We start from the raw sequence: 144,179 nt of genomic DNA on the forward strand, positions 1-144,179 counted from the left end.
GACAAACTACTCCAGTATCTTTGCCAAGAAATCTCCAAATGGGGTCATGAAGAGATATACTTGACTGAAAAATGAAGTATTATCAAAATATCATATAAATGGTAATGTGGCCTAGTATGGGGATCTGGATCTGAAGGTCAAAGCCCTGGGTTCAAATTCCTCCTCTGCTACTCAGAACTTATGTGATCTTGTTCAAGTAACTTTATCTTTCTAGAACTCAGTTTCCTTATCTATAAAATGATGATGTTGAACTACATGACCTTTAAGATCCTTACTGCTCATAAATATGGGTAATTTCCCCACTTTTCTCTGAGATTCTTCCCATTCTCAGAGTCTACAACCTTTTTATCAGTGGGATTTGGATCCTAGCAGCATAAAACAAATCTGAAAACACCAGCAGTGGGGAATGGGTGAGGGAGTAAGGTCTGTCTGTATGGGTAAGTCCAGGACCAGTAGGAATGTTTATCTTCATTGATCTGTACTCTCCTTATTGCCTCATCTCAGGATCTAGCTTTGGGTACTCAGCTAGTATGCATTCATACTGCCATTCAGGGATACTGATCCTGGAGGCCTTCACATTAAAGAGAAGGAAGGGGCTTCAGAACACAGTATATAATTTCAAAACTAGAAGGGACCTAAAGAACACAAAATGTCAGAACATAATACATAGAATACTAAAACTAGAAGAGATCTTTGAACATAGAATATAAATAAAATGCAGAACAGAGGGTGTCAGATATATAAAGGGACCTTAGAATACAGAATGCAAGAACACAGAAAAGCATGTTCAAGCTATAAGGGAACTCAGAACATGGAATGTGAGAACATAGGACATATGATGTCAGGTGTATGAGGAACACTAGAAAATATGGAATGTAAGAACTTAGAACAGAGGATGACCAAATTATAAAGGACCTTAAAACTTGGAGTATGAGGGGGCAGCTAGGTGGCATAGTGGATAAAGCACTGGCCCTGGAGTCAGGAGTACCTGGGTTCAAATCCAGTCTCAGACACTTAATAATTACCTAGCTGTGTGGCCTTGGGCAAGCCACTTAACCCCATTTGCCTTGTAAAAAAAAACCTTGGAATATGAGAGTTTAGAACAGAGGATGTCAGATATCTGAGGACTTAGAGAATATGTAATGTGAGAACACAGAACAGAGGATGACCAAACTAGAAAGGACCTTAAAACTTGTAATGTTAGGTCATAGAACATAGGGATGTCAGGTGAATGAGGAATCTTAGAGAATATAAAATGTGAGAACATAGAATAGAGCATGTTAGGACCAGAAGGAACCTTAGAACATAGAATATGAGAACCTAGAGCACAGGATAGATGTCGGACATAGAAAGATGTCAGACCATGGAATATAAAAACAAATCATACAGAGTTGAAATATTCCTTGGAAACCTTTTATTTCAAGCCCCTCATATTACAGGATGAAGAAACTGGAATCCAGAAAGGGGGATATGATTTGTCAAAAAACATACAACCAATCATTCCATCTCAAACCAGGTTTTCCTAACTCTCAGGCTCTTTCCACTACACTGCAGGAGTCAGAAAAGAGTAATAATGTCTTAGCCTCCAAAGAATGAATTTCTAATCATGGTTCTTCAGGCAAGTGGAAGAAATGTGTTGGGGAAGGGGTATCTTTCCAGCTTTGGAGTATTCATTTGTCCCTAGTCTGTCTTTGAATATGAAAATGGAAGAGCAGGGGCATGGAGAAGTGAAGGCAGAATTCTGATGCCGCAGGGACTCACTAAGATGGTTGGGGACAGTACCTTGTCCTTCCTAAAGCTGTCAGTTCTCCTTGCTGCCCCCAACCTTTTTCCATTTGTTCCCCTCCCTATCTTCTTCCCCTCCTTTCCCTAAAGCCAGTAGCTCTAACTCCCTCAGCTCCTGCAAAGGAGGAGCCTGGGCCGGGGGGGGGGGGGGGGGGGGGAGCAGGTTGAAAAGAATGAAAAGGGCCCTATTCTGTCCCCGGCTTGGTGTCAGACTGGCTCCCGGGCGCCGGCTCCCCCTGGCCTCTCAGAAGACAGATCGCTCCCTTAATCACTCTGGAAAAGAACCCCAAGCCGATATAATATTATAATTAATTAATTCACTAAAAAGGTATTAAATTTCTCTCCCCCCTGTGGATATTATCTGAATTCATTGACCTTTAGAAAAATCACCCTCTAATTGTAACCAGGTTCAAGTGCATTTTCAGCCCGTCCCTTTTACATTAATAATATCTTCCCGGACTCAGCTTTGGCTGCTTAAATATTGTATAAATTCCACTGCCCCCTTGGAAAAGAGAGAGCAAAGAAAAAAAGAGAGGCATAGGGAGTCAAAGTCTGTAGGGGGGGTGGGGAAGCACAGGACTAGCTTGGGTCCAGATCTGGTCTGTGCTTTAGGATGAAGGACCAGACATATAGGGGTGCAGGTTGAAGGGGATTCTCTCCCTGCCAAAGATTCATGATCCCTGAAGACTGATCTGCAAAGATAAGGCTGAGAGGTTCCAGGGTTGCAATGTCTGTGGAGAATTCAGAGAGAAGGTGCAAAGAAAAAAGGGGTTGAGTAGGGAGGTTTGGAGAGTTCTGACTGGGGAGAAGGGCTCAGGCAGGCAACATTATAATGGATAGAGCTCTGATTTCAGGTTTTGATTGAGGCACATTGACTTTGTGTATGACCACAAGCAAGTCCTTTGACCAATTGGTACTCCAGGCAATGCCTTAAAACTGTAAAGGGCTACATTACTAGTCCAATCTCTATCCTTTCTTTAGATGACCCTGAGAAAGACTCTTTAATTATCTGGGCTTTGAGTTCCTCATCTGTAAGTGGAAGGGGTCGAGCTAGATGATCACTGGAGTCTCTTCTAGCTCTGAATCTCTAAATCTACAACCCAACTAACTGGAGAGGCTGCAGATGGGATTTGTGCTTTGAATTGGGGGTTCTGTTATTTGGCTTCCAAACTCCTCCCAACTCTTGAGTTCTGTTAATAAAGTGGAGTTGAAAGAATGGATGACAGGAAAAAAAAACCCCACAGAATCTGAATAGAGACTATGTTCACTTTTTTAATACTGCTCTTATGCCTTTCCTTCTTATTCCCTGGTTTTCTTTCTTTTCCCTTAGTCCTAATTCTTCATACACAAAATAACTAATATGTAAACATGTTAAACACAAATGTACATGTACAACTTTTGCCAGACTATTCAGAGGCATTAGCCTCTGAGGAGAGGGAGATGGGAAAATGTGTAACTTATAAATATGCAAGTGGATGAATGTTAAAAAAATTTCATGATATATAATAGGAAAAATAAAATAATTTACAATCTTTGTTATAAAAAAAAAGAATGGATGAGGGAGACGGGGTTGAGAGAATGGACCTGATCCACATGAAGACTACAGCAGTGTCTATTCCAGAATCAGAGACATTATAAGGATAAGCTTTTGCTCCCCTTCTGTCCTTGAAGGGCACCTTGAAGACAACTCAACTGGAATAGCTGATTGTTATATTTTCAGGGTGAACACTTACACCTCAGTTCTACAAATTAGTGTTTGATTTATTTTGTTGATTGTCTAGACCAAGAAAGCGATAGAGAAAATGTTAATAATGCAGATTAAACTTAAATGTGTCACATGTGATAGGCTGTATAATAAATAAGGTACATTATATAGTATATGTTTATTATATATATGTTTATGGAGAGCTGATTGTTAAACATTTATCAGTACACTTCTTTTGGCGTGTCTCCTAGTCTGACTGAGGCAACCCCAACAGGAAGAGTTCAGTTTAACCACCAGTAGTTCTTACATAAAGGGGTCTCAGAAAATTTGAAAACTTCAGTATTTGAAAGTCTGACGTTTAATTTCAATTCCATTCTATTTTTATTCGAGCTGGGATGACCAATGGCCAATAAGCTATTTTTAGGCCAATAACACACTACTGGCTCTCATCTTTGACAACACCTTATGAGATGATGGTCTGGGGGAAACATGAGGAGTCTGGTGTGCGTGTATGTGATAAAGGGGTTACCTCACTTCCTAGGGTTAGAGCTTAGAATGTTAGAGCTGAGAGGGACCTTAGAAAACTGACGGCCCATTTTTACTAAATAAAATGAAATGGGGGAGGGGTGTTGATTTGTAGTAGAATTGGACCCAGACTCTTGTAGTCCAGGGCAGCTCGGATAAGACCCTAGTTCCCTTGGAGTACACAGAGGTCAGGGGCATATCCATGGGTGGAAAAGCGGCCTGGAGGGATGGAGAAAAGATGATAGGACAATGGGAAGGCAGTGATAATGCTAAATTGAAGACCAGGACTCAAAAGTCCCCCTACAAACACCTGGTCCCATTGCCTTGGTTTCTTTGGATTGCGCTGCACCCTAGTGGAGCCAGAAGGAACTGCGGCTCATCCTCCCTAGTTTTGCCAAGGCTTCCCGCTGATTACTGCTAGCCTCATCAGGAAAAGGATTGGGAGACAGCAGCACCCTCCTGTGGGAAGCATCTAACACTACACACTGGGTCCCTCCTCCCTAGCATTCAGACTTTGCCGGAGCCTCACACTCTTGCCCAGTGTCCCTCGCCCAGAATTGAACACACCGGTAGACCCGCCATGGAGTCAGATCACACTACTAAGACCTCTCAGGGAGGATTCCTCCCCAGCCCCATGGCCCAGAGGCTAAAGGGAAAGGAAAGAGGGATGAGGAATGGGGAACCAGGGGTGAGAGGGGAGCTACAGAATCCTAGACTAGAAGAGCTTGGGAGGAGGGGGTCTCTAATCAGGAGACATTTTATCAAACTCCACTGGTACCCCGAGCAAGTGCAGAAAGAACAAGAGAGAATCAGAGGCAGAAACTGGGGCAGAGACCCAGAAAGCAGTGGAGAGAGAACAGCTTTGGATTCTTAAAGCAGGCTCCAGACAGTCTTAGGGCTCCCCCAAACCCCACCACCTTCAGTCCTAACATAAATGTATCTGTCTTCACTTATCTGCTCAGCCTCCAGTCTGAGCCTGAACTGGAGCCCTCCACCCTCAGCAAGGCCTGGTTCCAAGGGACTGGACCCTGGCAGCAGGTGTTGGTGGGGCCTCTGCCAGGCCCACTAATTGGGAGGCTTCAGCTCCCTCACTCTGGTTCCACAAGGTCATCCTCATCTCCATCTGACCTTCAGACTAATCCTCGGAGCCTCCACCCGAGCTGAGCCATCATTAGCACAGGCTCCTCCGCAGGCTCACCCCCTCCTCACTCGACTCCTCCACCCCCTCCTCGCGCCCCCTTTTCTTCTCTCCCAGTGCACATTAATTGCTCAACGTTGATTTGATCTCCCTATTCCACACAGAGGAAATTGTCATCTTATTGCTCCATTTTCCTCCTGTTTTTTTTTTTTAATTAGGCCCCTCAGCCTCTCAGGGCCCAGATTGGGGAGGGATGGGGGTAAGGGACATGGAGAGGGAGGGGCTGTGCAATTTTTAGGAAAGAAGTCATTTTTGATCTTTTCATGGATAAAGTATATAACTGGGAGTGAGGGGACCACAAGCAAAAGCTTCTTGTCCCATCCCACCCCGTCCCCAAATATGCCCCCTAGAGGTTCCCCATCACAACCAGGACCAGGTCATTTCTCCAGGTCCCATTTTCTTCCTCTCAGTTCCCTCAGACAAACCTAAATTATTTCCCACCCAAATAATAGTTTCCCCAATTCCTAGGGGGAATCAAGGCAGCTCTGTTGTTTCTGACATAATGGAGGAAGCTAATTTAGGACAAGTCTTCTTTAGGAAAGAGTGAAGTGGGGAGTGAAAGTGATTACAATATCTCCTCCAGAAGGTTTATGTCAAGCATTGGTGGTCCTTTTGATGGGGGGGGGGGCAGGGGAGAAAATCAAGAATGGTCTCACACTGAAAGATAGGACTTGAATTTCCAGTGAGGAATAGGGTAACCCTATCTGTTCCCTTCCCTTTGTGGGAAGGGGGTCCCCCCCTTACTCCTCCAAACAGCCCCATTAGATAAAGTGAATTAAGGATTTCCCAGTAAAGGAGCATTAGAGGATAGAATTAGCTTAGTATCCCAAGCTGCATCCTTTGAGCCCCCCTCCCCTTTTTCTTTTTATCCCCTCCAACATCTGGAATTGCAAGACTAACATAGGAGCAGTGCCATCTTGCGGCTACTTTGGGGAAAAGCATCTACTATTCTCAAATGTCTCTGCTAGAGAAGTGGAGAGTGGGGACAGGAAAGAATTGGACATGGGACAGAAGAAAGGTGATAGGACCAGGAGTGGGTCACGGGTTCCTGATCCTGCCCTTCCCTGTCCTAGGAGGGCTTCCTTCCTCACACCCATTTTCATAAATTGGAGTTTTGAATACCAGGAGCTGTAAGAGGGAATTCCAGAGGTGTCCACCACCCTCCTCTCTAGGCATCTTCTCCCTCCAGGACCAGTTCCAGAAGGATGGGGAGCAGATATTGCCCTGTCAAGCCCCCCCCCCCAGAGACACAGCACACAGGGGATATACAAAGCAAAGTGTTTACTAAGGCACAAGGTGGAGGAGGCCAGAGCCTGGCTGCCCCTGACAGCGTACCCTCACCCCACCCTCACCCCCTGCCCTGGCACCAGCCCCCATTAAGGAGCTGTGCCTTCAAGGTACAGCCCCTGTGGCCCCACCCTCACAAGGTCCTGGGAAAGGAGGCAGTTAGCACCAAAGTGGGGGGCCACTTCAGGTCTGTGGCAAGAGGAGAGAGGGGCACTAGGCTCCAGTCCCTCTCTATAAGGGGGTCCATGGGACCAGGGCATTGCTGAACCATTGGTAGGGACTAAGGGTGGGGAACAGGGAGACCCTCCCAGGAGATGCACACTCCCCTTGTAGCCTGGTTGTGGGAAGGGGTTAGGATAGGAGCTGTAAGCGCCTTCAGAACTCCAAGAAGGCCTGGCACGTTGGGTCTCTTCTCCCATATCAGATACCCCACCCCATCCAAGCTGATTTCAGCCTACAGGGTCTAGCCCTATCTGTGCAAGGGCAGACAGCCTCCTGTCTACTCCTGCATACTTCATCCCCAGAGAGGGGTAATGGGAGGGGAAGAGTGCTATTGGGAACTATAGGGTCTTGGGGGCCAGGGTGGCACCCCATGAGACTCGGGCACCCTGGGGAGAGCTCCAGCTCCCAGTCCCTTGAAGCACGTCCTGCATGTCAGGGGCCTGGCTGGGTTGGGAGGCCTAGAGTTGGGAACACAGAGTTAGGAAGAGTGGGGAGAGGAAGGAGTTGGGGAGCCAGTGTCCACACAGGTCGCTAATCACACATGAGTGCAGATTGGAGGGAGGTGGGAGAAAGGGAGGACTCCCCATCATACATCCCAAACTCCCAACCCTCCCAGGGCTTGTCCCTCCTCCCCAGCTCTTGGGGGGGGTGGGAGGGGGGTGGCTGGGGTCACAGCATGTCCCCTTCCTCCATGCTGAAGCTGCTACGCCGGCTGCTGGCCTTGGAGGCCTCAGGTGACATGGTGGAGAAGAGGGGGTCAGAGGTCAAGGGCAACATGGAGTCGTCCAGAAGCATGAGATGGTCCAGCTCCTTCTTGGACAGGGAGGGGAAGAGGGAGCCATGCTCGGGCCCCAGAGGGTCAGGGAAACCCTGGGGCCCCTCACTCCCACTGAAACTCAAGTTTTGGCTGAAGTCCAGTTGGTATGGAGACTGTGGGGGCAATGGTGGGGGTGGTGGGGGTGGCTGAGGAGGCAGGGTTAGAGAAGGCTCTTGGTCAGGGAGCTCAGCAGTGGGGAGCAAGGACTCCCCCAGGCCCTCCTCACTGGGAATCTCTTGTTTCACCACCTGCTGGGCCAATTCTGCCATGTTAACACCAGATGGGGAAGCTGTGGGTAAGCCATGGACTCGGGCCTGCATCTCCAGCTCCTGCAAGAAAAGAGCAGTGGGGTTGGGGCAGCACACCCAAGACACCAGTCCTTCTTCTACAGAATGGTAGAGATGGGGGAGGTAGGATGAATACAATGGAAAGAGCCACAGGACACAGGTTCAAATCCCATCTCTGACATAAACAGTGTGACCCTGAACAAGTCATCAGTCATCTAGGCCTCTCTTGGTTTCCTCATCTGTAAAATGACAGGGTTGGACTAGAGGATTTGTGACATCCCCTCCAATCTCTACAGGTGTGATCCTGGTCCATGTGATTCTGATGATGATGATGATCTTTGTCTTTTGTTCTAGAGGAGGATTGTGACATCAGAGAGGTGATGCCATGACAAATACATGAACTGGATTTGAGTGAGGGGGGGGTACTGTGAGAGGTCATCAGTCTCACTTTCTCCTCCAGAGCTATCTGGGTCCAGTGGTCAGATATGAATCAGGATGACTGGAGATGATGACCCTGGATGCAGGGCAATCAGGGTTAAATGACTTGCCCAAGGTCACACAGCTAGTTAGTGTCAAGTGTCTGAGGCAGGATTTGAACTCAGATCCTCCTGCCTCTAGGGCTGGTGCTCAATCCATTGCATCACCTAGCTGCCCATGTGATTCTAGTTTAAGTAAGAGAGGAGAAACCAGAGTCCCAGAGAAGGAAAGTGATTTGGCCAAGGTCACACAGCCACCAAGTGTCAGAGCCAGTAGACTAGAATCCATATCTCCAAATTCTAGGCCTGGCACCTGCTTGCCCTATACCCCAAAAGTCACAGGCCCACATTTTGAAGATTATGAGATTTTCCACCCCAGTGTTAAAGATCAGGAGGTCAGACCTGAATGCGAAGCCACAACTGTTTGTTTGTCATTTCAAGACGTCGAGAATGGTTCTCCAGGTCCCTGGATTTCTGTAGATCCTTCTGCATCCGACGAATATAATCCACTGAGGCCTTCAGGATAGTCCCCTTGTTCCAGCGTACATCCCTGAAACAAGAGAGGGTCACAAATCACTTTTGTCCTCCATGATCCTGAGAGCAGGCCTCCTCTTATAAGAAACTTCTAATCCCTGTTTCCAGTTCCCATCTCTTGGGAGGGGTAGAGAAGCAGAATCTTGTCCCTGCTCCATAGAATATTCTAATAAGCTTCTATCTGGTCTCCTTGCCTCTAATCTCTTCCTTCTCAAAACAATTCTTCATATAGTAACCATTTTAGTCTTCCTAAAGTAGATCTAGATCTCTGAACTTATCAGTCTCTTGCTCAAAATCCTAATATCTCTAGGATCAAGGCCAAATTCATCAATTGGGCATTCAAGGCCTTGGAGAGCCTGGTTCAAAACTACCTCTCCAATCTGTCCTACCTTATTTACCCAAGGCTTGGGCAATCCAGGCCCTGCATGTTTGCTCAGAATGCTACCTCCCAACCCCTTTTGTCATTTCCCCCCAAGTCCCATGCTCTTCATGAAACCTTCTCTGACTACTTCCTGTGATCATAATTGATAATCACTAATATTTACATAGGGTTCACTGTGTGACAAACATGTGCTAAATGCTTTAGCAAGTATTATCTCACTTGATTGTTGTAAGCAACAAATCAGGTTTCCTTTTACAGATAAGGAAACTGAGGCAAAAATGGTCAATCAGCCAGTAAGTGTCTGAGGTCAGATTTTAACTCATAAATGGAGTCTTCCTGACTCCAGGCCTGGCACTTTATTCACTGTGCCACCAAAAATTTACTTGGGTGCCATACTCTAGACAATGAGCTTCCAGTACTTGGTTTGGATGGATGGATGGATGGATGGATGGATGGATGGATGGATGGTTGGCTCTTCCACCTAAACTATAATCTCTGTGTGGGTAAAGACAATGATTCATTCTTTTTTGTCTTCCCCACAATCAGGGGTCTTGTCCTCCAAAGTTCTGGCTTCATCAACGTTAATCATTGATCCCCTGTACCACCTAATTTTAATCTTGTTGGTATGATAATACTAAACTTATACTTAATCAACACACACTGTAGATAGTCATCATTTTTAAAAAATCTACCCAGGACTTTGCCTGGCCTACTCAGATCTAGGTTGATCCCTGGTCATTTAGGGTTTGTTTTTTTTACAAAATTCTTGAGAAGTCTTTATTTTTTGTGAATTTTCCTAGTTAAGAAGTTCTTTGCCTTTAGCAACCCTATGAGCATGCAGTCTTCATCTGACAAAAAAGGAAACTGAGGCTAAGAAAGATAAAATAATTTAGCTAACTAATAAATTTAGCAAAACTAAGATCAGAAATCAGACCCTAGGACTCCTGATGCTCAGTCTTCTGTCTCTCACAGTAGGTTCACAAGACATACAACTTCCTAAGTAGCTGATGCTCTCCTAACTTCTAACTCCTCTAATTTCACCACTTTCCCATTCCATTCCCACTTCCCAAAGTCTGAACTTACAGATCATTGGCCTTGGGAATCAGCATGCCCAGCTCTTTGATTCGATCGTTGATGTTGAATCTTCGCCTTCTTTCAACTAAGAATGAAAGACCGATGAGAGGGGGTGAGGGAGACACAAATAGTTAGGAAGAATCAGGGTATCTTTTACCTTGGAGCCCCAGGGTCTGACTGTGGGAATCCCTGAAACTAAAGGGAAGCATAGCCTTAAGGTCCAGATGAGACACAACCAATCTCCATGTCTCAGATAAAAGTATCATAGTTGTAGAGCTGCTCATTGAGTCCAATACTTTTTATTTTATGGATGAGGAAATAGGGTCTAAGTCTAGGAAGGGTAGAAGTAAGGAAGAGGCCACATCCAAAGTGGGAGTCATATTCTGTGACCTTGCTTCAATCCCAAAGCAAATACGTCCACAAAGGGAGGAGAAAGGGGACAAGAGAGTAAGATGGTAAGGGGTTTCAATACAAAGCTGACTGATTCTCTATGATTCCATTTGAGGTTCTCTTTGAGGATACTGAAAGATACTTTCCTTCCCTAGCTCATTTTACAAATAAGGAAACTGAGGCAAATAGGGTTAAATAACTTGCCCAGGGTCACATAGCTAACATGTATCTGAGGCCAGATTTGAACTCAGGAAAGTGAGTCTTCCTGACTTCAAGACCAGTATTTTATTCACTGTAACCCCCCCCCCCATCTTTTCAGAGACAAAGATGGCCCTATACAAAGCTGTTTAGTACTTGGAGTATCTTCAACTACTCCCCTTTGCCTCTACCCTTCACTTCAATGTACTCTCTTTCCCTTTCAGCATAGAATTATAGAATGAAAACTAGAGTTAGAAAATAATTTGAAAATCATTTGGTCTAATTCCTTCATTCTATAAGTGAAGTCTATAAGGGGGCAGTGACTTTCCCAAGGTAATACAGGTAATTAAGTGCAAAGATGGAATTAGAAACCAGCCCTTCTAACTTTCAGCCTAGTGTTTTTCACCCCACAGCAGGATCCCTTCCCTCATGAAGCCCAGGTTGCTCATTTTACTGCCTTTTTTCTATACTCCAAGATAGGAAGAAGTCATCTGACACTCTAATTTGAACTAAAGTATAAAGATCTTAAGTTAATATACCTCAAAGGGACATCAATCTTAAAGGGGAGGGAGGGGAGGGAATAGATAGAGAAGATAATGGTTAACCCTAAAGCTGTAGTGAAGATTCAGATTTCAACCCTCAATGGGAGGTTTGGGAAGGGAAGGGGGGAAGGGAAGGGATCTTTCTCTCATTGTTTTTTTGTTTGGTTTTTTTTTAAATAAAAATCAAACCATGGAGCAAAGCAGAGAATAATAGAAAGGAACTCTGGAGTTAGAGGATTCAGCTTCAAATTCTGACTCTGGTACTTCCAGTTATGTGACCTTGGGCACTCCCTGGACCTCAAGTTTCATCAGCAAAATGAGGGGGTTAGACTAGTAGATGCCTCTGAGGTCCCTTTCAGCCCTAGACCTATGAATGATCTTGTGATCTTATAAACCTATTTTGAACAACAGATCACTTGAAGTAGCTCATCCAGAAGTAACATCAGGAAATAGGAGTATATACTTTTTTTTTTTAGGTTTTTGCAAGGCAAACGGGGTTAAGTGGCTTGCCCAAGGCCACACAGCTAGGTGTCTGAGACGGGATTTGAACCCAGGTACTGCTGACTCCAGGGCCGGTGCTTTTATCCACTACGCCACCTAGCCACCCCAAGTATATACTTTTGGATGGATTGAATGGGAAAGGAAATGGGATGAAGGAAATCGAAGAAGGGGTCAGTTGGACTTACTGAGGTTGTGATTGTCTTTCTTCTGCCGTTCCTTGGCTAAGGCTCGGCTCTCAGCATCTATAACCAGATGGGAGAGAAGAGAGTCAAGAGTAATCAGCAGCAAAATGGGTGCAGGAAGGAGGAGTGGAAAAACAAGGTAGGAAAGGGATTTAGGAGGCAGAGTGGGTCTTCAACCTGTGAGCTCTCTCTTCTGGGCCAAGTCAGCAGGGCAGGAGCTGCTGGTAACACCTACGAGGGAGGCTGTGACCTGAGGGTCTCCACTGTATACTGTGAGGTGGCTGCTAGACAGAGGCAGCTGTGGGATAAAGGAAAGAAAGATGGGTGAGAATCTCACTTGTCAGAAATTAAGGAAGGGTCAGCTTTCAAAGGAGATTTTTACCCTAAGGAGGCCATCTGGGGTTGGGGGGGTGGGCAAGGGGCAAGAAGTAAGCTGGAAGTGACCACAATGGTAACAATCACAAATCGAAAATGACACTAAAAGGCAGCAGAACTCAAATGCAATGACCAATGTGGTCCTAAAAGATAAAAAAAAGGAAACATACTTCCCTGCTGACTGAGAGGTAGGGGCCTACAGGCACATATGTTCTAAACTCCCTGCTGTGTCAGTAGATTTGGTCTAATTATTTTTCATTTTTCACAAGGTAGAATTTGTGGGCACCTTTATTTCTGTTTTTGACCTCCTTGCCATTTTTGCCCAATAAAGGAAGCACTGTATCTAAGGGTATGAACTAAGTCACATTTCAGGCACTAAATTCTAAACTCATCAGGTTGGCTGTGATGCAATGCCTGTATGTGCATGTGTAGGTGGATGGGGAAGAGGGCAGAGGAGGAAGTAACTGATGTAAAAAACAAGAAAGAACTGGTCAAACAAACAAATAACAAGAAAGAATTCAGGATCCGAGTTATCCTTTTAAAGGATTTCTGGGCTTTACTTTAAATTCCAAGGGTTAAGGACTTTCTGATTACACTGACAAGCTCACACAGTTCACAGACAGGCACACACACACACACACACACACACACACACACACACACACACAAAACACACACAAAACACACACACACACACACACACACACACACACACAAAAATCTCTCTCTCCCTCTCTCTCTCTCTCTCTCTCTCTCTCTCAAACTCTCCTAGTTTTCAGCTCAGGCCCAAACCAGCCCAAGCCAGCTCTGAGTTGTTAACCTACTAAGCCTGACTACTTCTAACAGCAATCAAATTTTTTCCTTCACTGGCAAGGGCAGGGGCCAGGAAGCATGGGGACAACCAGTTCATCTACGTTTCTAAAGTTTAGGCAGCTGGAATGAGATGGGGAGACCTGTGAGGAAGGGGCTGGGATGGTTTTTGAGGAAGGGGAGAATTCCAAAACCTCACCTTCCTAGAGAGGTTGCTGTCTTATCAAACCCTTTCAAATCCTGTCATTTTTGAGCCTCACAAACTCCCTCTGGGGCAGGCTAGATATGTTGATGTGATTTATTGCCATTTTACAGATAAGAAATTAAGTTACAAAGAGTCACTTGCCCAGGGTCACAGAGGGAATTAGTGTTAAAGTGGGGGCTAGAACTCAAGTCTCCTAAATCCTAAACCAGGATTTAACCTAGTACAGACTTAACCTAGTACACAGCCTCTCTTGAGGATCCAGGTCTCCCAGGATGTCCGAAGGAATGTTCATCAGCTTAGCTGCCCGAGGGTCTGTTCCCATGAGACTGACTGGACTCATGTCCCATTCCTCCCACAAAGAGAACACTTGCACCCATTTATCCACCAGGCCAAGAAGAGATAATGAAGGCTTCAACTGCGATTTCCTAGTCAAAAACACAGGTAGGCCAGTCCTGTCTGAACCAAGGAAACTCAGTACTTAATGCTGCTTCCTTGTCTTTGTTCATACTGTCCCCTTCTTTGTCCAATTCTCTCTCTCCCATACCTCACCCTCACTCCCTCTCCTTCAGGACTGGGTTTCAATCCTACCTCCTCTGGGAAGGCCTCCTCCTGGTCTCCTCCAGTGTTCATTGAATTACTTCTTCTCATAATTCTAATAGTATTTATAGGCTGTGCCATATAATCAGCCACTTAATTATATTTTGTATCTTTCTCTGTTTGTCTTATGTGTGTGTAGTAAATAGAGAGGTAGGAAGCACACTGATCACTTATTATCTATGTGACCTTAGGCAAGTCACATCCCTCACTAGACATTAGTTCCTCCTCTATAAAATGACAAGGTTGAACTAGTTAGGAAATTCTGTGACTGTCTATCTCATCTATGTCTCATCTTGCTCCTGTATCCCCCAAGATATGAAGACCCTACTGCTTGTCCCTCCCACCCTGGTGGTCAGTACCGTGTTGGGCATCTGAATCTCTGGATTGATGTACCCCAAGACGTCATCCAAGCGCATAATATTGTCAATAACATCATCGAGCTGGAAGAAAAATGGTGCATGTAAGTCATCTGTCCTTGGCATTTTCTACTTGAGGAAAGGGTGGATAAGGTATGGAGTTGGGAGGAAGAGAGGCCAGAGATCTACTTCTAAAGCAGAAATTAAGTGGACAGAAAATGACCAGAAACCTCAGTCAGTGATCTGTTGCTCTTCCACCCAACCTGACTTCTTTCTCCTTAAGGCTAAGAAACTCCAGGGGGAGAGACAAGCACAGACTTGGGGAATCTGGGGGTATGGCAAGCAATTTCCAACCCCTAGGTGCCCTGATTAACAGCTCCTAGAAGACTCAACTCCATGAGTGCAAAGTCTCTGTCTTCTCCTAACACTATCTCTTTCTGTGGTAGAGTATTCCAAGCTTGTATTGGCTGATCAGCCACTGCTGGTCACACTGTAATTTGTCACAAACATAATGTCATTTTGGTCCTCTTTGATAATGGAAGGATAAGAATCAATCTCCCCCAGGGGAGCTTTGCTCAGAGGCAAAACTAGGTGATGCAGTGGCTACAGAGATAGGCTTGCAGTCAGGAAGACCCATCTTCAAATCTAGCCAGAGACACTAACTAGTTGCATGACACCGGGCCAGTCAGTTAAATTCAGTCTGCCTCATTTTCGTTATCTGTAAAGTGGGATCTTGTCAGGACTGTTGTGAAGATCAAGTAAGAGAATGTTTGTTGGGTTTTTACAACAGTGACTGGTATATATAGGTGATTAATACAAGTTTGTTTTCTATTTACCTTTCTTTTACAGTAAGTGATCATAACTGTTTGCTAAATTGAGGCGGGGAGGTTCTCAGTCCTAGTTCAACAGTGTGACTCAGTAGTTCCATAAGCTGATGGGAACCAAAGCTCAGTGGAAACACAACACCCAGAGAATAGGATCTTCTTCCCAAGCCAGGTCCCAGTTGTAGTCTTGTTTGGAGCACCACATTTTAAGCCAGAGATTAAAGTTGAAATTCATTCAGACAATAAGGGAACTTAAAACCAGGCCAGAGTGAGATCAGTTGAAGAAACTTGGGATATTTATCATGAAAACAAAGAGGGGTCTGAGATAGAGGTGAAACATGACTGCATTTCTCAAGTACCTCAGGAGCTGATGGAGGAACAGAGACTAGAGATATGTTTTATTTAGCATGGAAAGGAAGAAGTAGGAGAGCTGGGTATATGGAGACATATTTTTGCTTAATGGGAATTGAACCTATGATATCACTTTTACAGGGAATTTCAAGGCCAGGAGATGTTGTCTACCAATTTCAGGAAAAATTTCCTAAAATTTTTGTTGTTTATCCTTTGTTTGAAAGAGGACTAATGACAACATCATGGGGTAATATCTTGACTTGTGCATTAATTGGACATAAAGAAGGCAGAGCTGCACAAAGTCATTAGCCTCACTCTCTCTTCCAGAGTCATCGAAGTTCAATGGCAGGACAAAAATCAGGGTGACAGGCAATGACCTGGGATGCAGTGGATGTTTTGGCACCTTTGATGTCTGACCAAGTTCTGAGGTGCTTGCTTTATCCTTCTTCATGACTCTTGGAACAAATGGTTCTCATTCACCCATTCTCCTGGGAGAGGTCAAACAGTCCAGAAGTGGAATGAGCTTCCTCAATAGCTATGAGTGCTCCATCACTGGAGGCCACTTCTCAGGGATGCTACAGAGGGAGTTTCTGTTGAAGCCCAGGTTGGACTAGATGACAACTCTGAGGTCCCTTCCAATGCTGCCATCTTCATGTTCCTGTCACAGCAGTGACATTATAACACAGCTGGGAAAACCAGGTGAATTTACTGTCATCACTCTGACAGTCATATAAGGTCTTGAAGGGACCCCATTCCCATTCTTTCCTCAGTGATCCTCAACAACTTATTTAACCTAGGAACCCATCAAAATAGGGGCTATTCAAGGACAGGGGCCAAGTCTTCCCCTTTCAGATTGTAGATGCCCGAAGACAGATACTACTCTCCCAGTGGACTGGAAGCTCCCTGAGGGTCCATATCAAACTGACTGTTCCTTGAAGGCTTCCCATGTTCCCAGGGAGCCCAATACTGGCTCTTGAACCCAACCAGTCCATGGAAGTAGACCCTTGGTCCAACTCACCTCCCTCTCTGGATTGGAGCCAATATTGAGCATGGCCATGGGGCTGTTGGGGGCACTATTGCCCGCAGAGGAAGGGAGCACATGGCTGGGCCGGACCCCAGGGGAAGCAGCTGGAGGCGGCTTTGGGGAGCTCTGGGCAGGGCTGATGTGAGCAGCAAACTTGTTCCCATAAGTCTCAGATAAGTACTCCCGAACCTTCTGGTCTCGTGACTGTTGTAGATGGTAAGAGGTGGGGTTTTCCAGGTAGGACTGTACCTACAGCCCCAAAGAGAAAGGAAAAGATAGTGTCAAGAGAGTCATGAGCCCCAGGAGGGACAGCAGTATTAGCAGGGTAGAAGGAATTAATCCAAAGTGGGTAGTACCTTCAGGACCTCTCCTGGCACAGGAGGTGGAGACTGGAAGTGCACTGGCGTGTTGATGGCTGGGGTGGGAGGCCCTGGCAGCTGCTGCTGCTGCTGCTGTTGCTGCTGCTGCATGTAGTGCATCACAGCCTGTTGCTGCATCCGCTCCCGCTGCTCCTCCTGTTGAGCCTGCTCCCTCATGAGCTGCATTCGAAGGCCAATGCGGGACGCCATGGCAGCTGGCTGCAGGTGCCCAAAGGCTAGTAGGATCCCTGTGGGAGAAGCAAAGGACCCATGGAACTCATGCTCACCCTAAAGAGCAGCACCATGATTATGAACATTTAAGTAGTGCTTTGCAAAGCACCAGACAGACACTGCCTCCTTTGGGCCCCATGAAGTGATGCTGCAATTACAAATGAAGAAACAGATCCACTTAACTTAGGCTAAGTGACTGTTCCAGGGTCACATAGCTAGTAAATGTCTAAGGTTAGATTTGAACTCATTGGACAGAATTCTGGGCCTGGAATCAGGAAAATTCATCAAGTTCAAGTCTGACTTTAGACACATACTGACTGTGAACTTGGACAAGTCATTTCACCCTGTTTGCTTCAGATTCCTCATCTATAAAATGAGCTGAAGAAGGAAAACACAAATCACTCCAATATCTTCACCAAAAAAAACCTCAAATGGACTTACAAAGAATAGGATATGACTGAAAAACAATCAAATAACTGCTTCCTGAATCCAAGTCCAACACTATCGGTTGCAACATCAAGCTTCCTCAGAGCCCAGGTCTCTCTGAGACTAAGATCAGTAGTCTATGGGAGGCAGGATGGTATAGTGGGAGGAGTGGTTGTAGGTTCAAGCCCCCACTCTGCTACTTCTCCCCTAACCCTGGTCACTACCTCTGGACTTCAGTTTCCTCCTCTCTAAAATAAGGGTTTGGTGATGACCTCTGAGGTTCCTTCCAGTTCATTTCTCATCCTCCTACCATGATGAACAATAAACTTACCCACACCACACATTAGTGCTTAACAAGGGGTTAATGTTTAACAGTGGCCTAAGGGGTTATGTGCTATTCAATTATTTGTGTAAGTCTAGCTACAGGAGAATTCCCTCTTTAAGAGGCAGAAAGTTTCATTGAAATCAATAAGGACATACATAAGCAATTTGGTTTAATTGTATAAACATTTACAGAGTTCTTAAAGTGTGCTGAACACCAAACCAGGCTAGAAATAACAATAATAGTTTTTTATATAATCCTTTGAAATTTGTGAAGTGCTTTATAAGAATTATTTGATCCTCACAATTGTCCTAGGAAGTACTTGCTGTAATTGTCCCCACTTTACAGATAAGGAAACTAAGGCAGAGAGGGATTAAGTGATTCAGCCAAGGTCACATGGCTAATAAGTGTCTGAGGTTAGTTACTTGAGTCATCTAGCTGCTTCAGGAGGCCTGAAGAATACTTTTCCATCAGACTGAATGCTCCTTTTAGGCAGGGCCTGTGTTTCCACTACCAAAGGAAGCAAAGGGAGGTAGAGACCTGAGTTCAAATCTAGATTGGGTCACTTAATTAGTTATGTGATATTGGGTGAATCCCTTCATTGATCCTCAATTTCCTTATCTATAAAAATGAGCTCAACCATCCTTTTCAGATCTGACTTTCTATGACTAGTGAGAAGGATCTCATACATCTATATGCTGATGTTTTGGTTTAATCTAAACATAAACCATCCCCTCAGGTTAATACTGTGGGTCATCAGTTGACCATTAACCATAACTACCTGTTGCTGGCAAAAAAAAAAAATCACATTAGTTTGTATAACACATATTTAAAAAAAAAACCACTTCATATTCCTTATCCTGTTTGACCCTCATCAACTATGTTTCCACCTGCAACACCTGTATAAACCTACAAACTGCTAAAAAAAAATAAATTCTACTTGTAAACTCAAGGGAACAATTTGGCCATGAAAGCAGTGTTACCATATTCAAAAGGTTTTCCTAGGATAAAATATCAAAATACACATGTGTACAATGCTTTACTAAGCATAGTTAGGACTCAATTAGTATGAATAATTAAGGTGGTTATTTATAATCTATTCACATTTGCAGAAAATACAATGCCTAGCATTCCAACATTACCACAGAGAGTGCAACTATGATGGACTGGACATGTTAGAATGAAAGACATGCGCTTGCCAAAAAAACTATTTTATGGAGAACTCACACAGGGCAAGCACTCACAAGGGGGTCAGAAAAAGCAATACTGAGACACCCTAAAGGTCTCATTGAAGAACTTTAGAATTGATTGTACAGCATGGGAGACATGGGAGCACAGAATGACCCAGTATGGCATTCCCTCATCAATAAGCGTGCTGCACTGTATGAGGAAGACAGAATTGAAGCAAAGGAAATGTGACATATGTAAGTTTAGAGTACTCACCCCAGGTGTTCACATGGACTATTTGTGCCCAACCTGTGGTAGAGCATCCCAAGCTCATACCAATATGAGGTATTGGTCTGATCAGCCACAGTAGGACACATTGCAATTTGTCTCAAACATAGTGATGTCATTTTGGTTTTCAATAATGAAGGACAAGAAACCAACCTACCAGCCAACATTTGCACTATTCAGTGCTATAATTGTATGGTCACTGGTTCCAGGCCAATGGAAAAATGCAATGCAAATTTGAACACTGCCACTATACCAAGGGGATTCCTTATTCTTACTAGTCTTTGGGACATAAGGCACAGAAATTCACATTTCTCATTGTATCTTCCCCAAACTCCTCCAATGAGGCAGCTGACAACCTAGCAGTGAATCCCAAGATGTAGAATAAAGGGCCCTCAAAGGTTAACTGATTAAATTGTCTTCATTTTAACAACCTCTCAAACTTTGATTATCTCTTACCTGGACCATTGCAGAGTACTCCAAATTGGTCTCCCTGCCTCAAGTCCCCAGGAAGCCTTTCCTAAATCCCCTCCACAGTTGTTTGGGTTTTCTCCTCTGTAATTAACTTCCATCTACTCTGCTTGTATCTCATATGCATCTGTTTATTTACATGTTATGTCATTCATTCATTAGAATACATACTCTATGAAGGCAGGGATTGTTTTACGTTTCTTTGTATTCCAGAGAGTGCTTTGAACACTGTAAACAATCAGTAGAAGCTTATGGTTTGATTTCTAAGGAGCTAAGAACATTTTCTAAGAAAGGTTAAAAGTTATCCAGTCCTAGGGGTGGCTAGGTGGCACAGTAGATAGAGCACTGGCCCTGGAATCAGGAGTCCCTGAGTTCAAATCCGGATTCAGACACTTAATAATTATCTAGTTGTGTGGCCTTGGACAAGCCAATTAACCCCATTGCCTTGCAAAAGCTTAAAAAAAAAGTTATCCAGTCCAACCCTCTGATTTTACAAATGGGGAAACAGAGACTCAGACAGATTAAAAGGTTTACTCAAGGTCATACTCATAGTGTAAACCAAAAGGTTAAATTTGAACTGGATCCCATTATTTGAGACTGTGCACACCAACATGCAAGCAACAAAGCCAGTATTGAAACCCAGATCCTGAGACCCAACTCATTGTATCTCAGTTTTGCCAAGGAGTAAAAATAATGGAGGGAGCTAGGTGGCTTAATGGATAGAGTACTAGATATGGAACTCAGGAAAATCTGAGTTCAAATCCCAATTCAGACAACTTATTAGTTGTGTGACCCTGGGCAAGTCACTTAACCTGTTTGACTTAATTCCTGGAGAAGGAAATGGCGAACCCATTAAGTATTTTTGTCATAAAAACCTCTCTGAACAGTATTGGTATGATATTGTCCACAGGATCAGAAAAAGTCAGACACCACTAAACAACAACAAAAATAATATCCATTTCAAAAAAACAAAATGAAATTTCATTTTTTAAAAATCTAAGTAAAATTCTATAATAAAAATTCATTTCAGTTTAATAACTATGCCATAGTTACCAAAACAAAAATGTAGAGATGAAAGAAACCTCAGGAACTATGAGGAACTAAAGTCTAGCATTGTTAATTTGACTATCACAGAGTGTCTGAGGCAGTATTTGAATTCGGGTCTCTCTCCCAAAGTCTACCTCTCATCCAGACTACCAGATCCAGATCCCCACAGACTGTGTTCATTATTTTTTCAAGGGCTCACGTAATCTTTTTTTGATGAGTAGAATAGCAGCTCTCATTTAAAGAGCTCTTTAAGGTGAGGAGTTGCTATAGACCTTTTACAAGTGAGGAAATAATTTAGAGAGTAAGTGACTTGTTCAGGGTCATCAAGCTGAGTATGAAATCCAGGAATTGCAAGTCCAGCCTTCAAACTACTACTACCACCACTACCACCACTTGGCCACACACCAGCTCCTTCACACTGTCCCACCTCCTGAGTGCTCACCTCTGGCTGGGAAAATGTAGTCAATAGGAGACATGGAAAGAAGGGGAAAGGGGCCTACACAGAAGCTCTTCACAGAAGTGTTTTTCCCAGGAATAGGGAAGTGGAATGGAAAGGAGAGGGAGTAGAAGAAGGAGCCGACTGGGTGGAGGAGGACAAAAGGGTGGGGGAGGGAGAGGATGAAGGGCAGACACAAGTCTTCCCCCACCCACCCTCCATGCTAGGGAACTAGATGAGCTGTTTTTCAGACTGAATTTACTGGGGAGAGGGAGGAATTTTTGTGCCTTTTGAATCATATACAAGGTATATGCCAGATCACTTGCAAAATATTTTTGAGACAAGAGCTCTGGCAGTTTATCAGGATACTGGCTGGAGCCTGAGGAGAATAATCTACCCACGTGTCTGGGGCAGGGGGGATGGGGATAGGGAGGAGCCATGGGATCGAGCCCTCCCTCAAAGCCCTTCCCTGGCTGAGTGGAATCCGGAAAGGCTTCTCCAACCTCAGCCCCTGGAAGACTGGACCCTGGGGAGAGGCGAAGTAGAGGGAAACCTGGGGCAGGCAGCTAATCTTATTAGCAGCTTTCTTTAAATCCTGGCCCCTCTGGTTCAGCTGGAGCTAGAAGACAATTCCAACCCCACCAACCCTCAGCCACACTTACTCTTTTACAGCTCCAAGGAGCTGTGGTGAGTTAGGGGATATCTCTTGCTAGGCCACTCATCAAACCCACCTTCCCCTCACCCCCGCCCAATATTCCAGACCCAGGCTTATAGCCTAGACTCAAGCCTCATTTGGCCCATGCTTTCCCCCTCTTTCAACCCCCTCCACCAGTGCAGACAGACGAAGTCTGATTACAGTAAGAGAAGACTGGTGAGGGGGCTAGTCCAAGGGGCCTGGCAGCACCAGTCGGCGTTGGGGGTGGGAGAGGTGGAGAATAGGGGGAGTGATGGCAGCTCACTGACAGGGCTCTTGTTCTTCTCCACAAAGGGACCAGGCGCCAATTAGAAGGCAAGAATGCAAAGCTGGCACAGTTGGAATGGGATGCTCTGCAAAGAGCCTTACCTAAAACCTACATGTAGGTCAGTCACATCTGCAGAGAACCCAATCACATCTGGAGTGGGAAGAGTTCATGAAGACAGGCATAAAATTGTAGGGTGAGAGATTTAGAGGTAGATGGGACTTCTGAGGCCATCCAGTCTGATACCATTTTATAAAGGAGAAAACTGAGGTGAGAGGCTAAGGGAGTTGACTTTCACCCTGCCAATATATTTGATTCAATGAACTCAATCAATATTTATTAAACACCTTCTATGTGCCTGTAGCTATATATGGCTGTGAGAGCTGAACTCTAAGGAAAGCTGAGTGTTACAGAATGGAAGCTTACAAATTGTAGTGCTAGAGAAGATTTGTGAGAGTCCTTTGGAATGCATGGAGATCAGATCGTCAATACTTAAAATTAACTGAGATTATTCACTGAAGCCGAGAAGATGGAACTTCTTGGAAAAGACTCTGATGTTGGGAAAGATTGAAGGCAAAACAAAAAGGGTCAGAAGAGAATGGGATGGATATATAAAGTCACAGAGATGATTAACATGAACTTGAACAGGCTTTGGAAGATAAGCACCTGATGTATCCTGAAGAGTCAATGATGATAGAGCAACAATATATGCCAATCATTTAAGCACTGGGGATATAAAAAGAGGCAAAAGACAGTCCCAACCCTCAAGGAGTTTACAATCTAATGGGGGAAACAACATGTAAACAAATTTATATAAAGCAAACTGTATACAGGATAAATAGGAGATTATTAACAAAAGGAAGGCCCTAAAATTAAGAGGGGTTGATAAAGTCTTGCTGTAGGAGGTGGGATTTTAGTTGGGACTTAAAGGAAGCCAGGGAGGTCAATAGTCAGAGTGGAGGAAGGAGAACATTTCAGACAAGTGGGCAGCCAGATAGTATTGCCTGGAACCTAGAGATGGAGAGTCTTGTTGGTGGAACAACCAGGAAGTCAGTGTCACTGAATCAAAGAGTTTGAGTTGAGGAGTAAGGTGTAAAAAGGTTGGAAAGGGGGGCGGCTAGGTGGCGTAGTGGATAAAGCACCGGCCCTGGATTCAGGATCACCTGGGGTTCAAATCCGTTCTCAGACACTTTAATAATTACCTAGCTGTGTGGCCTTGGGCAAGCCACTTAACCCCGTTTGCCTTGCAAAAACCTAAAAAAAAAAAAAAAAAAAAAGGTTGGAAAGGGAGACAAGGGTTTGAATAGCTAAGAGATCACTTTGTATCTGCTCCTGGAGGCAATAGGGAGCCACCAAGCAGGTGGCCTAGTCCAACCCTCTCATTTTTTCAGATCCCCCAGTATTTGACACCTAGTTTGTGGCAGAAGCCAGGTTCCTGTATTTCTCAGTTCTTCCCACTTAAACAAGTAATTCTGCCTCAGGACAGCAATCAGAGATCAGGGCCCTGAGGGAATTCAACTAACAAGTTTTTGCCAGCTACTGGGCAAGGCTGAACAGAACCAATATAATCTGTGCATTCTAGGAGTTCAGGTTTTACTGGGGAAACCAGTACAAACAATGAAAAGTAACATGTGAGACACCTAGGTGGCCCTGGTGGATAGAGTACCAGGAGTTGAGAAGATCTGAGTTCAAATCCAGCCTCAGATCTCTACTAGCTGTGTGACCCTGGACAAATCATTTAGCCCTTGTTTGCTTCAGTTTCCTCATCTGAAAATGGAAACTATTCCAGTATCTTTGCAAGAAAACCCCCAAATGGAGTCATAAAGAATTGTCATGACTGAATAACAATATGTAAATATAGAAAGTTTATTTTGAACATAGGAGTTGCAGAAAGAAGAGTAACTACTTGGAGATAGACTGTAGGAAGTAGCACATGAAGAAGATCCCAAGAAGCTGAAGTGAAAAGGAAAGATTAAGCATAGGTGTCAGCCTATAGAAAGGCAGGAGATGGACACGTTTTTGTTGCTGTTCAAGCCTATTCAACTCTTTTTGACTTCCAGGACCATTGCATACCAAAGCTGTCCATGGAGTTTTCTTAGCAAAGATACTGTAGTGGTTTGCCATTTTCTTCTGCAGCAAATTTTATCGATTCAAGAGACAAGTAGGGTAAAGTGACTTGCCCAGAGTCACAGTAAATGTCTGAGGCTAGATTTGAACTCAGGAAGTTGGGTCTTTCTGACTCCAGACTTGATGTTTTATCCACTGTGCCACCTAGCTGCCCCTGTTTCCTCAAAGTCACCTGATACTAAATCAGCTCCATTTTTCTTAGACTCCTTACACACTCTTTCCTCCCATTTCATTGTGCCCCTGGAATCTTGTTGGCAAACTTCCCTTTGTATTAGATAGACAGATAGACAGATAGACAGATAGACAGATAGATAGATAGATAGATAGATAGATAGATGAGAGTAGGTATAGCCTCCTTCTAGAAATTATTTTGTATATATTTTCAAGTTATAAATTGTTCCCCCAGTAGAAAGTAAGCTACTTGAGGACAGGAACTCTTGATTTTTGTCTTTGTTTCTCCAGAATCCAATACAAGGCCTGGCACATAGAGGGTGTTGGAGAAATGCTTATTGAATTAGATTGAGTCCAACAAGGAGATGGCCATTTAAAGAAAAAGTCAAAGGGCACCTTCTATACAACTTCATAATTTTACTGAGGAAATGCTGAGCCAGGGAGTGTCCTTCAAAGGTGACCGCTCTCACTGATCCTTCACTGGGCCAGGCTCCCCAGGGGCTAGCTGACTCTGGCTGAGGGATCACAGGACCATAAATTTAGCCTGGAAAGGCCCTCATAGGCCATTTCTTCCAAACCCTTCATTTTACGGATGAGGGAGAGAACCTGACAAGCAGGAAAGTTAAATGGCTTCAACATTAGACTTGGGAGACACATTTGAAGCCAGGTTTACTGTGTCTAGAGGCTGTGCCCTCTTTTTTTTTTTTTAAAGGTTTTTGCAAGGCAAATGGGGTTAAGTGGCTTGCCCAAGGCCACACAGCTAGGTAATTATTAAGTGTCTGAGGCCAAATTTGAACTCAGGTACTCCTGACTCCAGCCTGGTGCTCTATCTACCGGACCACCTAGCCACCCCAGCTGATCCCTCTTTACTATGCACCGCTGCCTGTGAGGAAGGGAGACCCTCCTGAGTACCCTAGCAATCCTAGAGGATTCACTCCATCCTCCACAAAATTCCCCTGCTTTTAGAGAGCATGTGGCATACTTTTTCCTAATCCCTTTCAAATTGTCACCTTATCAGCACCTTGTACCTGAATAAGTAAGAGTATGAAGATAAATGACTTATACAGCTTCACACAGTAAGTTGATGAAGAGAGTCAAAACTAGAGAACCCCAAGTATTCTAGATCTCCAGATTCCTATTCCAAAATTCAGAGCTCTCACAGAGATGAAGACTGGAACTGGACCTGCGATTTAATTAACTGGGGAACTGCATGCAGTTAGATGATAGACTAAATAGAGTGCTAGGCCTGGAGTCAGGAAGATGCCTCTTTTTGAGTTCAAATATGGCTCTGGGCAAGTCATTTCACCCTGGTTGCCTCAATTTCCTCATCTGTAAAATAATCTGGAGAAGGAAATGGCAAACTAATACAGGATCTTTTCCAAGAGACAAACAGAATTAAGAGACTTGCACAGCTGGAAAGTGTTTAAGGCTCAATTTGAATTCAGGAAGATGGAACTTCCTGACCACAGTTCTGATACTCTATCTGCTGTATCACCTAGCTGACCCTGAATAGATGCTTATTGATTGACTGCCACTGAAAGAAAATCCAGGAGCCTGAAAAACAGTGACACAGAAAGATGGCCAAAATGACCAGCTGGTCTGATCTAGGAGAAATAGAAGAGATTCACTGAGGAGTCAGGGCCTGAAATAAATTAACTTGAACTCTCTTATTTTGTTTCCCTTGCTCCTTCCAATGGAAGAGCAGTAGAGTCAAAGCTTGAAAACTGGAAGGATCCTCAGGGATCCTTTAATCCAATCTCCCTTTATGAATGATCCATAAACCTAAACTAAGAGTAACTTGTTCAAGATCACATGTAAATGGCTGAGTCAGGACCTGAACAAATTCTTTGTGTACTTTTGACTACACCATGATATCATAATAATAAATAGGGAAGATTTCTGTGCTATAAGAAATGATGACCATGACTACAGAGAAGCATAGAAGGACTTACATAAAATGATGCAAAGTGAAGTTAAGTGGAGTCAAGAAAACAATAGATAAAATGACTTTCAACAAAGTAAATGGAAAGAACAGCTACCACAAAAGAATGACATTAATAATATCTAATATTTATATAGCATCCACTAAGACTTGGGACAAGTAACTTCACCTGGTTTGCCTCAGTTTCCTCATTTGTAAAATGAGCTGGAGAAGGAAATGGCAAACTGCTTCAGTATCTTTGCCAAGAAAACCCCAGTGGGATCAAGAGAAGTTAGATGGAACAGAACTGTCCTGTGTGTATGCGGCAGTGTGTAATGCACTGTGCCGAGGGCTTTGCAATTATTATCTCATTTGATCCTCCCAACCACCTGGGAAGTTAGTGCTATAATTATCACCCTCATTTTACAAATAAGGAAACTGAGGCAAACAGAGGTTAAATGACTTACCCAGGATTACACAGCTAATAGATGTCTGAGACTGGATTTGAACTCAGTCTTCCTGACTCCAGGTCTGGCACCACTAGCCACTGTGCCATCCATTGGCCTTGGAGTGGCAAGGACTCAGTATTCATAATCAGGTAACCCCAGTACAGATTTTGCCTTTGTCACTGATTTTATTCATGACCTGGGATAAATCAACCACTCTTTTTGGGGGGGGAAATGACTCAACCAAGATCATACAACTATTTAGTGAAACTTAGCTCAGGACTTCATCACCTTTCTCATCTGGACTCTTGCAATAGCCTCCTAATTAGGCTTCCCCTCTCCCCATCACAAGTTGCTCTCCTCTCCAATCCATCTTCAGACACATGCCAAAAGAGATATTCTTAAATATTTCTTTGGTTCAGGTTTGACTATGTCACTCCCTTGAAAGAAACTTTTGTGACTTCCTCCTCTCTTTGGAAAGTAAAGTAGTCCTTCATAATCTGGCTCCAGCCATCCTTTTCCAGGTGGATTACACCTGACTAGCCCTGTACTCCAGTCAAATTGGCTGTTTAGTTTTTCCTCACAAAGGACCCTCCATCCCCTCCCTATATGACTTTTCACAGGTTGTTCCCCAGAATAGCCTTCCTCCTAACCTCTACTTCTTAGATTCAGTCCCAATCCTAGCTTTTCCATGAGGTCACCTTCCCTGATCCTTCCAGCATCCCCCATTAACTTAACATTTATTTTGTGTTTATTTTCAGTCAGCCTCAGGTACAAGTTGCTTTTCCTAATAGAATCGAAGTTTCTCAAGGATAGTAATAACTTCATTTCCATCTTGATAACATGCCCATTGATTAGCCTGGTAAGTAAATAAATGCTTATTGATGGATTGATGATAATAGCACAATCTAGACTATTACTGTTATAACCTGAATCCAAGCCAGAAAATAGAATGACAGAGTTGGAAGAGATCAAGCACATAGAATGTTAAGTCCAGAAGGAGTCTTGGAACATAGAATGTAAAGACTGGACAGGCCTTTAGGACAGAGATTATTAGGACATAGAACACAGAATGTCAAGGCTAGAGAGAGAGTATTAGAACATAAAACATTAGATCCAGAAGGAGTCTTAGAACATAGGATATCAGGGATGAAAGGGGCCTAAGAGACCATCTATCTAGTCCAAGTTGATCCTTTCACTGAAGACAAGATTCTATACAAGTTCTATCATAAAAAGCATATGACTGCCACTTGGGTACATGCTCGTGGGTAGAATTGCTTCTTTTTTCTATGTCAAGGAGAATGATTTTGGGACTGGAAAGGACAGAACAAAAATGTCTATTAGGCATCTGAAACCCAGGATAATTTAGGAGATAAAAAGAGAGCACTTAGCTACCCTGAAAAGTCCAAGTCATGAGGCTCATATGAACCACCTCCTAAAAATGAATGTTGAAAAGAAAAAAGTGACCTTAACTTTGGTTCCAAATAAAATTCTAGAATATATTAATAAAGAGATGGTGAATATCTAGAAAAGTGTCAATCCCCAAGAACCAGCAAGATTTCATCAATAAGGCAAGCTAGGTGGCACAATGGACAGAGTGCTAGGTGTGGAATCAGGAAGACCTGAGTTCAAATCCAGCTGCAGACATTTACTAATTGTGTATGATCCTGGGAGAGTCACCTAACCTTTATATGCCTTGGTTTCCTCAACTGTAAAATGGGGATAATAATAGCTCACACCTCCCAGTATTATTGTGAGGATTAAATGAGATGATATTTGTAAATCACTTAGCACATTTTTTGGTTACATAGGAAGCATTTTTTTAAATGCTTATCTCTTCCCCCATCAATAAGGGAGGTAATGTAAGATTACATTTATTTCCTTTTTTGGCAGTATTATTACACGGGTTAATCTGGAAATGCTGTCTGCATTGTTTGCTTAGATTTCAGCAAAGCACTTGACAAAATCTCTCATACTATTCTTGCAGAAAAGATAGAGAGATAATGTGCTGATTAGGAGGATTCAGAGCTGGCTGTCCCTGGAGTTGCCATTAATAGTTTGGTATCAATTTGAAAGGAAGCATCCAGTGGATTCCCTCTGCCTCTGGGACTTGATTGTAGCTGACATTGTTGGTGACAACTTAGATAAAGGCATCGTGGGCATAACTATAACAATGGTGTAAAATACCAAATCAGGAAGGATAACATCCCCCCTTTTTATTTTGGCAAGGCAAAGGGGGTTCAGTAATTTGCCCAACATTACATAGCTAGGCAATTATTAAGTGTCTGAGGTCAAATTTGAACTCAGGTCCTCCTGACTCTAGGGCTGGTGCTCTATCCACTGTACCACCTAGTTGCCCCTAACTCATCCCTTTGATGACATTCAAGATCCAAAAAGATCTTGAGCTCTAGGTTAAATCTAAAAAGGACAAGACTGAATTACACATAAGCTGGAAGAATCATTTCACAAATGCAATATGGGGAAAACATGACTAAATACCAACTTGTCTGAAAAAGATCAGCAGGCAAGAGTAGGGGTGGGGTGAAGGAGGACACCTAGGGGACTGTAATTTTTTTTTATTCTTGTTTGCTTGTTTTTTGGTCTTTTTGAGATGAATCTTCCTATTACTTTCAGGCCAGAAGTGTAGTAGCTACTCATGGTCCTAATCCCACTACTGATCAGCAAGGGAATTTTGAACTGCTCCATTGCCAACCTGATCCAGTTTGCTTCTCCTGAGTCAGGGGATTATGCTAAATCAGCTCCAAAAAATAATAATAATAATATTAGCTCCTTCAATTCTCACAACAGCCCTGCAAAGTGGGAGGTGTTATTATTTCTATTTTACAGTTGAAGAAACTGAAGACAGAGAAAAGTTAAGTGACTTGCCCAAGGTCACACAGCCATAAGTGTCTGAGGCTGGATTTGAACTCATCTTCCTGATTCCAGGCCCAGCACTCTATGTACTGTCAAGACAGCCAGGTGATCTCCTGCTCCCACAGGCTCCCCATACTAGTGCCAGATTTCATGCAGACACCTAATCATCCTGGTCCACTATAGCATGGAACTTCAGAGCTCAAATGATCCACCAGCCTCAGCCTCCTCAGTAGCAGGGGATTGTGCCTGACAGATTGAAAATTTAATATTAGTCAACTAGGCTATACGGTGGCCAATAAAGCCAATTTACTGAAGGCTGGGCTAAAATAAGAGGTGAGAGTTTAACTTTAGTTTGCTCAAGTCAGACTCTGGGCACAATTTAAGAAGGAAACTGGCAAGATGGAAAGCATTGAGAGGATGGGAAAGGTTCTTAAAGATTATATCAGATGAAGAAGATTGTAAGAATGGAAGATGTTTAGCCTAGAAAAAAGAAATCTTATGGGGACATTATAGCCATCTTCAAATAGATGAAAGGCTGGAAGTAAGAAGAGTGATCAGATAGGTTCTATTTAGCCCTAGAAGAATGAGCAGGAAATGAGTAGAAACAGTAGGAATGAGTAGAAGATGCAAAGACACAACCTGAAGTTTGATGACAGGAAAGTGTCCCTATGAATAAGAGGTGTTTAAAAGAAAAGGGAGCATTTTCTAGGAATTATGGACTCTCCCTCACGGGATCCTTAACTTTTCAGGGATATAGTAGAAAGGGAGTCTACTTTATGTATGGGTTGAACTAGATTGGTCTCTGAGGGCCCTACCAACTTTTGTTTTGTTTTGTTTTGTTTTTTAGTTGTTGTTGTTGCTGTTGTTTTTGGCAAGGCAATGGGGTTAAGTGGCTTGCCCAAGGCCACACAGCTAGGTAATTGTTAAATGTCTGAGGTCGGATTTGAACTCAGGTACTCCTGACTCCAGGGCCAGTGCTCTATCCACTGTGACACCTAGATGCCCCAGCCCTACTTTTGAGATTCTGTAAGATGAACAGAGAGGAAGTTACACTTCATGAATTCCCATGGGCACATCAGAGAGAAGGCACTTCCTGTTGAGTACTTATCTGTGGGAGGCCCCAAGGAAAAACAAAATAGAGCAAGCTGGTAGTTAGAGAACTGGACCCTGAAGACTTAGCTCTTGAACATCTTCTTCCCATCCTTCTGTATGGAGATGATGACCGGCTAATTGGGGTTTTGTGATCTGAGTAGAGAGCTAAGTGATGTCAGGCAGAGGGAGAGGAGGAAGAGGAACAAGTGTCTGTTGCTCTCAGGGTTTGGTTTCCACTCTGCCTGAAATTCCCAGAGGCTGGACACACCAGCCCCATGCCCTGGCATGTTTACTCCCCACAAGCCACATCCCAAGGAAAGAGCTGGTGCCTGGTAGGACTGGGATTTCTAGCCCTGAGCAAGTTAAGGCAGTCCTGTGGCTAGGGTTGGGAAGGCTTCAAAAGGCTTTGGAAGACATGGAGATCAGTCAGATGCTGACCCAGAAAGCAGACATCCTATGGGACCTGAAGATTGGAATGGGGGGGGGGGGTTGGAGGTTGGTAATGAGAGGAAAGAAAAGCATCTAAGCCCAGGGAGCAGAAAGCAATTTGGAAACTATAAAGAGAAAGGTGTAACATGGGGCTTCCCCCATCCAAGAGGTATCAAGGAGTTGGATGATACTAGGGCTAAAAGGGTCCTGGGAAAACCAAGAAACTGATCAAATAAAACGTATTGTTTCACCAAGCTAACATCCACCTAATACTTTTTCACTTTTCCTGTCATCTATAGTACCACACGCAGCAATTTCCCTTGATATCCAGTGTTATACCCATCAGTCACAAAACCAAATACTCCCTTTTCCTGAAACACACACAACAGATAAATCATTCTCTCTCTCTCTCTCTCTCTCTCTCTCTCTCTCTCTCTCTCTCTCTCTCTCTCTCTTTCACACACACTCTCTCTCTCTCTCTCTCTCTCACACACACACACACACACACACACACACACACACACACACAATCCTTTAAACACTTAACAGTGTTCCTTTTCTTGATACAGTCTTTCAAACACATTCCCTCTATCTCAAGTATATAGTCCTTAAGATCTACAAATATTTATTACTATTTTTTTGCTGTTGTTCAGTTGTTTCAGTCATGTCAGACTCCTCGTGACCCCATTTGGGGTTTTCTTGGCAAAGATACTGGGAGTGATTTGCCATTTCCTTCTCTAGCTTATTTTACACATGAGGAAAATAAGGCAAACAGGATTAAGTGATTTGCCCAGCAAATAAGTGTCTGAAGTCAGATTTGAACTTAGGTCTTCTTGACTCCAGGCCTGGCTCTATCTACTCTATCCTGACTCTATCACCACCTAGTCATCTTTATCATTTTTATCATTATTATTATTATTATTATTATTATTATTTATAGATGAGGCTTATAGAGTTTGTTAAAAAGATTTGTCCAAGGTCATACAAATAATAAATGTCTGAGGCCCATCTTCTTGACTTCACATCCAATGTTTTATCCACAATGCTTAACTGCCTTTTCCTATAGATATTCATAAGTCCAATACACATAACATACAGACAAGTCCCTCTGTCTCACATGTAGACACAAAGTTCATTCATACATGCATTCATAAGTCCACACACACACAGAGCTACACATAAACTATCATACACAGAGATACACAGAAGTTCCATTGCACACAAAGTGACAAACACAAGAGCCTTAAAACACAGAGATAACCCAAGTCTCTCCATTTAACACAGATTCCCCCGCATCCCTCACATCACACAGATGCCTCATTCAGACATAGATAGAAGTCAATGCAATACTCACAAGCATGCACACATACACAGCATATGCAGCAAGATACACACAAGTCCCTCTATCTCTCACACAGATGCCCTTTGAAAAGCATTTCAAAATTCCAAACTCTTACAATCACATTCTGATGTTCAGGAATTCCTTCCCTAAGGATCCTTGCCATGCCCTTCTGGCTCCCACAGCTGGCTGTCCTTGGGCTCCCTTGGATGCTTTCTACCTCCAGCATACACTCATCTGGATGACCTTTCCAGCAGGTCTACTGGCACACATCCACACCCATATCTAATAGCTTTCTTCTTGGGTCTGAGGTATACTTGGTCTTCCCAGCTAAACAGGAAAATCATTCCCTCCTACTCCATAGCCCTTTAAGGACTACAAAATAACTGTGTGGTTAAAAATACAAACAACTTTGAAACACTTATGAACTCTGTTCAATAAAATGACCAACCACACTCCAAAGGACCAGTGATGAAAAAGAAGTAGTGATGGAGTCAGGGTGCAGAATGAGACAAACATTTGTAACTGACCTCTGTGGAAATTTGTTTTCCTTGATTATATATATTTGTTACAATGGGAGGTAAGGGATGGGAAAGAGAGAAAATAAAAGTTTGTCAATTGACAAACAGTTTAATTTATTTTGGGGGGAAAATCAACTCTATGAGGTGGGCCCTGTAAGTATTGTGAGCCTTGTCTAAGGTTCACAGAGGTTTCAGTGACTTTTCTGTGATCAAACAAGAAGTTAAGTGTGTTATGGCAGGATGTGAACCCAGTCTGAATGATTCTAGTTTATTATTCTAGAATCATCCCTCCAGCAATATCAGGTCACCAGCACACATAGAAATTTTTTTAGATTTTTATTTATTTAAGACAATGGGATTTAAATGACTTGCCCAATGACCCACAGCTAAGCAATTATTAAGTGTCTGAGGTCACATTAGAACTCAGGTCCTCCTGACTCCAGGGCCGGCGCTCTATCCACTGTGCCACCTAGGTTCCCCAGCAATTTTTTTTTTTAATGAAAAAATAAATGTTGGGCCAGTTATCCAGCCTTAGCTCCTTTTCATAGTCAATCTCACATAGAGATGGTTTCTCCAAGTAATAGAGACAGGAGGAATGGGTGATTATCCCACAATCAGGCCCAGACACCCAAGACCCAGGGAAAAGAGATGCCATCTTCTTGATGCTTTCTTTAATATAACTGATGAATTTTCCTTTCATTGCTCCCCTTTAAAGATACCCCTGACCAGTCAAGTCCTAACAATCTTCATTCCCAACAAGTCATCCACTGGGAAACCAAAGTTTGCCACTAAAGGCATCTTGCTATCTGCCCTGCCCACAGGTATCTCATGCCCCATTTCCCACACCCATGTCCTTCCATCACTTGCTCTGATTCTGGGATTAGTAATAAATTAATGGAAAGGCTGATACCATCCACTATCCTATTGCTTCTCAGCCAAAACCCACTTTCCTGGCCCTAATCCCAACGTTAGAATATAAAATCCCTAAAGGCACAGACTGTCAATTGCTGTTTTTGTATCTGTGGTGCCTGACACAGTGCCTGGTGGGTAGTATTAGCTTAATCAAAGTTTATGCATTCGTTCATCCATTTCCTGTCCAGGCAGAGGACCCTGAACCCACAGTCAGGAGGTGGAGAAGCACTTCCTCCTACCCCAATTTTCCAAGAAGGATTAGCAGCCCAGGCCCAACCTAATCCTGTATTCTCATTCTTCCACCTTAATGATAAAAAAAGGGGGGGGCCTCAGTAGAGTCCAGCCAAGGGGAAGGATGAGGGAAACAGAAAGCTGCCTCAAAGACAATATATATGGCTCTCACTATGCCATGAGAGGGCCTCAGGGGAGAATTAAATCAAGTTGGTCAGACAGCGGTACAATTACATGGATCAAAGATTGAGCCCTGGACTGCAGAGGTGGTGCCTGTGGTTGGGGTGGGGGTGGGCAGAGAGAGAGAGAGAGAGAGAGAGAGAGAGAGAGAGAGAGAATGTGAGGACATGTGGGGGTCTGACCTATAGCCAAATCAACTGTGTATGATAGATGTGAAGGTGACTGGAGGTAGGAGGAAGGGGACATGCTGAACCTGATGGACTCCAAATTTATTGTTCTCTGGTTTGTTTAACTCCCTTCCCTGATGTAGGTTCTGTGTGAACCTCTTTACAAACACAAAACCCCCATTCCATCAGGGACTGTCCTTGGGAAAAGGACAGGACCTCACATCCTGGATCTGACCCTTACTATCTGTGAGACCTTGACCAACCATTTAATCTACCAGGGCTTTGTCCCTCATTTGGAGAATGAGGATTCTGGACTAGATTCTTCTTAGTCCCTTTCAGATCCAAATGTATGATCATTGTAATCCTAAATATATAAGAGAGACCATAAGGACAACAGGGCAAGGATCATCCCTCTAGAGCTGGAAGGGACCTTATAAGTTATCTTGTCCACTTCCTTCATTTTCCAGATAAGGAACCCAAGGCCCAGAGGGTTTGTGACTTGCACAAGGTCACACAGGTGACCAATTATAGAGGTGAACCCAGGAACCCCCACTACCAAATCAGTATGCAAAGTGGGCTCCTTGGGCAGGTTTGAATCCTGCTGAGAGAACATATTTCTGAGTGTATTATGGTATAGTAGGTAAATTACTCATTTATCCATTCATTTCCCATGCACTGGCTAGAAAGAAGGAACTTAGTGAAGGAGCGACTGTTATTCTTGTTGTCTGACTCTTCATCACCCTGTGGACTGTACTGTCCATGGGACTTTCTGGGCAAAGATTGGATTAAGGACTTGCCCAGGAACACACAGCTAGAACTCATGTCTTCCTAATGCTAGGCTTAGAACTCTATCTAGTCAGCTTCTAGCTGCCTCCAGGAAGAAAAATAATCTTCCACCTTAATTCTCCAAGGAGGGTCTTAGAGTCCTAAAGACTCCAAGAAGCCAGACTGGGAATCAAGAAACCCTTGGTTCAAATCCCCTCTTCAGACACATCCCAGCAAGAGAATTAACATCCCCCTATCTGTAAAACGAGAGTGTTAGACTCCACAGCCTAGTCTAAGGTCTCTTTCAGCACTAAATCTAACATCCTAGGGTTATTTTCTCCTCCCCCAACTCCCCTGGAAAAGGGCCCAAGGAGAGCCACCAGGAAAAGTTTGAATGTGGTGGACTTAGAGTGGTTTTTGATTGTGTTTGTGTTTGCTTGGGGATCAGTTCTGAGAATGAGTCATGGATTTATTTTGAGGACAAACCCCACCTCTGCTCCCATCTTCCTTCCACATTCCCTCCATTGATACTTTGAGCCTTGGCACCACTGCTCAAATCAACTCCAAGGCCAGGACCTGCACCTTAGATCATAACTGTTCCACCCCCAATTTGCCCCCTATCATCACCAATTAAAATCCTAGCCATCCTTCAAAGCCCAGGTAGTTGTCTGGGTTCCTCCATAGTTCTCTGCCTTTGTTCTCAGCTCTCCTAAAATCACATATAGCTGACTTTTAACAATTCAATCCTGGTCTTCCTTTGCCCCCTCCTGGCCCAGCTCCTACCTTCAAGTTCTTATTATAGTAAGTGCTAAAGAATACTTTAATAGGCCCTAAGGGCCATTTTAAAAAAAAAAGGAACTCAGTCCCTGATGTTAAAGTGTTTCCAATCTGATAGGATGACAAATCATAAGCAGAAAGAGATACAAATAAAGTAGAGTTCAGAGTAGAGAGGAATCACATTTGATGAGTTAAGAGACCTGGGTTCAAATCCTACCTCAGATACTTATTAGCACTGTTACTCCAGGCAAATCACCTGACCTCTCTGTACTTTGGTTTCTTCATCTGTAAAATAGGGGTGTTGTCCTCAATAATGTCTAAATTCATGTTTCTGCAATCTTTACAACTAATGATTCTGACAAAGGACTCATTTCTAAAATATACAGAGAACTGAGTCATATTTTTAAAACAAAAAGCCATTCCCAATTGACAAATGGTCAAAGGATATGCAAAGGCAATTTACAGATGAGGAGATCAAAGTAATCCACAGCCATATGAAAAAATGCTCTAAATCATTAATTATTAGAGAAATGCAAATTAAAGCTTCTCTGAGGTACCACCTCACACCTCTCAGATTGGCCAGCATGACCACGAAGGATAATGATCATTGTTGGAAGGGATGTGGGAAATCTGGGACACTATTACACTGTTGGTGGAGCTGTGAACTCATCCAACCCTTCTGGAGAGCTATTTGGAACTATGCCCAAAGGACAACAAAAATGTGCATACCCTTTGACCCAGCAATACCACTACTGGGTCTATACCCTGAAGAGATGAGGAAAAAGGGTAAAAACATTACTTGTACAAAAATATTTATAGCAGTCCTGTTTGTGGTGGCAAAGAATTGGAAATCCAGTAAATGTCCTTCACTTGGGGAATGGCTTAGCAAACTGTGGTATATGTATGTCATGGAACGCTATTGATCTATTGGAAACCGGGAGGGACGGGATTTCAGGGAAACCTGGAGGGATTTGCATGAACTGATGCTGAGTGAGATGAGCAGAACCAGGAAAACACTGTATACCCTAACAGCAACATGGGAGTGATGTTCAACCTTGAAGGACTTGCTCATTCCATCAGTGCAACAATCAGGAACAATTTTGGGCTGTCTGCAAAGGAGAGTACCATCTGTATCCAGATAAGGAGCTGTGGAGTTCGAACAAAGTGCAAGGACTATTCCCCTTAATTTAGGAAAAAAACAGATATATTATTGTCTGATCTTGTTACCTCTGAGAATTCTCTTCTCTTTAAGTATATGATTTCTCTCTCATCACACCCAATTTGGATCAAGGTATAACATGGAAACAAAGTAAAGACTGACAGAGTGCTTTCTGGGGGGGGGGGGAAGCAAGATTGGGGGGAAATTGTAAAACTCAAATAATATCTTTAATAAAAATAAATTAAAAAAAATAAATTCATATTTCTGCAGGCTTCCTGAAGGAGATATGTAAGCTTGCTCTTAAAGGGCAAGCTATGGTATAGTTCTGGGCAGCTAAATGGCACAATAGAGTGCCAAGCTGGACCCAAGGCAACCTGAGTTCAAATCCATTCTCAGATGCTTACTAGCAGTATGATCCTGGGAAATTCTCTTATCCTTTTTTTTTAGGTTTTTTGGCAAGGCAAATGGTGTTAAGTGGCTTGCCCAAGGCCACACAGCTAGGTAATTATTAAGTGTCTGAGACCGGATTTGAACCCAGGTACTCCTGACTTCAGGGCCGGTGCTTTATCCACTGCGCCACCTAGCCGCCCTATCCTTTCTTCTTTTTTAAGATTTAATTTAATTTCTTAAAAATAATATTTTGTTTATTTATTTTTCCAACTATATGCAAGTTGTATATTGTGTACCACAAAGTACAGGGTCAATAATCATTTTTTTTTGCAAGGTTTTGAGTTTCACATTTTTCTCCTTCCCTTCCCTATCCTTCTCACAGAAAGCAATCTAATACAGGCTACACATGCTAAATATTGATTCATATTAATCATGTTTTAACTTTTTCTTCTTAATTCTGTTTCTTAATCTGTAAACTGAACTAGAGAAAGGGCAACCCAATCCAGTATCTTTGCCAAGAAAAATCCCAAATGAGGTCACAAAGAGTCAGACAGGACTGAACAACTACAACTAAATGATATATCTTCAGGATGTGTCTTTTTTTTAACCACCATATATAACATTTATTTCTGAAAATGCTTCATAATTGGATTTAATAATCTTTACAATGGAATGGGTCTATATTTCTAGTCTTTCTTCAGGTTGAATATTGCCAACCAGTTTCTTCAATCCATTACTCTTTCTGCTATGGTTTCTGATTTCTCTATCTTTTGATTGTCCTCCTCTGCATACGTTCTAGATTTTCAATGTTGCTTCTAAAAATCATCTAGAAATGTTCACAGTACTCCAGATGTGGTCAGACAATGGTGGAGTGCAATGGAATGATGGCTTCCCATTGCTGGAATGTTATACATCTACAATATAGCCTGTGTTAACTTTTTTTGTTTTCTACTCAGCCACATGATTTTAAGATTATGTTTGATGATGATGATGGTGAAAATAATGATGAGGTTAGCAAACATTTATATAGAACTCATGTACTGGGCACTTTACAAATATTTTTTGATCTAATCCTCACAGCTACCCTGGGGAGGCAGGTGCTGCATTATTCTCATGTTATAGTTGAGAAAACTGAAGTAAACAAAGGTCAAAGAATTTGCCCTGGTTCATCCAGCTATGTAGTATCCAAGGCTGGATTTAAATTCAGATCTTCCAGACTTCAAGCCCAGCACTCTGAGCACTATGACAATCCCTAGCTACCTTGAAGCTAAACTTTTAGGTTGTTCTTTCACCAGAACTCTTCCCACCAAGAGGACTTTCTCCTGTCCTACAACTGTTTAATTGACTGAAGATGAATGCACGCCTCCTACATTTGTCCCTGTATCTTTCTGATTTTAGCCCAGAATTTGAAACTGTTGAAATCTGTCCTACTATTAGTTATTCTTCCTGGCTTTATGTCATTGGTTAAAAACATTATTTTCTTTGACTTTTAAAAAATTCAGGTCAGTGAAAGAGATCTTTAAACTGGCCAGAGTCAAAGCCCTGTGGCACTACATTAGACCCACTGTGTTGACAAAGAGAGCCACTAAACACTGTGCAAGGGGGTAGGGGAGGGTAATCCAAATTTGATTCCAGAAAAATGTATTTTCATCTAAACCACATGTATTTCTTCCCCATTTCCTCAGATATCATTAAGGAAACTGCTTCAAACCCCAATTCTCTCCCTTCCTGGTACCTTTATTTCTCTGACTATAGCTGTGCTAGACCAGCACCACCTTTCTGTGGAATACTGGTCTGAGATTTCGCAGGAAAGAACATGTCTTTCTGGCATTTATCTGGCATATATCATATTTCTACTGGTCTAGCTAGGTGGTACAGTGAATAGAGCACTGGTTTGGAATCAAAAAGACTAGTTCAAAGCCAGCTTTAGTCCTTACTAGTTGTTTGACCCTCAGCAAGTTACTTAAACTGTTCACCTCAGTTTCCTTATCTGAAAATGGCCATAATAAAAGCAAGGTTTGTTGTGTAAATAAAATGAGCTAATATTTATCAAGCACTACTTATAATAAACTGACTAATAATAAACTGACATTTAAATAGTACTTTGCAAACCTTAAAGCACTATTTAAATGTCAGTTTATTATTATTATTGCCAATTAGCTGTACAAACATATACAGATATTTACTGGGGGAACATCTGGTCTGTGGGACATATTGGTTTGACATTGCCAAGGTAACTACAGATGGAACTCAAAATTCAATAAACCTAGGTGCTTTTGGGGGTGAAATTAATTAAATGTTTGCACTAATAGAGCTGAAAATGATGTTAAAACTATCCAAATGGCCACTGGCTGCAAAAAGGTTCCCCACTCCTGACATAGATGGTGAATATATTCATGTCCCATCACTAAAATGTGCAGGGTTATGTGCATGGAAACATAGTTTCCACTGTGGAAACAAGCTGGCATTTACTTGAATCCTATCATTTTATGATGATGGGAATCCTATCATCTAGTCCAGGCCCCTCAACTTTGAAAAGGAGAAGGAAACTGAAGTTCAGGAAAAAAAAAAAAGATTCAAGGTCCCTCTGGGAGTTAGTGTCAGGGCTGGGACTAGAACCCCAATCTCCCACTTCACAGTCTACTGTTCATTCCAGGACACAATAAGGCTTTCTCTAAGACATGCAATCATTCAAGAGCCGAGCCTTTCAAGAGTGACTTAGGTGATGTGAAGGTGCCTAGAGCTAAGCTAGTGAGGCTAAAGAAAAGGCAAAGGGCCTCAGCTTCCTCTTCTGTAAAATGAAGGATATGAAGGGCTCAAACCCCCTTTCTGATCTTAATCTAACTCATTTTAGCTTTCTCTCTCTCTCTAGACCGCCCCATCCAATGCCCTCTTTGCCATGCCAGAGACTTGCCCAGTCGTGTATTCTCTCTTCTACAATGTTACACTCACCCCACCCCTCACAACACAAATATAACAACCCCTCTATACCATTATAAAAACATATACCCCCACACAACCCACATATAGACACAATCTACATACACAGCACCTAAGACATATACACATACAACCACCCCCTAAAATGTTACAAATGCAAACACAATCCCAGGCCTTATAAAATAATCACCATACCCTGCCCTCCTAGGCAACACAAATACCATGCCCTCCAGAATACATACTGCTCCCCCATCACCTCACCCCTTACCTCCTATTCCTATCAAATCCACAATCCAATAGGCACACCCTATGATCACACCTACCTTCAACCATGCACTGATCATCCTTTGCAACAGAAATAGACACACACACACACACACACACACACACACACACACACACACACACACAAGCTTAATCAATAGGAAAAGCTGAGCAGGGTACAGGGTGAAAGCCAAATTGTCCAATATAGCCAGTATTTGCCACAGATGAGATATCAGGAGTGTCAATGTCATCACAAGGCCATGTCAGTCTGCCCTACTGAAGGAACACTAGACAGGGATGGGGAGGGGAGGGGAGGGGAGTGAGAACTTTCCTTTTCATACACCTCAGTGCTGGCCAGCACCACAATGGGTTTGTGGAGGAATGAGAACCTTGAGAGTCAGAACACCTCGGTTGTTCTGCTATTTACTACCACTGGGACCTTGGGGAAATTACTTCCCTTTTTGGGTTTCATTTTTCTCCTCTAAAACTTGAGAGGGTTAGATTAGATGACCTTTTAGGTCCTCTCTAGCAATCTACAAATCCTTGATTTGCAGCCTGCTGGGAAGACTTCCTCTTGCTTGGATGGCCATAGAGAGCAACCCATAAGAGCTCCATTCTGATGTCTGCTGAGGGCCCTCTGTGTTCCAGAGATCAAAGGGGCAGGGAGGGGACAGTGATTAAGCCCTTGTCACTTAACACTTTTGAGGGGATTAGTTGACAACTTGGCTGACAGTAAGACAGATTGTGGGGAGGGGGAAGTTGTTGCTGAGAAGGGAGGGAGGTAGACAGCAACCAAAGATAAACTCTCTCAGGCCTGGAAGGCCTGCCCTGTGCCCAGGCCAGAGGAGGGGACAGCTCCCCATCAAAAGTCCCAAGAACTTTGGCACTCCTCCAGCCTCTCTCCTTGGGCCCACAGAGAGATGCCCCAGCATGATGGGGCCATTTTACTTTAAGGAGAACCAAGTGTCCCATCCCACCCATCCACTTAGTGTAGAGAAGGGGAAAGGAAGACTGGCTAAAGTTAATTTGCACCAGTCCCTGTAAGAGGGGAAAGGAAAGGGGGTGGGGAGTGGGGAGGAGAGGGGGAATTAACCAAGTTCCAAAATAGCTCACATGGTTCTGCTTGGTTTCACCCTGTGTAATGTTTGGCAGCTTCTGCTTTCAGTCTGACTCACGCCCCCACTTACGGCAGACAGCCCCAAGGAGGTGGCTGTGGGGTCTGCAGACAAGCAGGGTCCCCAGATTCCAAGACAGAAGATACCCTCAAATCCATTCCCATAGTTAGACCAGCTTGGCCCCTGACATCCTCAACTCTCCCCCCCCCCCCCCCATCAAGCCTGTCATACTTCCCTCTCTGATTTTCCCTCAAATCCAAATTTCTTAGGGTGATACATAATTTACCTCCACAATCAGCCCAGGCCCAATTCTTCCCTGGGATCAGGGTTAATCACAGGCTAAAGTCTGGGACCAAGGTAACCACTTAGGGTCTAAATGCCACATGGTTTCTGTGTCTTTTCTCTTTCAGCAATATTAGACTGACCAACAAAACAAGAATTAGGCTGAGTAGTGATGAGAGGGAAACAGGACATAACTTAGTGTCTTGTCTCACTCAGGATAAGCAGTTCTCCTCCTCCAAAGGTACCCAAGTTGACTCATCATCGATATTCCCCACCACCACCACCACCCACACATAGTGACAGGAGAATCAGAGGGATGACACTGAAAAAACAGTCTTCCCAAATTGGAATTTTCTAGAGAATTAAATGCTAGCCTACAATCCCCTAGAACCATAAGGACTCATTTCAAGCCCCATTTCACTCCCCCCCACAAGCATTTACTAGCTATATGAGCTATGATAAGTCACATGTAGCCTTGATTGTTTTATCTGTACCATGGGAATGGAGGGGAGAGGTTTTAGAGCTTTAATTTCATTGGTGTAGAGAACACCGTTTGTGTAAACTGTCTCTAGCAATATAGATTGATAACTGTTAGGCAATTTTAAGTATTAGAAAGGTTGTAGTCATGCAGACACAAGATGTCAAAGACAGAATTCGACCCTAGACTTTTCTGTTTCCAAAGCTAGATAAATTTCAATATTTCACAGGAGAGTTATTAAAAAAATAATCCTTTGTAAACTTTAAAGTACTATATGCATTTGCTGAGAATTTACCACCCTCACTCTCCCACCCACACATGACTTTCATATGAAAATAAAAGAGACTTTTCCCACACAAGTCTAACTCAATCCTACTCTTTCCTCTGCAAACAGTGATGTTAGTACTGCCCAAGATTTTCTAGATTTAAAATGCTCTATTTTTGTCAAGGCAAATAGAATTAAATTAAAAGACTATTTGGCAAAATATCACCGAATTGGATAAGAAGGAAGGTACAAGAAGTTAGAATTCACCTCTCTACCCCAGACCAACTATCTCTCACCCCTCTCTTTTCTTATATTTTTTCCCCTTCCCCTGGGCTAGAGGTTTAAGGTTCTTGGTCTCCAAATGCACTTTCAATCTTGTGGGAAAACTTGGAAGAACACAGGAACTACAGCAGCTGCCTGGGCCTTCTCTTGGAAACAAAGAGGCAGCAAGGGAGGCACAGTGAAGAGAGCACTGGACTTGGAATCAGAAAGATCCTGGTTCAAATTTAACCTCAGACACTTGTTGGGTGACCTTGGGCAAGCCACTTTACATATTTTTAACTGGGATTTCTTAAGTACAAAATGGTACAAAATGAATGTTTGTTTCCTTCCTTACCTCCTACCTTTCTTCCTTCCTAAGGCATTGAAATGCCCAGCATTTCCTTAAAAGGAAAAGAAATCCTCCATAGAAACACCACTTTTTATTCATTTATCAATTTTCTTCTTCCTTCTGTCTTATACAAACCAATGCCAATTTGTCTCTGACCTCCCATTGTAGCCTTATCTCACATTTCTCCTTTATCCATGCTCCTTAAATTCAATTCAACAAACACTGATTAAGCCCATGCTACTTCAAGGCCCTGTTGCTAGGTTGGAGATACAAAGGCAAAAAAGGGATGCAATCCAATCCCCATTTCAGGAATACTTTTTTAATCTTTCAGTTCAAGAAAAATGTATTTAATACATTCTATGAGTAATGCACAACACTAATTGCTAATTGCTGAAGACATTTTGGGGGGCAGAGGTAGAACAGAACATACACTTAGATATGTGTATACAAAATAATTCCGGGGGGGGGGAGAAAAATACAAAAAAACACAGGCAAAATGTAAAGCTTTTCAACCTCAATGTCACAGTTCATATCTCTCCCTAAGCACTCTAGAATGCCTGCCTACCTTCCCTAACTAAAATATTATTCATACTTAAATATCCAACTCAAATGTCACCTCCTCCAAGATGCTTTCCCAGATTCACCAATCAAAAATGGTCTTTTTTCTCCACCAAACTCTCAAAGCATTTAAAAACATAGTGGGCATTTAATTAATATTCTTTGGATGAGTGAATGAATAAATCTCATGTTGCTGTTTTGTACTGCACATAGCATGCTTGATAAATGTTGAATGTATTCATTGAAGTAATGTTTCATTCTACGTGGGAGGGAATTATTTAAAGAATGGAGAAATGTTAGGAGATGGGAATTCCAATTCACGTTGCCACTAATTGCCATGTTAATCTGGGTGAGTCATAGTTCTTCAGTCAATGAAGGTAGGAATCTCAACAATTAATGAAGGTTGCTAAAGGTGACAAGAGACCCTGACTCAGATGCTGGAATAATTCATTGCTTCTCATCCTGTGCCAACCCTAGTTTTGGAATGCAGAGATCAGGAGAAAAACTGAACAAAAAAAAATACTCCCTAAATGCCCACTTTGGAGTTTTTCTGAGTAACTCTGAGAGCAGGGCTTGGACCCTCCCCATTTTTTGCCTCTCTCTAATCTCCCACCAATCCCAAACTCCTGATGGATACTTCCATAACTGCTTCATCTAACTAGGAATGGAGAGTACAGACAAGGGGGAAAGGGAACGGAAGGGAAGAGAGATAAAGCCCATTAAAGCGCTGATAAATTTAATCAAGATAGCCATAATAATAGCTAGCATTATATAGTACAGGTTCAGGATCTCCTGCTACTACTGGTCCCATTGTTTAGGGAGACTCATTATTTCTGGAAAATATAGCAACTCAAGAAGACAAATAAAGTTGGTTTCAGGGCAACATCCTTTAAGTTTTACAAAGAATTCTACATATATTTATCTCATTTAGTTTTACCCATAGACTGTGAGGTAAGGTCAACAAACATTCATTAAACAACAAATATTAATTAAATGCCTACTGAATGCAAAGAATTGTATGATGGTTCAGTACCCAAATGCTTTAAGAGTTTGGAAGAGGTAAGATCATTTTTGGTGGAGGATCTGGGAGGGCATCTTGGAGGAGGTGATATTTGACATATTTAAGAATAAAGAACATCAATGGAGAATACCATCGTATCCAGAGAAAGAATTGTGGAGTTTGAACAAAGACCAAAGACTGTTACCTTCAATTTAGGGAAAAAAAACCTGTTATCTTATTATGCAATTTTGCTATCTCTTATACTTTATTTTTCTTCCTTAAGGATATGATTTCTCTCTCATCACATTCAACTGAGATCTATGTATACATGGAAATAATGTAAAGACTAAGAATGCCTTCTGGGGGGGGGGGGGGGGGGGGTTGGGGAGGGAAGCAAGATTAGGGGGGAAATTGTAAAACTCAAAATAAATAAAATATTTCTTTTATTTAAAAAAAGAGAATGAGATGTCAGAATGGAAACCTTGTATTTCATCTAAGTTAAGAATTTAATGTTAATTTTTTTTTTAGTTTTTTTGCAAAGTAATGGGGTTAAGTGGCTTGCCTAAGGCCACACAGCTAAGTAATTATTAAGTGTCTGAGGCTGGATTTGAACTCAGGTACTCCTGACTCCAGGGCTGGTGCTCTATCCACTGTACCATCCAGCTGCCCCCTTAATGTTTAAATTTTAAAGAAGTAAAATTGTAGATTTCTTCTCCCATTTTAAATGCAAATTCAGAAGGATAGTGTATAAGAGATCGGGAAGTATATCTTAACTCCAATAATGTTGAATATATGTGAGGGGCTTTGGAAAATGATTAGGAAATTAAAAATTACATAACCCTAATTAGGTGACTTATCAATTAGTAAAATGTTGAAGAGTGTTATCAGTTATATTATCTGCTTTTGAAAATATAAACTATTTTACTATAATGATGTCAAAGCCTGGTATTAATCATTGATTGCTTAGAAGGGGTAATGAGGGAAAATATCAGAAGTTATGACCCTCTGGGTTCACTGAAATTTTTAAATAATGTGTTGGACCTTGCTAATGGAAAGATTATTTTGTGAAATCTAGTAATTAATGAGTCACTCTTATTACTGTTTTATTACATTTGTAACTAATAACACATATTGGAAAATATAGGGTACTTTAAGATGTTCTAATGGATTGAAAGAATTCTGTTCCATATATACATGTTTTCTCTAAATATAAATGCAATGTGTTCTATTCCCCCAATCTATTTTACAGATGAGGAGGCTGAGACTGAAGAGATTAAGTGACTTGCTCTGGGTTCCACATTTAGGTAGCACCTAAGGCAGAATTTGAATTCTAAGTCCACTGCGCTGACAAGAAACTCCTGCGGATGGAAAGAAGCTGCCTATCAAGACTTCCCCAAGTTATAAGCAAATATCTAGTCTTCAAAGGGAATACAAGAAAGTGTCCATTTGATACACTGAAAAGAACAGTGATTCAAAATCCAAGGACCTGAGAAGTACTATTATTTTTTTCCCATTTATGTGAGGAGACTGAGACAAATAGAAGTTTTATGACTTGTCCAGGGTCACATAGCTTGGGAATATCTGAAGCTAGATTTAAACTCATATCTTCCAGACTTCAAGCTCCTCATTTTATATAGTGGGATACCTAGCTGTCTCTAACAAACAGAAAACTAAATGTGAGTACCTTACTTGAAGATCTAGAGGGGAGAAATCAACAAGAATGATAAGAATGAAAAAGGGAATCATAAAGCACTAGGAAATCACAGAGACAGTGTATCTGTTGTTCTTCCTTTGTTCTCAAAAAGGACCAATGACATCAGGAGAAGGATGTTTTGATTTACAAGTGAATTGGATCTAAGTGAGGCAGGGCTGCGCAGAATCACCAGCCTCACTCTCCCTTCAAGGCCATCAGAGGCCGGTGGTAAGATAAGCGTCCAGAAGACTAATGATGGTCCAGGGTGAACAGTGGATGAGATTGGTTTTAGAATTGTAAGGGACATTCAGGTTGTAGGGAATGTAAAGAACAACTACAAAAAGGATTTGGGGTGGGGAGTGGAGAAGGGGCAAGGGGAAAATTTCTCCAAATAGAAAGGAAGAAACTAGTATCGTTGAGCAGGTTCAACCTTAAGGTAAGAAGATATCACCTTTAAGAAAGGGAAAAACATGGGGCAGCTAGGTGGAACAGTGAATGGAAAACCAGTCCTGGAATCTAGAGTATCTGGGTTCAAATCTGGCCTCAGACACTATCTGTGTGACTCTAGGCAAGTCACTTGATTTCAATTGATTCCAAGAAAGAAAGAAAGGAAAGAAGGAAAAATATTCCTTAAGACCAGAATGAAGCTAGCACTAGGAAGCAAGCATCAAGCAAATGTTTTGAAACTAAAGGCCTTAATAAATGGAGTTTTTTGTTGTTTGTTTTTGATAGACTGAGACAAGCTGAAATCAATGACTAAGTATGTACCTGTAAATTACAGATCTCTTTTTAGTTTGTTACTGAAAAACATCAGGGTATGATGGATTGAGAGCTGGCCTCAGGGTCAGGAAGGCCTGTATTCAAGATTCCTGATGCATGATATCTGTGTGAAGCAAGTCATTTAATCTCTCTGTTCTCCTAAGCCACTCTAAGATAAAGTTTAGAAAAAGTTCAGATCTACATTGTAGAAGTCCCAACATCCCTCCCATCCAACTCCCTATATCTCTGGAATCACAGAAGCAGTAAAAATACAAAACCAAACCAAATCAGAGAGACAGATAAAGAGACAAAAAAGAGAAAATATGCTGAGATTTCTTCCAATTACAGCTTTGTACTCAGATTACTGATAGTGATCTGTGGTGGATGGCTACTGAAGAGAAGTAATAGGAAGGAAAGAAAAGGAATATATGCTTATATAAAGTACCTCCTATGTGCTAAGGTCTTTATAAATATTACCTCATTTATTCCTCATAACAACACTTCAAAGTAGGTGCTATTATTATCTCCATTATACAGTTGAGGAAATGGAGGCAGAGGTTAAGTGACTGGTACAGGGTCACACAGTTATAAAGGGTCTGAGGGCAATTTTGAACTCGAGTCTTCCTGACTCCAGGCCCAGCTTTCAAACCACTGAGACAACCAGCTGCCTAATATAAGTCTTACTCAGAATATGAATTCATGTCTTTCTCTGTGTTATCTGTTTTGACTTTCACAACAACTTTGGGAAATAGAATCTATTATTATCCTTATTTTACAGTTGGGGAAATAGACTGGGAGAGCTTAAGTCACTTTCCAGGGTCACACAGCTAATAAGTACTTGATGCAGGTTTTGAACTCAGATCCTCCTAACTCCAAAACCTTATTCCCTGTCAGGGAGAAATTGTTTGCTTCCTGTGTTGGCATCCTGGGACAAAGTTCTGTTTGCCTGTACCAGTTATGACTCTGCTATAATAATAGTTCACATTCATGGTTACAAAATACTTCTCAGTTGCATCCCTCTTACAACAACATTATGAAGAAAGCAATAAAATTATAATGATATTGGAGGTTTTTTAGGGGTTTTTTTTTTTTGCAAGGCAAATGGGATTAAGTGGCTTGCCCAAGGCCACACTGCTAGGTAATTAAGTGTCTGAGACCAGATTTGAACCCAGGTACTCCTGACTCCAGGGCTAGTGCTTTATCCACTGCGCCACCTAGCCACCCCGATGATATTGTTTTTAGTAACCTCTGGACATGTAACCTCCAGGTAGAATGTAAGTTATTTGAGGGCAGGGACCATCCCCCTTTTGTATCTATATTCCCAGCAACTACCTAGGCATCTGGCACATAACAAAATGTTTGTTGATTGAAAAGAAGATATAGGGTTTATAGTTTACAAAGCACTATAAAAGTGCTTCATCTTATTGGACCCTCAGAACAATTATTTCCTTTTTACTGGAAACTGAGATTCATTTAAGTGACTGGCCCAGGGTCACCCAGCAATATTTTATTTTATTATTTTCTTTTTAGGTTTTTTTGCAAGGCAAATAGGGTTAAGTGGCTTGTCCAAGGCCACACAGCTAGGCAATTATTAAGTGTCTGAGACTGGATTTGAACCCAGGTACTCCTGACTCCAGGGACGGTGCTTTATCCACTACACCACCTAGCCACCCCAACCCAGCAGTATTTTAACCCTTGTCCTCCTCCTGTAAGATCAGGGCTCTTCACACCATTCCTCTCAGAATGAATTGGAACAGGTGAAAGTTCCCAGGTGGGTCATTTCTTAGAGCTGCTCACCATAGCCTGGCACCTAGAACTGAAGACAATCCACTCGACAGTGGTGGCAATGCCCTGGAGGCTCCAACCTCAGCAGCCAAGTTCTCTTGGGAGCTGCAGGTGGGGCCCTATCCTCAGATGCCCCAGGTCTTGCCTGGAAGACACATCGAGAGATTCAGAATTCCTCCAGAGGGAGAGGCAGCTTGGGGTAGCTTACCAGGTCCAGGCTAAGCTTGGTCACTCAGGCACTGGGTGACCGTGGACAAGTTGCTTCTCCTCTATTGGGCCTCGGTTTCTTCATGAGAATGAGGCAAACTTATTGCCATGGTGAGCTCTACCTCTGACATTCCTATAACATGGTACATTAACTCTCCAGGTTGTTGTTTTTTTAAAGCCTGTTTCCTCCTGAAGAGAGTAGAAAGCAGGGTAGTAGAAATACTGTGCATCAAGAGAAACTGAGGCCCAGCAGATTCATAAGAGCTCAGGACCCACACACTACCCTGCCTGGAGATATCCTTACCCACGTTCTCCCAGAATTCCTATAACCTCATTGGTTCTGGTTATCTTTTGACAATGTCCCTAGGTTATAGCATCTTTAGTCTGCATGACCCACCTGGCCTTTTTGGTCATCTCATTCCCCCCCCCCCCCCTCCAGCTCCCTTCATTGTGGTGGGCCAGAGGGTTCTGCCTCTCTGTGGGGTGGGAGGAGAGGGGGTAGGGAAGTGCCCAAATGACTGCTGCTGCTGATGTGACTGAGTGCCAGCCCCGGCAGCGGGCAGAGGGCCCAGGCACACAATGGGGCTGTGTGTGTAGCCTAGAGAAACCAAGGAGAGGAACTAGGCAGCTCAGCGGCTGGGGTCAGGCCAGGAATTCAGTTCCCTGGAGAGAGCCATCCCCACCCCCACCCCCACCCTCAAAGAGAGGGTCACTCTATTCCCTCTGCACTGTCTGATCTGCGCCATAGCACAGGGAGGGACTAGTCATGAATGCTGCTGACCCTGGGACTCTTTGACCACCTTTCCTCTTGCCCCTGACTGCAACTCTACTGTTGGTAGTTTGGAGAGTTGTCTGAGCTCAAATCTCTACTCTGTCACTTATTTGCTCTGTGACCTTGGGAAGTTAATCAGTTTCTCTGGACCTCCTCTATAAAAATAAGGTCCTTAAACTTATTTTCATAAATTCCCACAGGGTCTATGGATAAATTTCAGGAGATTTGTGAATTTGGTTTTTAAATTTTTTGATAACCATATCTCAACATAATTGGTTTCCTTTGTAATCCTATGTGTTTTATTTTATTCATTTAAAAATATTTTACTGAGAAGGGATCTAGAGGTTCCATCTAGGGGTTATGATCAGCTGAATAAAATAATTTCCAAGGGCCCTTCAGATTCTAAGTCCTTGGAGCCTCCTATCTTGGAACCCTAGCTCTCCTAAGCTCTGCCTACTGAGCTCCCTGGCTTCCTTAAAAGCCCAACTAAAAGTACATCTTTTACTGGTAGCTTTCCCCAATCCTACTTAATTATTGTGTCTTTCCTCTGTTATTTCCTATTTATCCTGTTTATAGCTTACATATATATATTTGCTTGTTATCTCCTCCATTAGATTCTAAGCTCTTTGAGGGCAGGGAATGTCTTTTGCTTCTTTTTGTATTCCCAGCACTTTGCCTGGCTTATAGTAGGCACTTAATAAATGTTTATCAATTGATTGATTATTAATCCTGAATTAGTTGCCCTGTACCTATTCCTTGATTTCAATTGAATGTTCCAAAAATGAAGCCTCTTAGTCTGAACCCAGGAAGAACTGAAACTCAGAGAAGTGCAAGGGAATCCAAAGTATTGCCCCCAAACTCCTAATTTGATGTCATTATACTCCATGCTATCTCAAGAGGTAGGGGAAATAATGAAAAGAACACTGGCATTAGAATCCCAAGTCCTAGCTCCAAGACTCAGCTCGAACACTTACTAGCTGTTTGTTTATGAGTGAGTCACTGATTCTCCCTAAACTTCAGTGTCCTCCTCTATAAAAGGGAATAATAGCTGCCCTCCTTCTTCACAGTGAAGAATGATGTCTATGAAATCACTTCATAAACCATAAAGCATCATATAAATGGAAAGAACTGGAAGGATTATTATTATTATCATCATCCATACCTTAACACAAGGCCTATGCCTAGCATTTCTTTTCCACTGAATTGACAGGAACTGAAAGGATGGTTAGGTACCATCCTTGCCTGGCAGCTTCTCAGGGCACCATCAAACTCTGAGGCCAGGCCAAGTTAGGCTTTTCTCCTCAACAGGTGGAATTTCCCAGGGGGATGAGTCACCAGCCCTGGCAGCAGCTTGGTCTATCCAAAGGGTAGACAGGGAGAATCTCTCCTTCCCCTTCCCTGGCAGATACCCCTGTGCCAGAACATTCACTGTGGTCTGCTGTCTGGGGCTGACCCTCTAAGGCAGGAATAAGGGTTTCCCAAACCTGTCACAAGGGAACCAAGTAGGGCAAAGGGTGGGGGTGGGAGTGATTCCCATCAAGGCCAATTAGGTGGAGGAAGTGACTACCTCTCTGGAATGATTTCAGGGAGCTGGCAAGGACCTGATTCATTTCTGCCACCGCTACCACCCCAAATTAAAAATATCCTCCTCCACCTGTTGGTATGGAAGTCTACCTTTAGAGCATCATCTCTTTAGCTGAAGAAGTTGATCCCAATTGAAAGGAAGGAGTCATAAAGTGGATAGAGTAGAGCACTATCAGACTTGCAATCAGGTGGACCTGAATGCGAATCCTACTTCAGTCACTTACTAGCCAGGGACCTATAGCCTTAATTTTCACAACTATAAAATGTGGGTTAATAATGGCAGAACTGGAGATAACAATTTCACTGGGGCTACTGTAAAGACAAAATGAGATAATTATGTAAAACATTATGGAAACCTTCAAACATTATATTAAAAGTTCTTTACCTGGGATCTCTAAATTGGTTTTTAATTTTTAATAACTGTATTCCAATTTAGTAACTGTATTTCAATAATTTGTTTCCTTTGAAATCCTATGTATTTTTATTTTATGCATTTATAAATATTATTCTGACAAAGGTTAAGAAACAAAGGAAGGAAGGAAGAAAAAAAGAGAAAGAAAGAAAGAAAGAAAGAACCCAGAAAGAAATACCATCTCAGGAAAATGTACTAGAAAGAGCATAAGGGTAATAGTATCATAGAAACTTTGGGTAAAGAACTTTTCATCTCCCTGGACCCATTTCCCCATTTGTGGTGATGATGATGATGATGATGATGATGATGATGATGATGATGATGATTTTGATGATGTTTGTCCATTCTCTAAGAAGACTAAGACATCAGGGGAAGTGATGCCATGACAAGCACATGGATTGGATTTGAGTGAAGGGGGTGCTGTGGCTAAATCACCACCCTTACTTTCTCCTCCAGAACCATATGAATCTAGGGACCAGATATGAATCAGGACAACTGGAGATGGCCCTGGATGCAAGGCAATCAGGGGGCAATCAAGGTTAAGTGACTTGCCCAAAGTCACACAGCTAGTTAGTGGTGAGTATCTAAAGCTATATTTGAACTCCTGTCCTCCTGACTGCAAGGCCAGAGCTCTATCCACTGTGCCACCTAGCTGCCCTGATGACCCTCAAGGGTCTGGGGTGCAGGCTTCAAACCTGTAGCTGCCTAGCGACAGAGTGGTTCAATTCTATCCCATTTGTAAAATGAAAGAGAAAGAACTAAATAACAATAACTCATTTGTACATTGTGTTTTGAGGTTGGTAAAGTATTTTTCACACAATTACTCTGCCAGGCAATTAATGCCATTCCTGTTATCCTCACTTTACAGATGAAGATATTTTCCAGTCCCCACCATGTACTCAGGAACATTGGTCTCCATTTGTTTTTCAAACAAGACACTCCCATCTTTTGGTTCTAGGTATTTTCACTGCCTGTCTCCCATGCCTACAACCACTTTGCCCCACTCTCATTTCCTGGCTTCCCTGGTTTCCTTCAAGTCCCAGTTAAAACCTCACCTTCCACTTGAAGCCTTCCCAATCCCCCTTCATTCTAGTGCTTTCTCTCTGTTGATTATCTCCATTTCATCCTGTCCATACTTTGATAATACACTTTAAACTGTCTTTTGCCTTTTTTTGCATCCCCAGAATTTATGTAGCCCAATGCCTAATGTAAAAGTAGGTGCTTTAAAATATTTATTGACTGACTGAGTGTCTGGGACAAAGTGCAAGGCACCCTTCTTGGCTCCCAGACCAGAAATCTATTCACGAAGGTCCCTCTCAGTTCTAAACACAAAGTTCCTTATGCTATTCTATGATCATTCTGATTAGACTTCAATGTATGTTGACAGAAATGAGGGGTGGTCAGTGTAGAGAGAAGAAAAAGGAGAGAAATGAATGGTTCCAAGGACCCTGAGAGTCAGCAAGGGGAGGAGCATCAATCACTAAAGAAGAAAAAGAGTACAGATTATGAGTGAAGACAAGCTTCCCTTTCACAATTTTACAGAATGTTAGTTCTAGTCTCTTTGGTCAAGAAAATATGTACATATGCACAAATGTACATATATAACTTTTACCAGACTGTTCAACACCAAGGGGAGAAGGGTAGAAAAATGTGTAACTTATAAATTTACAAATGGATGAATGTTGAAAAACTAAAACTACATAGATAAATAAAATGTTGATTCTTAAAAAAAAAGAGGAAAATGTTAATGCAAGCTTAGGTTTCATCTAAGATGGAATTTAATGGGAACAACACAAGAGATCAAAAAATCTACTGCTTAAGTTTTAAGCAACAGGTGGAATTTCCCAGGGGGATGAGTTGCCAGCCCTGGCAGCAGCTTGGTCTATACAGAGGGTGGACAAGGAGAATCTTTCCTTCCCCTTCTCTGGCAGATACCTTGGAGATAGAGTCATGGTAGCCAAAAAAGCTCTTTGACTATATCAATAGGCAAAATTACGACCAATAGGTGGAAATTAGAAAGAGACAGATTTCAACTCAATAAAAGGAATGACTTTCTAACAATGAGATAAGTTGTCTAAAAACAAAATGGGCTGCCTTAGGGTAGGTCATGAGCTCCCAGTGCCTGAAGGTCTTCAAGCAAAAGCTAGATCAACACTTGTTAAGGAGGTTGAACAAAGGATTGCTCAGGATGGGTTGGGCTAGATGACCTCTGAGGTCCCTTTCAGTTCTAGATTCTCTGACTTTATGAATAAAAAACATGAAAAGCAACCACATGTTTTCATTTTTCATGAGTTCCTTGGGGAAAACACTGCAAAACAAACTAAAGCCAAGAATCAGGACACAAAAACTCATCCCCATAGCTTGCCTCCCACAGTAACAGAAGGCTGGTCACAACTGTATCTATTCGTCATAGCTTCATGCAAGGTAGGGTGTGTTCAGTAGTCAAGAACACCTGCCTCCTACACTCAACCCCAAATCCAAAAAATTAGTTATGCACAACGGCCTACCCTTCGCCGCACCCAGTCACAAAGAGATGTATACTGCGCACTGAGTCTTATATAGATACACTTAGGGCAGCCTACTTATCATTGCCAAAAAACACAGGTGCATCTCAGTGAAAGTGGGGAGGTTCCCAGACTCACCCACACTCCCATGAGTACATCCCAACCCATCTCACCTAGAATGTCAGGCCTAGAAGAGGTTTTTAAATCAAAAATGTTAGCACGTTGAATATAGAATTAAATTAGAGTAGGAAAAGAACTCTAGAACATAGAACATTAGAATCTAGAGCAAAGTCTGTCAGAGCTGGAAGGCCCTAACACAGAACAAAGAAAACAATAGAAAGTTGGAGTCAAAGGGACCTTAGAGAATATAAGCTCCTTGAGGTCAAGAATGGTATTATTTCTGTCTTTGTATCTCCAGTACCTGACTGCTGTTTGATAGACTATATAGTCCAATCCAATCACTTTACAGAAAAAAAATTGCCCAGGCTCATTCAATAAGTTAATAATAGCATCAGCTCAAGAATTTAGGTTTCTTGATACCCCACTAAATACTCAATTTAATTTAGTCCAACAAACATTTGAGGCAAAAAAAAAAAAGTCAGAAAGAGCTCCTGCCCTGAAGGAGCTTGTACTCTACCTACTGTGGTGAAACACTTACACAAATAAGGAAATACAAAATCTAAGATAGGATGGGAACTACAAAAGTTATTTCACTGGTTTAGGGAACTCCTAGTGTGGAAAAACCCTTTAACAATGCAAGTCAGCAATTTCTCTGCAACTTCAGGCCTTGAAGAGTTCTCTAGGGCACTGAAGTGTTCAGTGATTTTTCTAAGGTCACATAACCAAATGTGTTAAAGACCTAGAACCTGAGATTCTGAGCCCTGGCTTTAACTCTCTATCCAAAACTCATGCTACTCCTATATGTAGACAAAATAAATACAGTCTTTTTTTTTAAGCAATTGGGGAAGAAGGGTCAACTGGGTGTCATGGTAACCTAAAAAAGTTAATGGGCTCTTAACAGAAAGAATAAGGACCAATAGAATAGGTGGAAACTAGGAAGAGGTGGATTCTAACTTAACACAAGGAATGACTTTCTAACAATCAGAGTTGCCCCAAAATGAAGTGAGCTGCCATGAAAGGTCATGAGCTCCCCATTTCCTATGTCTTCAAGCAAAAGCTGAATGACAACTTATTAGAGAGAATGAGAAAAGGACAGGAAGTAGCATCTAGATTGACTCTGGATGGAAGCTATAAATTCCAACAGGTGGAAGTAAGAAGGGACAGCATTCTAGGCATGCCCAAGCAAAGGCACCAAGGTGGAAGATTGAATGTTGGGTACAGAAAACAAATAAGCCAGTTTGGCTGGAATGAAGCATGAATAGGAGTGAATAATGGGAAATGAGTCTCAAAAGATAGGCTAAAGTCACCCTTCATCCTTATTTTCTTCTCTTTATGGGTAGCCTTCCCTAACCTCTCTTAATTCCATTGCCTTCTCTCAGTTAATTATTTCCTATTTATCCTGTCTATATATAAATTTCCTTGAAAGTCTCCCCCATTAGATTGTAAGCTCTTTAAAGGCAGGGAATGTCTTTTGCCTCCTTTTGTATCCTCAAACAGCCTAGTGCCCTTAATAAATGTTTATTGATTGACTCTTTAAGCTTGATCTTGGCATTTTTTGGCAACTCCTGACTCCTGAGGTTTGTCTCTCTTCCAATCACTCCAATCCTCTCTCTATTCATCTACAGTAGTAAAAGAATGGGATCTAGAATCAGATCTGGGTCAACAGTTTTGTGATTGGGCAAATTTCTTTTTTCATATACCTTCCAGATTCACCTGTAATTTCATCTGTCAATAATTTTACACTTTACAGGTTTGTTTTAAGGAACATCTCTGGGCACAATTAAAGGTAAATATAAATGTGAATTATTGTTATTTCTTCAAGTTTTTTTCCCCAACTTTGTGCTAATGAGCATATCAAAAATAAGATCTCCTACTATACTCAAAACTGGATCTCTATCTGATTTTTCACCCTTCCTACTCCCCTCCCCTTTTTAACCTGGAATACAACCCACCCTTTTCAAGTCTCCATATCTTTGCTTATCCTGTTCCCTGTGCCTTGTCCCTCCCCCCTCATTGCTGGTTGAATTCCTACCAGTCCTAGAAAGTCAAACTCAAATGATATCTCCTCTTCCTACAGAAAGGCTTCCTAGATCTCAAGCTGGCCCTGCCCACACCCACACCCACAACCTTGGGTAACAAGCTTTTCCAAACTGCTTGACACAGCAATATTTAGCATCTTTCCATTGCAACCATCCTATGATACTGCAGTTGTCTGTACATGGGTCCTGTTCACCCAAAAGCTCCTTGAGGGCAGGGATCTTGTCATATCTAACAGTACTCTGCATAGACTAGGTGCTTAATGTTTGTTGAATGTATTACTAGAAAACTTCCTCCCAGAGGAAAAAGAAAACATGGATTTCATATATGATCAATATCCCATATCTATGTAAGGAAAGTTGGATAAACAAGATGAAGTTGAATGAGCATAGGCTAGCCCATATCAGAAAAATGGGTGATCCAAAGAAGAGACTTTGGAGGTCTCAGGATTGTCCATCATAATCTCAGAGATAGAGTTGGAGAAACTCCAAGGAAAGGAAGATGGAAGGATGGAAGGAAGGAAGGAAGGAAGGAAGGAAGGAAGGAAGGAAGGAAGGAAGGAAGGAAGGAAGGAAGGAAGGAAGGGAGGGAGGGAGGGAGGGAAGGAAGGAAGAAGGAAAGAATCTCCTTTGAGATTCATCTTGGACGCACTTCTTCCACGAAGTCTTTAATACTCTCTTTTATTTCAATTTTCCTGTGGCTAGGTGGCACAGTGGATAAAGCACTGGCCCTGGAGTCAGGAGTACCTGGGTTCAAATCCTGTCTCAGACACTTAATAATTACCTAGCTGTGTGGCCTTGGGCAAACCACTTAACCCCATTACCTAGCAAAAACCTAAAAAAAAAAAATTTCCTTATACTTATTTATATAAATATAACTTTCTCCAAATAGAAAGTAAGCTCCATGCAGGAGCTGACAAAGTAATACATTCCTAAAGCACAGGCCTGACCATGTCACTCTCCAATCAAAAAGTTCCCTGGCTCCATAATGTCTCTAGGAGAAAATATAAATTCCTTACATTGGCATTTAAAGCACTTCACATTCTGCCTCCAAACTGTTTTTCAACATTACATATTACTTCACTTCATGAATTCTGCATTCTAACCTACTCAGTGTTCCTCAACCTATACATCCATTTCCCATCCCCACACCTTTGCACAAGCTGTGCTCCTAGAATGCCTAGAATGCATTCCCTCCTTCTTCACATTTGTTAAACTCCCTAGTTTCCTGCAAAGTTCAGTTCAGTACTACTGTCACCACCAGGTGCTGGTTCCCTCTAATATACATTTGTCTTATTGTTTTACCTAGTCGAGAGCAGAGTTTGTCTCATTTGCATATTTGTTGTATGGCCAGCATCCTAACACAATTGTAGCAAGGGCTTCATAACTATTGTTACTTTATTGAGTATACATCATAGACACTCAACCAATGCTCCTCAACTCACAGTAAAAGCTTAATCAACTTATTTTGAAGGGAAATAGCTCTCATGTCTCCACCCGTGCAATTGGGTTTTCCTATCTCTATACATGTACCACCCATATGCAAGCCCCGGCATTTCTGCAGAGCTGGCCTAGGACACCAGGTGGTGGGTGCTAAAAGGGAAAGCAGCCAGATCCCTTTCTTCCTCCCCATCCTCCTCCAGGCCACCAAGCTCCGCCTTTCTTAAACAATCCATGTCTGTTTGACTCCTTTCCTCCAAACTCATAGCACTGTTAGAGCCCAGATCTGGAAGAAACCTGGGGTCTGCTGAGGAAGAAAGTCAACCAAATGCCAATCATTCATTAATCACCTTTATGTGCCAGGCCTTGGTAGTCCAGAGACAAAAATGAAATAGTTCCTGCCCTCCTCCCCATATTTTCTACTGGGGGGGAACAAAATATACCCAGAGAAGAAAGACAAACCATATATAAAATTAATATAAAATTAATTAGGGGAGTTGGGCAGCAAGGTGGCCCAGTGAATAGAGCACTGGCTCTGGAGTCTGGAAAAATCTAAGTTCAAATCTGGCCTCTGACACTAACTAGCTGCATGACCCTGAGCTAACCATGTCACCCTGCTTACTATGGTTCCCTCATCTGTAAAATAAGCAGGAGAAGGAAATGGCAGACCACTCCAGTATCTTTGCCAAGAAAACTCCAATGGGGTCACCAAGAATCTGAATTGACTGAAAACGACCAAATAATGGAATTAGGGGAGGGGACACTACCAATTGAGATAATCAAGAAAGGACTCATGAGGAGGCTGAGCTGAGTTTGGAGGGAAGCTAGGGATTCAAAGAGGTAGAGGACAGGAAGAAGTGCATTCCAAATTTGGAGGATGGCCTATGCAAAGACTTGGAGCTGAAGTCAAAAGTCTCAATCCCAGTGCATAGTGGGGAGGAGTGTGCCTAGTGGGCCGGGAGGGGCAGCTATTAGAGAGAACTGGCCAGACTAAAACAGTCATGTTGACTCTTTGGATGGTCAGTAGGCTTCTGGCCAGTAAACAATAAATTCTGGATTATTCCCACGAATTAGAATAGTGACTCCATCTCAGATCTAGAGCTAAAAGGGACAAGTCCTCCATCAATTCATTCTTCACTAAGCTTCTGCTTATGTGTCCATCTGTGGTCCAACATCAAAAATTGACATACTCCTTCTTAGATCTATCAAATGTCTTAGGACAAGCTATCAAAGTTTAGAACTTCACTAAGACTTTTGGGACATCCTGTCATAAGTCATCTCATTGACATCTAAAAACTACCTTCTACATTGGTCAGAGCAGAATAGCAAGATATGGGAGACAGGTAGCTAGATTCAGAGCAAAGAAGACCTGAGCTTGAATCCCATCTCCCATACTTCTTAGCTTTGTGTCTACAGGCAAGTTATATAACTTATCTCTGAACCTCAGTTTCTCTATATGAATTTCAATACCAATAACACCTATCTCAAGTGCTTGTGAGGCTCAGATACTTTGAAAACCCTAAAGTTCTAAATAAATATTATTATGACAATGAACCCCCAACTTTACAAATCAGAAAACTAAGATAATACAATGATAATAATAACAATAATACTAATAAACTGAGACAAATGATGGGATTTACACAAGATCACAGCAGCCCCTGAATTCGATTTGAGGGACTTTTTTAGATCTTAGAATAAAGATCAAAAAAATTTAGAAATGGAAGGAGGCTTCCAGATCATCTGATTCACCCCCCCTCATTTTACAGATGAGGTTGCTGAGACCCAAAGAGTTTAAGTAATTTTCAAAATGTTACCCAGTTAATAATTGGAATAACTAGGATTTAAATCCATGACTTCTGATTCCAAATCTGATATTTTCTCCATGGATAGAAGATATCCCCTATTTCCTTCCTACCAAGACTTCCAGTCCAGGCTCCTTGGCCAGCATCACTCCACTCTCTTTCTCCCACCCCCTTCCCACCCCTCTTCAGTAAGCACCAGACCAGGTGCTGGCAAAATTTAAAAGCTGAGTTAAAAATAGAGCCAGTAATGAAGCATCTCTATGAATAGCTTGAGCAAATGGCCCAATGGAGAGGACAGATTCCTGCCAGGAAGGGCCCTGCCCCCACCGAGGGCCCTACCCACCTCACTCAGTCTTTCACACTCCAAAGCCCTCTGAGCATGGGAGATATTTATACCCAACTATGAGCCATGACACAGCCACTGTTGTGGCTCAGAGAGTGACATGCATGCTTTAACCATAAGCCAGGCAGCCCATAGCCCCAGGCTAGGGGCTATGAAAATCCAAGAATTAGGGGAAGAGTTATCATATGGAAGAGAGATGCCAAGGGACCAGAGAATGAGGCACCATATTCTACCACCTGAGTTCTGTGACGTGGGTAGATCATTGTTCCTGCCCTTTTCATTTAGCTAAAAGTAGTTAAACTGCCCCACCTTGTAGGGTGCTGAAGGAACCCAGGGAAGGCTTAATAGAGATCTACTGTAGATTATAAGTAAAGGTAGAATCAGATCTCAGGTAGTTTGGTTCAATAGCATGGGATTTTTAGTCATAGGATCCAGTTCTGCCTAGGAAATCTTGTTCAAGTCACTTCTCTGAGACTCAGTATTCTCATCAGTGAAATGGGGTGGGGGAGGAGTGTCTAAATGGTCCCTTTCAATTCTAAATCTATGGATCTATAAGAAATTTTTACTGTCTTAGGAGACATGTTGCTTTGGAGTGTCCTGAGATAAAAATCCTAAGATTGTCAAATCTAAAGATGGAATGGACCTTGGAGGTCATCTATTCCAACTCCATTTTACAAATGGGGAAACTGAATTCCAGAAAGGTTGCCACAATCTTCCTCTGTTAGAGAAGAAAGAGCATTAATTTGAACCCAAGCCCTGACATTTGCTATCCAAGATCTTGCTTGAAAAAGGCACTGAACTTCTTCACTGACTGGAACATTCTCCCTCCTGATGTCTACTTCTGGCTTCCTTGGCTTCCTTCAAGTCAATGCCAAAATCTTAAAAGCTGTCTGCAAAAAGCATTTCACCATCCCCCATTAGTGTTATTGCCTGCCATCTAAAATTACCCTCATTTACCTCTGGACATATCTTTTATGTACAGAGCTGTTTGCATGTTGTCTTTCATTAGACTATGAATTCCTGGAGGCCTTTCCTTGTAACCCAATGCTTAATAGATCTTTGCTGACTTTCTGAGTCTCTAGGACTTCGTCTACAAAACGAGGACATTTCACTAGATCTCTTCTAATGTCTCTTCCAGCTCTATATCTGTGGTCCAAAGAACAACAACCAAATGCTCATCCTACTATTCATTCATCAAACCAGTTCAAGTATTTCCTGAGTGCACCCTATGTCCAGATCATCATGCCAGGTTCTGTCTTGGCCGCCCTTCACTCCTAAGTTCTATGACGGATAGCTCTGATACAGTGGAGCAAGGGGATGCTGGGGGGATGGAGCAACATCAACAACAAACCCAAACAAAGCAAGAAGCAGGAGGAAGTGACAAGAGTGTGATACAATACAAAAAATTGGAGGCTAGAGGTTGGAGATCTGGTTCTCCAAAACTAACTCTGTGGCCTTGAGCATGTTACTTCCATTCCCTAAGCCTAAGTCTCCCCATCCATAATTCATGGGGTCATAGATCTAAGCTCTAAGCCCTAAAAGGAACTGAGAAGTCATCTAGTCTAACCCCCTTGCTTTACAGGGTAAAGAAGCCAAGACCCAGTCAGAGATATGATTTACCCAGGGTTATACAAGTCACAAGTCCAGTCCTAGGATTTGAACTCAGAATCTGAAACTCCAAGCACAATACTTTTTCCAGTGCACTATTCTTAAAATGAAAGGAGCTGATCTAGGTAATTTCTTCTTTTAGAAGGTAGAGACCAGGGGCGGCTAGGTGGCGCAGTGGATAAAGCACCGGCCCTGGAGTCAGGAGTACCTGAGTTCAAATCCAGTCTCAGACTCAGACCCAGCTGTATGGCCTTAGGCAAGCCACTTAACCCCATTTGCCTTGCAAAAAAAAAAAAAGAAGAAGAAGGTAGAGACCTGAACCCCAACCACAATGAGATTCATTAGACTCCAATACGAACTCAGGTTTGGGTCCAGTTCCTCACATCTGACAGTAGTAAAGGCAAATGGCCTTAAGTTCAGAGGATTGAAGGAAGAAAGGATAGGGAGATGGAAGGGATAAGAAGGGAATAAAAGAAAGGATAGAAGGGAATAAACATTTCTGAAGAACATATTATGTTCTGGGGACTATGTTAAGTACTCTTGACCAATGTTATCTTATTTGATACTTATAATAATTCCAAGAGGAAAGTGTTATTATCCCCATTTTACAGATGGGGAAACTGAGGGAGATAAAGCTCTAAGGTTGCATTTGAACTCAGATCTTACTGACTCCAGGCCAACGCTCTTTCCACTGAGTCACCTAGCTGCCTCCAAGGCAAATAGAGATTAAAAGACTTGCCCTAGACCATAGAAATAGTAAGTATCTGAGACTAGATTTGAACTCAGATCTTCCTGACTCCAAAATGAGATCCCTTCTCTTCCCTCTACTCAGCTAGTTGTCACCACTATAGAGAATGCTCCATGACACAGGGCTGGGGCCCTTCCTGAGAACAAGAATGCCTGGCCCTGGAATTTAGAAATGGATCCTCCCCAATGGTCAAAGGCAGTACTCTTTGGCAGCTCTAGCTTCCTTGAGGCCAGGGATAGTCTCATTTTGTCTTTGGAGTGCCAGTTAATAGCACAGTGCCTGCTTCAAGCATCTGTGATTTCATCCATGTGGGTACTTTAATCAAAAAACAGATATTGATTAAATATGTATAGGTGCTAAACACTGAGGAAATAAATACAAAAGTGAGACCCACGCTGTCCTCAAAGAGCTTACATTCTACTGGGAGATACATCACTGGGTCCACAATTAGGGCTTTGCTAGGACTTACCATAGCTTGGTTATGTCAGCTTAACCTGCTCCAAAATTCAGAGCTCCAGGCTCCATTCTCTGGCTACTCTAGGAACCCAGGAGGGACCCCCAGCCCCAACTGGTAGGAAGCCATTAGAGGCTCTTGGAGGATCCCAGAAACCAAACCCAGAAGTGCTCCCTCTGGGGAAACATCTCCCAACCACTGAGCTTCCCTGGGGTATTTCCCTCAGCAGCAGTGACAAGGCAGTGTTGACTCCAGAGTACTCTCCACCCCCTGTGGGTCTGACCTCTCCTTCTTCCTCACTCTTCCTACCACTCCAGTCATGGGATTGGGGTAGAAAAGACTAAGCTGAGGCAGCTGATCTCCCCATGACTTGCCCCAGTTCTTCCATCTTTATTCACATAAATAGCAGCTAGTCTCAGTATCCAGGATGCTTCTGGGGAAGCCAGGCAAAGAGAACCCAGGAGATGAACAGAAACCCAGGAGAGGGCAAATAAGAGAGAAAGTAAGAAATAAAGTAAACCCTCCTCCAAATCCAAGACCTTCCTAATATAGAATCAGAGCTCCCATTTCTATAGGACTTTAAAGACTCTAAATCAGAGTATCATAGATCTGAGCTGCCATTATGTCTATCTCCTCCTCCTCCATCATCATCATCATCATCATCATCATCATCATCATCACAGTTTAGTCTTTGTTAGAACTGGGGAAACTGGATCTTAGTGAAGTCATGAGACTTGTCTAAAATAATGATAATACACAGTACTTACAGTTATAAAACATTTTAAATATCAATTTATCATTGTCATAAACTTCTAAGGCTGCTCTGAGAATCAGCATGTATAATGACTAGAAAGCCAGCCTCAAAGTCAGAAAGACCTGAATTCTAGTCCTACCTCCAAAACAAATTGATTGTGTGACTCTGGACAAGTCAGTCGATTTGTCCATGTCCCCAGCAATTCTCTAAGACAATAAGTTGTAGACTGAGTTTCCAAGTTACATCTAGAGAGGGAGTCTCCTCATTGGGAGTTGCCTTTATCAATGAAATCACAGGACCAGTCCCAAAATAAAACAACCAATTAAAAACCCAGTGAGGCAGATGGGGCGAGTATGACAATCTCCATTTTAAAATGAGAAAATTGAGGTGAAGTTACTTGCCCAAGATCAGACTAGTCAGTGTTAAAACTGAGACTGAAGGGGTGGCTAGGTGGTGCAGTGGATAAAGCACCGGCCCTGGAGTCAGGAGTACCTGGGTTCAAATCCAGTCTCAGACACTTAATAATTACCTAGCTGTGTGGCCTTGGGCAAGCCACTTACCCCCATTTGCCTTGCAAAAAAACTAAAAAAAAAAAAACTGAGACTCAAAACATAAGATCTTTAGTTTTTTCCATAGCCAATGGGCACTCAGTCAACTTCAACTGGCTGCCCAGAAGAGAAGGAATCAGTCCTAGGTTTCATCCCTCCACTCTGCTGCCTCCTCTAATTCCTAGCCAGGAGGAAAGTTATTACTGCTATTCCATCATACTGAGCCATCTCTTGTCCAAACCAGGGATAGGGTTCCATGCCTTCTTACACAAACCTTCGGCTGCTTGTTTCTGGCCCCCAGGAAAGTACCCTACAGTCTTACCTCCAGTAACCTCTTCCATCTCTCTTCTCCCCTAATTCCCTATCCTTAAAGCACCAGTTCAGGTCTCACATCCTGCTGGAAAACTTCCCTGAGGTCTTTTAATTCCAGATTGAAAGAATATTCTCCAATTTTGAAGAGTCAAACCACTCCTTAGGTATGAGACAGTATGATATTTGACACTGAGACAGCCTCACCTAGGATGGTTAACTGTCCCTGTGAGGCAGGGAATGCCTCACATGTCTTACTTTCCACACAAGACCATATTCTCATTATAGGCAGAGCTGTCTATTTCCTCCTCAACATGGCTTGGGTTCTTTAGATAGCAGAGCTCTAGATTTAGTCAGAAAACTTGGAAATGAATCTTGCTTCTCCTAGTCACTAGCTGTATGACCTTGATAAATTCAAATCTCCCTCAATTCCCCATCTGCAAAATATGGAGACCAGACTAGATTAGGGTTCTTAATCTTTTGTGTGTCTGATCCCTTGGGCAGATTGGTGAAATCTATGGAACTCTTCTTAGAATAATATCTTTAAATGAATAAAATAAAATCTATAAGATTATAAAGGAAAATAATTATAGTGAGATATAGTTACCTATATATAAAAATATAGTATAATATAATATATAACATAATAGCCAACTAAATAAATGTTATATGATATATTTTAACATAATAGATAAGTATGATCTGTAAAGTCCTTTTTTTTAAAGGTTTTTGCAAGGCAAACGGTTTGCCCAAGGCCACATAGCTAGGTAATTATTAAGTGTCAGAGGCTGGATTTGAACTCAGGTACTCCTGATTCCAGGGCTGGTGCTCTATCCACTGTACCACCTAGCCCCCCCACTTTTTTTTTGTTTTGTTCTGATCATTGTATTGATGAAGGTCTTTTCAAATTTTTCCTGAAATCATACCCCTGGAAAGGTCTTTCAAAGAAGTAAATTCTATGATCAAAGTTGATACAGCAAGAAGACACCACAGCTTCTCTATCTGTGTGACAATGGACATATCCCTCAAATTCCTTGGACTGTAGTTTCTTTATGTATAAAAGGGTATGGACCCAGTGATTTCTGAGATCCCTTTCAGATCTATATCAGAAATTCTATTATCTGTCAGACCCCTTCCAGTTACAGAAATTTTGATTTTCTACCCCTCACACTCATCCTAGGCTAGGTACTGCACTTCCTTCCATGCTCTCAAGTGTATTAAAAAATCAATGGTAAGCAGTGACCAGATTTGGTCAGCAAGGACTGGGACTGGTGAACAACCCAGTGCCTTTCTGTACTTCCTCTCTCCACTAAACCAATGCTTATTCATCTCTGACAAAATACCCCAAGTCACAATTCTCCACCATCCTATCCCCCCAGACCTTCCTTTTACCAGGTCTCTCAGTATCCCTTCCCCCATCCCTTCAACCCCCTCTTCAGAGAGCAATCCCAAGGCCCATCTAGTTGATCAAGGCTCAGACCCCATCCATGCCATCTCTCCCCTACTGAACAAGGACAGTATCATGTACCTTAAGGCCTCCCTCTCCCACCAGGCAGGTTGTGGGGCACTCTGGGGGAGGATGACCAGAATGCTCACATCTGTGGGGCTCTGGAGCCTGAGGTTCACAGTCCCATTCAGTGCCAGACATCTCCCAAGGCCCTCCCTTCAAGTCCAGAGTTTCCTCATTTTTCTCGGGGTGTTATTTCTCACCCAGCCTCCAGTTGGCCCCACCAAGACAGGAAGTTGCACAAGTTGTTTCAAGATTCAAATGTGACCAGGGATTACTAACCAGGCAGAATGAGCCACAAGCCTTGGAAGACCTTATACTTTCATACTTGAACACTCATCAGTCCCGAATTCAAATCTAGTTGCTTCAACAGCCTCTTGCAAGAGGCAAGTTCCATCTTGACTCTAGGCATTATCCAGACAATGGCGTTATATACAATTTGTCCAACATTTTGACCAAAGGGGTCATTTGTACACCAACTCTAGACTCTTGGGAAACTCGATGTTGGTACTTCCAGGAGCTGAGCATCCCTTGACCCCCTATTATCCAGAAAATGAATAGAAACTGAGGCACAAGAGTTTGGCCTAAGTCAAACTCCTGGTCAGGTCTTGCTTATAGGGTCGCTTTGCCCACTGGCCCCTCTTCAGAGAGAGCAATACTCCTCTCATCCCTACTGCCTTAAACTACCAAATCTCAGGTTTGGGGGAAACATCAAAAAGCACTGTTCTCCAATTCATAACCTTTACTGACTCACACAGCTAGGGTACTGAGAAGCTGCCCACAAGAAGAGGGCCTTAGATGTCATAAAATAATATTAAAATAATATTGAACTTTAGTTGCAGGAGTTTGTAAAGCTCATTTATATACTTTCTCTCATTTATTCCTCATAACAACAGTGAGGGAGTAGGATTTGGATTTAATTTTTGGTATAAATATTCAATTTAGGGGACTCTCAGTTTAGAAATTCCCTTCATGGTTACAGATCAGCAATTTCCTGCAACTTTTATTCTGAGAAAGACCCCCCACTCAAATGACATCATTGAGATATCAAATGACTTGCCCAGGGTCACACAGTCATTAGGTGTCAGAAGCAAGGTACCAGGGTTTTGTTTTGTTTTATTTTTTCTTCAAAGGTGGCCTCATCTATTCACTATGAAAAGCAGACTCACTCATTCTTATTTTACAGATGAGGAAATCATGACTATCTTTAAGAAATCTTGAATAATCAGGGGCGGCTAGGTGGCACAGTGGATAGAGCCCTGGCCTTGGAGTCAGGGGTACCTGAGTTCAAATCCAGCCTCAGACACTTAATAATTACCTAGCCATGTAGCCTTGGGCAAGACACTTAACCCCATTGCCTTGCAAAAACTAAAAAAAAAAAAAAAAAAAAAAAAAAAAAAATCTTGAATAATCTTAACATTAATAACATCAATAATAATCAATCAATAAACATTTATTAAGGGTATTATATGTCTGACTCAATGCTAAGCAGAGGAAATATAAAAAGAGGCAAAAGACAGTCCCCACCCTTAAGTAACTCAGTAACAATAATCAATATTTATATAGGACGTTAAGGTTTGCAAAATAAATTATAAAAATTATCTCATTTAATCTTCACAGCAACTCTGGAGGGTTAGGGTGCTATACCCATTTTTCAGATAAGGAAACTGAGGCAGGCAATGGTTAAGTGACTTGCCCAGTTAAGTAACTGGGATTGGATTTGAACCAGCTCAGCATTCCATAAAACCACAATTTGCTCTACCAAATCTAATGTTTTTAAATTTTTCTTTCATTCAACTAGCATTTATTAAGCTATTATATATCAGACACTGGACTGAGTTCTGAGAGTAGAAAGAGGAAAAAAGGCATCCTGGTGAAACAAAAAGTACAATGGGATTTTGAAATTTCTCTTCCTTTCAGGCAATTAGCTGTGTGACTAGAAATATGTGCTCTGCCAGAGAACACATTTGCAAAAACTCATTTCTTTGGTGAGGGTGTCTAGATCATTTCCATAAAAATTTTACAGAGAATGCAATTCTTTCCCTTCTTACAAAGGAGAGAAACCATGGGCACAGAATGTTGTCTAAACAGTCAGATTCAGTTTATGTTGGTTGTACAGGCTGGATTCTTTTTTTTTTCTTTTCTTACTCTTGTTTTTTGTTACAGGAAATGGTTCTCTGGAGAGGAATCAAGAAAGGAGAGATATTGCATTTGGAAATAAAGGTGATACCTTCTTTTGTAAAAAAAACAAAAGACATCAATAAAAATATATTTTAAAATGTTTTTTGTAGAGATAGGAAAGGATGCATATGGGTTTGGTAAGCAGTTACTGATAATCTCTCAGTTGCCTATTTTGGGAGCAGGATGCATAACATTAAAATAAGGAATTGTGTGAAAGTGGATGTCACTAGAGAAATGAAGGACTGGAAAAGGAGTTGGGTCATGTATCAAGAATGAGAGAGAACCAGTGAAGAGCTGAGTTCTATACTGGTATCTGAACATACAATATCAAGAAATTAAAAAACAGATGTCAGTCTGCACATTGGGTGAACTCCTGAGATTCAGGGGAAGTCAAAGATAGGAGCCACTCAGGATCAAAGAGCATGCATAGGTTGTCAATCTGTATTGCTGGAGAGAAGAATCTGGCTGAGACCACAGATTCACAAACATATGAAAGTAGAGATGAGGAAACTAAATCTAAGAATGATCAATAAGTGTCACATAACTAAAGGTCAGATTCACACCTGGGGGCAGCTAGGTGGCGCAGTGGATAGAGCACTGACCCTGGAGTCAGGAGTACCTGAATTCAAATCTGACCTCAGACACTTAATAATTACTTAGCTGTGTGGCCTTGGGCAAGTCACTTAACCCCATTGCCTTGCAAAAACCTAAAAAAAAAATCGTCTTGAGCTCATCCATAACTCAAGGCCAATTCAGATTCACACCTAGGTTTTCCAATTCGAGCATTCTTTCCACAGCACACTGGCTCTTACAAAATGATAAAATTAATCAAACACTGGATAAAGGGAATCACAAAAGATGAAATAAATAATTTTGATCATTCGAAATTGAAAGGCTTTGTGGGGGGGGATGTGTATCAACTATCTCTGATTAGATTTGCTATACAATATGGAACTATCACAAATAAATGGGTAATAACTATTCTCCAATGGATTCAACCAAAAAAATATAAAGAATTGAAAACTATTAACAATGATATAAAAGACTGCTACAAATCACTTAATAGAAATACAAATCAAAGCAATGGTAATACAAAACAAATCTGAGATTTCATCTTACATCAAACAAATAGGCAAAAAAATGATAAAAGAAGGAAATAGTCGACATGAAGGGATTATAAAAAGGGCTTACTAAATCACTGTTGATGGAATTGTTGAATTGTTTCAACCATTTTGGAAAACAATTTTGAATTATGATAAAAATTACTAAATTTTTTGATTCTAAGAATATGTCTTAAGGAAGTCAGAGTCAGAAAAGGTCCAAAAATTCATGTCTTTCATGTCACATTTTTTATGACAGTAAAGAATAGAAAATAAAACAAATGTCTATAGGTGGGAAAGAGCTAAACATATTTTTAGAATCTGAAAGTCATAGGATTTTACTGCACCATAAGAAGTGATGAATATGAAGAATGCAGAAAAGCTTACAAAGACTTATATGAACTGATGCAAAGGGAAATAGAATCTGAAAAAATAATAGTGAAAATAAAGATAAAGAAGACAAAAATCCAATGTAATTATAATGATCAAGTTTGGTCTCAGAGATTTGAGAAAGCACACTCATAGAAGTGAGGGGTTTATGGATGTGGAAAATCAAAAAATACTTACAGACAGCTGATAACATTGATTATGCTGAATTGTTTTGCTGTGTTTTTCTTTTTTTTAATTTTTTGGTATAAGGACTGTGTGTGGCTCATAAGAGAAAGGAAGGTGGGGTATATTCAGAATTAAAGATGCTATAAAAACAAAAGACAATCACAAAAATTAAAATTAAAAAAAAAAGACAAAGAATCTTGGAGTTAGAAGAGTCATTTAAATGTATTTGAACTAGACTATTCACCACAATACCCTTCACTTCTGCTGCCTCAAACTTACTTCATGGCTCTCTTCCCCAAGCTTCCTCTAATCAGACCAGTACCTCTACCTCCTCCTTCTAGGCTTCTCACCAGTGTCCTGGGCTCTGATAGGTCAGTTTTTGCTTTATTTAGATGGGAGACCAAGCCTACTCTAGTTCAAAGTCTAAGCCATCCCATCCTATCCCATTTTTTCTAGTTCCACTTCACACTTTGTCTTCCTCTATTAGTAGGAAAGCATCTTGAGGGCAGGGACTGTCTTTTTGTGAGTGCAGTGCCAATTTAGTAGTACACACTTAATAAATGCATTATCTGTCTCACTATCTAAAAACCTTTAAGTCATGAAAAACTTGCAGCCTCTCTGTAGAGTTCAATTTAAAAGTTTTTCCATTTAAATCTTCCTCCTAAAATGTCTAGTTCCATTCTCTGGGGTCAGATAGACCAACCTGAATCCCTCTTCGATGGGACAGTCCTCCTTAAGCTTTCTCTTCTCCAGAAGGTTCTTCTAATCATAGGAACATGGAATCAAAATCTAGAATTAGAAGGAATCTCCGAAGCCATCCAGTTGAACTCCCTCATTTTCCAGATGAAGAAATTGAGACCCAAGGAGTTTAGATAATTTGTCAAAACTCAATAAATAAGACCTCTAGTCATAATTGACCTTAGGACCAAAATAAATGAACTATAGGCTTCCTATAGTGATTTTGTAGGCACAAAAAAGGTCTTCCTGATGAAGTATTCCCCTTTTTGAGAAAAACCTCAAAATATATCTCTCACCTTCTTGAGGATATTTTTAATTTCAAACCATAAAACTCTACTCCCCCCCCACCCCAGTTAAATGCAAACACCACTAAGAAGGATCATAAAAGAAACCATTTACTAATCACTTATCTCTCTTCATGAATGAATCTAGCAGATTCTTTCCAGATAAATAGATTCTGATAGCAGAGAGGAATGCTATGGACTCCTCCCATCTTCTATCAGTAAAGGTTGGGTGAGGGTAAGAAGAAGCAAAATTGGAAAGTTGGAGACCAAGAGGAGGTCACAGTTCCTAGAACTGAAAAGGAGCTTTGGAGATCATTTGGCCCAACCCTTTCATTTTACAGATGACTAAATAGGGGCCTAAAGAGGGGAAATCACTTGCCCAGGGTCACAAAGGTAGTGAGTAGCAAAGTCAGGTTTCCAATCCAGTTTCTCTGACCTGGGACCAGAGTTCTTTTCCAATATATCATACTATGTTCCTCTTGAGGATGGTGGACCTTTTTAAAGGCACAAAGAGTCAGGGCCCAGGCTGCCCATTTCCCATCATCCTTCACCTTAGGACCACGGAATTTGGTCTGAGAAGGGCTGGGGGGGTGGGGGTTGGGAGGTAGAAAGGGTCCTGGGTTTCCTGTCCTCTGATTCCCTATCACTAATGCAGGGGAGAACAGGACAGAGGTTGGTAAAGGGGCCCCAAGATAAGGCACACAATAAGCCTGGTTTATCACTCCAGTTTATCACTTCTTGGTCCAAGGGACAAAGTCAGATGTGCTTTGCCCCAACCCTGAACTTCCCCCAGAGCCCCTCATTTCATTTTTTAAAAAAATTTAATTAATTTATTTTTTCCAACTACATGCAAAGCTATTTTTCAACAATCATTTTTTGGTAAGGTTTTTTTTTTTGGTAAGGTTTTGAATTCCAAATTTTTTCCCCCTACTTCATTTCCCTCCTTCCTCCCTGGAGAGCAAATAATCTAAAAATTATGATTATATATGTACAACTCTATTAAACATATTTCCATATCAATAGAAAAAATGAAAAAAGAATCAGAGCAAAAAGAAAGAAAAAAAATTATGAGGGGAAAAAACATAAAATATAAAAAAAATTGAAAAATTGAAAATAGTATGCATTGGTCTGCATTCAGACTCCACAGTTACTTCTCTGGATGTGGATGGTATTTTCCATCATAAGTCCTTTAGAATTGTTTTTGGTCATTGTACTTATGGGAAGAGCAAGTCCATCATAGCTGATCATCACAGAGCCCCTTATTTCAGTAGCCTTCATCAATAGGTTGTCAGACCAGAATCATTCCACTTCCCTCCAGACAGACAGTAAGATGCCTCTCCCTCTGCCTTTTAGACTGGACCAGAGCCGGTGTAAACTGCTGAGTCTGAGGCTGATCACCTGATTCTTCAAGCTTTGTCTGACCTATGGAGCCCAGGGACTAAGGGAGTAGAGGCAGGGGAGATTTCCATCCCAGGACTGAAAGTCCTTCCCTCCCCTCAAGACATAATGATAATAATGATACCTTACTATTATTGTATCCCATTTTTCAAGGTACTAATTATTTCATTTCATCCTCACAACAAGCCCCTAAAGAAAGGTGGGGCAGGTCTCATTATCCCCATTTTAGATGAGGAACCTAAGGACCAAGACAGTAAATGACTCATTCCCAAAGGCCACAAGAAGAGCAGGTGGGAAAACTCAGAGCTGTCCACCATGACACACTGCTTGGTCCTTCTCTAAGCCCTGCCACTTCAAAACTGAAAGGGTCATAGTACCACCTAGAACTAGGGCTGAACAAGACTTTAGTCCAAGCCTCTAATTCTACAAATGAGGCCCACATGAGGTTTAAGTAACATGTGTGAGGTCACATAAGATGTATGAAGCAGAAGCAAGATTTGAACTCATGGCCTCCAACTTTAAAGTCAGTAGATTTTTCTCTGAACCATATTGTTCTTTTCCAGTACATCATATTGTGATCCTCCTAGGGACAGTGAGTCTTTTTAAAGGCATAAAAAATGAATCAGGGCCCAGGCTGCCTGCCTCTCTCTCTCTCTCTCTCTCTCTCTCTCTCTCTCTCTCTCTCTCTCTCCCTCTATCTCCCCCCTTTACCTAGGACTTGGGGTGGGGCAGGGGAGGAGAGGTGAAAGGGGTCCTGGGTTTCCTGCCCTCTGATTCCCTATTACTAATCCAGGAGAGAACAAGTCAGAGGTTGGCAAAGGGGTCCCATTCAAGTTCCTGGAAGGTTAGGAGGGGGAAGAAACTATGGAATATGTCTGGTTTCTTTTGCTATCAATAGATTGTCTTTAATATTTCCTACATGAGACCTTTCCTGATACTCCTAGTTTCTAGTACCTCCCCCTGCCTCCACAAAAAAACAAAAAAAAATTTTAACTTGTATTTATTTTATATATAGTTAATTATGGAGGATTTGTCTTTCCTGTTAGAATGCAAGCTTCCTAAAAGTAAGGATTTATACTTTTGTCTTTGTAGTCACAGTGCACAGAATATAGTAGGCATTTAATAAATGCTAACTGATGCAATGCATTGTCTCCTGCCTCCCCTTGTGTCTTTGCTCCTATTCCCAACCCACCAGATAAGACTGCACCTTCAGGCAGGGGAACTTCAAACTTCCTATGAGAGGTCTCTTTTGGGAGCAAAATGGATTCTCCACTGATGGTTTATGGCACTTTGGGAAGTACACTTAACCCTCTGATGACCACTGTATCTCCAAGGGTCAGTTCCTAGCAGAAATATTCTATGCTAGCACATAGGGTATCCTTTCTAGTACAGGATGAACAGAGCATTGTCCCTGTATATATGGAAGGGAAATAGTGGGGACAGCCTCCTCAGTGCCACAACAGGTACCAGTCAACTACCCTGCACCTCCCAGAGCTGAAGGGCAAAACAAGAACTTGAGGGCTTTATTGTGTCCTCAGATGCTATCTCCTCTCTGACACCACCACCACCATCACCACCAGAGCAGTTTGAGCCAGTGAAAATAATACTGGGTTTGGAGTCAGATGAATGTGGTCCAGTGCAAAAATAATGCTGGATTTGAGTCAGGACATGGGTCCAGAAGCAGGTTCTGCTATTTAACATCTGAGTAATCTTAACCCCCACCTCCCCACTCCAAGTCTTTATTTCCTAATCTGTAAAATAGGGGGGAGGGGAGCCTAGATGACTTTCAAGGTCCTTTCTGACTCTAAGGCTCTGATCACATTCCAAATTCTGACTCTGATCCCCAAATGACCTTGATCAAGTTCCTTTGCCCTGTCTGAGGCTCATTTTCTTCAATAAAATAGGGAGTTAAGACTAAATGATTACAAAGTTCCTGTTCAGCTCCAAAACTGATGACCCTCTGGACAAACGCACACCCCTACCTGATCAAGAGGTTCTGAATCAGCTCCTAAAACTGTACCCTGAAATTAGGCTCCATCCAGCTTCTGCTCAATGCTACATGTGAGCTTGCAAACACACACTCCCTCCTACCCACAATATCCTTGGGACTATTTCTATGTGGCTCTTGGCACCACCCAGTTGGAAGATTAGGTCAGCAATGTGCAGAGTCCCAGGGCATTCCATTCTCAGGAGATGGTCCCCAGCCTGGGGCTAGGGTTCCTGGGAGAACAGAGTCAGTGAACACAAATGCAAGATATGGGGAGCTGACAGTTTTGATGTAGGCATATGAGGCAGCAGCAGTGTTAGTTACCCCAACCATGAATGCACAGGGGTCATCTTTAGCTAAGAGAGCGGCTTTGGGCCCTTGGTGAGTCAATAGCCCCTTTGGGACTGTCAGAGAGCATCTAGTACAGAGCTTTACACATGACAGGTGTTCAGTAAATGTTTGTTGTTGAGTGAGTGAATGAACGAAGGAATGAATGAATGAAGAAGGGCAGAGGTAACAGAGGGCCATGGGCAGACACAAGACAAGTCCAGGGGATTCTGGACCATGGAGGAGAACTGCAGAGATGAGAATATCTGGGAGAAAGGGGAATTGGTGGGTTTGGGGCTTAGATATTCTACTTCTAGGAATCTCCAATCATTTTCTAAACTAGTCATGGGACCACAGTGAGATTCTGCTGCAAAAGAACAAAGTGGACCTGAAAGAGAGAGGAACTATAGAAAAGAGGAAGAGAAGGGCATGGGAACAAAGGAAAGGGAAGGCTGAGCTGGGTGGGGGCAGAATAAAAGGGACCAGAGGGGAGGTAAAAGCAAGGCAAATAAAGGAAGAAATGGAGATGTGAGGAAAGTAAGGAAAAAGGGAGCAGGGAAAGGGAGAAGTTGAAAGAGGTAGAGGGGTAGAGGAACAGAAGAAAAGGCTGAAGGAAAAAGGAAAGATGAAAGAAGAGGGAAAAGTCAAAAGAAAGGGAGACATTATAAGAAATGGTGCTCTGGTGGTTAAGGATTCAGAGGGAATTTTAGAAAATGTAAAAACAAAAGATATTCCTCCCTCACCCCCCAAAAAATGTATGTAGTGGGTATATAATCAGAAGGACCGTGGTTCAAATTTGACCTCAAATAGTTATTCGCTGTGTGACCCTAGGCAAGTCACTTAATCTTGCTTGCCTCAGTTTTCTCATCTGGAAAATGAGCTGGAGAAGGAAATGGCAAACCCCTCCAGTATCTTTTCCAAGGAAACTTCAAATGAGGACATAAAGAGTAGGATGTGACTGGTCAACAAGGGAATTATGGAGAAAGGAGGAGGAGAAGAGAAGATAATGGGACCAAGGTATACAGGGAAAAAGGACAAAAAGAGGGACAGGAGAAAAAATTAAGCTGATCCCTGGGTAGGGACAGTATTCTAGCTGTCTTTTGAGAACATAGTAGGTCAGAGTTAGTAACTGGGCAGGAGGATAGTAGATTAGCAATGAATAGACCCAATGATACCTGAGTCATCAAGACTAATTTAGCACAGGCATCCCAAGCACATGGTCAGAGAGAGACACCAATAAGCAGGCAAGTGGATCAAAAGCCATGGTGGCTTCCAGGGTTCCCAAAGAGAGAGGGATTCCCAAGCCTCTTTCTCTTTGTCCATTGTTTCCCAGCCTCAATCCCCAGTGCAAAGGAAGATAAAGCATATTGGAATATGGAAGAAGATGCAGAGAATGAGAGAGAAGAGTAAACAGCAGAACCCACAGTGGGATACAGAATTCATAGAATGATAGGATTATATATTCAGAGTTGAAATGGACCTTAGGGATCATCAAATTCCTCTCTTTTTTATGGATGGGGTAATTTAGGCCTAGAAGGGTAAAGCATCTTGCCTAAGGTCACATAGGTAATAAGGACAGATTCCAAACCTAGTAAAGATCTAGTTGAACCCCAAAATCTCCAAGCTAAGAGAGTTACTCCTCAAGTCTGAAGATTAGAGATGTATGATGAGTTGAAAGTTGCCTTTCAAGTCACAGGGGACCTTCCACCTGAGAGAATCCCAAGCAATGGGAGGTGGGACCCTGTTTAAGTTAAAAGAGGATTATGAGAACTGGAAAGGTTCTTAATCCATAAACCAAGAGATAAATGGTTCTAAGAAATGGACTAAGATTAAATAAATCTAAAAAGTACCAGAAGGGAATCTGAACCTAGGTCTTCTGACTCTGAAGTAGAACCTGCGCTCCTTCCATTCCATTCATCTAATTGATCCAAGTAGAAAGCAAGCTCTTAGAAGGCAAGGACCATTGCCTTCTATTATCCAGCAACAACTCATCTTTCTTTCTACAAAGTATTTTGGTTCCAGCAACTCATCTTTCTTTTTATAATTATTCTGGTTCCAAAACACTCCCAGTCAATGTTAAATAAGAGAAGATAATGGTCTTCTTCTAAAAGAAGACCACTTCTTTTTTAGATTTATTCATTTCCTACCTGGAAAACCAAAACCCAAACAGGTAAGGAACTCAAATATTATATCCATTTTATAAACAGGAAAACTGAAGATGAATGAAGTGACTTGTCCACAGTCAATCCCAGTTGGGAAACATCGCAGTATTGATTAGAACTCAGGTCTCCTGACCTGGCCCCAGACTCTTTTTATCTTCTCTGGGGCTAAGAAAGGACTTAGATACAGGGTAGGTAGATGCTTCATAATATTTATTTAATTCAATTGAACTGAATAAAGGCAGCCTGTGGTGTAGATAGAACAACCTGTTGTTGTAAGCCAGAAATCCAAGAGAGAGCGATAAATTCTAGGGGAAACCTGGACAAACTGCTTCATCTTTCTTGAATCTCAGTTTCTCAACAGGAAAATAAAAGGGTCAAAATAAGTGACACTCATCCCTCTCCCTCCACAAGGGGCATAATCCTAAATCATTCCCAAAGCCAGAGATCCCATCCTGTCAAGGGACAGCTGAGTCCAAGAAAGGGGAGCAGCCGGGAGGAACAGCAGCCAGGCCCCAGTGTTGGTGTTCTGAAGTGGACAGTATAATATGTCACCTCCCTGGCCATGCTTCTCCCTGCAGGGACCACCAGGAGCTACAGCAGCTGTTGCTTCTGAACACATAATAAACAAGTCAAAGGACAAGCTGTGACTTCACTGCTTAAGCAGGAGAAAACAAACCTGTCACCCCTCCCCCACCCCACTCCCTAGTATATCTCTATCAACATACACTGTAGTAACATGAAACGAAAAAGGGAAGGGAAGGGGAAAGGAAGGGGAAGCATAAAGGGGAAAGAAAGGAGGAAAAGAGGAGGAAGGGAAAAGAGAAAGAATGGAAGAGGAAGGGGGTAGAGAAGGAGAAGGGAAAAGGGAAAAGGAAAATGAAGAGGGATAGGAAGGGAAAGAGAAAAGGGAAGCAGAAAGGGAAAGAAGAAAGGAACAGAAAGTAAAAGGGAAAGAGGAAACACTCTTAGAATGAAGTGAAATTCATTTAGTCTACCTTTCCCACCACCATCATCCATTGTACAGATAAGGAAACTGAGGCCCAGAGCGTTTTAGAGACCCACCTTTAAAGAGCTTTAATGAGCTCTTTAAGGCAAGGACTATATCTCTTACTCTTTCTATTTAGCCTTTAGAGTGTTTTGTATAATGGCATATTTGTTGATGGACAAACACCAAAGTAGAGAATGTACCTCTCAGACCTGGAAAAGCCTACATGACCTCCTACCCTTACCCCTTTCCTCCATACTTCATAAGACATCACAGTCCCCAATATTGAACCAGGAATCTTAACATGTAAAATTATATGTCAGGAGCTAGAAAAGCTTTCAGAGACCAGCTAGACTAACTACATCATTTACAGAATGGGAAACTGAGGCCCAGGAAAGTTAACACAGAGTAGAGATGAAAGGCAGGATTTGAACATAGGAATGATGTTCTTTCTACTGCATCACAATGCTTTCCCATCCTCTTGGGTACCCTCAGGGTCCCAGGACTGCCCTCAGTCACAGAATAATAGTTGGAAGGAATCTTTTAGGGTTTTTTTGCAAGGCAAATGGGGTTAAGTGGCTTGCCCAAGGCCACACAGCTAGGTAATGGAAGGAATCTTAAAAGACCTTTCTCCATTTTACAGAGGAAGAAACTGAGAAGTGCCAAGATCAACCAAGTCACATCAGGAGAGAGAAAAGCAGAATTTAAACTCAGGTGTTTGTACTTGGCCTCCAGTGCTGCTGTCCCTATAGAGCAGGACATGAGTTCAAACCCCAGTCCTGCCCTATACTACCTAAGTGACATTGGGGCAAATCATTCATCCTCTCTGGGTCTCAGCTTCTCCTTTTGTAAAAGAAGGGATTTGGACCAGACAACTGATAGTCTCTTCCTGCTCTAAACCAAGGAATGCTTCTAGAATCTTAAGCACTGGAGAGCTAAGGGTCTTGAGCCTCCCCTGATCACAGTGGCTGAAACCACCTGATGTCTCCATTCTAAAAATTTCCGAACTGCTCTCTTGGAGTTTTTGGTATATATTATGTCTCCTCTTCTTACCCTCTCTGATCTACTTTATCCCCTCCCTCATCCACTCCCATCATTCATACTGTTCCCATCATCACTAAGGACAACTAGGTGGCGCAGGAGATAGTATGAAACCTGGAGTCAGAAAGCCCTGAGTTCTAATCCTGCCTCAGACACTTACTAACTCTGAGACCTGGGCAAGTCACTTAACCCTATTTGCCTCAGTCTCCTCATCTATAAAATAAGTTGGAGAAGGAAGTGACAAATCACTCCTGTATCTTTGCAGGAGAAAATCCCAAATGGGGTCATGAAGTGATACTACTGAAATGACTGAACAACAACAACAACAAAGTAGAGTGGAGGTCCTAGATTTTAATCCTCATCCTACCATTAACTCCCTGTGTGACCTTGTACAAATCACTTCCTAACTCAGACCTGCTTCTTCACTAGCAAAATAAGGGAGCTCCATGTGATTATTTCTAAGCTCCCTTCAAGCTATAATTCCTATGTTTCCTCCTCCTTATTCTGACCAGGCTTAAATTCCATCAAGAAAAATAATCAGAAACCTTTCCTGTCTGGCATATGCTCTATCTGCCCATCTATTCATCTATTTTCTATCTACTTATATCTTCTCTCAATTCATCTTCTATCTTTTATGACTAATTATTATCTTCTATCTAGAGAGCTATTTTCTATCTACATATCTATCTTCTATTTTTCTATTTTCTGTTTACCTAACTATTAATTTATCTTCTATCTATCTCTAACATTAGCATCCTCAGAGAGAGAACTTTAAAAGTTTTCCCCCAATCCCACAGTTAAACATGAACAACCACCACCTAGGCAGGCCAGCCTAGCTGAAACAGTAGGGCATCCTGGGGGAGAGAAAGAAGATGTCACCCATTAGACAAATCAAACCAACACTGCCACCTCAACTTCTGCCTCTCGTCTAATACCAATGGACAGCACCCAGGACTTTGCCCCAAGAACCTTGTCCGTAGCAGTACAATCTAGGTCACTGGCTCTGTTTCCATCCTGTTACCCAGAGTTATCAATGAGGAGAGTGATCACTATGATTTGGGATCTACTTTTCTTGCCACCACCTTTACAAATTGTTGATCAGTTGTTACCAATGAACACAAGAGCCCTGGGACTTATAGCAGGTTCTACTTCCAGCCCTGCCCTCTTAAGCATGAGATGGAGAAACAATTCCCATGGAGCTACAGCCTGGCAACTGCTTCTGGGGGTGCTATAGCCACTCAAAATGTCTCACATTCAAAGTCCTTGCTATTGTCAAATGGTTCCACATCAGAAACATATGATTTCAGTAGTGGAAAAGACAGTAAAGAAGAGGCATTCCCATTTGCTTCATCCCTGCACCTGAGGACCATGGGACCTTTCCATCCCCCTTAGAATTTGAGCTTCATCAGAGAAGGGGTTGTCTTTTCTTAAGGGTATCCCTAGACTTAGCACAGGTAGGAAGTACTTACGAAATTCAATTTCATTCATTTCTGGGTATGATAAATATTTAGTTTCTGCCCTTTCATCTTCTTTATCTATAGTTACTTTCCAACTCAGAAAATGGACTATTTCACTGAAAAGGGGAGAAACCTTGGTTGAACTAAAGGAGGTAGAGGAGAAAATGAGGGAGGGGTCTGAACATTCCCTGCCCTGAAGAAGCCTAAAGGAGGAGAAGTAGGAGACTAAGAATAGTGCATATTCTGTCACCATTCCATGGCCCTGGCACCTTTCTGTCCTTTTCTTGGCTCATAGACTTTTCAGGCCTTACTCTGCCACAAACAGGAAGATAATCAACCAGGCTGTGGTCAGCATGGCACTGAACATGATGGAGTATATAAAACAATCTGAAAAGTAGTCTCTTACCTCTAGGACTTTACAGTCTAGGTGGAAGGGAAAGGATACATAAACATGAAAATATGTTTGAGATCCTCACATATATGATGATGTTTGTCCTTCCTTCTCAAAGAAAATCATGACAGTAGGGAGATGATGCCATGACAAGCATATGAACTGAATTTGAGTGAGGGGATACTGGGCTAAGTCACCAGCCTCACTTTTTCCTCCAGAGTCATCTAGGTCCAGTGGCCAGAAATGAATCAGAATGACTGGAGATGGCCCTGGGTGGGAGGCAATCAGGGTTAAGTGACTTGCCCAAGATCACAAAATGAATAAGTGTCTGAGGTCACATTTGAACTCAAGTCCTCCTGTCTTCAGACATTTATAAACTCACACATACACACACATACACTCATGCTCAAATCCACACTCCCAGTGCCTTAACCATACAGGGACTTAGTTTAAAGTCTGGGGTGGTAAGACAGGATTATATATATATATATATATACATATATATATATATATATATATATATATACACACAGCTAGGTAATTAGCAAATATTAACTAGCAAATATTAAAACTCCTAAACTCTAGAGTTATAAGAGACTTTAGCCAATTTGTATAGTTCAGCTCTCTCATTCTACATGGGAGAATATTTCTCCATCCCTCAAAGGGTCACAGGGATTTACTGGCAAAGTCAGGACTAGAACCCAAGTCCATTCTAAGATTTAGACCTAGTAGGGGTCAATCCTCCTCGTTTGACAAGTGAGAAACCTTACTTAGATCCAGGTTGGGAAAATCACTTGGTGGTTTTAATGAACAGGTTTTATTCTTTTTTTTAAAAATATTTGATATAAAGGATAAGAAGAGGATGAGAAAGGACATATTTGGAAATGAAAGAAATGAAAAAACTAGAAAGTATCAATGACAATCATTTACAAAAATTTTTAAGAGGAGAATTAAGCATAAGATGCCAGAATTAGCTGTTTGGGTACCCAGTTAGCATAATGTCTAGGGAACTCCCATGGCTTAGAGATAATCCTTCCAGGGGTGGCTAGGTTGTGCAGTGAGTAGAGCACCGGCCCTGGAGTCAGAAGTACCTGGGTTCAAATCCAGCCTCAGACACTTAATAATTACCTAGCTGTGTGGCCTTGGGCAAGCCAGAGAATGATCTCTTAAATATCCTCTTTCAGTGAAACTCCAAGAATATTCAGAAGGTAGCCAGAGCCAGAGCCCCAGTCCCAACTCTAATGCCAACTTCACCACGAAACTACCCAGAGAGTTAGATAGAGAAGTGGATAGAGTACCTAGCCTGAAATCAGGAAGACTTGAATTCAATTCGAGTTCCAGTTATGAGTTGTGTGACTCTAGGCAACTCACTTAATCCCTTTGTGCCTCAGTTTTCCTATCTATAAAATGAGGATACCAATAGCACCAACCTCCCAGAATTGCTGTGAGGATCAAATGAAATAATAATTTTTTTAGGGCTTAGGCATTGTTGGGCAATGTTAGCTATAATGATGATAATGGTCACCCCATTAAGAGTAGGGATCTTTTAGACCTCCTTAAATCTCATACAACACTTTGGTCACTGTCTATCTCAGGATCCCCAGTTATAAAATGAGGTCTCTTTCAACTCTAAAACTATGATGATCACTTATCCTATATTATTCTGTATTATAATTTTTTGAATTTGTACTTTCTCCCACTAGTTCCATGAGGACAAGGTTTCTGTCTGAACTAATTTTTTTATTCCCCACACAGACCCCCTCAGAACCTAGCACAGCAGGTGCCTAATAGTAATCATTTGAATTCAAGCAAAGCCTATGAGGTTCATCACCAGCATAAACACCCTCTTTCCCAAGGGGACAGGGAGCCAGACCAGTTTTTAGAGCCAGCACAGTCTGGGTAGCCCCTGCTGGAGCTACAAACTGCCTGCTGTTTTGCAAAAGAAGAAATAGGAGTCACTGCAAGAACAGAAGCCAAGGAAAGGGAGGAAGGGGGGGGAATAGCATAGGTTTGGACACTGTCTGGTATATGCAGGTGCTGCACAGTGATAAAACTGCAACTAATGATACAATTCCAATGAGAAATAGAACTGGAAAGAAGGACAGCTAGAAGCTGGACACTCAAGAAGCCACCAAGTCTTGGAGAACAGAACCTACTCCTGTCCTAGGGCTTCCTCCTACCTTCTTTCTTCCCACTAGGAAATGGCTACATGGGAGTGGAAAGTCTGGGAGCCCACACTGTTGCCTCACTTCAGACAGTACCTGGAAAGCTGACATTGTTACCTGGCCCATCTTTCCTCCTCACCCCATTTCCCCCACAGTCCCAAGAATCACTGCATTAGATAAGCAACTTTTCTTTCAGAATTCATTCAGTCCAATCATCCATTCATTCAATAAGCATTTATTAAGTACCTTCTATTTATAGAACTGTGCTAGGCACTCAAGGGAGGGAAATTGGAAGGAAGATTCATCTAAGGCATGATCCAGTCCTTTTGAACTTAGTTTAGAACAGGGAGAAGATATAAAACAACCAAACCTTTATTGAGTCCCTACAGTGTACGTGCAGACTGAAGTCTGACCTGTTTTTCTTCCCCTAATCTTCTACCAAACCAGGATTCCAGCACTGCCGGGAAAAGTAAAACCTGAGAACACCAATACCACAGGGGTTTCTTGTTCTCCCCTGCTCCACTCCCACCCTTCCCATCAAAACAGTATCTAGCGTCGATCAAATGTTTGGTCCTTCAGGAGTGCAATCAGTGACTTTTTTCTGGTCACAAGTATCTTGCACTGAGCATAATTTGGGCTGCCATCCTTCCGTGCAATGGCCGGGGAAGCTAGGAAATAGATTTACCCACAGCCTCAGGCAAGCATAGACCAGGGAATCCCAATCCCGAGTTGTCTCTCCTGCTTTTCTGAAGATAGTGAATGAATGAAAACACATCTACCAAGTCATACTTTGTGCAAAGCAGTTGGAAAATAGCTGGTGATAGCGGGTATGAGGCTCATTCGGTCAGAAGGCTCAGGGTTGGAAAACAGCCACGGAGAGACGGAGTGCCTTAGGGCTGGGGGAGTAGAAAGAAGTGGAAGTCAAGAGTCCTGGACTCTAGTTCAGATTCTGCCTCTATCTCTCGGGGTGAATTCGGGCGCGTCTGAGCCTTGCTCTGATTCCTTCAACTATAAAGTGGAGACGTACTAGCCCTTTCGTCTCCAAAGTCTCTTACTTTGCAAGCCTGACTCTGCACTCCAACTCCCAGCCCTTCTGGGATCTTTGCCCCGGGGCAGCAGCCTCAAAAGCTTCCAGCAGGGTATCTATGTCTTTGAGGTGAGAGACCTGCCGTCTAGGCTGGACGCGTGTAAGCCCCCTGGCCCGGCCGCTGCCTCTCTTTTCTCCACTCCCGCTAAGCTCAGGCTCGGGTGGGACGGAGGGAGGCATCCCAGGGGCTGTTCTTCAAGCCCTCCAAGGGGGGAGGCCCCCTGGGTCCCCGAGAGCGCTTAGGGGGATCCGGACCGGATCCAGAACCGGGCGGAGAACGAGGTCCGCTCGGATGACAAGGGGGCCCCGGACCTCGGAGATGCGGCTGCGGGCGGGGCCGAGCGGGGAGCCCCGGGAGGAGGGGGCCCGGGCCCTGGGCTTGCGCCCCGCCCCCGGCACAGGCGCTCCGCGGCCGGGCCGCTGCGGTGCCAACCTGCTGCCGCGGCCCCGGCGGCCCGGGGCGGCCGAGCGGAAAGGCCGGGCCGGGGCCGGGGCGGGCCGGGGCGGGCGGGAGCCGGGGCGCCGGGCGGCGGGGCGCGGGGCGGGCACCCCGGCGGGCACCCCGGCGGAGCAGGGGGCGCCGGCCGGGGCCGCTCCCGGGCCAGGCGGCCCCCCCGAGGCCCCGCCCCCCGTGGGCGGGGCTCCGCGCCGGCCCCGCCCCCTGCCGCCGTCGGGCCGGACACTGGCCCGGGCCGGACACGGCCCCGCACCCCCGGCCCCCCCCCCCCGCGCCCCCGCCCCGACAGCCCGGGCCCGCTGGGAGGGGGCGCCCCGGGGGCGCGGGGGGCGGGGGGCCGGGCCGCCGCCCGTCCCGTCCGGGCCCCCGCGCCCAGCCCAGGTCCGCTCCCACGCCCCCCCCGCGCTCCGGGGCCCTCCCGCCCGGTTACATAAGGCCCCGGCGCGGCCGCCCCCCGCCCCGCCCGCGCCGAGCCCCGGGGAGAGGCCGCGGTGCCCACCCCGGCCCGCGCCGCCGGGCCCCCCGCCCCGTCGCGCCTCCCCTCCCCCTCCCTGCCACCTGTCTCCGGTACCCCGGCACGGCGCGGGCGCCGGGCACCCCCGCCCCGGCCCCGCTCACCTCGGCCTGAAGGTCGGCGGCCCCGGCGGCCCCGGCGACTTGTTCAAGTTCAGGTGGCCCGGCCGGAGCTGGCGCGCGCCCCGCCCCGCCCCGCCGGGGCCTCCCCGAGCCCGACGCCGCCGCCCGGGCGGCTCGCCCCGTCCACCGGCCGCCCCGCCGCCGGGTGCCCCGCCGCCGGTGCCCCGCCGCCGCGCCCCCTCCGGGCCCTCCGCGGCCGCCTGCTCCCCCGCCGCCGCCGCCGCCGCCGCCGCCGCCGCCGCTGTCACCCCGAAGCCCCGGCGCCCGGGCTCCGGCTGTCACCTTCTCTCCCACTTCCCGCCGCGCCCGGCAGAGGGCAGCACCCGCCCCTCGGCCTCCGCAGCCCCGCCCCGGCCCGCCCCGATGCAGCCTGGGAACCGTAGTCTCCCCGGCCTTGTAGTCGCTGGACGCTGAGAGCGGCCTCCGCGGGGCACTTCGGGAGTTGCAGTCCTCGTCCTGGCTGGTCCTCGGAGTTGAGCTTCTAGAAGGACCACGAGCGAAAAGCATCGCAATCGGAGAATTATACGATTTTAGAATTGCAAGGGGCCTTAGCTGCTTAGTCGAGGTTCGCAGAGGGACGGTGAATTAGCCCAGAGCTATACATCTGGGAAAGAGAACTCGGACTTGAACCCATGTCTTCCCATCTACAATTAACATTGTACTAAAGTTATCTCATCTTATTCTCACGACAGTATTTGGGGAAGGGAGTGGAGTGATTGCCATCATTAATTCAATTTTACAGAGAGGAAATTGAGGCAGAGAGGGCAAAACTCATCCTTGAGAGTCAACCGGCTAATAAGCTTCCAAGTGTATCGACTCAAATATTTGTGATTCTGGGCCTCCTGCCCTGCCCATCACCCTACCTGGACATCCGCCCCTAGTAGATGGGTTCTTTCAGCTAGCACACAAGAGCTCACTCCCTCCTACAGACACTACTCTAAGCCCTGGCTAAGCCAGGGGAAGCAGGGGCTTTGTATCCCGTCTTCCCCTCCTGTACAAAGTTTTCCTCTTGGGGAATCAGGGAGCTGATGGAATCTTTGGGGACTCCTAGATCTATTACCCTATCAGAACCAGAAGTCATCTGTTCTCACTTGGCTTTGTCTTTAACTAGAGGGGTGACCTTAGGCTAGTCATGGAACTTTCTGAACTTTGGTCTTAATTGAGATTGCTGATGATCTCTAATATCTACATTCTTAGGACCTAAGAGATTAGTTCTGACTTGCCATACCTACTTTTCTGGGCCTCAGTGAATTAGGGAATCACTTCGTAAATGTTAAATGTAGTGTTACCCTCTTTCTTCCCCCACTTTCTCCCCCCCCACCCAAAAATCTTGGATGCCTCCCTATTACAATACAAAATCCTCAGGTTGGCATTTAAAGTCTGCCACAATCTGGTTCCCTCATTCCGTACTAGGTTTTTAAAAGTTATTATTTCCCTTCAGAAACCAGCCTACTCTGTTCTCTTTGCCCCAAATTCCTTTGTGCATTTGTGCCTTTGTTTCCCAAATGTAGCAGGCACTAGTCCCTTCTCTTCACCTCAGAGAATCCCTAGCTTCTCTCAAAGATTCACCCCCTCAATTATTATCCTCCCTCTCCCACTGGCCCTCTCTCCTTGAAATAATTTTGTATTATGCCTCATAAACTTTATATTTGTTTTTCTCTTTATGTGTCAAATCCCACTCCTATTAGAATGTAAGCTCCTAAAGGCAGAGGCCAGCTTGGTTTTGTCTAGGCCCTTGACAAGGTCCTTGTACTTGATGGTTGATTTGAACACAGTGATAATTATTACCCAGGGGACCTTGAGGAAGAGTACTTGCAAATTGAGTGTCTTGGTCATAAAATAAATGTTCTTCAGCCCTCAGGTTCACTGAATCCAAATCCAGGACTTTTTCCTACTTCATATTGTTCAGCCTGTCTCTTCATGACACTGTTTTTGTGTTTGCTTTTGGTTTTGGGCAAGGATACTGGAAGGATTTGCCATTTCTTTCTTCAGCTCATTTGACAGATGAGGAAACTGAGGCAAACAGGGTTAAGTGACTTGTCCAAGGACACACAGAAGTAAGTGTCTGAGGCCAGATTTTGAACTAATGAAGGAGGTTTTCTGACTTCAGACCTGGCACTCTAGCTACTTTGTCACCTAGTGGCCCCACTTCAAAGAGACCTGGGGGGAAGAGACCTTGGTTGTCCAAGGTCAACCAGCAGGTAAACAGCAGTCCAGTTGCTACTCTTCCATACCTGAAAAATTTTATTTCATCAGTCTCTCACAATGACCCTATGAGGTAGGTAGTATCAGTATTGTGATTTTTAGCTTTAAATGGGAGTAAATTAAGGCTAGGAGGATGTGAAATGAATTCCTCAAGTTCACATAGCTACAAAATGGCAAACTTGAAGCCAGGTCTTCTAACTCCTCAGTTTTCCCCTGAGATTACACCCCAATATTTTAGGTGGTCTGCTCTCTGTTCTGTTCTGCAGCCTCTAGGGCTGAGGGTCTTTCTCCTCCAGTCCCAGGTCAGTCCTAGCTTGGCCTTAGAATGAAGAATTGCTTCCTGCTCCATCCCTAGTCACTTAATAGTCCAAATTGCACTTGAGAGAAGATGGTGAAAGGCAATAACTCAGTTGTCCTCTAAAAGTGGTCCTCTTCCTCCTCCCTTCTCCCTGGGCTTTTAAATAAGCCAGGACTTTTTCACGATTCAGTCTTTACAAAAATCAAGTTAAAAAATACCTGTCTGTGTATACAGGTGTGGGCAAGGGAGAAGCCAGCCAAGGCAATGTTTTGCTTTGTGTCAGATTGCTTTGATTTGTATTTATCAGATCAACCACCATCAGCAGAGAGTCAAGGAAGAGTTAAGGTCATTCTACCCTATTCCCAAATGTAACTTGAATGCATAGATTCTTTGGGTTCTGTTTTATTATGCGTGTATTGTGGAGTGAAACTTGGGGTGTCAGCTCCTTTAGTGAAGATTTTTCTTGGTCATACCAAACAATATTTTTCCCCTTTCTCACGAAATTTAAGAGATTAGGAAATGTAGAGTAACAGTAAATGAATAGGTGACCACATTTCAAAGACAATAAAGAAATTAGAATTTGCTTTTCAGGGTAGTCTCTCTGGAGTCTAAGGAGCTAGCCCTTAACCAAAACTTTCTCAACACCATAATGACAAGGGAAAATCTGACATTGCAGTTTTCCAGAGTTTGAATCTTTGCACTCAAGGACAAGGTTCTTGATGAATCAATTGCAAAATGACCTTGGGTGGCAAGTTATGCTGACATGTATTAAGGGTTGGTACTGATTCCTACAAGTTTTTTAGCCATTGGATAAAGTTTAAATGCTTTAATAAAAGTGAAACAAAAATACCTGTCTATCTGTATGTGCCTGGATCCCTGTGTCTGTGACAAGTAAACTCGAGTAGTGAGGTCAAGGATTCTAAAGCAGTGATACGGCAAAGCACAGTGTCACAGCAGAAAGTGTTGGGATTGGGAGGTAGGATTCCAGGGTTCGAATCCCAGCTTCTGTTTCCTTTGTGACTTGTGGCAAGACACTTCTCTATATCCAGGGGGCGTTTATTCTTATAATGAAGCACCTGGACTAGACCTGGACCTTCCAGCTTTCAATACTATGAACCCAGTAACCAAATATTCAGGAAATATTGTCCTTGGGTACAAGAAGGAATGAGTGGTTATCTCAACTCAAATCCAGCAATGTTGCCTCCTGCCAAGTACTGGACTTGGAAGCAAATTTGATTTCAAACCCAGTTTCATTTATTAGCTGTGTGACACTGGGCCTCTGTTTCCTCATCTGTAAAATGGGAATAATAAAAGTACTCACCTTCCAGGATTGTTGCTAGGATTAAATTATGTATATATTATATATAGTGCTTTGTAAACCTTAAAACAATCTATAAATACTTTTTTGCTGTTGTTGTTCAGTTGTTTCAGTCATGTCCAACTTCTTGTGACCCCTTTTGGAGTTTTTTTTGGCAGAGATACAAGAATAGTTTGCCATTTCCTTCTCAAGCCCATTTTACAGATAAAGAACTGAATTGACTTGTACAGTTTTGCATAGATAGAAAGTAGCTGAAGCTAGATTTGAACTCAGATGAATCTTCTGGCTTCCTGGTTCCTGGCACTCTATCCACTGTACCATCTAGCTGCCCCCCTGATAACCCCATGAGCCTTCCCCCCCTCAGACTTGACATAGCATTTTGTTTTGCCCTGCTCTATAGTAGAAAGAGCATTGGTTTTAGGGCCAAGAAGATCTGGGTTCAAGTGCCACCTACTGACTTTTACTACTTGTATAAGCTTGAGAAAGTCCCTTAACCTCTATGGACCTCAGTCTCCTCATCTGTAAAATGAAGAAGTTGTACTAGGTGGTCTCTAATGTCCCTTCCAGCTCCAGTTTTTTGACCTAGGAGACTCTGTGGTATGGTTATCAATAAAGAGGCAAGGGATAGAGAACTGGAGTCAGGAAAACTTGAGTTCAAATCCTACCTCCTAAACTTATTAGCTGTGTGACACTGGGCAAGTCATTTCACTTTTTAATTTCCCTCTTTTCTCTCAAACCCTTTCCTTCTTATTACCTGTTAAGTAAGATTTATATCTGTACCCAACTATGTATATATTTTCTTCCCTTTTTAACTAGTATTCAGAAAAGAGTCAGGTTCAGATATCATTCTTTTTTTTTAAATTTATTTTGTATTCTCATTTTGTACAAATGTTTTTTTACATTAATAAAATATACTTGTTTACAAGTAAACAAAGTACCCCTCCCCCCATGAATATACATAGACTTGCTTGGGCGTAAAAGTAAAGCGGAGAGAAAAAAAATTAAAATTAAAAAAAATAATAGTAATAATTGTAGGTATGTCCAGGTGGCGCAATGGACAAAGCACCAGCCCTGGAGCCACGAGCAACCGAGTCCATATCCAGCCTCATAAACCCAATAATCACCCAGCCATGTGACATGCAAGCCACCCAATCCCCACTGCCCTGCAAAAACCAAAAAGAAGAAAAAAAAAGACCCAAAATAAAATAAGATAATAATAATAGTAGGGGTGGCTGGGTGGCAGACAGAGCATTGGCCCTTAAGCCAGGAGCACCTGGGTCCGAATCCGGCCCCAGACACCCAAAGATCACCCTGCTATGTGACCCCAGGCAGGCCACCCAGCCCCACTTGCCCTGCACCCTCCCCCAAATAATAATAAACAAAAAATGTGCTTCAGTCTTTGTTCCAACACCATCAACTCTGTCGTGGGTGGATCACATTCTTTATGATAAGTCCATCACAAAAGTTACTTCCATATTTTTCCAACGTAACTCCCTCCTTTCTTATTTCTCCACTACCATGTACTATATTTTCTCTCTCCTTTCACTCTGACTCTGCTGTAGGGTTGCTGAGTGGCGCAGCAGACAGATCCCTGGTCCTGGGCCCAAGAAGCCCTGAGCCCCCATACCACCCCTTTAGGCCCAGAATCCACCTGGCCCTATGGTCCTGGGCAGGCCATCCAATCCCAGCCCCTTGCAAGAAGTAAAAAAGAAAATGTTTTATATCTGACCACTCTCCCCCCATGGTCCATCCTCTCCTCCTTTATCCACATCCCCACCCCTTCTCCCTGCTCCCCCTCCTTCTTACTCCAGTTGTCTATACTCCATTGAGTATATTTGCTGTTTCCTCTCCTAGCCATCTCTGATGAGAGCAAAGGTTCCCTCATTCTCCCTTGCCTCCCCCCTTCCATATCATTGCAATAGCTCATTGTAATAAAAAAAAATCTTATTATGTGAAATATCTTGGACTATTTCCCCCTCCTTTTCTTTCTCCCATTCCATTTCCCTTTTTTCCTATTAACTCCATTTTTACACCATATTTTATCTTCAAATTCAGCTTTCTCCTGTGCTTCAACTATAAAAGCCCCCTCTACCTGCTCTATTAACTGAGAAGGTTCATATGAGTATTATCAGTGTCATTTTTCTATGCAGGAATACATGCAGTTCATCCTCATTAAGTCCCTCATATTTCTCCTCCAATCTCCATGCTTCACCTGAGTCCTGTATCTGAAGATCAAACCTTCTGTTCATCTCTAGCCATTCCAAAAGGAACCTTTGAAATTCCCCTGGTTCATTGAAAGTTCATCTTTTTCCCTGGAAGAGGACATTCAGCCTTGCTGGCTGCATTCTAAGCTCTTTTGCCTTCCGGTATATTGTATTCCAAGCCCTACGAGCTTCCAATGTAGTTGCTGCTAAGTCCTGTGTGATCCTGACTGCAGCTCCATGATATTTGAACTGTGTCCTTCTGGCTGCTTGTAATATTTTCTCTTTGACTTGGGAGTTCTGGAACTTGGCTATAATATTCCTAGGGGTTGGTTTTTTGGGATCTCTTTCTCGGAGGGATCGGTGGATTCTCTCCATTTCTATTTTGCCCTCTGCTTCTAGAATATCAGGGCAATTTTCCTGTAGTAATTCTTTGAAAATGATGTCAAGGCTCTTTTCCTGATCATGTCTTTCAGGTACTCCAATAATTTTTAAGTTATCTTTCCTAAGTCTGTTTTCCATATCAGTTGTTTTTTCAATGAGATATTTCACATTTTCTTCTAATTTTTCATTTTTTTGGTTTTGAAGTATTGATTCCTGATTTCTGGTAAATTCATCAATCTCCCTGAATTCTATTCTTTGTCTGAAGGATTTGTTCTCCTCAGAGAGTTTTCTTATCTCTTTTTCCATCTGGCCAATTTTGCTTTTTAAAGCATTCTTTTCCTCAATAACTTTTTGAACTGTTTTATCCATTTGACCTAAGCTGGTTTTTAGCATGCTATTTTCTTCAGCATTTTTTTGGATTTCCTTGACTAAGCTGCTGACTTCATTTTCATGTTTTTCCTGCATCTCTCTCCTTTCTTTTCCCAGTTTTTCTTCCAACTCCCTCATTTGATTTTCAAAGTCTTTTTTGAGCTCTGTCATAGCCTGAGCCCAATTTCTGTTTTTCTTGGAGTCTTTAGATGCAGGAGCTTGTGCTTCCTCATCTTCAGAGTGAGTATTTTGATCCTTCTTGGGCTCATTTGCAAAATATTTCTCAATGGTCTTCCTCTTGTTTCTTTGCTTGTTCATTTTCCCAGCCTAAGCCTGTTTTGGGGGGTGCTTCCTGAGCTTTTGGGACACTCCCACAAGGATCTCAGTGTGTGAGGTTCTGTCCTCCCTCCTGGTCTGTGAATGACCATAAGTGCCCCCCTCTGCCACAGGGCCAAGGTGGGGGGTGCCCTGTTGTTCTATGGGGGGGCCTAGACTGGGATCAAGATCTGAATGTGGTCAGAACCCCAGAGTCCTGTTCCAGGGGCAGAGGACAGAGCTCAGCAGTCTCTCTTCTCTCCCCTCCCTCAGCTCAATGGGCTCATGCCCTGGGGGCTCCTGCTTACTGGCTCTGCCTGCTTCTGTTTCCGGGTCTAGGCAGACCAAGCTGCTAGCTGTGTGCCCTGAGGGCTGGGCTCCAAGTGCTCACTCTGGCAGAGGTCCCCCGCTGTTCCCCCACTTTGTGCCCGGTGCTCCCCAGGGTGCAGCTCAGGAGACTCCCCCACTGCTGTGAGCCGTGGCTCCCAGCGCCCTGGGGTTGCCTCTGGGAGACTGAAGTTCTTTCACTCTGGCAGGCCACCCCTCCTACCCCGGGGAGCAGAACCTTTCTGCTCTTTTCCAGGTTACCTTGAGTAGAACTGCCTCACTGGGTCCCTTTGTGGGTTCTGTCTCTCGAAAGTTTAGTTAGAGTACTTAGTTTATGAGTTTTTATCAGAGAGCGCCTAAGACTGGATCCCTTCATGTCGCCATCTTGGCTCTGCTCAGATATCATTCTTTCCCCCTTCCCCCAATGCCTTGTTGTTTAAACTCTTTTTTGCTCATCCCATTTACATGAAATAATTTTCCTCATTCTTCCTGTCCCTTCCCTCATTTCTCAAAGCATTCCTCTTCTTTACACATTTCATTCTTTCTTTAGAGGTCATAACACAAAAAAGAATCATACCCAGGCCCCCTGTCTAATAAGACCCCTGATAATGATAAAGTTCTCAAGAGCTACATGTTTCACCTCCCCATACAAGAATGAAACCTTTGTTTATTCCCTTATGATATCCCACTCATGCTCTTCTGCTTCTCCTGATGCCTGTGTTTGTATGTCAAATTTTTCTAGCTCTGATCTTTTCATCAGGAATGCTTAGAAGTCTTCAGTTTCATTTAAGATACATTTTTTTTTCTTATGAAGAGCTTCTGGTAGGTTTTTCTCACTTGTAAACCCAAATCCTTTGCCTTCTGAGATATTCCTCCTGTTATTCACCACATAAACTGTAAACCCTTTGAAGGGAAAGATCATTTCTTATCTATTAGATATTGGTTTCTGTACATAGTAGGTGCTTAGTAAAATTTAATTGCTATCATCTTACTCTCTTTTTCATAGTTTGGGTTTTTAGAGGATGGGGGAAGCTCTTTCTTGCTATAACCTTAACAGGAATCCATAAAAACAAGATCTCCATCTCATCTATCTGAATCCCTAATGTGTAGCACAGTACTTTCATCACTTAATAAATCTCTGTTAGATCAAATAAAATTGATGTTCTTGGCAAGGGATTTATTGATTTCAGGAACTTCCCCCTGGAAAACATCAGGCTGGACAAGAAGTATTTTGAGGATCCATTTATTATTAGGTAAAGTCAGAGAGAGGCTATCAAGAGGCAGCAAAAGGAAGGCAGAACAAAGGGGAGTGATAAAGGGTGAGAATGTAGGAGAATAAATCCTTGGGGAGTAGGAAATGGGAAAAGGGGGAAAAAAAGGGAGAGGGAAGATGACTGGACAACCAGGCCATCTATGCAGCTGTGGCAAAGCCCACTCTATTGTTGCTCATGTCATAGACAGAGTAGTAGGACCTGAGGAAGACATCTCCAAGGATCCAGAGGGGTTGACCATTCTGGGAGGGCAGGTAGGTGGGCTCAATTCCTACAGTACAGTAGCCATTATTCTGTTCAATACAGAGGGTTGGGGGGAGAGAGAAGTGAGTCAGCTATGCTGAACCCTCAGATAAGTAACAGGAAGGATGCTAACAAGTATGGCCCAAATTGTCATTTCAGAACCCTGACCTTTCCATTGATGTAAAATTCTGTTCTTCTTCAATCCACAATGGTTCCACACCCTTATCCACCCTAGCAGCTTGCCTCACCATCTCTTCTGCTATCTTGAGGTTAGTTCCCCCCCACCCCCACCAGGGAAAAGAGTTTGAAATACTAAAGGTGGAGAAGTCTTTCCTATCACTGTCACTCCTGTTTTATAGATGAAGAAACTGAGGCCCAGGGAAATGAAATGACTTGCTCAAGGTAGGAAATGTCAGAGACAGAATTTGCTGACTCCTTGAAAAATTACAAGCTCGCTTCTCTTTCTCCACTCCTTGGATTCCCCTTCCCCAAACTGATTGAGATTATAGAAAGACTCTACTTACATTGAGGATGTAGGCAGATGGTGTCAAAGGGAACTGTATTCCATTGATGAGGAAGGAGATGGTGGGCAGACTCTGAATGCTATTGCAGTCCACCACATACTAGGGAGAGGAAAAGAAGGGCCCCAAGTCATCACATCTTCTCAGAAGGCTTCCCCACTGAGAATAAGCCTCATAAAAAGACCTAGCTTGAGCCCAGACCCTCCCAAAGTCAGGGAACCACAGTCTCCTGCCCTTTTTTATCCTGGTTTTTCTAAGTCCTAGTCCCATCTTAAGAGTAGACAGATAAAAATTAAATGCTGTAAAATTTTAATGACCAAGTTTGATCCCAAAGAAGAAATTTGAGAGGGCACTTCAACCTGATATGAAACACTACATAAGAGGGCAGATTTTCCATCTCATACGCTGATTTTTTTTCCCCTTTTTAATATTTTTTAAAATTATTTTTCTCTGGAAAGTGATACATTGGGGGATATAGGTGATATAAAAACAGTAGATATCAAGAGTAGACAGAGAAGGTAATCAACTACCCTAGAGACTTTGAGTGGAAATCAAAGGATCCTTGTTCACAAACTTCTCTTCTAGTGCTTTAGACTCTACCACCACAAAATTAATCCTTTTAACTAAGCACTTCCTGCCCTGGGTGTTCTCTTTTAAATTGCCCAGATTCCTGGGAGGGCTAACACATAATTATATATATATATATATATATATATATATATATATATATATATATGTGTGTGTGTGTGTGTGTGTGTGTGTGTGTGTGTGTGTGTGTACATATATATATGCATATATATATTCATTGACACCATTTGGATTTTCTTGGCAAAGATCCTGGAATAGTTTGCAAATTTTTTCTCCAATTCATTTTACAATTGAGAAAAGAGGGACAAACCGGGTTATGTGACTTGCTCAGGGTCACACAGCTAGTAAATAAATGTGTGAGGCTAGATTTGAATTCGGGTCTTCCTGACTCCAAGCCCCAACTCTATCCATTAGATGGAATAGCTGTGCCTCTCTATGCTATATAGGATCATCAAATTTGAAAGGGATCTAGAAGTCATCTATTGAATCTTCTCATTTTACAGATGAGGAAACTGAGGCTCAGAAAGATAAAAATGAATTTCTACTACATTCTAGAACTGCCACTAGAACCTAGACCTCCTATAACTAGCTCCTGGGATCTACAATTTATAAGTATCATGTTTTTGTTATTTGTTCTTTGATGAAAAGAGCACCAATGACATCTCAGGGTGATATGTATAAATTGGCTGTGAGTGAGGCGAAGTTGTCCAAAGACTTATTCTCTCTTCCAGAGTCCTCAAAGTCCAGTGATAGGACAAAAGTTAAGATGACTGGCAAAGACCAGGAATACATTGGATTTCCTTAGAGTCTTCCATTTCAAAGCAACCAGAGAGCTTGCTTTAGCCACCTTTGTAGCTGTTGGAACAAATTGTTCTCAACCACCCACTCCTCTGGGGGGAATGTTTATGCCCCTGCTTAGGTAGCAGACATCCTGCTTGGGGCAGACATTCCGCTAACTCACTGACAAGTTTGAGCCCCAACAGTTATCCTCAACCTGGTTTAGCCTGTCTGCCAAGAAGGTTTTACCAGGGTGTGGCTGGTACACACAGAGCCTCAAGTGAAAGCTGGTTGACAGGTGGACACCAAGGGTATGAGCCACCCTGAAAAGGACTTGGCAAGCCCTCCCACCAGAGGTGTTAATGGTGAGTAACAGGAATAAAAAGAAGAGCCACTCCAACCTGGGACAGGTAGTCATCAAGATATATGAATCTCTCCTGTGCTGCCATCATAAGATAGCTACATTAGCTACACTTATCGCTATGTATGTTGTATTCATCACCCAGTACACAAAAAATTCACTGAGGACAGATTTTGCTTTTGTTTCTTTAGTACAGTACTTTACTTACAGTAGGTACTTAATAAAGCTTAATTGAAATTAATCATACCTGTCCATACTGGTCCTGCTGACCTCCTGTTGCCTGAAGGAAAGCACTCATGTACTGCTGGGGCACAGTGAGGAGAGAGGTACCAGTGTCCACGATGGCCTGGCAACCCTGGGAACACCAGCCAGTGGCTTGACCCCCAATGGAGAACCTAGATGAAGTCAAAGGGCACTTCAGTCCAGGAGAGAGTGGAGTAGTAAGCCCCTTCCCAATCCCTGCCAAAGGATGCATAGCTGGAAGGGATTTTTCAAGACCACTAAGTCCAACCACCCTCATCTTATAGATGAGGAAATTGAGACAAAGAGAGGCAAGAGACTGGTCCAGGATCTCACAGTCCTACCATATTCAACTAAAACATCATTTCTTTAGAATAGGTGGAAAAAATTGAGACAGAAGGGTTAAGAGACTCACACAACAGGTATACATCTTTAGCAAGATTTGAATTCAGGTCTTCCTAATTCCAGGAAGTTCAGTGTTCAAGTCATTCCACCACCTAAGAGCAGCATCTTAAAAATTCACTCTAATCACAAAGGCTCCTTCAGCAAGCTATGGGGAGTTCAGGACCCTCCAGATATCAACTTGATCCCTCCCTTTTTCTTAGCATAAACCCCATATCCAAATCATTCTAGACAGACCTCTTTAAAGGATTTCCACAGAAGAGGAATAGGAAATACAATCATTCACCTCACTCCCATTGTCCTGGGCCTAAGGTATCTATTCTAAATTCCTCCTATTCTTTTTCTGAGTCAAAACCTTTCCTAACCTAATCAGTAATAATTTATAGCATCTTTTCTTCTGCTATAGATAGTTTTAATTTCTTCATCTGAAACCTACCTATCAGATTGGGTAAAATAACAGAAAAGGAAAATGATCAATGTTGGAGAGGATGTGGGAAAACTAAGACACTAATGCAGGGTGGAGTTGTGAATTGATCCAGTTCTAATCATTCTGGAGAGTAGTTTGGAACTATACCCCAAGGGCAATAAAATTATGCATACCCTTTGATGAAGCAATACTACTACTAGGTCTATGTCCCAAAGAGATCATAAAAGGGGGGCAAAGACCTACATATACAAAATTAATTATAGCAGCTCTTTTTGTAATGGCAAAGAATTGGCCATTGAGGAGATGCCCATCGATTGGGGGAATGACTGAACAAGTTGTGATATAAGAATATTAGGTAGTATTATTGTTCTATAAGAAATCATGAGCAGCCAGGCCATAGAAAAGCCTGGAAAGACTTTGCATGAACTGATGCTGAGTGAAGTGAGCAGAACTTGTAGAACATTGTACACATTAACAGCAATATTGTAAAAATCAAATCTGATGGATGCAGCTCCTCTCAGCAGTTCAGTGATTAAGGATAATCCTGAGAGACCTATTATGGAGAATGTCATTCACATCCAGAGAAAAAACTATGGAGTCTGGATGAATAGCAAAGTATATTACATTCACTCTTTAAACATCTTTTATACTTCCTCATTCTTTCTTGTGTTTTCCCCTCCTCCCTTAGTTCTAATTCTTCTTTCCCTCCTTAGTTCTAATTCTTTTTTTCACAACACAACTAATATGGAAACATATTAAACACAATCATATTTTTCCCTGTCATGAAGAGCAGTAAGGGAAAGGAAAATGGTAGAAAAATGTGGAACTCAAAAGCTTGCAAAAGAAAGAATGTTGAAAACTATCTTTGCATTTAATTGGAAAAAAATAAAATGAAATAAAAATAAACTCTTCCTGTAGACTCCTCAATGCAAAGAAAGCTTTGCTTCTTGAAATTGAAAGTGCTGGGTTTGATCCCAACTCTGACACTAACTAGCTGGATAACCCTGGACAACTTACAATACTTTTATGGATCCTAGTTTCCAAATCTGTAAAATTACACTACTCTTCGTAAAAATCTCTCTCTCTCTCTCTCTCTCTCTCTCTCTCTCTCTCTCTCTCTCTCTCTCTCTCTCTCTCTTTCTCTCTCTCTCTCAAATTCAGAATTAAATGACTTACCCAGTGTCACACAATCCTAGTAAGTATTGGAGTTTGTATTTGAACTCAGATCCTCCTGACTTCAGGGTCAGTATGCTATATACTGCACCCCTCTTGGTGCGATCTTAAAGAGCTTTATCAATTTAAATTATTATTATACCTAGACCCCATATACACACACAACAGCTCCTCAATAAGCATCTGATGGTGACTGAGTCCCTCTCCTCACTTCTCCCTCTTTTCCAAGTCATTACATCCTGCTTCCATTGTAAGACAACTAAGGTTACACAGACTTTGGGAAACTATTAAAGATTTATTTCTAAAGCACTTGCCTTGCCAGGTTGAACTCTCATTTTCCATTTCCCACTTCCCAGATGTGTGATACATTAGGTAGGGAATATGAGGTTCAGGGAGATCTCTCTTATCCTCCAAAATTTCTCTCTTATCCTTCCAAAATAGCTTCCCCCTCAAATATACATACTATAATCCACATCATCCTCCCCTTTCACAACTCACTCTTGGATGCCAATCTGCCAATACAGTTCTTGAGTGACAGGTGTCCAGTAGATCTGACCAGTGTACAGGTTGTTGTCAACACCTCCAAAGATCACCTCACTTCCACTCTGAGAGCTCTGCTGACTAAAAGAGAGAAAGGAATTATGGGGAGGTTGAAGAGGGGTTGGGGAAGAAAGGAGAAATGACTGAATCTCTCCTCATAAAGATTTATAACTCCAAGCCACTTAACCCCATTTGCCTTGCAAAAAAAAACAACCTTAAAAAAAAAAAAGATTTATAACTCCCTGAAGTTAGTCAGAATTCATTTATTAAGTGTTTACCTATGTTCTAGATTTACAAAGAGAATCAAGATCAAGATCCCTTGCACTGAAGCAGGTTACAATCTAGCAGAGAAGACAACATGTCATGTCCTTCCTTGATCCCATTTGGGATTTTCTTGGCAAAGAAACATTTTCTTCTCCAGCTCATTTTACAGTTGAGGAAACTTAGGCAAGTGAATTGACTTAATCAGGGTCACACAGCTAGTAGGTGTCTGAGGCTGGATTTGAACTTTGGAAAATGAGCCCTCCTGATTTCAGGACCAGTTCTCTATCCACTGTGCCACCTAGCTGCCCAAATTACTGCTTACATAAAGATATATACAGAGTTGATGAAAGGTAATTTCCATTTACCTGGAAATAATTCAGAAACAGTGGATGATCCAAAATTGTAGTTAAGTATAATATTTTTTAAATATAAATGGCAAATGAAATAAACATAACCAGGAAATAACATGCATGATAACAACAATGCAAATGGAAAGTACAAAGAAAAAGAAACAACTGAGCATGGCCTAAAAATAATGACCAAGGTTGGCCCTGAAGAAGATATGAAAAAATATATATACCCTGTCTCCACCACTGAAGAGGTGGGGGGACTACTGGTCCCCTACATTCAGATTCAGCCATTGTATTGATTGGTTTTGCAAAAGTGCTTTTTTCCCCTACTCTTTCTTTCTTTATTCTTTGTTACAAGGAATGCCTCAGGACAAGAGAAGATATATTTACAAGTGAAGACAATATAAAAACAAAAATTATCATTTAGAATATGTATTTGGCTAAATGTAAGTACTCCAAACCAAATGATGAAACTACAGTGAAATCCTGCATCAGAAAAACTTGAATGATTCATAGATTCCAAGAATTATAGATTTAGAGCAAGAAGGGACCTTTTTTCCAGTCATTTTTCGGTCTTGTCCCACTCTTCTTGAGTCCTTTTGGGGTTTTCTTGGCAAAGATACTGGAATGGTTTGCCATTTCTTTCTTCAACTCATTATATATATGAGGAAATTGAGACAAACAGGGTTAAGTGACTTGCCCAGGGCCACACAGCTAGTAAGTGTCTGACGCTGGGTTTGATGTCAAATCTTCCTTATTCCAGACTGGAACTCTAGCCACTGCTCTCCCTAGCTGCTCATTTAATGTGAGTGCGCCAGACCAAATAATGAAGCTGCCCAGTGAAATCCTGACTCAGAAGAACTCGAATGGTTCATAGAATTCAAGGGTCATAGATTAAGAGCAAAAAGATGTCTTAGAGACCACTGAATTCTACTCTTAACTATGCTCATCTCCTGTTTACTCAATTCTGGGTGAGTTGAATGACTTGGTAGAGAGAGGACTAGACCTGGATGAAGGGAGGACTTGAGTTCCAATCCTGCCTCAAATATTTATTAGTTAAGGGATTCTGTTTGCCTCGGTATCCTCATTTGTAAAATGGGGAGATTATTTCTCCCAGGGTTGTTGTGAGAATAAAATGAGATATTCAAAAGCATTTTGCAAACCTTAATACTAGCTATTATTTTTCTAAGGATGAAAAGTATCACCCCTCAAATCCTAACCCAAGCTTGTTTTTCTTCCTTTTAGATTAAGACCTGGTTGTGATAGTAAAAGAATGAGAGGCAGAGGGAATAAAGTATGGGGGGAGTGGGGAAATTAAGTACTTTGTTATAAATGCCTTTCCTGGCTAGTGAGCTTGAATGTGAAATATGGCATTTATAGTTCCTGGCTGGCTTCAGAGTCAGATTAAAGATGACAATCTAAGTGATGAAGGCAATGGCTGATGGCTAGCTTTTTGAAGTTTGTAAAGCACTTTACAAATATTATCTCACTTGATTCTCTCAATAATTGTGGAAGGTAGGTACTGTTATCTCATTTTGCAGATAAGGAAACTGAGGCATAGGCTTGTTAAGTGACTTTGACAGGATCATGCAGCTACTAAGTGTCTGCAACAAGATTCAAACTCAGAACTTCCTGATTCTCAACTACTATATATAGTGCTAAGTCACTAATGGAAGCCTAATGTTAATGGAGAGATGACTATCTGCACTGTAGTTGGATAGTTGCTAAAAGGAAAGAGGGACAGCTAGGTGGAACAGTGCACAGAGCACCCAATCTGGAGTCAGGAACACTCATCTTCCTGGGTTCAAATCTGACTTCAGACACTTACTAGTTGTATGACCCTGGCAACCTATTTTCTTCAGTTTCCTCATCTGTAAAATGAGCTGAAGAAGGAAGAGTATTTTGCTCCAGTATTGCCAAGAAAATTCCAAATGGGGTCATGGAGTCACATAAGACTGAAATGCCTGAACAACAAAGAAGGAGAAAAAGAGAGGCAGAAAGAAGGGAAGGAGCTGTGAGATGTATGAAGAGTCTCCCAAAAGAATAGTCCATGGAAGGATTTCTCTATGCAAGACCTTATCATATCTCTATCTATGCTAAATGGCTTTGCTTATACATGTAAAAGACTGTGGCAATCAAAACCAGAAAAAAATAAGCTACAGAAAAGACTGAATCCTCAAGTAAGAAGCAAAGGTTGCTTCCAGGAAGCCTTCCTTAGCTTCCCCAGTCAACAGTAATTTCTTTTCCTTCAATTTTCCTGAAGTACTTTGTTCACATCTTTCCTTTGCTCTCATCACGCTCTCCTTCAGTTATATTTGTCTGTATAGATACATAGGAAAGCAAACACTTTCCCCCCTGCCAGCTAGTTTGCCCCTCTTCCCTTTAAATCACAGTCCCTCTCTTCCTCCCTTCTGGAAAAGGTTCTTGAAACAGCCCTAGAGTAATTTGCAGAATTGACTCCAGCAGTCCCAGAGGAAGATGCAAGATGGGAAATAGCAAGTGAGAGAGATTGCTTTGAGTACTCCTAAGACTCTGTGGGAAATACTAACACTTGCAGGCAATCTACCAACAGGTATGGGAGGAAGGAGGCAAAAGGGACGACTAATTGACCTGAAGTCAGAAAATGTAAATTTGGTCTAATAGAGTAAGCAAGGTGTATGCACACAGAGACCCAAGTCTGCTAGGGGTATGCTAGTAATCATTTAACAACTGGCTATTGGAGGGAAATGTATCTATGTACACACTTTAAAGTTTAATCTGCTTCATTAACATTTTCTTCATCACTCTCCTAAATCTAGACAATCAACAAAACATAAATCACGCACTGATTTGTAGTTCCCTGATTTTGGAGGTGTGAATACACTGAAATTTTAACAATCAGTTCCCCTGAAAGAAATTTCCCCAAGTCATCAGAGTGAGAGAGTGGGTTTCTGGATTTGTTAAAAATAAAACCAAAACCTCGAACATTATCAGCCCTAAATACCAGTTTCAAAGTTGATCTTCTAGAAAGAAGGAAATGAGCACCATCTGCTGGAGAGACCTAAGCTTCAGGCAACCTGAGAGGTACCACTGGCTAGAGGACCGGACCCACTGCACTGGTCAGACTGTAGAAGTGGCAATTTCAAGGAAATCTAAGAGACTCTAGGAGAGTAAAGAAGAGAAGCAGTATGGTAGAAAAAGATAGATAGTTCTGGATTTAGAATAAAGTAGATGTGGGTTCAAATCCTACTTCTAACTCTTGCTAGCTAAGTAACCCAGAGAAAATCCCATATACTCTATTTGGGGGGGGGGGGGGAGGGAGCCAGATAATTTCCTTATCTGAAAAATGAGGTCCTTTTTGACTTGGAATCTGTGATTTTATGGTATAATCTTATAATCTTGTGAGAGTTACAGCAGTGACAGAATTGTTGACCATTCATTCAGTCTTGCTCCAGGTAGAGCTAGGTGATTAAAAAAAAATCTGGATGATAGAGTACCAGGTCTGGAGTCAGGAATGCCTGAGTTCAAATTCCACCTCAGGTTTGAACATATAAATTGTATGACCCTGGGCAAGTCACTTCACCCTCTTGGCCTCAGTTTCCTCATGTGTAAAATGAACTGGAGAAGGAAATGTTAAACCACTACAGGATCTTTGCCAAGAAAACCCCAAATGGGAACAGAAAGTTGGGCATAACTGAAATGACTAAACCACAAAATGTGATACAAAAAAGGCCTCAAAAGGAGGCACCAACATAGAGGAACAAACCCAAGCTTTCTCTATTATTGAAAACCTATCCAGGGCACTATTATAAGTCATGGAAACTGGACAGCTCTCTTGAGGAAGGTGGTCTTTGATCACTCCCCTTTTTATTTTCTTTGTCTATTGTTATGAAGTTGTTCAGTGTTTTGAAACATGAAGCTGATATGGGAAGCTGGTGGTCATTATTTGGAAAGTGCTAAATTTTTCAAGTTCTTTCTAAGTTGGATCAAGAATCACAAAAGTTTAGAGGCTCCTAAAGGGTACCCCAGGTTGTTTGTTTAAGGAGAAAGCTGTAGAACACTAAAAAGCACAGAATCTATAAGAAAGATTGATCTGACCAAGACAACTGAAGGATTTATGATGAAAAATATTATCCAACTCCAGAGAAACAATTGATGGTAACTGAAGACAGTTTGAAGAATACTTATTTTATTTTATTTTTCTTAAGGGTTTTTTGGGTCTATATTTTCTTTCACAACATGATTATTATGGAAATGTTTTGTATGACTACACATGGATAGCCTATATCAATTTTTTTACCTTCTCAATGAAAGGGGTGGAGAAGAAGGAAGGGAGCAAATTTAGAATTCAAAGTTTTAAAAATGAATGTTAAAAATTGAATTTACATTTGACTGGGAGGAAAATAAAATTCTAAAATACTTTGTTTTTTTTAAAGAAAGATCTAAGTTTGACAGAATAGGACTTTATAAATATTCTCTATACTGGGATGGACAGCTTACATAAGATTTGCCTGCTCCTGGAACTTCATCTCCAGAGGAAAGTTTCTGTAGCTTACAAGACAACTAGCTTGAACATATTCCTTTTTCTATCCACACTTAATGTTTCTATGTTTCTTCTGAATACTAATTTCTCTCTGGCACAGTTAGCATAAAGGAGTCAACTATAGCCAGTCTAGGATCAATATACCATAGAATTTACAGAATATTTTTACATGTTTGTTTTCATCAGCAGCAAATATTTGATGAACACAAGAATGAAATGTTTTTGTGTCACTAGTTTGCTAAATTTGTCATGAAATAGAATGTAATGTCTAAGACCAATTTAGCTGTACTAATTTTGAAAGAAGTATAGAATTCAGTGACTAGGGAAAGTAAAGCATGATGTGACACATACATTAGAATATACTGTACACAATAAACATTAATTATGTTATGCTTATAACACTAGACAAATATGTATCATTGCATTGTATGGTATAGTGTGCTATTATATGACATTGTTATGTGAAATATATTCTATATTTAGTTATATTATTTATATATATTGAATAACATTTTAATTTCCATATTAACCATGTTGCAAAAAAGAAGAAAAAGTAATAATATAATATAATTTGGTATGATTAATTTTAATATATTCATTGATAACCTATAATATTATTATATTATATACAATTATATTGTGTATTATGTTATACTGTTTTATATATATGATGTTACATTGTTATATTACATTATCTCATATTACATATATCTTATAGTTTCTTTTGTCAGTACAGTTCTATATGTTATATATTGCTCTCTAGAATGCGAATCATTCAAAGTCCCTCATGAAGAATATATTTACCAATATGGACTCATGGTTTTTTTAAATGATTATTAGCAGCTGTTTATAATGATTGTTAGTGAAATAATTTACTAAATCTAGTAACTTATAAAAAAAAGTAGAAGGTAGGAAATGCCTGTGAGGCTAGAGGGTGGTTTTTGTGATGAAGGAAATATATATCACTTGACATTGGAAACTCCAGGAAGGAACCCCAAACTCTAGAATAGTGGTAGAAAAAGAAACAGGAAAGGAGCCAGGGTCAAGGCAACATTGAAGTGCATTTGAAGTTAGGAGGCCTGGATTCTGATATTCACAAATTCAGTTCTCTGAATCTCAGTTTTCTCATCAGTAAAATGTATATATTGATTCTTTCATTACCTTTTTCATAGGGCTCCTTTAAGGCTTAAAGTTTATCCCTCAAGAGATGAAGGCACTCCATAAGTTTGAAAGAAACAGAAGGTGAAAAGTAAGCTTAAAGATGTAGAGAGATAGGGGCAACTAGGTGCTCTATCCACTGGGCACCAGCCCTAGTGTCAGGAGGACCTGAGTTCAAATCCAATCTCAGGCACTTAATTATTACCTAGCTGTGTGACCTTGGGCAAGTCATTTTAACCTCATTGCCTTGCAAAAACCAAAAAAAAAAAAGCACAAAAAAAGAAAGACACAGAAAGAGGGAGAGCAGAACCATATACCCTCTGGGTTCCTTACTTGCTGAGGTAGAAACTGAAGATGGGGTTTGTCAGGACATTCTGCTGCAGCATACCCTGAAGGGCTGTGGTAGCTCCTCCAACAGCCAGGGCAGGGTAGGCCATGCCCATGATACCATCAAACTGAGCATAGACAAAATTGGTTCCTGGTTCATTCTCACTCAAGCCAAATTCCTGGTTGGGGACCTGGATTCCTTGGACCTGGAGAAGAGCACAGTGGGGATGATAGATGGTAAGGAGAGATTGTGAGCACAATTATTCAGATAAGAGTTTTAGGGGGTTATGGTTTGAGGGGGCCAGGTCCCAAGGTGCCTAAAGGCTCTGCCACACTTGTTTTGTAGCTGCCTTTCCCCGGGCATTCCCTGAGTCTCACCAGCTCCAGTTTCCTCATCTGTAAAATATAATTTAGTTGTTCAGTTGCTTCCAAGTCTTCATGACATCATTTGGGATTTTCTTGGCAAAGATACTGGAGCAGTTTGCATTTCCTTCTCCAGCTCCTTTTACAGATAAGGAAATTGAGGCAAACAAGGTTAAGTGATTTGCCCACAGCCCATAAGTGTCTGAGGACAGATTGAACGGATGAAGTTGAGTCTTCCTGACTCCAAATTTGGCACTCTATTCACTGAGCTGTTTCTCATCTGTAAAATGAAGCTGGATGGCATGATTATGAGATTCCATTCAAATATAAATCTTAAGATTTTCAAGGTCCCTTTCTTCCATGACTGACTCTCTCTCTCTTTCCAGTCTGAAATTCTTCAATTTATTCTGTGATTTGACCTATACTGTAGCCAGAGAATCTCAGAATTAGAAGGGATCCTTGAGATCCTAGAAGGCAGGTATCCCTTCCCCCCACACACACACTTCAAGGCTTCTCTTCTTGAATTCTAATATCTTCAGTCCTTCAGCCTTATACAAAATTGTTCCAGGTGATAGAATACTAATAGGATCCCTTTCAAGAAAGCAAGGAAAAGAATGGGAGCGAAAAAGAGCAAGAGGAGGGCAGCTAGATGATGCAATGGAAAGAGCACCAGCCCTGGAGTCAGGAGGACCTGAGTTCAAATCCAGACTCAAACACTTAATAATTGCCTAGCTGTGTGACCTTGGGCAAGTTACTTTACCCCTTTGCCCTAAATAGATTTTTAAAAGAGCTGGGGTGGGGGTAGGCTACTCACAGTCATAGTGTCATATCCGAAGAAACCAGTGAGGCTCCCACTGCCATACTGCAGGGAGAAGGTCTGTCCTTTGGTGGAATAGGTAGAAGACTGGCTGGGGTTGAATCGGGCATGACCACCTGCAGAAGAAATCCAGAAGACTCATGAATTAAGATTCTTTTGGAGCTGGAATAGCATTTATATGGTACATTCAAGTTTACAAAGAACCTTATATATGTTGATTCATTTGATCCTGATGATAACCCTAGAAGGTAGATGCTGCTATTTCCATTTTATAGATCAGGAAACTGAGGCAAAAGGAGTCGAAATAACAGCTACTAAGTGTCTGAGATATTAATGTAACCTTAGGTTTTCCTGAGCTTGTGAGGTTATCTAATTAAATTTCCTTTTTGTTGTTGTTGTTCAGTTATTTAGACCTCTAAGACTACAACTACGACTTTGTGACCCAGTGCATGATAGTACACCAATACTGTCCATGGGCTTTTCTTGGGAAGGATATTGGGATGTTTTGTTATTTTCTTTTTCCAGTGGATTAAGGTAAATAGAGGTTAAGTAATTTGCCCAGGGCCACACAATTAGGAAGTACTGAAGCCAGATTTAAACTCAGGTTTTCCTGACTCTAGTTCCATTGTGCCACACTGAACCCCCTTGATGCTTCTTCATCTTACAAGTGTGGAAACAGAAGTTCTAGAAGTTAAGTTACTATTTAGTGCTATTTAGTTACTATTTCAGTTACTATTTTAGTTAGCTATTTAGTGAAAGGATCAGGCCTTTAGCTTGATTCTACTGATCCAAAATTTAGTATTCTTTTCAATACTCATGAGTTATAGTTTGACAGGTTCCTTGTATTGGATAAAGACATCCGACTGGAGCAATACTCATTCACAGAAATCTTAATCCTCTGACAGGTCTCAGGAATTGGAATGATCTAGGGCTAGTCCAGACCCACTTCCCTCAGTGGATAGCAGCTTCCTCCTACTTGTTCTGGCTGTACATTCTCAGCTCCCACTGTGTCTGACCACACCCATTTTTACGGTCAAGCTGGATGACTTCTCTCTGGATTCCCAAGTTTTCCAGGAAACTAGAAAATGACCCAAACCTTGGTTTTTTTTTTCCAGAGGTAAAGCAGGCAAATCTAGGCCGTGTATACCCATTGAGACTACAATGTAGTGATCAGATCTTACACATCTATTTCTCCTCCATCTTTACCTCCCCAACCACAAGCATACAATGAATACTTCATTTAAAAAATGTGGATTGGGGAGCAGCTAGATGGTGCAGTGGATAGAGCACTGGCCCTGGAGTCAGGAGGACCTGAGTTCAAATATGGACTCAGACACATAATAATTACCTAGCTCTGTGACCTTGGGCAAGCCACTTAACCCATTGCCTTGCCAAAAAAACAAACCCCAAAATGTGGATTAGAGTTCAATGGAATGAGAAAAAATTGATTGATTATTCTCAGCTCCATTCCAGTTATACAATTTGATTTTGAGAAAGTAAGTAGACTGGGAAGTGCCTGAAATTCCCCACAATGATCCTCCCCTTCCACTAGGTGTTCTTCAATTGAGGACTCTGCCTCTCCCTCCCACCTCCTCCCCCATGAGGAGTACTCACTGCAGGCTTGACTCTGGCAGTAGATGGATGGCACCCACAGGTTGGAGGAGCCGGTGTCAAAAAGGACTAGGAAGTTCTGGGGTGGGGTCCCAATGCTGATCTCCCCATAGTAAGAAGACTGTAGAAGAGAAAAGACCCCATCATTCCTACTCAACCTAGGTGATGCCCCTACCCACAAAGTCTTTGCACTATCCATCCTTAACCTAGTACAGTCCTAGAGGCCCTATGTAGGTACTGGAGATACTAGATCTTCTCCATTTCCTAACTTGTTCCATTTCTCTAAACAGCTAAAATTCAAAAGACCCTGGCTGTATTTGTAGAATATGTTGTTTGTTCTTCATTCTCAAAGAAGACCATGACATCAGGGAGGTGATACCATGACACATGAATTAGATTTGAGTGAGGGGATGACATGCTAAGTTATCGGTCTCACTTTCTCCTCCAAAGCCATCTGGGTCCAGTGGTCAGACATGAATCAAGAGATGACCCTGGATGTGAAGCAGTCTGGGTTCATCACCTAGCTACTTTTGTAGAGTATAGGAGGCAATAGAAAGCCTTCTTTTAGCTGTCTTTAGCTGTTTTAAGAGCCTTGGGTCCACCAAAGGTTTTTATTGTATTGAGCTATGCAAAAGCCTCTGGCAGTCAAATGACTCAGTACATAGAGAGGGCTGAGCCTGGAGTCAGGAAGACCTGTGTTCAAATTTTACCTCAGATACTTTACTGTGTGACTCTGGGCAAGTTACTTAGCCTTCCTTTGCCTAATTCACCAAAGTAGGAAATGGCAAGCCACCCTAGTATCTTTGCCAAAAAAGCCCATGGACAGTATGGTCCTTCAGGTCATGAAGAGTTGAACATGATTCAATAACAACAGGAACTAGAGGTACCATATTATCAGGCAAACAATTCAACAAATATTTATTTTGCACTATGTGTAAGATACTGTGCTGCTAGATGCTAGAGAAGATAAAAATTGAAATAAGGATTTTGTTTTTCCATTTTTCTTTCTCAGTGGGATTGGCGTGAAAGGTGGGAGAGAAAAGCAATGCCTACTAAGTGAAAACAATTCCATTAAAAAAATGAAACAAAATAGGTAATAGTAACTGATCTTCAGTTAAATATGATTTAACTGAGGGGAGTGTCTTAGAAAGTGACAAAGGTGGGATTTAAATTCTCCTGTTCTTTCAACTGTGCCACATTCATCCTTTGAGAAGTCTGGTGAAAAGGAGATTAGCAGCACCTAGAGATGTTGTGGTGGGGGGAGGACTCCTCAGGGAAGGTTTCACCAGGAAGGAGCACCAGAGCTGAGCCTTAGAGGAAGAAATATTAATGAGCAGAAATGGAAAGTATTAAGGGAGTGGGCAGAAGGAGGGCCATTTCCAGCATGGAGGACAGTGTGAGCAAAGGTAGTTAAGAAATACTGGCAGGGCAAAATGAGAATCACCCCCCTACTCCACACCCGTTCCCTGGGGTTTAGCTCTAAAAGAGGTTTAAGTAGACATGAATGGGGCAGGTATTATGCTAAATGATTGGAGAGTGAAGTGGATAAATCTTGAAGGAAGCAGCCTTTTGAAGGTTGATCTGATCCTAGGATGAGAAGGTGCTAGCAGTCAGAAAAAGGGTGACTATACCAGGTTTCTGGGCTTATAATTAAGGAGAGAGGGTTTATAATTAGGGAGAGAGGAGCAAGTGTTAGGAGTCAGGGCTGGAATGCAGAGTATGGGTTGGGTCATATTAGAAGCTAGGTAGATAGATAAGATAATTGGGTGAGTTTTGAAGGATTAACTGCTTGAAGGAGGATTTTCCTTAGTTGATGGAGTAAAGTTGTTGTCTAGTCTTTTGGTTGAAGAAATTTGAGAGAAAGACATTATCCCTAATCATCTCCACTAACAGATGTTAGCAAATTCCTTTGGGCTTATGATACACAATATGGTATTGATCATAATAATCTAGTGTTTGGTAAATGCAAAAATCCAAGCTTTTGGGACAAAAATTCACTATTTGACAAAAACTGCTAGGAAAACTGGAAAGCAATTTGGCAGAAACCAGGTATAGACCAACATTTTATATACCAGGATGAGGTCAAAATGGGTACAAGATTTTGACATAAAGTATTACCATAGACAAATTAGAAGACCATAGAATAGTTTACTTGTCACATTTCTAGATAAGGAAAGACTTATGACCAACCAAAAGACAGAGACTATCATGAAATCAAAAATAGATAATTTTGATTACATTAAACTAAAAATGTTTGGCACAAATAAAAACAAAATTAGAAGGAAAGTAGAAAACTGGGAAAATATGTTAAAACAAATTTCTCCAATAAAGGCTTAATTTCTCAAATATATAGAGAACTAAGTAAGAATAAGAATAACCTCCCAATTGATAAATAATCAAAGGATATGAACAGGCAGTTATCATATGAAGAAATCAAAGCTATCTATAGTCATATAAAAATGCTTAAAACAACCCACACTATTAGATTGGCTATTATGACAGAAAAGAAAAATGACCAGATTTGGAGAAGATATAGAAAAATTGGGATACTAATGCATTGTTGATGATCCAAACATTCTGGAAATTAATTTGGAACAATGGCCAAAGAAGTATAAAATTGTGTGTACCTTTTTACCCAGCTACACCATTATTCGGTTTGTATCTCAAAGAGATCAAAGGAACAGTAAAAGAATCTGTTTATAGCAGATGGTGATGGGGGTGGCAAAAGAATTGGAAATTGAGGGGATGCCCATCAACTGAGGAATGACTGAATAAGCAATAGTATATGATTGTGATGGAAGACTACTATGCTATAAGCAATGATGAGCAGGGGGCAGCTAGGTGGCACAGTGATAGAGTGCTGGCCTTGGAATTAGGAGAAACTGAGTCATATATGGCCTTAGACACATAATAATTACCTAGCTGTGTGACCTTGGGCAAGTCACTTAACCCCATTGCTTTAAATAAATAAAATTTAAAAAAAAAGAAAAAGAAAAGAAATGATAAGTAGGATACTTTCAGAAAAACCTGGGAAGACTTATATGAACTGACACAAAGTGAAGAGAACAGAACCAAAAGATCTTAGTACATAATAATAGCAATATTGTTTAAGAGCAACTATGAATGTCTCTCAGCAATAGAATTATCTAAGACAATTCAAAAGGACTTTTGAGAAAAAGATAGTATCCACCTTCAGAAAAAGAATTGATGGAGTCTGAATGCAAATCAAAGCATATTAGTTTTTACTTTTTTGTGCATTTTTTGAGTGAATGGGGACTGTTTCATATAATATAACTGTACATGTATAACTACATTTTACATAATATTACATAATATGACAGAACATATATAACCTATATCAAACTACTTGTCTTTTTCAATATTGTTTGTCCTTCATTCTCAAAGAAGACCATGACATCAGGGAGGTGATGCCATGACAAACATGAATTGGATTTGAGTGGGGAGTGCTATGCTAAATTACTGGTCTCACATTTTCCTTCAGAGTCATCTGGGTCCAGAGGCCAGATATGAATCAGGACAACTGGAGATATCCCTGTATTCAAGGGAATCAAGTTTAAATGACTTGCCCAAAGTCAAGTATCTGAGATGGAATTTGAATTCCTATTCTCCTGACTCCAAGGCCAGTGCTCCATCCACTGTGCCACCTAGTTGCCTTTGTCTTCTCAATGAGGGGGGAGGGAAAGAAAAGGAAGTAGAGAATCTGGAACTCACAATTTAAAAATATGAAACAATGTTTTTATATGTAACGGGGGGGGGGGGGGGGGAATGTTAAGACTTTTATTACCAGTCTGCTCTAGCTCCAAATACTTCAATGTTATAATGTGAGAAGACAAAATATAATAAAGACAATTATATTTTAAGAAATTCCTTTGGGTTAAATCATTTTTCCGTTGTGTCTGATACTTTGTGATATCACCATTTGGTATTTTCTTGGCAAAGATACTAGAGTGAATTATCATTTTCTTCTCCAGTTCATTTTATAGAAAAGAAAACTGATACAAACAAGGATACATAGCAAGTGAGTGTCTGAGAGAGGATTTGGACTGTTGTCAAGGCTCCTTTTGTGATATGTATCTTGGGCTGGCCCTTTAACAGTTACTCAACAACTTAAAGTGATTGAATTTATCTACTCCCTTTTCCCTGGACTGGAGGTTCTGGAACAGAATAACAAGCTTTAAGGTTGATGAAGCTTAAGATGAACTCTTTAAAAAAGTGCTGTCAACTAGACTGAAGTAGGTAACATTATCCCCATTTTACAGATGAGGAAGCTGAAAGAAAAATAGGAGGACTTATCTAGTGTCAGAGGATCAGGAAATCATAATTTTGGGACAGAAAGTCAACTAATTCAACTCCCTCATTTTTACAGACGAGGAAACTGTGGCCTGGTAAGGTTAAGTGAGTTGCCAAATCGATCCAAATTTCTACTGTTGACCCAAGTTCAAAGGCAAGGACCATGGGAAGGGGAAAAAAGACATCAATGTAAGGTGGTGCATACCTTGGATACACCCCTATGACTTGGGTGAAGTTGAGTGAAAAAAAAGTTATTTTCTCATTTCTGAAGGGCAAAGGGAAAATTATGGAAGCTGAAGAGTAGAAGGAACCAGCCAAAGTTACAAGTATGAACTGCGACTCATTTATAGCATGTGAGATTGGTTTCAGGGAATAGAAAGTTGAAAATATGATCTCTAGCAGAATGTAAGCTCCTAAGAGGCAGGAAGTGTTTCTATCTCCCTATCCAGGGCTCTAGCATCCAAGGCTCTGACTCCATTAAAAAAAAATTGGTGCTATGATTTCACTTATGTACAGCTAGGTAGCACAGTGGCTGGAGTCAGAGAATCTCCTCTTGCTTAAGTCAATGACCACTGCAGAAGATGACAATCTTCAAAAATTGTTTGGAGACAAGTTAGGTGATTTTCTAAGTGTCATACTTGATATATGAAGCAGAAAGAATTTGCACCCAGATCTGTCTGTGGATATTAGTAAAGGCTTAATAAGGGCTTCTTGAATTTAATTGGATAATCAACAACCTTTTAATTAAGCACTTACTAAGTGTCAGATAGCAAAGTGGGGAAGTAGATAAAGAACCAGTCTGGAGTCAAGAAGACTCATCTTTACCAGTTCAAATTTGACTTTAGACAATTACTAATTATGAGAACCTGGGCAAGTCACTTTAACCCATTTGCCTTAGTTTCTTCATCTATAAAATGAGTTGGAGTAGGAAATGACAAGCCTTCTCTTCCAAGAAAACCCTAAATGGAATTACAAAGAGTTGGGCAAGATGGAAAAATGAATCAACAACAACAAAAAAAGTGCCAAGCCTTGTGCTGATCTCTAGGAATAATATGAAATAGTCCCTGAGCTCATGGAGTTTACCTTCTAATTTTAAGTTAACATGTACACATATATAAGTACATACCAAATAAATTCAAGGTACTTGAGGGGAAAGTCACTAGCAACTGGGAAAGGTAGAAAAGTCCTCATGCAGGAAAGTGGCTTTTGAACTGAGCTTGGAAGGATCTTTGATTTGAATTGAGGTAAAGTGGATTGACCAGAAAGAAAACTGGCCGTGGAGTCAGGAGACCTTTGTCTAAATTCCAATGTTAAGAATTTACTACGTAATATCTTCTTTACCACTTGTTGCTTTGGTTCCCTCATCTCCAAAGTGAGAGTGTTAGTTGGATCTTTCAAGTCCTTTCCAGTGAAAGGAAGGGGGAAAAATTGCAATTCTAAGTAGAATTGGAATGGAAACAGAGGGAGAGGAGAACTTGGAAAAAATCTTTTGCAGAGAGGTGATTGACTAGCCCATAAGTATCTGCTAAGGAGAGAAAATCTTGCCCAGGAAAATTGGACCCCCAAAGCTTAACATAGGTGAAATAGGAGAGATGGGTACTCACATCCATGTATGCCATAGGTTCAAAGGCCACAGTGAAATCATTGAAATGATATTTCTTGGCAGGGTCATGTTTGTGGGTCTTTAGGTATTCCTTCAGAATGCCCTTCTCCTTCATGGTCTCTCGGATGGATTTGCCCTTCTTCAAGGGGATTCTGCAAAAGAAAGCAGCAAGTCAAAGGCAGGATCATTCCCTTCCTCTCTATTTCAAGAAGTTTCCTCTCTCTATTTACCTATTCAGTCAGTCAGGCAGTAATCATTTATTAAGCACTTACTTTAAGTATGGTACTGTACAAAGCACTGGGTTTGGAAATAGATATTTCTTCTACATCACAATTTTCCCTATCATAGTTTCAATATATCATAGAGCAGCATAGGAAATCAATGGGAATTTGGGGGGAATTTTGTGGAAGCTGCAGACTAACAGATGAAGGCCAACATATGACATTGAAAAAGTTTAGAAACTCAGAAATACAAAACTATATATATATATTATAATATACATATATATATATAGGGGGAGAGAGAGAGAGAGAGAGAGAGAGAGAGAGAGAGAGAGAGAGAGTATTCAACATCATCAATGTATTTTATCTTTTAATACCATAATAATTCAGACTTCTCTAGTATGGAAAGGGTCAAAAATTTTATGTGGATTTTCCAAATTGAGGGGGCCATGTGCTCCTAACTCTTCCCCCACATCCCCCACCTTCCTCCACTCAGATGTGGAAGGGATAACTATAAGCAAAAAGAAAGTCAATTTCTGCCTTCATGGAGCTTTCATTTTAATGAGGGAAGAAAATTTAAAAAAGGGAAATTAAAAAGGGGAGGAAGGAAAGACACCCTGGCAGAAATATAGTGCTAAGTCTGAAGAATTTGAGTGGTTATTCTGAGGCCTTTTCCCAAGATAAAGGTTTGGGTAATAACTCACTAATAATAGGTAAGTTCTTCCTTTTCTGAGGAACTCTGCTCAAGACTCAACCACCAAAGAGGACAGCCTCTATTTTTGTATAATATTCTTTCTCCCTCTGAATTCCTTCTGTGCCTTATCTTACCCTTATCTTACTTATCTTACCCTTCTACTTCTATTACCTCGTTTCTTCCTGACTGGCAGCTTATGATAATCTTCTTCCTACTAAGGAATAAGGGACTTGTGTTATCTTTCTCAGAAATATTTGTATTTTGGACTAGGCACTGGATGGGGTCTCCTGGCTCTACCACCACCCAGTTGTTTGATATCACTTCCTTTCTCTGGGTTTCTGTTTTGTCTTTTGTAAGAAGAGTAGGTTGGTCAGATAATTTCAAGGGTTTTCTCAGAAAACAGTACCGTACTGACAGTGAGCAGAAAAATAATTTTGGGGGGCTTTTTTCAGGTTTTTGCAAGGCAAATGGGGTTAAATGGCTTGCCTAGCTAGGTAATTATTAAGTGTCTGAGACCAGATTTGAACCCAGGTACTCTTGACTCCAGGGCTGGTGCTTTATCCACTACACCACCTAGCTGCCCTCCAAAATAATTTGTTTTTTAGGAGAGAGACCCTTTCTTTTGCTGATGGGATTGCTCCCCAAGACCTATAGAGCAGGAGCTATTTGGACAGTGGTCCCATATGTGACCTGTGAGTTTTCCTTTTCCTCATCCCCATCAGAATGGGGGTGTGTAATGTGTATTCCCCATCAACCTGGAGGAACTGAGTCTCTCCCATCAAATCAAGTGTTCTCCTAGTTCAGGGTTCATATCTCATCCATTAGACTAGATAAAGACTGACTGAGAAATGACACTGTATCTCTCCAGTCAGATTGGGAACTTCCTAAAAGTAACTATCTGTGTTTTTCCCATTAGACTTGGAACTTTCTAAGTACAGGGATTGTATCTCCCTCACCAGACTGAAAATGACCTGAGCATGAGGACTGTCTCACCTATCTGACAGTGAAGGAAAAGACCATGTCTTCTCTTAGTTCAATATCTGGGAAATTGCACTAAATTTGGGGTTAGGAGACCTCATTTAAATCCCAGCTCTGACATTTACTAGACTGGTCAATGAAGAGGTCACAGCCTCTCAGAGTCTTCATCTCTCTTTCCTCCTCTGTAAAATGGGCATAAGAATACTTGATCTACCTAGTCTTACAGGGTTGTTAGGAAAGGGTTTTGTAAATTTAGGGAATACTATAATAAAGAAATGTGAGATGCTAGAACACAGTGGCCTAGCCTAGAATGGCTCACTGTCTTCCTATCAAGAGAACACAGAGCTGGGAAGAGAGAGGTTTTGACTCTCCTTTCCCAGTGACCATGGTCTCTTGATCTCACACTGTCTCTCTGTCCTGTATAAGTTTCATCACCCACCTGATGATCCCCTCTGAGAGGTGGAGGCAAACCAGGAGCAAGGCAAGCCACTTCATGATACCAGTATATGAACTTCCACAGCAGAGAAGCTAAACCGGCTACCACAGTCAAAAAGGACTGAGGAAAAGAGCAACCAACTTTCCTCTTTTATATGCTAAGGACTACCCCTCTCTCCAATCCCACCACCCCACATGCAGGTACATGTGCCTTCCCAACCCATATAACTTGTTTCCCATATCAACTATTTTTGTGTAATTTTCCCTTCTACATGATTTCAGGAAAAGAATTTTCATTTTGTTGACTTTTTAATACAAGCAATGGGGTCAAGGGACATGAATGATAACAGAGAACAAAGAAACCAACCTATCAAGAAAAAAGACTGAGCCAAAGCTGAACTTTTTCCTTTGGGATCAAGGGAGGCCAGACCATGGACATTCTTATCTGTTTGGAGATGAAAAGCTGGGGGGATTTAGAGCAAAAGTATGGTGCAAAGGTTCTCTGAGTGAAACACATCAGAACTTCCTATGGTCCAAGGTTCCATGCTTCCTTGGGAAATGAGAGAATGGTATGTGGATATTGACGGGATAGGTAACTCTTTAAATATATTTTATTTATTTCATTAAATATTTCATAATTACATGTAAACTTTTAATATGATTTTTAAAAATTTTGAGTTCTAAATTCTTTTTCTCCCTCTCAACCCTCTCCCACTCATTGAGACAGCAAGTGATATGATATTGATTATACATTGTGAAGTCATATAAAACATATTTCTATTTTAGCCATGATGTTAAAGAAAGGACACAAATACATTCAAAAAAGAAAAAAGAAAGTAAAAGATAAAAGAGATAAAAACCTTGCTCTGAAGGTAGATAGTATTTTTCATCTTGTATTCTTTGAAATTATCTTGGATCATGGTATTGCTGAGAATAATTAAGTCATTCATAGTCAATTGTAGTTACAATATTGCATTTACTGTGCACTGTTTTCCTGGTTTATCTCACTTCCCTTTGCATCAGTTCATGTAAGTCTTCCCAGGTTTTTCTGAAAGCATCCTGCTCATTTTTCTTACAAAAGTGTTTGATCTGGGGGCAGCTAGGTAGCCCAGTGGATAAAGCACTAGCCCTGGAGTCAGGAGTACCTCAGACGATTAATAATTGCCTAGCTGTGTGGCTTTGGGCAAGCCACTTAACCCCATTTGCCTTGCAAAAACCTAAAAAAAAAGTGTTTGATCACAATCATATATCACAACTTATTTAGCCATTGCCCTATTGATGGGAGAAGGGGGAACAGAAGGAAAGGCAAATCTTGATATGTAGGGATCAGATCTATGTCACATGTTCTGTATCAGTGTTCTCCAAACTAATTTATCTTCAGAATGCTTTTAATAAATTAATAGAATCAGCATCAGGTCTGGGCCTACATGGACTGAGGCTAGGAGTCTCCTGTGACAAAAGTTGAGACTTCTAAAGCAAGGGAAGAAAGAAAGGTCACTATCCAGATTATTCACTAAGAAATAAACAAAGAACACTAGATCAGTCATGTATCAGTTATAATCAGAGGGCTTGATATATTATTTTGTTGATTACCTAGGATTAAGAAAGTGATAGAGAAAATGTGGATAATGCATATTAAGCTGAAAAGTGAGTCCTGTATTTTTAAAGGTCCAGTTATTAAACATTTACTAGTACATGGTTAGGTGGTGCTGAATAGAGGAGCCAAAGACTTGTGTCTCAAATCAGAAACATGAATCAGTGCCCCCAAATCAAAATGCTTAGAGACAGATGAATATTAGTCATCTGGGCCCAGCAAAAGTTTTGGATGCTTGAGACAATGAGAGAGTTTCATTAAGAGTCCAAGTTAATTTGAAGTATTCAATGTCCTACCTTTGTATAAATGGTTTTATGCCTGAGAGGTAGATATAGGCATTGCCTTCTTGTTTCCGTAAATGATTTCAGGTGGATAACTCCCACTGATATGTGGCAGCAGATGGAAATATGCTGGGGATTGGGGCCGCTAGGTAGTATGGTGGATAGAAAACCGGTATTGTAGTCAGGAGGACCTGAGTTCAAAGTTGGCCTCAGACACTTAATAATTACCTGACTATGTGACCTTGGGCAAGTCACTCAACCCCATTGTCTTGCAAAAACAAAAATGAAAGAAAGAAAGAAATATCCTGGGGATTAAGAGGGATTCAGAAACATTATAAAACATAAAACTACAAAGTGGCTAGAACTACTGAATTAAAAAAGCAAAGCATCAATAAAAAGAACCCACAGATCACCTCCAGAAAAACATTCAAGCAAACAAAATAAACCCTTTTCTTCAAGTTCTAAGACACGGTACAATTTCACAATTTCAAAGACAAACAACAGATTCTATAGGCTAATAGAAGAAAGGCCATAAAATATAAAGGAAAGAAAATTTTAATAACACATTGCTATACTAACCAGAAATCACATAAGAGTCCAGAAGATTATATTCCAATAAACAAAAGAAGTTCAAGATGCAACTCAAAATGGCTTACTGTGAAAACCTAAGTCTAATCACCAAGGAAAAAAAGATGAATATTTAATAAATTTGAAGCATTTGAAGCATTCCTGGAAAAAAGTTTTTAAAAAAAGATGTGAGCAGAAACAAAGATAGTACAACTAAGCTTATTATATCATCTCTATAGACTATTAAAATAAAACTTAAAAATCAGAAAAAGGAAGATATACATGGGCTTATTTTTTAATGAAATAACAGCAGAAGAATCATTAGGAGGGAGAATGAGGAAATTTATTATATTATTATATCAATAGAATATATTCTAGTTTATTCATGTTTTGTTAGACAATTATACAGAATATAAATATATTATTGTATAATTATATAATATTGTTTTAGAATTATTATATATACAATTATAACATATGTTGTTCAGTCATGTCAATCATGACCAACTTTTCATGATCTTATTTGGGGTTGCCCTAGCAGATATTAGAATGGTCTGGCACTTCCTTCTCCAGTTCGTCTTTCATATTTGGAAACTGAGGCAAACAGGGTTAATAAGAGTCTGAAATTAGGTTTGTACTCAAGTCTTCCAGATTTCAGGTTCAGTGATCATTGCACTAGGTGCCCCAAATAAAAGAAATTAAACTAATTTTCATCCTGAAAAGTTGCCACACATATATCTAGCCTACTTTCAGTTTCTAATATACACTGCCCTATATGCCTTTGTAAAGGTTATCCTACACATCTGGAATGCTGCTTCCTTTCAGTTCCATCACTTGGAATCCCTAAGTGAGGTCTTTCCTACCTCCTCTCAGTTGATAGTATTTCTCTACCGCCTACAATAATAAAATCATTTGGCACTTATTTCACAAATATTCTGAACTTATTATTTATTTCAGTGCAAATCATTTTCCTCTTTAGAATATAAACTCCTTGAAAGTAGGGATTGCTTTCATTTTTGTCTTTGTATCCCCAGAATCAATGCAGTATCTACTTATGTTGATGAGTGCTTGTTGAACTGAACTGCAATTTTAATATTTCCCAGGAAAGCAATCATTTGCACCCATACATTTTCATTTAACATGAAGGAGCAGAGCTCTAAGGATTACTCTATAGGGCACTCAGAGTGTGACAATTCCAAAATTTAATCAAGGATTTTCCCAATGCCTTGTAGGTAATGCATTCTTTTAGGTAATGGAGGATAGGGAAAGGATTTTAAAAATCACCCCTGAATATATATACATATGGTGTTACATCATGAGGCCTATACAGTAATGGCGACTTATAGAACTACAAGTGGATTGATTGTTGAGTACAGTAATGGCAATGGAATCTGGTCCTTGGGATTGGAATGGAAGATGCTAGGGAATTGGCCTTCTATGAGTCTTCTGGGGCCCTCTAGGTCAAATATAGGCATTTGTAGTGGGAAAACACATTGAACTAAGTATCAGGAGATTGGGGTTCTAATTTCAACATTGAAGCTAATCCCTCTGTAAAATAAGGAAGTTGGGATAGCTGTCTCTAAGGTCCCTTTCAAATTAAGCATTCTGATCTAGGATTATTATACATTTAATAATCATAAACTGAGCACCTTGGGATTGCATTGATCTGATCTTACTGGCCAGCTTTCTATGAGAGGAGGAAAAAAGAACAAAAGAAGGGGCAAGCAGAAGGCATAAGATAATGGGGAAGAAGTAACTTATTTTTATTCAAATTAACAAGCATTTTTGAATAGCTACTTTAAAGGTATAAAGTATAAATCACCCTATTGGATATTGGGGATACAGAGATAGGAGCAACAAAGCCCTGATGTTCAAGGATCTTGCAATCTAATGGAGGCAAAGAAGAACACACACACATACAGTTAAAACAAAAAATCAAAATGACATCTGAGCAAAGGAGAAATTCAGGCAAAATGCTATTTGAGATATAAACAAGGAAAGCCATTTTAACATGGGATGGGCAGGGCAGGAAAGTCTTCATGGAGGAGGTAGTATCTGAGTTGGATCTTGAAGAAAAAGATGGGTGGAGATTGGTAGGGAAGGCAGACAAAATCCATTCCTGGCAAACTAGATATTGTACTCAAAGGCATAGAAATGGGCAGAATAATAAAGAAGCATAGAGAATAGTTGAGTTTGACTGGAAGACAGAGTGCATGAACTTCTGGGTCTGATACAGTAAGACTTGAGTTTAAATCCAGCCTCAGACACTATCTATGTGACTCGGTGAGCGTCAATTTTTGTCTGCCTTGGTTTCCTCAACAGTAAAATGCAATACTTAAAAAATATCTCCCTCTCAGGGTTGTTGTAAGGATCAAATGAGATGATATTACTGTATGACCTACAATAGATGCTTAATAAATGGATGTTATCCCTCTCAGTACCCAGTTCTTCTTATCCTACTGGATCCTATTCTGAGTCTCCCATTTCCCTATATTGTCCATCTCTGCTTCCATTCCTATTCCCCATGTATGCATGCTTCCCCACTCCCTGTTCCTGGATACATGCACACACACACACACACACACACACACACACACACATACATCTGATACAGATCAACCAGAGTAATCTAGTGATGGCTCAAAGTTTGATTACGTGGCACAGGAAAGTTCTCCTTTCTGGGGTGATGGAGTAAGTGGAAAAACTACCTCCATGCCAACACCCTCCCACTGACCTCTGAACCAAGAAATCAGAGAGAGATTTGTCTGGACACTGGGATTCAGGCCAGAGCCAGGACTGCCAGATACGAGCATAAACAAGCCAAGGGGATTTTTCCATGTAGGCCATGGGCAATTGATTTCCAAGTCAATGATGGTGGTTCTCTTTTGCTCTGAGGCCTATCTAGAGAATCAGAAGAACCAGATTCTAATCCCAAGTCTAGCCAGCAACTTCAAGTAACACACAGAACACAATTTAGGAAACATGATTCCATATAAAAGGCAGTATGACAGTTCTGCATCCTGTTAGTCATATTCCTGTTTCCCTTCTTCTCCCCAGCTCACTTTCTCACTTCCCAGAAGGCTGCATCAAAGAGAGAGTGATCTGTAGCACAGAATTTAAATATTATATAAATACAGATGAAGAAATTGAGATCAGAGAGAGGAGAAAACTAATCAGATATTTGCCCAGTGGTCTATAGGGAAACCAGGTCTTTCAGATGAGGTGGAAGGAATTTTGGTGATTACCTCAGGAAAACTTTGGTTAGTTTCCTCTTCTCTCTGACCTAAATTTCTTCATCTGTATCTATATAATATTTAAATTCTGTAGTACAGATCACTCTGTCTTTGATGCAGACCCTCAGGGAAGTGAGGATGGGAGCTAGGGAGAAGGAGGGAAACAGGAATATGACTAACAGGATGCAGGGACTATGAAAATGAATTATTTTAAAGAAATGTTTTTTAATTTTTTAAATTTTATGTTAAGAAATCAGGACTTACAACAGAACAGTGTCCCAACCCAAGGATGTCAACTACTGCATCAATGACTATTTCACAAAACTTCTGTGAAAGCTGGAAAGGAGACTGGCACAAATGAGGTTTAGACCAGCATCTCATAACATAAAACTCCAAATAGATATACAATCTAGATATTTAAAAAATCATATAATTAAATTAAAGAAGGAAAGGAGCTATTTTTCACTATGACTAAGGGGAAATTCTTTTTTCAAACAAGTATTAGAAATGACTTAAAAAAACAAAATCCAACAGCAAGAGATAGAAAGAGAAATTCCATTTTTGGCGGGGGGGAGTTGCAAAGCAATGAGATTAAGTGACTTGTTCAAGTGATTGACTCATACAGCCAAGTAAGTATCAAATGTCTGAGGTAGGATTTAAACTCAGGTCCACCTGATTCCAAGACTGGTGTTCTATCTACTATGGCACCCAGCTGCCCCGAGAAATTCCATTTAAAGTAATTGTAGACAACATAAAATACTTGTAGATCTACCTCCCAAAACAAATCCAGAAACTATGTGAACACAATTACAAAACACTTTTCACACAAATAAAGTCAGACTTAACTGGAAAAATGTCAATTATTCATGGTAAGCTAAGTAATGTAATAAAATTGACAATTCTTCCTAACTTAAATCATTTATCTAGTGCAATGCTAATCAAACTACCAAAATCTATTTTACAAAGTTAGAAAAAAAATAGTTACAAAATTCATCTGGAACAACAAAAGGTCAAGAATATCAAGGGAATTAATGAAAAAAATGCAAAAGAAGGTGGCCTAGTTGCACCAGATCTAAAACTATATTATTTATTTATTTTTTAGTTTTTGCAAGGCTTTTTTGCAAGGGTTAAGTGGCTTGCCCAAGGCCACACAGCTAGGTAATTATTAAGTATCTGAGACCAAATTTGAACTCAGGTATTCCTGACTCCAGGGATGGTGCTCCATCCACTGCACCACCTAGCCGCCCTAAAACTAAATTTTATAAACTGTCTGGTATGGGCTAAGAAAGAGAAATCAATGGAATAGATTAAGTATAAAAGAAACAGTAGTAAATGACTATAGTAATCTGCTGTTAGATAAATGCAGACTCTAGGTTCTGGGAGAAGTACTCACCTACCTACAAAAAACTTCTGGGAGAACTGGAAAATAGTATAGACCCACCTCTCACACCCTATATCAAAATAAGATCATAATGAGTACAGGATTTAGACATAAAGGGTGATACCACAAGTTAATTAGGAGAACAAGGAATAGGTTTTCTATCAGATCTATGGAAGTTTATGACAAAAAGAAGATATAGAGAACATAATAAATTGCAAAATGGATAATTTTGACTACATTAAATTTGCACAAATAAAGCCAATGCAACCAAGATTAGAAGGAATGCAGAAAGATGGGGAAAAAATTTCACAACTAGTGTTTCTGATAAAGGATTCATTTCCAAGGATTTCTATGGGCTATATATTGATTTAGTTTTAAAATGTAATGTTATCTAGGTTTTATTATATTTTTATTTATTTTGCCAGATATTTCCCAATTATATTTTAATCTGGGTCAGTCTGCACCCAGAAAGGTCACAGCCCATGGTCCACTTGTTTGAACTTCTAATCTAGATTACAAGTAAATATATCTATTATATATTGTTTTAAATAACATATTTAAATAATATGTATGTAGAATATATTAATATAATATACTATACCTATATTATACTTTACACATAAGCTCTATACCTATAATTTATATTATATTTATGTATATCTGTATATAAATGATGGATCTAGATCACATATTTATATATAACAATTATTTTATTTAAAAGCTACATGGTTCAAACCTGTGATAGATCTCACCCACATATATACATACACATATGTGTATACATATATACATATCTATACATTGTTCAGTCATGTCTGATTCTTCATGACCCTGTTGAACAAGTATACCTGGAGGTTTTTTGGCAAAGACTGGAGTGGTTTACCATTTCCTTCTCTGGTGTACCCTCCCAGCTCCCTCAGAGCTCAAGTGACTTGTCCAGGGTAACACAACTAGTAAGTGTCTGAGGTCAAATTGAACTCTGGTCTTTCTGACTCCAAGTTCAGTGCTCTGTCCACTGCCCCACCTCACTGCCCCACAAATATTGACCAATAATAATAGGGACCAATAATAAGTCCCAGGCTAAACCTCATTTGCTCATTGTTTGGGTTTCAAAATGAGGGTAAATAGTTAATGTTCCTGTTTTGGCCAGAAACTCTGAGGGTCTTCCCCTCCAAAATTGATTCTTTTTAAATACAAACTAGACCATCTTTGGCCTCCATTCTTACCTAACCTTTAATTACTGAATGGGTGTTGGTTGCCTTAGACAGACAAGACCTTAGCTTAAAAAGGCCAAAGTCTCCCAATGTATTCTGAACTATCCCATCATTCTGAACTATCCTCCTGCCAATGAATTCCGATGACTCCGGAGAACAAAGTGAAGTTGATGACTTTGCACAACCCTCCCTCATTCAAAATCCAATTCCCTTGCAAGGAAAGAAATCACTCTTCTGTTGTCCTTGGTCCTCTTCAAAAATGAAGGACAAACAACAACATATATGTATGTGTGTGTGTGTGTGTGTGTGTGTGTGTGTGTGTGTCTTGTTGTTTAGTCTTTTCAGTTGTGTCTAACTCGTCATTACCTCATTTGAGGTTTTTTTTTTTTATCAAAGATGCTGGACTGATTTGTATTTTCTTTCTACAACTCATTTTTTTATGAGAAAACTGAGACAAACACGGTTAAATGACTTGCCCAGGGTCACATAGCTAATAAGTATCTGAGGCTGGATTTAAATGCAGGTCCTCCTAACTCCAGGCCTAACCCTCTATTCATCTATGCTACCTAGTTGTGCACATATATACATCACACACACATGAAATTAAGGAAATTTGGGTACTCTCTAGACCAGTATTACTCAGTATCAGGGTGTGGCTCTTTCTGGGGCAAAATTTTTCCCTCTATCACAGTTTTGTTTCTTTTTTTTTTAGGTTTTTCTTGCAAGGCAAACAGGGTCAAGTGGCTTGCCCAAAGCCACACAGCTAAGTAATCATTAAATGTCTGAGACTGGATTTGAACCCAGGTACTCCTGACTCGAGGGCTGGTGCTTTATCCACTACGCCACCTAACCACCCCACAGTTTTGTTTCTAAAAGTTTTACCTTCCTACAGCCACAAAAGGTCCAGATCTGTGATTTCACTGGTGTAGAGAACTCTAGTATAGAAACTCCTTATACTGAGGTAGATCAGCAACTTACTTGCAAATTAAGTCTTAGAGAATTGTTGCCTGGGTCACTGAGTGGACTATAAATTCAGAGACCTCAGAGGCAGCTAGTAGTACAATGGAAAGAGCACAGGGGTTCTGCAGTTAGGAGGACTGAGTTCAGATGTGACCTCAGACACTAATTAGCTGTATGTCCCTGAGCAGGTCACTTAATCTCTATCAGCCTCAGTTTCTTCTTCTGTCAAGTGGAACAAATAATTACATTTACCCTGGGAGGAGTGATGTAAGGATGAGATAAGATTTGGAAAGAGCACTTAGCACAGGTCCTTAGTAAGTATTTTTTATCCCCCTCTCTGCTTTAGCAACGTCTAGTCTAGTTCTCTCATTTTACAGATGAAGAACCAGAATACCAGAAAGGAGAACCAGAGTAATAATTATTAGAGTAATTACCAGTAAATTACCAGAGTAATCACACAATTTACATGTGTGAGAAGCAGGACTGGAACCCAAGTCTTCCTAACTTCAAAGTTGGCCTTCAATCCATTCCAACACCCTGCCTTTACCTAATGTCACTCAAAACCACACAACAATTCAAAGTTTACAAAGTTCTTTTCTACAAGACATCTGTGAGATGGACAGTGCAGGCATATGATTGAGGGATCACAGATTGAGAGCTTGAAGGAACCTCAGAGGCCATTATGTTGCCCAATTACAGAAGAAAAAATTGAGACTCTGGGGGATTAAGTGATTTGCCAATATCCCATAGATTGGCAAGGTTTTGAGACATGAGTTAAACCCAGGTCTCCCGATCCTAGGCTAGAATTCTCTTCCCCATGCTAATGATCCCCGGTGCCCCATCAAAAATATTTTCTCAATGCCTCATGCCCCAACTGAACTCTCTAGAACTTTCCCCAATCAATTACCTTCAAAATTAGCCAAAAACCTCTTTTTGAACTGGGCCCAGAGGCCTCTGTAGCTCTTTCTCTAAGCCCAAGGCTTGGGAGGTAGGGAGGGGAACCTAGTGCCAAGAACACCATCTTCTGCCTTGATATCAGTGGTCTATTTTGTAAAAGAATCCATGATTCCAAGTCTCCAGTTGAGTATGCCTTCAGTGGTGCTTTGGAGCACCACATCCTTATTCATCTTCCTGGAACATCTGTGAGTACTTTTGATAATTACCTCATCTCACCTTCCTTCTCTTTCAAATGAAAGGGTTGGACTAGACAACCTCTAAACTTCCTTCTAACTCTGGAGTTCTATGAAGCTCTAGCCTCTCTTCATTTTTGCCATCCCTTCTCATGACTTCCTGAGTTGTTGGAGACCCTTCTGGAGACACAGAGTTAGGAAGGGCAAATTTAGAAAGCACATTTGCTCCCTTATTCCCCTCTCAGGCTAATTATGTTGAAGGCAACAGTTTAATCTAAACATATACAGACCCTCTCAGTCTTGCCCACTTGACTTGAACTCCTCTCACAGAGAAAACTCTGAAAGATTTCATCTAGAAGGTAACTCCTCAAGAATGTTCCAGAAGGGGGAGGCTAGGTGGTGCAGTGGATAGAGCAGCAGCCCTGGAGTCAAGAGTACCGGAATTCAAATCTAACCTCAGACACTTAATAATTACCTAGCTGTGTGGCCTTGGGCAAGCCACTTAACCCCATTTGCCTTGCAAAAAAAAAAAGAATGTTCCAGAAGCATTGGACTGATTCTGAAAAGCTAGAGTCAATGACCTGGAATATGGGGCAAAGTAGGAAGCACGGTCACAAAAGGAAGTAAAAGTTGATCAGTGCAATTGAATAAAGTTTAAGCTATGTGAAAAAGCTTTTTTTTTTTTCCTGAGGCTCAGGACAAGAGATTTGGTCCCTAGAAAAAGAGAAAGAGTTTGAGTTCCATTAAGAGTTTTTAATGGGTCTTATGTACTTTCACTCTGCATTTCATTAGGCCAGTTCCATGTTCCATTCTCAGCGACTGAGAAGCTGCTGGACAGTTCCTATCAGTTTTTCTCTCTTGTAATCTGGGGCTACACCTGGCAATGAAGATAGACAAAGGAACTGATTAAGCAGGATGGGTGAAAGAAATGCTCTTTTCCTGGATACTTTGGGGAGAACTGTATGAGGTTAATGCATATTGATTGTTGATTGTATGTATGTCACACTAAAGGTCAGGTGAACTGTATTTAACTCTCCCACTCTGGAACCCCAGGAAAATTATTTAATGCCTCTAAGCCTCAGTTCTCTCAAGTGTAAAATGGGAATGATTGTTTTAATGTGGTGACAACATTTTTGAGCCTCACAATGGGGATCAAAATGTTTTCATTTCCTCTCTCACAAATTTATTGTGAATCCAGAAGAAACAAATATAATAAAAGATTTTAAAATATAAAATCAATATTAAAAAGACTTTGTGAGAGAGGCATCACGACGGAAAAAATATTTGGGCACAAGAGATTAATTCCTAGCTCTGAGCATACTAGCTGCATGCAAAAAATCCTGGGCCTTGTCACTGGCCTTGCTATTATATGCTGAGGACCATTGGGTCTCGAACCTGCAACTGAACTCATTGATTTGTTGTTTCCCCTAATAAAAATTAGAGGTTTTTTGAAAGCAAGGACTAAATGCATTTTTTAATTTATATTCTCAGCACACAATAAACACCTGAGAAATAATTTTCCATTCAATCTCATCTCATGACCAGGGTTTTTTTTTTGCCTTTCTTAGTACAGTGAACTTAGTAAAGTGCCTAAAATATAGTAGGCATTTAATATATGCTTGTTGATTTGATCTACCTTCTTTAAAAATACATTTTACTAATAAATTTGTCTTTACAGTTTAATGTTTACTGGCAGAAAAAATCCTCCTCAACAACTCAGATGTAACCCTTCCCTTGTGACCAAATACATACATACATACATATATATATATATATATATATATATATATATATATATATATATGAAAGCACCCAATGCATGGATAACCTCTGACAGCATATTCCACATTCTGCCTCTCTAATTTGAGAAGGAAACTCTATTTCCTTGTCTCTTCATTAAACTTAGCACAATGCCTGGAACCCATAGACATTGAATAAATATCTGTTAACTTGATTCTACTTGGGTTCTCTGGGATCTTCATTTTTTTTAAAATATGTTTCTCAGGTGGCTTCTTTTTGGTGATATTTTCTTTTTCATTACTACAGTCATTTTGTAGATTGCTCTTTGGAGATTGTAATTTACTTCACCAAGTGAGGTACAACAAATCTTTGCATTGTTTTCTGAATGCCTCTCATTCATTGTCATTGAACAATAAATAATATTCCAACTTTGAGCTATTCCCCAACTTGTTCTAACTTTGATTCTAGTTCCTTCCTTCCATAAATTATACTTCTATAAATAGTATTTATAAGTATTTATATGGGACTTTTATTTCTGTCTTTGACTTCTGGATCAAAGGATATAGAAACTATAATTTTTCTAGCATAATTCCAAATTGATATAGAAAATTGTTGGTTTTATTCACAGCTCTACCAACTGCAAATTATTGTACCTATCTTCCCACAGTCCCTCCAGTGCTGATTATTCCATTTTTCATTACCTTTGTCATTTTCCTGAAAGTGATGTGAAATTTCAAGATTGTTTTAATTTGCATTTCTATCACTATTGGTGATTTGGAGTATCTAGTAAGCACTTTGGAAAATTCATTCCTGGCTTGGATCTGCAAAATCAATATTTTATCTTCTCTTCTGAAGCACAAATATCTATGTATGGTAGATAGGATATCTATCTTCTGATACATTAAGGAATGTCATGTAAAAGAGGGATTAAATTTGTTCTAGTTGCCCTGGAAGGTATTCCTGGCATTACTAATAGAACCAGGAGCCTATGAGTACGGGTTGTAAGAAGGTAAATTTTGGCTTTAAAGCAGAACTTCTGGGGTGGCTAGGTGGTGCAATGGATAGAGCACTAGTCCTGGAGTCAAGAGTACCAAATCCAGCCTCAGACACTTAATAATTACCTAGCTGTGTGACCTTGGGCAAGCCACTTAACCCCATTTACCTTGCAAAAAAAAAAAAAAAAGCAGAGCTTCCTAACTTTGGAACTATCCAACAGAATTGACATAGAATGAGGGGAATGGGGTGCGTTTGCTGAGGCATCAGAAGGTACTGAGTTTACTGTTGCTGGGCATCTTCTAGTAGATGCTTACTTGATAACTGGAGAATTGTTAGAGATGGGATTATTAATTTGAGTAGGATTTGGTAGAATCTATGATTCTATGAAGGGATTGAAGATGTATCTATGAAACAGGAAAAGCAGAGAAACAAAGAAAAGGGGATTCCCAAAAGGTGTTTGGATATCAGCTGCCTTTATCTCAGTTACAGAGCAAACCAGCAAACCAGCAAGGGTAGAACCAAGTAGAATTTGGTTTCATGTCCATTTCCTTTCATGGAAATAGGTAACTATCCTTAGAGTGGGTTCAGCAAGCAGCTCTGTCTCCCTTGGTGGGGGTAATTCAACTGAGTTAAGGTGGCTCTTCATTGTTAGAGGTCTGAATCCAATCACCCAGAGTATTTCCTTCTCCATTCAGCTCTATCTCTCCCTGATTATACCCAACATCTCTCCCTTTTTCAATTTGCTTTCATCCTGCCTTGTCCAAGCTGAGTTTACCTGAATTCCTTTAGTCTGATTCCTCAATTCTCAGGTCAAGTTACATCAAGTTTCTTAGCAACAGATTTCTCCAATTATCCATCAACTACCAAATTTTCTCAACTTTGCACCATACCCCCTCACTTAAATCTAACTCACTTGCTTGTCTTGATATCACTTCCCTGATGTCATGTTCTTCTTTAAGAATGAAGGACAAAAAACAAAAAAATCAGCCATGCTGGATTCCACAGTCCTGAATTTGTTTGGTCTAATAACTCTAGTGTTGGCAGAGAACTCCCCTAAGCCCATCTTTGGAAGTGTCTATTAGAGTATTTAAAATATATTTGTGGCAGTACATTTATAGATATTGATGGCTCATACTTCTTTAGGTAAACTAACGGGGATAGGTTCACTGTGCTCAACTCTCAAGATAGGACATTTGGAGTCCTGGGGTCAGTTTTGAAAGGAAATAAATCAACAAACTGGAATATATACAAATCAGAAGGATAAGAGGACAAGAGTTAATACCAAATGTAAGGATCACTTGAATAAATTAATTGGATCAAACAATAAGTAAAGTGATAAGCTCTATAAATGCTAGCTATGAGCCAGAGATGTTTAGTTTGGAGAAGAGAATTGAGGAAAGCATGAGAGCTAGCATCAAGTAATGGAAGAGCTGTCCCAAGGAAGCTTGTTCTGCTTGGCCCCAGAGGAAAGAATTTAGAACTTTTTTATTTTTTGGTTTTTGTAAAGCAATGGGGTTAAGTGACTTGCCTAAGATCTCACACAACTAGGTAATTATTAAATGTCTAATTATTAAATGAACTTCGGGTCTCCTGACTCCAGAACTGGTGCTCTATCCACTGCGACACCTAACTACCCCAAGACTTTGGAACTTTAGGTAGAATGTCCAAAGAGGCAAAGAAAATTTCCTAGGAATTGGAGCTGTACAAAAGTAGAGGTCTGTGTCTCAAGCACAGACCGAGTGAGCTTTCCTCAAGGATGTTATAGAGTACTTCCTGTTCAGGTGAATATTGGATTAGATGATATCCGAAGTCCCTTCCAAATCTTAGTTGCTCTGAAGGGGAGGGAAGATAGATAGCCATAGATGATCCATAGAAGGATTATTGAATTAAGACATTTTAGAGTTCAAAGAGCATTTCAATATAACCTAGTCCAGTCTCTTTAATAGATTTAGAAATGACTTGTCCTAGTAGCTTAACTGAAATTAGAACTTAGATCTTCTGACTCCAAATATTATTCTCTTTGCACTGAAAAGAGAAAGAGGAGAAAATCCATCTGCTCTTCTGGTAGGAAAAGAAAGTTTGCTTTGTCTTCCTGAAAGCTAAATATCGTTTGAAAATATTTATTGATGATTTTTTATTTTTATATCCCTTTTTTGTCTAAATGTGTATTTCATCCTCCCCTCCCCAGAAAGACATTTTTGTAACAATAACCAAAAAAGTTTTTATAGAGAGAGAAAAAAGCAACTTTACACATAACCCCCCACTACATCATCAGAAGCCTCCACCTTTATATTCACTTCCCAACTTCTGATTCATTCTCTGACCTACTCTATCTCCATCCTAGCAGCCTTGTTCCTCCCCCTCCCTCCCCACAATAAGATACCCTCCCTCTTCTTTCCCGCTCTCCTTTATCCTCCCGATCAGTATATAAACTCATTGAGAGTAAGGAATGTTTTGTTTTCTTCTTTTTGTATCACCAAAACTTAGCACATGGTATGAATTTAATAAATGCTTTATCAATCAATCAACCAAACAACTCCATGTCATCATCATCAAGTGCTAAGCACTTTACAAATATCTTATTTAGGAGATAGGGGTTATCATTATTCCCATTTTATAGCTGAGAAAACTGAGATAGACAAAGGTTATATGATTTGTTCAGATTTACGCACTTGGTGAGTATCTGAGGGTGGATTTGAATTCAAGTCTTTCTCACTGTAGACTATTGTGTCTTCTAACTGACTGTATACAGTGTTCTGAAACCATCTCTGTAAAGAAGGGACGGAAGGTAAAGGAATGAGGAATAGGAAGGGAGAGTGCTTTATCTCTAATTCATGGCTATCTTCTTAGACCTGTGTTCTCCACTTTTCTAAGCACAGATAAGAGATTAGTTTTCCTTAGACTTGACTTTACATCCTTGGAGTTACCTGCTGAGTAAGCTTGGAATTGAAATTTTCTGATTTTGAGGTTCAAGTACTGGCTTAACAGAAAAGAACTCCTCAACATCATGTGATTTAAAAAAGGAAGCAGATTGTTTTGAATTTGGAGGATCTAATCCATCCCAAGTAATGATAGGATATAAGGACCTTACCAGTCTTCCATGCTATTTCTGTGTGGTGCTTAACTTTCATAATCCAAGGAGAATAAGAAAGATTTTTTCATCAGTCTCACAAAGGACCATTACCTTCGGTTTAAATTTAATGAGATAATCAACTACATGTATGTTTTATGTTTCTGTGTTTGTGGGATCATATCCCTTGTGCATAATAAAATTTCTGTGTTGGGGAAACCTGAAACACATACTATATACAAAGCAACTGAGGTAAAGTTGAAGAGTGTTTCCCACTTTGAAGGAAATTCTAGACACAAGCCATATCTAAGATTATACTAAGGACTTATTAAATGATTGTTGACTTTATTTCATTTTTAAAATCTCTATCATTCAGTCCCCTTTGGTAAAGCAATCTCCATGACCTCCCAAGGAGCACCAAAAATTTGGTTCAAACTTATATTTCTTTTTTTTTCTTTTTAGATTTTTGCAAGGAAATGGTTATTAAGTGGCTTGCCCAAGGCCACATGGCTAGGTAATTATTAAGTGTCTGAGACCGGATTTGAACCCAAGTACTCCTGACTCCAGGGCCAGTGCTTTTATCCACTGTGCCACCTAGCCACCCCAAAACTTATATTTCTTGGTGGTGGAGATACTGAAAAAAGAAAGCACATTTGTAAAGCATCATTTGATTGGTGAATTTGGGAAGAATTATGTAGTCACCTTAAGCATTAAAAATCAACCTCCTCAGGGGGCAGCGAAGTGTATAGAGCACCGGCCCTGGAGTCAGGAGTACCTGAGTTCAAATTTGTCCTCAGCCACTTAACAGTTACCTAGCCGTGTGGCCTTGGGCAAGCCACTTAACCCCATTACCTAGCAAAAACTAAAAAAAAAAAAAAAAATCAACCTCCTCCATTTCATATGATCAGAGGTCCTATTACAGTTTGCCAATAGAAATCTAGTAGTCTAAGGCCTGCAGTGTGATTTTATGTGACCCACTTGTGGGTTTTAATTTTCATGAGGGAAAATAATAATAATTTACATAGAATGCATATTAGATTTCTTAATTCCATCACTAAAAAGTAATCTCATTGATATTAATTTTCTTCGGTGTTTTTAAGCAGTATTAAGAATAGAACATATGGAATATGTTTCAATGCATCCCATCTGTACAATGCAGACTAAATAGTATGCATCTACCTTTATACTGTTGTGTTGCAGCTTTGTTGTTTTGAGTTTACTTTTGTGTTTCACACCTTCATAGAGATGACCCACATTCCAACACTTTCTAAGAAGTTAAAAGTACCATGACTTTTTGTAGCGCTTGCTAAACCTAAGGTTAAGATTACAAATTAACTATTATATTACTGTACTGTCCTTTTTATTCTGGGTGTGGCCCTTGAATATTTTTTAATGTGGTCCTAAGGTAACCTAAGGTTGGACAGCTCTAGTCATTCCATCCAAGATCAGTGGTCCATTTGAATGTTTAATGTACTGAGAGTTATTTACAAAAATGGACTTAATTGAAATCTTCATCTGGTATGAATATATTGAAACATTTTTATTCTGTGGCAGGGCAACAAAGTAGCTATGAAAGACAGAAAAGACCAAATCTATTGTCTTATAAGACAATCTCTACTACCATCTCCTTTCATCCAACAGTGACTACACCTTTGAGAAGTCCTTCCTTTAAAATACCATCCACATCAAGAGAAAGAACTATAGAATTTGAATGCAGATACAGCATACTATTTTTACCTTTTTAATTTTGTTTTTTGTTTTTCTCTTTTCAGGATTTTTCCTTTTTTGTTCTGATTCTTCTTTCACAGCATGACCAATATGGAAATATGTATAGCACAACTGAATCAGATTACTTGTTCTTACTGGATGGGAGGAGGAAAGGAAGAAAACTTTACAAAAAGAAATGGTTGAAAATTAATAATTTTTTAAGAGAAGTCATTCTTTTGGCTATTAGAAAATGTATTGGAAACCCTAATTTGTAATTTTCTGTCATCACTTCCAGACACTGTTATGGATCCAGCACTGGGAAGACAGTCTGACTGCTCAGATAACTGTGATAAAAGTGAGAACCTGTGGGAGAATAAAACTGAACACCAGAGATCTAGAACTTATAGGGAATTGTCTTGTGGAGCCATGCATCCTAGGCCATAACATTAGTCATCTTGACTTTGTCCTACCACTGACTCAAGAAAAGAATGAGGCCGAAGACTTTATGCAACTCTGCCTCACTTAAATACGGTTCACCAACAAGTCAAGACAACACCCATGATGTCATTAGTCCTCTTCAAAAAAGGACAAACAACAAGTAGTTTAAAATATATAATTAATGTTTTGGACCACATTATCTAGTGGGTTGGACTACAATTATTTACCCCTTGAGTTTCAAATCTAAAATTGCTCTAGTCCAGTCACAAAGTTCAGTGATGGTGCTTTGCTTATTACCATGATACTCATTCCTTTTTTTCATCATAAGTTCTTATCTTGGGATCTGAGAAATTTTTTTAAATCAGGTGACTATATTTCAATATAATTGGCTTCCTTGGTAATACTAAGGATTTTACTTTATGCATTTCAAATCAGTATTCTGAAAAAGGGTCCACAGGTTTTACCAGATTACCTGAGGGGTCCATGGTGCAGAAAAGGTTTAGAATTCTTGGTAGATAAGGATAAAGTTGTGTTTAAAATATCTAAAAAAGAAGGAAATTTCCCTGGGATTTTGCTCTGGGGACAGATGAGTTCAGTTCATATAAATTCAGAGCTTTGGGGGACCCTGGAAAGTTAATATTTTTTTATTGCAATGCCTGATCGTCATCCCTGTTATGATGCTTAGATTAAAAGTTATGGGCTACTGGGTGCAGAACTCCATTACATCATCACAGTCTTTGTCCATGGAGACCTCCCAGTTATATGCACAATGTCTGCCCTTGGGAATCTTCTAGGTAAATAGGAGAGATATGGTCTTTCTATGTGGACTGGGAAGGACTTGGATTATTTTCAAATGAAAGACACATTCTAGGAGGAATGGCTGGAGGCAGAGATTATATTGGGGGAAATCAAAGAGACAGTTGGGGGATCATGCTTGGCTGATGGAGTAGAGTACACATTGGTAATAATAATTGAGGGTAAAAACTACAATGTGGTGCCTGGGAGTGATCAATAGAGATCAAACTGTTCAGTTTGAGTAGACCTAATGCCTGGAATACAGAATATATGTTGAAAAAATTCTTGGTAATTGAGTGTTTGAAGGGCATTCCAGGACAAACAAGTTGGGTTACTTAAAGGAGTAGATAGATAGTAGATAGAGCTGTTCAGGATAAAGCAATCCCAATTTGACACTTGGTGCTAAAGCCAAATTCTACAATATCATAGATCCAAAGCCAACTGGCCTTCTGAAACTTCCTATCCTTCCCCAACATCTGCCTCCTCCACTCCCACAAAGAGCACTTAGAAAACAGAATGGTCTACTAATCAGTAATTACTTTTCCTCCCACCCCTCCTCAGACTTCATATAATATTTTATTTAGTGTTACTCTAATGTATTCATCATATGGTTGGTTACCAATGTTGATATTTCTATCTATTAGACAGACTGTAAGCTCAGGAACAGCTGGGATCATGCCATATCTAACTTCTGCAGGTACCACCTCCAGTACCTAGTACATGATTTCTCTTATAGAAAGGCTTTATACATGTTAAATGAATGGACAAACAAATGAAAGATTAGAATGATTTTTATTTATAGATTCCCGGGCCCCACAATGAAGATCCAGAATCCATCAGGAGAGACAGAAAGGGAAGGAGGAAGAGAAGAATTGAAGATAACTCCAAGAGCCAGGGAGATGAAAATAGGCTGGAAGAGGAGCTTAGGCTAGGCTGGCAAATCCCACCCTGTTGTTGCCAAGATCGTAGACAGAGTAATAGTTCCTGAGGAAAACATCCCCAAGGATCCAGAGGGGCTGACCATTCTGGGAAGGCAGGTAAGTGGGCATGATACCCACCTCGCAGTAGTTGCTGTTGCCCTGGAGTTGAGAAAAAGCGAGAATTCATCAACCTATGAAGACCCCCTCTTCCTCTAGGAAGCTGGTCTTGATTTTATGGAGGGGGAACTCATTGAGCATTAGCTATTTACCTTATACTTCAGCTTCTTTCTCTGGGCAGGAAAAGTTCTCAATCATCTCTAGAAATCCTTCTGTGACCACCCATTTCATAAGGACCTGTCCTTCCCCTAGATTAATCTAGCCACTGAGGCCGTGAAAGTGGGTGGGGGCAGATATCATTTGATATCATTATTGTCTCTCTTTATTCAACCTTTTTTCACTTTTAATGAAAAATTTAAAATAGCCCAGATTGTTTTCTATCTCTCCATATATGCACACATGTATACACCCCTTGTGCCTATACATGAGCCACAATAATCTTCTTAGCAGTGTCTAGAACACCATAAGCACCAAATATCTAGCTCCCTACTTACCTACCTATCTACCTTTGCCTTGTGTCTCTATAGTCTTTCAAGAGAATTTCTGAAATAGGATAGAGGAGTCAAGTCAGGGAGGTTGTCCTGAGGAAGGAGCAACCTAGTGACTATAGAGGGGTAAACATTGACCCTTCAACATCTCTCTCTCTGCTCTTGGCAATCTATGATTTGCCCAATAGGAAAGACTGACCCAGGAGATCTATCCCCGGGACCCATGTCTGTGTTGAAGACTACACCTTAGAGATGTAGAAAAGATTCCTGTTTGGTGTGGGAGTTGGACCAAATTATTACTGATGCCTCTTCTAATACTAAGATTCTGTGATTCTAACACATTATATCCTGGAAGAGCTATCCATTAGGAGTATATCTTTAACTCTAAGTCCCCCAATTCTATACTCTTTCATCCTCATTCCAAGGAACCTGGAAGGCAGGAAGCAAGCTAATTCTGAGGGTGTGATCTTGTCTCTCCTATAACCTACAGCTTATTTTTCACTACCCCACCCCCAAGAAGGAGACTAGTCTTCTCTTCTTTACTTTCCCTGCTCACAGGGATCACTCTTGAGTAAGGCAAGAATGTCTAGGTTGGGGAATGAAGAGGACTCACCGGAAGGACATAGGCAGAGGGAGGAAGAGGGAAGTTTACACCATTGATGTTGAAGGTGATGGTGGGCATGCTCTGGATATTGCTGCAACTGACCACATACTGAAGAGACACAGGAAGAAAGAAATGTCTAGAGGATCAGGTACTTAAGACTCTATCCTATCATTAGTTTCCAGAGATAGTATATTCAGTAAAGAGACTTTTTGGTCCAGTTTCTACCTCCTATGATCTAACTCTCCATACCAGTCCTGCCCCAGAGCATTGCTCAAACCATACCTTAATTAAGAGACTGAACTCTGAATGTAATCCTCATAAATTGAGACAAGGGTGAGAGCTGTAGGGTTCTTTAGGAGAACCAATAATGATGATGACAGTTTGTATATATAGAGCACTTTAAGGTTTACAGAGAATTTTCTTCCTAGCAACCAATGATATATGAACTCTAAGTACAATTATCCCCATTTTGTAACTGATGCTTAGAGAAAATGCCTTACAGCTCCATTTTCATTCTCCTGGGCTCCAATGTACTGCATCAGTTCAGAGAAGATCTGCTGGGGGGCAGTGAGGAGGGAAGTGCCAGTATCCACAATAGCTTGGCAACCTTCAGAGCACCAGCCAGTAGATTGGCTACCAATAGAGAACCTGTAAGAAGACAGTTCCTAAAGTGAGACAGGTCTTGGTCATTGCCTTTCCCCCTCTTACCTACATTCAAGGATATCTCTCTTTAGCACATCAACTTCAATTTGCCTTTGCTGAGAAAATACTACTCCTCTCATTTTAGAAACCCAAGTAGAGGAATTCCCATCCTGGGCTATCTTGGTGGTCCCCTTAAGCACCCAAATCTACTGGGCTTCCCACCATCACCTTGAACCAGGATTTGGGACAGTGAAAGCTTTCTGACTTCAGTCCCCTTCTCAGATTAGGGATTATCCTCCCCCAACTTTCTTATTTAAGGACTCATAATAGAGTTTGTCCCTCTAGAGTCTATCATATTCCTTCTCTGCAAAATATATTTTATATTAAGACTCAGGATATCAACCCATGTGAGCCATGATGTTTCTCTCTAGACTTTGAATCTCTCCCCTCTAAATCCCTATTTTTCCACACTGAAGGAATAATCTTCAATAATATATCCATTCTGAGTCCATCTCCCCTAACCCCATAACACTTCACATACCCATTAATAGCAATCTGCCAGTAAGCTTGCTGGGTGACAGGGGCCCAGTAGATTTCTCCAGTGTACATGTTGGTGTCCACTCCTCCAAAAGCAACTTCACCACCATTGTTGGAATTCTCATTCCTGGAGACACAGGGAAAATATCAGCTTTGGGGAAGAGAAAGAGGCAAGGGAGAAAGGATCCTTCTCTTTCCCTATTTGCTTATTGCCAATAGACCCTGATTACTCATCCATAACCCCTCCCCCACTGCTCTACTTCCTACATGAAGGAGGAACAGGCCAGCTAAGATCCCTCTTAAGAAACTATGGTCAAGTATCAGTGAGTTTTGGAGCTGAGACCTGTGAGCTCATTCCAGGACAGAAGAAAGATACCTGTCCTAGGTTTCTCAATCTTTGTAGGAGTATCTTTGCAGAATGGATAAAAAGGTAGAATCCAAGAGCCAGGAAGATTGTAATTCTATTCTCACCTCTGATTATAATGTTTGAGTGGAGGTTAAGCAAGTCACTTACTTTCTCATTGTTTCCAAAGGCCATAAATTGCATTGGGGCAGCTAGGCTGCAATATAAAGAGTGTTAGACGTGGAATCAGGAAGTCTCATCTTCCTGAGTTCATATTCAGGCTTAGATACTTATTAGGAAGTTTGTCTCACCAAGAGTGGGACACGATTGAACACTGACAAAAATAAGCTTCATATCTGAGAACTCCCTGCCTATACCAAGGAAAGCACAGATCCCCTCTCTTTGACTCTACAGTTCCTTTATCTGTAAAGGGAGGTTGGGTTAGGCAACTTCCAAGATCCCTTCCAATTCTAAATGACTGGTAAGTACAACGCTCTCTATAATCTCTCCTGGCTCTATATTCCTCATTGTCTGTGAAGACAGAATAGGAAAAGGAGAAGAACTGCCATTGCAAATCTGCCTGACTTTACAGAGCTTCCACAATCTGACCCCAACCTCCCTATCCAACTTATGCCTCACTATTCCCTAAAAGGCATCATATTTTCCAGCCAGGTCAGTCTCCTCACTGTCCCCCTTACCTGCTGTAAACTTATCAAGTTGATCCAAGTTGCTCACATTAATTAATATCCAGTAAGCCTCTTGAGGGCAAAGACCACCTCTCTAGGTCCATTCCCCTTCCTGACATATCCCCATCCCCATTCCATCTTTATGGCAGGTGTTCAATAAATACAAATGAGTTCATCAATTTCTCTATTGGGAGGGGAGAGGAAAGAAAAGAGCAATACAGGAGGACTTCTTAACCGTTTCTGTGTCTATCACAGACTCCTTTGGAGATCTGGAGAAGTCTGTTACCCCTTCCACAGAATCATATTTTTAAATGCAAAAAATAACATATGTAAGATTACAAAAGAAACTGGTTATAATGAAAAAGTTTTAATTGTATATATATATATATATATATATATATATATATCTGTGTGTATATGTGTATGTGTATATAATACATAAATATATATATTCATAAAGATTAAGATGCCCTGCCATAGAGAATTTCACTTCTTGGAACTAGGAGAAGGGATAGAGTCAGGAGGTGGCTGAGTGAGTAGAGGAAGAAGAAAGCCAAGTCACTTACCCGCTAAGGTAGAAGGCAAAGACAGGGGCATTGAGCAGGTTCTCCTGCAGGAAGCCCTGCATGACAGTGGTGGCTCCACCAGAGCTGATGGAAGGATAGGCCAGGCCCAGGATTCCATCAAATTGGGCATAGACAAAATTGGTGCCAGGTTCAGTCTCACTCAGGCCAAACTCCTGGTTGGTGATGGAGATGCCCTGAATCTGTGGAGGTGGAAAAGAAGTCCATCAGGAAAGAATGGTTTATGGAGAAGATCATGGAAAAAGCAGTTTTTCCTCCAGATCTATAGACCAACCTTAGTAAGACAAATGATGAAAAGGACCCACCCAGACTCTAATTAATGAAGTTTTTTTTGTTGGGGAGGGGTAAGAGAGGGAAGGGAACCTAGAGGGACTTGGATCCTTCTCTTCAAGAGGGCAGCATGATACATAGCTTTGTTCAGGTCTCATGATCTTGAAGCTAGACTAAGCTCATTATAGGAGAAGCGGAAAAACCAGAGAAGCAGAGCTTTCTCTCATCTATGGTGGACAATCTCTCAACTTTATTTGCTGGGAATCTTAGAACTCAGCTTGCTGCCTCTGGCAACTGGACTCCTAAATATTCCTGCTCCTAGGTTTCCAAACCCCATAACTGGAACAACCACTACTGGGTGTCCAACCATGCACTCCCCTTTACCCCATTTGCCCCATAACTACTCACTGTCACAGTGTCATAGCCAAAGACTCCAGTAAGGCTCCCTGTTCCATACTGAAGAGAGAAGGTCTGTCCATTGCTAGAGTAGGTGGAAGACTGGCTAGGGTTGAACTGGGGATGATTGGCTGCCCAGACAAAAAGATAATATCAGTAGATACCAATAAGTTCCCACTACCCAATTTCTCACTTCTTTACATTGTAGGGCAATGGAAAGAGCATCCTTGGTAACAGTAGCTTTAGGTTCAAATCTAATCTCTGCTATTTATTAGCTATATGACTCTGGGAAAGCCATATAACCTTTTGGAATTTCAGTTCCCTCATCTATAAAATGGGGGTAATAATCTTATGTAGTGGCTATAGGAGAAGCCTATTAGCAATTAAATCAGGATATAATATGGCTTACTATTATTATTATTATTATTATTATTATTATTATTACCATTACCTCTTTCTCTGATGGTCCTTATTTGTCTGACTAATAGAATCACATACTCTTATTCCCTGCCCTCAGATTGGGACAATGAAGCGTTGGTCTACCAGTTGGGAGAGTCATTTTTCTCAGGGTTTGGAGTTTAAAGAAAACTGTCATGAATTTTTCTTTTTCATGTTTGCTCTTTCCTAAGTGGGATTATCATGTTTTAACCTTAAAGAGCATCCTTTCTTCTCTTTTCCATTTCACCTCTAAGGTCTCTGCCAGCATCCAAATCCTGGTTATCCTTCAAGACCCAGCTCAAGTGTAGATTCCCACATGAAATCTTCCCTGAAAACTCTAAGTCCCAGGGGATCTTTCTCCTCTGAATCTCTCCCTCCCCCCTTGCCCCCACCAGCACTTCCAATCTGAGAATTAATAATATTCTGTCTTGGGGTGGGTGGGTGGTAGGACAGGTCCACATCAGTGATTTCATATGTGTTTGTGTTTGTATGTCACCCTCACAGTGTAGAAATATATGAAACTTACAGTTTTATAAATGTAGCAGTACCACATAATAGGCACTTAATAAATCCTAGTTGACTTACTGAATGAGTCTTAAAACATTTAGTTTGGGGCAATATAGGCAACCTGTTGGTGATTGCATGGTCAAATTGGACTGGAAGCAGGATCTGGATCCAGGTTTTTCAAGTTCTACAGAGAAATCTTGGGAACTGAGGAGATCTAAAGGTTGATCCAGAATCAGCTCCCCCTTGCATGTATTTGTGTGGGGGGGGGAGAACTTTTGTCCAGTAACCAGATCTACAGTGACCCAAACATACAGATAAAGACCACTGCCAAAGTAGAGCAGGTATACTATGTATGTCCTCTCTATCTAGGAAGATTGCAATCAGGACCAAATCTTATACTTCTCTTACATTCTTCCCACCTTCATAGGTGGGTTGTGAAATAGAATGGGGTAAAAGTAACTCTTCTCAGCTCTGCTTTGGGTTTGCTATGTGACCCTGAAAAATGTTGCTGGTCCATTCTGACCCTCAAGTTCACTCAGCACTCCCTCCTTGAAGCAGGTGCTGTATCTTCTACAACTGACCACTTTCCCCCTCCCTTTGCTTCTACCCCCTGGGGTACTTACTGCAGGCTTGACTCTGGCAGTAGGTAGAGGACACCCACAGGTTGGAGGAGCCAGTGTCAAAGAGGACCAGGAAGTTCTGAGGTGGGGTTCCAATGCTGATCTCCCCATAGTAGGACATCTAGGAAGGAAGTTTGGGTTAATATACTGCTGAGACCTGCTCTGGACCTGGATCATTACTTATAAAATTCTAGTTGAATTGTGAGATAAATCAACTATGGATAGACTTAGCTCTTCTCAACAGTTCAGGGATCAAAGACAATTCTAAAAGACTTGGGATGGACAATGCCATCCACATTCAGAGAAAAACTATGGAGTCTAAATGCAAACCAAAGCAGACCATAATCACTTTTAAAAATTTCTTTTATGTTGTTTCTTAATTTCTCATGGGGCTTTTTCCCCTTTAGTTCTGATTCTTCTTTCACAACATGACTAACATGGAAATATGTTAAACACAAATGTATGTGTACAACCTATATCAGATTACTCAAAGCCATGGGGAGGGAAAAGGAAAGGAAAGAAGGAAAAAATGTGGAACTCAAAAAATGTGTAAAAAAGATGAATTTTAAAACTAGTTTTTCATGTAATTGAAAAAACAAAATATA

The 144,179-nt window shown here is 41.3% G+C and overlaps 3 protein-coding genes across 4 annotated transcripts in view; all 3 read right to left on the bottom strand.

The window, feature by feature from the left end:
* Positions 1 to 6,573: 6,573 nt before the first annotated feature.
* Positions 6,574 to 85,742, bottom strand: TFEB (transcription factor EB). Of its 2 annotated transcripts, XM_074236912.1 has the most exons (9): positions 85,685 to 85,742; positions 17,004 to 17,254; positions 16,642 to 16,896; positions 14,452 to 14,532; positions 12,283 to 12,403; positions 12,109 to 12,165; positions 10,302 to 10,377; positions 8,705 to 8,852; positions 6,574 to 7,868 (listed from the first exon to the last, which is right to left on the bottom strand). In XM_074236912.1, exons 2-9 carry the CDS (start codon positions 17,214 to 17,216, stop codon positions 7,392 to 7,394), a joined length of 1,428 nt encoding a protein of 475 aa, XP_074093013.1. In that variant the 5' UTR covers positions 17,217 to 17,254; positions 85,685 to 85,742; the 3' UTR covers positions 6,574 to 7,391. The 2 variants fall into 2 exon arrangements, with proteins under 2 accessions (XP_074093013.1, XP_074093014.1); XM_074236913.1 differs by lacking the exon at positions 85,685 to 85,742 and having other exon boundaries at positions 17,004 to 22,046.
* An 8,641-nt stretch (positions 85,743 to 94,383) lies between these two features.
* On the bottom strand, positions 94,384 to 117,405 carry LOC141489630 (gastricsin). The gene is made up of 9 exons (XM_074190159.1): positions 117,321 to 117,405; positions 114,990 to 115,140; positions 109,078 to 109,195; positions 107,461 to 107,579; positions 106,290 to 106,489; positions 99,621 to 99,743; positions 97,128 to 97,275; positions 95,158 to 95,256; positions 94,384 to 94,683 (listed from the first exon to the last, which is right to left on the bottom strand). The coding sequence occupies exons 1-9, from the start codon at positions 117,374 to 117,376 to the stop codon at positions 94,531 to 94,533; spliced, it is 1,167 nt and encodes a 388-aa protein (XP_074046260.1). The 5' UTR covers positions 117,377 to 117,405; the 3' UTR covers positions 94,384 to 94,530.
* Positions 117,406 to 137,195: 19,790 nt separating this feature from the next.
* LOC141489631 (gastricsin-like) overlaps positions 137,196 to 144,179 on the bottom strand; it is a 9,971-nt gene continuing 2,987 nt past the window's right edge. The window contains exons 3-9 of the mRNA XM_074190160.1: positions 143,578 to 143,695; positions 142,022 to 142,140; positions 141,326 to 141,525; positions 139,735 to 139,857; positions 139,052 to 139,199; positions 138,561 to 138,659; positions 137,196 to 137,501 (exon numbers count right to left, since the gene is read on the bottom strand). Coding sequence (XP_074046261.1) covers positions 137,346 to 137,501; positions 138,561 to 138,659; positions 139,052 to 139,199; positions 139,735 to 139,857; positions 141,326 to 141,525; positions 142,022 to 142,140; positions 143,578 to 143,695 — 963 coding nt within the window. The 3' untranslated portion in view covers positions 137,196 to 137,345. The remainder of the gene's footprint in view (positions 137,502 to 138,560; positions 138,660 to 139,051; positions 139,200 to 139,734; positions 139,858 to 141,325; positions 141,526 to 142,021; positions 142,141 to 143,577; positions 143,696 to 144,179) is intronic.

Source organism: Macrotis lagotis, chromosome 5 (genome assembly GCF_037893015.1).
Source record: "Macrotis lagotis isolate mMagLag1 chromosome 5, bilby.v1.9.chrom.fasta, whole genome shotgun sequence".
In the NCBI taxonomy this organism is placed as follows: Eukaryota; Metazoa; Chordata; class Mammalia; order Peramelemorphia; family Peramelidae; genus Macrotis; species Macrotis lagotis.

Excerpts from the sequence above, each read along its gene's own strand:
- TFEB (XM_074236912.1), bottom strand. The coding sequence starts at position 17,216 with ATGGCGTCCCGCATTGGCCTTCGAATGCAGCTCATGAGGGAGCAGGCT. Across the intron at positions 12,404-14,451 it reads AGATTCAGATGCCCAACACG|CTGCCTCTGTCTAGCAGCCA; the intron begins GTACTGACCACC and ends TTTATCCCACAG. Across the intron at positions 12,166-12,282 it reads CCAGAAGAGAGAGCTCACAG|ATGCTGAGAGCCGAGCCTTA; the intron begins GTTGAAGACCCA and ends ATCTGGTTATAG.
- LOC141489630 (XM_074190159.1), bottom strand. The coding sequence starts at position 117,376 with ATGAAGTGGCTTGCCTTGCTCCTGGTTTGCCTCCACCTCTCAGAGGGG. Across the intron at positions 115,141-117,320 it reads CTCTCAGAGGGGATCATCAG|AATCCCCTTGAAGAAGGGCA; the intron begins GTGGGTGATGAA and ends TTTCTTTTGCAG. Across the intron at positions 95,257-97,127 it reads AGCAGGACCAGTATGGACAG|TATGTGGTGGACTGCAATAG; the intron begins GTATGATTAATT and ends TCCTCTCCCTAG.